At 35.1% G+C, this 144179-nt stretch overlaps 5 protein-coding genes across 5 annotated transcripts in view; 1 reads left to right on the plus strand and 4 right to left on the minus strand.

Annotated features, from left to right (window-relative positions):
• The window catches only part of LOC132556682 (uncharacterized), a 40901-nt gene extending 31264 nt beyond the window's left edge, over positions 1–9637 (minus strand). The window contains exons 1-4 of the mRNA XM_060221116.1: positions 9566–9637; positions 3223–4117; positions 1374–1448; positions 256–368 (exon numbers count right to left, since the gene is read on the minus strand). Coding sequence (XP_060077099.1) covers positions 256–368; positions 1374–1448; positions 3223–4051 — 1017 coding nt within the window. The 5' untranslated portion in view covers positions 4052–4117; positions 9566–9637. The remainder of the gene's footprint in view (positions 1–255; positions 369–1373; positions 1449–3222; positions 4118–9565) is intronic.
• Positions 9638–18491: 8854 nt separating this feature from the next.
• On the plus strand, positions 18492–67775 carry LOC132556694 (atypical kinase COQ8B, mitochondrial-like). Its single transcript, XM_060221129.1, has 13 exons — positions 18492–18568; positions 21824–22019; positions 23794–24324; positions 25227–25293; positions 26008–26082; positions 27649–27765; positions 28831–28916; positions 30035–30172; positions 32145–32226; positions 34240–34333; positions 39921–40062; positions 57198–57305; positions 66326–67775. The coding sequence occupies exons 2-13, from the start codon at positions 21840–21842 to the stop codon at positions 66614–66616; spliced, it is 1911 nt and encodes a 636-aa protein (XP_060077112.1). The 5' UTR covers positions 18492–18568; positions 21824–21839; the 3' UTR covers positions 66617–67775.
• On the minus strand, positions 47903–49425 carry LOC132556687 (adenosine receptor A2a-like). Its single transcript, XM_060221120.1, has one exon. It carries the CDS (start codon positions 49181–49183, stop codon positions 48383–48385), a length of 801 nt encoding a protein of 266 aa, XP_060077103.1. The 5' UTR covers positions 49184–49425; the 3' UTR covers positions 47903–48382.
• A 1598-nt stretch (positions 67776–69373) lies between the features above and the next one.
• Positions 69374–86432, minus strand: LOC132556678 (zinc transporter 6-like). Its single transcript, XM_060221112.1, has 13 exons — positions 86346–86432; positions 85012–85049; positions 84398–84481; positions 81834–81918; positions 81223–81265; positions 80726–80791; positions 79865–79945; positions 77618–77653; positions 76378–76521; positions 74904–75023; positions 73798–73900; positions 72678–72794; positions 69374–70392 (listed from the first exon to the last, which is right to left on the minus strand). Exons 1-13 carry the CDS (start codon positions 86407–86409, stop codon positions 69949–69951), a joined length of 1425 nt encoding a protein of 474 aa, XP_060077095.1. The 5' UTR covers positions 86410–86432; the 3' UTR covers positions 69374–69948.
• Positions 86433–125320: 38888 nt separating this feature from the next.
• LOC132556710 (uncharacterized) lies at positions 125321–126979 on the minus strand. The gene is made up of 2 exons (XM_060221146.1): positions 126932–126979; positions 125321–126610 (listed from the first exon to the last, which is right to left on the minus strand). Exon 2 carries the CDS (start codon positions 126544–126546, stop codon positions 125398–125400), a length of 1149 nt encoding a protein of 382 aa, XP_060077129.1. The 5' UTR covers positions 126547–126610; positions 126932–126979; the 3' UTR covers positions 125321–125397.
• Between the last annotated feature and the right edge of the window lie 17200 nt (positions 126980–144179).

The raw sequence follows: 144179 nt of genomic DNA on the forward strand, positions 1-144179 counted from the left end.
TTAGTCCCTAGGGGTCACCCAGGGTCAATGTGTGCATGACAACAAATTGTCTTCCTTTACTAACAATTTAAACAAGTCTGATCTATTTCCAATTGAAAATATACAAATTATGCTCAAAAATGTATTTTTGTCTATATAAACTATAGTAACATTACCCCCTCACTTTATGTACCAAGTTTCCATTTTTCTGAAAAAATAGATCTACAAATAATTGCTACAAATCTGTCTGAAACTACTCCAAATCTCAATACTTACAAGTTTTCTTCCTTTAGGTGGGTGGTAATAGACATCCATTGGTGTTTGTTTGAGTCCCCCTACTGTTGTAAACTTCTCAAAGACATTTCTGATCACCAATTCTCTTCTCCATCCTTGACAAAAAAAAAAGAGTATTTACTTATCACCAATTCTTATCTCTATCCCGTCCTTGGACAACAAAGATTAGTATTTACTAATCACCAATTCCTTCCTCAATTCCTGGACAATTAACAAATGAGTATTTACCAATCACCAATTCTCTCCTCCACCCCTGAACAATAATTTCTCAAGAAACAGCACTAACATCCTATATATGTACTTCTCAAGAAACAGCACTAACATCTTATATATGTACTTCTCAAGAAACAGCACTAACATCCTATATATGTACTTCTCAAGAAACAGCACTAACATCCTATATATGTACTTCTCAAGAAACAGCACTAACATCCTATATATGTACTTCTCAAGAAACAGCACTAACATCCTATATATGTACTTCTCAAGAAACAGCACTAACATCCTATATATGTACTTCTCAAGAAACAGCACTAACATCCTATATATGTACTTCTCAAGAAACAGCACTAACATCCTATATATGTACTTCTCAAGAAACAGCACTAACATCCTATATATGTACTTCTCAAGAAACAGTACTAACATCCTATATATGTACTTCTCAAGAAATAGCACTAACATCCTATATATGTACTTCTCAAGAAACAGTACTAACATCCTATATATGTACTTCTCAAGAAATAGCACTAACATCCTATATATGTACTTCTCAAGAAACAGCACTAATATCCTATACATTTACTTCTTCTCAAGATATAGCACTAAGAGATAGGTTAAGGATTAATAAGGGGGGCCACAGGTGGGTCACAGAGGGTTGTTGAACAACCCACTTTCTGATGTTAAAAGGCGAAAAATTGACACAGATAAAAAAATATAGATGTAGGTGCACAGATTTGTTGTGTAACCACCCAAACAAAGATGGATAAAAATGGACAATGGGTGAACAAACAGAAGGATAACCTGATGTATTTTACAACAAAAATGGAACTTAAAATGGTTCATGCACAATATTTTTATCATCAGTACATATATAATACCTTTTTTCAATGGTAAAATCACTTTTTCCTCATCATAGTTACGTGATGGCATCTTTCTTGATTTTGTTTTTTTTCCTAAAATGAAAAATGAAATCATGATAAAAAATATGAATGATATATTTATGAATTTAAATACCTGCATCTAAGATTTGGATAGTGAATGTCAATAGATAAGTTTGATGTTCTCAAATGTGAAAGAGTGGGAAATTGATATATTAAGTGTTGTTTATAGAAATTCAGTGTTTTGAAATGCAGTATCAATTATATGCAGAAACTGCAATTTGTTAATCTTATTTCAATGTAATATTCTAAGAAACACTAAGAGTAGATTAACACTAAACTATATCAATTCACATACAGCATGGAACAAAAATCATGAAATTTGGAATTGAAGATATTTTGACACATTTGTCCTCTATGACCTTGAATGTGAATCATGGTCATTCATGTAACAAACAAAATTTCAACACACTTATTATAAAAGGCCTGGTACATATATATATATATACAGTGAAACCTGTCTAATCCGACACCTGACTTTTTTGACATCCTGTCAAATCCGACACAGACCGTATTCCCATGAAATTGCATTATTTGTCAATGTATTAAAACACTGATATTTCCGGTCACTGTCAGTTCTGAATTCCGACACACATTTCTATGACGACAGGCTATCTTTGTTAGTTAATTATACCTGGTAAATCCAACACGTAAGTCATCATCGCACCACAGATGTGTACACAACCGTTCCGCTTGATGTGGCGATAGTCTGTACATGCGGTGGGGTAACAAAGGGGGGATTATTGTACTGTACACATGTAAGTTTACCCTGCCATAGTGAGTATATGTCAGGTTTTTTTTTACACATATATGTATCTATAACAAAATTTTCCGTGTCGGAATCAAATGATCTGGCGGACTGATATTCTGACGATGTTGTCATCAATGCGAGAGTTTGCACTAGCAAAATAGATCCACATGGAAACAAGTGACAATGGACACATTTCTAAAATAGGGGTAAGTTCATAAAGATACCCCATGCGATCGTAGTCACCACTGTACAGTATAAAGATGTAGAACATACATGTACATTGTATTAAAATGATTAAAACAAACTTAAAACGTCAGTAAATTAATACTTCATTGTTCTGTTTTATTTTTAACACCAGAGTGTATTTGTATGCACATTAGTTGTATGCTTAACGTATCTACCGGTGGTAGCATATATTTTTGTGTACAAAGTGAAGTCGACAACAATACCTGACTTTCCAACACCCTGTGTAATCTGACCAAAAATGTCACTCCCCCATGATGTCGGATTAGACAGGTTTCACTGTACCAGCCAAATATCATGCCTCTAGGCCTTTTAATTCATGAAAAGAAGTTGTTTTAACAAATTTAACCCCTATGACCTTGGTCAAGGTCATTTGTTTTTGCAAACTTTGTCAGTTTTCATCCCAGGAACATATCAGCCAAATATCATGTATATAGGCTTTTTAGTTATGAAAAGAAGTCATTTAAAGGTAAATTTGATCTTGCATCATTCAAGGTCATTTTTTTTCGCAAACTTCCTCAGGTTTCATCCTAGGAGCATACCAGCTAAATATCAAAACGTTTGGTTCATTGATTATTGGGAAGAATTTGTTCAATGGAAAAAGTTGATGCCCGACGACAAACACTGCACCATGGCATAAGTTCACTTGGCCCTTCAGGTAGTATGCAGGTTTGCCATGTAGTAAATGAAAGCACATTTTAACACATAGCAATTAAAAATAACACTGAATTTTTACATCAACAAATGTGAAGTATTAAACTTGCAATTTACTGCTTGTGATACTATGACAATTACCTGGACTTGAATGTCTTCTATTTGGGCTCCTTGAGCATGAATGTTTGGCATGGTTTTGTTCACTTCGCCGGCTACGAAGTGATAACAAATTTTCCTCCTCCATCACTTCATTATCAGATATATTTTCCTTGGAATTTCTTTCATGTTTTGTGCGTTTTCCTCGACCATACACATCAATTGCTGTCACAATGTCACCATCATTGATAAATATTCCATTTTCTTCACTATTCTCTGCAAAATTGTTAGTGTTACAATTATCATCACCTTTTGCCTCATAGGCAGATTTTAAAGTATTTTCATCCTCAGAAGCACTATCAGTTATACTTCCAGTGTTGATACCGACATCATTAGCCTTTTTTTCATTAATAGATTCTATCTCTGGATCATCATTCTTTTTGGCTTTGTCATTATAATCAGAGTCCACAGACCTACATGTAACATCACAATCACCTCCAGTTTCATTCCTTATGGAGTGAATGTCTGCATTTGTTTCATCCTCAATAACTTTTTGTTTTGACTTAAATTCACCATGGTCATCATTTTCATCGGTATCCTTGAATGTGTCAGGACTAGTACTGAAATCTTCATTAAGTTGTAATTCAATTATGTCACTTAAGTCTACTTGGGCCTGGTTGTCATATGAAATACTCTTCTCAGTTATTTCCATTTGTGTCTCAATTGTGTCAGTTTCCAGTGACCGTGTTAAGTCTGCAGCCTCAGACTGGATTTCTGTCAAAGCAGTGGTGATACCAAGCTGCTGTGGTGCATTTTTCAATGCATTGGCAGTTTTGTGTTCCAAGTTAGAGACATCTTTGTCGACTACTTCCATTTTTAGCTTTATCGAGTCTCTTTCACTTGCAACACTTCCCTTTCAAACTTCACATGTTTCCATTACCTAGGAAGAGAAAATGACTTGTGTAAATATAATTAACTACCTACGAAACAGTCTATCATAAGAAGGGGCAATTAAACTATTATCCAGCCCAATGTGTCCTTTATTCACCAGCCAGTGGGCCTATACAAACATTAAGCAACTAGATCTCTGCATGCCTGAAAAGCAAATATTTTTTCCACGAAAGTATTTCTCTTCCCAACATGAGAGGTGAAAAAATGTCTGAAATTTTACAGGATATATGAGAGTCTGCCATTTGCTCCTGAGCCCACTGTTGTCATCACAAAATTGATCCCCTTCACCCAAGCATATGTCTCAACCCAAATTGAGACAACTAACAGCCATTCCTAAAGTATAGAAGAACAAGAGTAATGCAGGACGGAACAATATACGCCCATCTATTTTTGTAATAAACCTTCATACAAAATTTCAAATTAATAAATGAAAAATTACTCAAGTAATTGAGGGGAACCTATTTTGCAAATGTACCAAGGGCCATAACTCTGTAAACAATGGGCGAAAAATTTTGGTTGTCAAACTTGACCTGGCTTTTATGGTAATAAACCTTCATGTGAAGTTTCCAATTAATCTGTAAAAATATTTCACGAATTATTGATCGGAAACCTATTTTGCAAACATACCAAGGGCCATAACTCTGTAAATATTGTGTGAAAATTGTGCAAACATTTTTGGTTATCAACTTGACCTGGCTTTTATGGTAATAAACCTTCATGTGAAGTTTCAAAGTAATCTGTAAAAAATTATTCAAGTTATCGGAAACCTATGTGTGGCCGCCTGCACGCGTGAAAACATAATAAGTCCCGTCTTTCGACGTATCAAAATTACTTGAAAGAATTTCCCCTATTTCTCCTACTGTACTACGCCCCTCCTGCCTGAAGGGACAGAAAACAACCATTATACAAACTGATTCCCCTTAACTAAAGAATGCCTCAGACCAAATTTGGACAAAATCTAATATTACTATAGCAGTGGAAGAATTTCAAAGAATTTGCTCCATTTCCCCTATTGGGTCCCATTCTGTCCAACCCAGTGGACTGAAAACCAAATTGAAATTTATACAAAACCACTTTCCTTTCACCTAAATGCTTCAGACCAAGTTTAAGTGAAATCCAATCACTCGTAGGGATAAGTAGGATTTAATAGAATTTGTTCTATTTCCCCTATTGCATCCAACTGCTCAAGACTGGTCCCAGGGGGTGAGACCAAACAAAAAAAGATTTCCCTTCATCTGAGTATGCTTTAGACCAAATTTTGACAAAATCCTGCTTTTCCTGAAAAACAAGATAGATTTGATGAGTCTTAATTTGGCATCATACAATACATGTTACTTCCAATCCTTTTGAATATAATTCCAAAATTTTGTTGAATGAAACATCATTGAAATTGATTGAAAGTTCCTTAAAGCAATCACCATTGTTAGCATACCGTGCATGTGCCAAGTGCTGTGGTACTCAAACACCTGCACAGTATAGGCTCTAAATCTCTCTCACTCACAGACATGATTGAAATTCAGTTAAAACAACGGCTCACACCATCTCAACACTCTAACTACCACCTGTATACTGACACCGTCTCAACTCTGTGTAGATGGGTATTGAGAACTAACAATTGTACTATAGATTACATGTGTAACCTTTGGCTATGGGTCTGGCAGACAAAGTGTGTTACAATGTTCTAGTTTGCCATGCATATGAACACCCATGTTCATGGAAAGTTACTTTCATTATCAGGGCAAGAAAAATAGTTTGAAATCTACTGGCTCAACGGTCCAGTGGAATCCAAAATACACTTGCACCGAGTAAAAACACACTTGTCCAAGATTTGATGATAGATATACACTTTGATTTCAACAATAATCACTGTTTTATTAAATATTTACTGCATGAAAAATTGTGTTATGTTTTCATTAAATCAAGATGAAGTATAATCTTTTTTGGGCTACCATATTCATGCTTATAAACATCTGCAATTCTCCAAGGAAGGAGCTTTTAATACAACACAAAGTTTCAGACTCGGAAGGTTGTTAGGTGTAACTATAAAGTTATAAACAGAGTCTATACCATCATGTAATAGATACATAATGGGCACGAGCAATGTATCGGATATATCACACAAGTTCGAAGGACGAGTGTGATTTATCTGATACATTACAAGCGTCAAGTTAATGATTTTTTCGCTATTTTCTTACCCATCCCATTTTCTGTCACAGTAATAATTCGTTTCGTTAGTAGATGTCAAGAGATGGTGGAGCTGGACAACGTATGGAAAGACTTAAGAAACATCGACGCCCGTGTTTTCAGCGATCTTGATGATATGTTGATTTGTTATCTATTTGCACCAGGGTTTGATGAGCAGTCAATTATGGAAAGGACCGGTCATCGTAGTACTGGTGTCAGTGCCTACAAAAGGCTGTTGGAGGCTCAGTGATTAAGTCGAGCATTGGAATGTGGAAACAGTGGGAACAAAATGTTCAAAACATAAGAGAACAAGGAAAATTATTGGAATGCTTTGGAACGCAGAGGCCATGCTCAGTATCAGTTACACAACTTTTATTCAATGTAGGGCAATACAGTGTTCATGTGCTGATCTCTGCACTCGCGTAAGTAACGTGTTGAACATTTTTACAGGAATGTGTTAACTAACATCAAAACGACGAATATCAATTTAACAAAATCTCTCTGATTTTTTTAATGTATTAAAGATTTGTTGGAAATCTTTCCTATGTCTTTGTTTATCTGCCTTGCCCACTTGGAAATGGGCACCACCTCCCTAATGAAGTGTGGACCAATCAGAGAGAACCATGCGATATTTTAGATATCACATATGTGATCACATGGTATGGGATTTTATTACCAGGAAAAGATCAAAGAAAAACCAAGGCATCACTGGATAAGTCTGTGTAATTCGCCAAACATTGTTAAACAAATTAACAAATGTTTTGGCATTGATGTAAAAAATTGTACTAACATAAACATTGTTGTAATTTGTACTCATAGTGACCTGTAGTTGTGTATGAAATGACAATTAGACTGTGTCAACTTCTGTCAAGAGATGTAGTAACTAGGTCATGATCTATCAGTCTCTGATCGATTGTATGTCATTATATAACATTACAATAATATCAATCTATAGCCATTCTGATTGGAACTGTCAATAAATACCAGAACTATGTCATGAACTAGAAAAATTGTGACATTCCTTTAAAGTTATAAAGGAAGTCGAAAGTCTGTGTGGTATCCTGGTGACCGGGAAAGCTTTACACTTTAAGGCAAACTGAAGCCAGTCATGCAAAGCTTCCTATGGGTGCTTTACAAAGTTAAAAAAAAAGGACAACATTTCATTCAGGCAATCTACCCAAATCGCACAACTTATCGTTTCCCTGACTGATGATCGTGTTGACAATTTGCTTATATATTGTAATCTGGATGCAGCAGCTCCGATAGTATCCCAATAGGTTTATCGTGAATATAGACAAAACACCTGTGTGGTTTGACATGCCAGGTCAATCAACATTAGCATTAAAAGGTGCCAATGAAGTCTGTGTTTATAATACAGGGCATGACAAAAAAAATTACAGTTACACTAGCAGCTTATACTGAGGGCACAAAAAATGGCCCCACTAGTAAATTTGCCTGGAACTCGTCCTCTATCTATATGTGACATCCAGAGAAACTATAAAGAACTGTCTGAAGAAAATTTGGGATGTTAATAACACTGCAGGGTTTTCCATAGTTTTGTTAGTAGTAGGCTGTGTAGTGAAAGTAGGAGGCTGGCCTGTCGTGTACATGTAGTCGTGTACGGAACATTATTACGGAACTGGATTGGTTTAAGCAGCCAAATGATCAAAGTAGCCGGTCAAATTGGCCGGCGACCAGCTCTTATGGAAAACCCTGACACTGACAGGCGATTGCTGATGTGGGACCCATTCTGCGGCAATTAATAAAAAAGGATGTTAAAAAGCTGGTATGCCAGAAGTTCAACATCCACCTCTGTGTTATTTGGAAGGTTGCACATTTAAGCACCAGCCAGCAGATGTTTCCTGGAACAAACCTTTTAAAGACAAGCTTGGAGAGCTATATGACGAGTGGCGTTTTAATGGTACTGTGGAGAAAACCAAAGGGGGGGGAATCGTAAGGCTCCATCTAAGGCAGTAATGTTGTCATAGGTCACGACAGCATGGGACAGCATTACTTCCACTACTATCAGAAAATCCTTCAAATGTTTTATAGGTTAGAAGTTAGTAGTCACCCATCGATGAAAATGTAGTGGAATGGTGGAGGTCTCACACAAGTCTTCGCGGTCCTGGAAAACAGTTGATCCATCGCTTTGAAATAGTGATTATAATTACGATAGTAACTGAACATCTAACTGATTATTTTTTCGCATTTACACATTTACAGCCTAGGAATATATAGAAGCTGACAATAGGCAATATTAGTCAGGATTAAGACACGATATGCCATGAGGACTTTGTTTTGATTTATTGTAGAATTTTCAGTTAATAAATTGGAGAGTGTTGGACCGTAGAAGGCCACTCTCACAGTTGATGCTTATATGATTATTTTTATGTTTCGCTGAACATAGCCACATATGGTGATTTCCATCTGAAGTAACTATTTCTTTTTTACTTATAATAAAAGCAATAATTTTCCAGTTTCTTACCATCGCTCTACACAGATTTAATAATGCATAGTGTTCCATGTAATCTGTATCATAATAGAAGAGGAAAAAAAATTTCGAACGCAGACGCGACACATAACTTTTTATCGGTGTATTCATGCTTTCGAAACATTACCCGAAAATATTTGTTCCTTAGCAAAGACAATATTACTTTAACACACAATGTAAAGGAAAATTAAATTGGCAATGATGCTAAATTAAAGCGACACCTAGTGGTGACCTAATTACGATAAAATGTCTGCCATTTTGTTTTCCGCCAAACAGCAGGTACAACACTACTACTACGTCATTGAGAAACACATCATTATATGTATGGCCGTGTGCATCATTACTTTAAGACATCTCTCATGTGGTGAACATATTGTGATTTCATTTGAAGACTATATTGACATGTGTTCGATTGGCTAGACTTGAGAATCAGACATGTAAGATAGAAAAATCCTACAGTAAAGTAGGCACACACCACGACCGGTTAGTTGCAAAGAGCCTTGGCCACAGGAAGTACGAGTTCGAGATCGATATATTCTATCCATGCGAGCGTGAGATTTCCCACTTCTAGCACATGTCCAGATAATATGTGCAAAATAAAGAGTTTTGTGCATAAATGAGTTTTAACAAATTGTATCACTAACTTCGCTTCAGAGCTAGAACGATGCTGACAACCAACTTTCTAGATTTTCTGTCACATGAAAGTGCGAAGTTGGCAACAGATTAAATGACAAGAGCATCGTACGATACCAAGTTACTTACCTTTCCGATCGAATCAAGAGCTGTGGAAAATCGCACGAGAAAATACAGAAATAGATCTTTCCGATACTTTCACGGCCGACGAATTTCGACGAAACGTCTAACTGGCCTCACGTAGTGTGGATATAAAAATAAAAACGGAAATAAGAAATATCCGGAATCGGAGTTGGAAAACCGCAGTAAAATACTGGATTATCATAACAATTACCCGATGAAGCGTTAATCGTTCCGGCTTATCACAGAAATATATATTCTGTAGTGGTTATATAACTTCATTTTGAAAATATGCACTGTTTGCTCTGACAACATCATCTGATAATGCGCCAATATTAAGTGAAACAATATTCCTTTAAGGTTCACACGGACTACGGCGAGCCGTTTTGACATTTAATCTTATTTCCTCATCAAGGAATATTTTTGCACTTAAGTGAAATAAAACAAAATGAAATTAGGTTTAATTATCCACCATCCATTTCATAATGGAAAAAACAATCAGTATGCCGACTGCAGTATGTGACTATAAATAAATATCCGAAATCATGTCCCTTAGACGTAAAGATTTTTCTTTCTATTTTGTGTTTTTTTTCTTCACTTAACTGAAATAGGAAATTTTATTTCGCTTTTGTGAAATTTTTTTATTTTTATTTCTTTTTTTGTTTTTGTTTTTGTTTTTTTTTCACTGCACACCCAACTGTTGCTTATTTTCACTTAAGTGAATGTTCTAGAAACACGTGTAAATTGACATAACTTTAAATAAAAACTACGGTGGACTGGACATTCTCAAGTCCCTTGTCAGCGAGTCAAAGTTGGCATGTTAAATGTGATAGGTTAGTTAGGTATGTGGTAGGCTTGGAATTTTGTGACAATATAAAACGACTTTTTCAAGTTTTATTTTGGTTTTACTTTTACAGGATGATTAGTTTTGTGCTCCAATCTTCATAATAGAATTAACATCAGTTACTGTAATCAACTTTCCATAACGTAAACATTTTTAAACATAGATGAATAATAAAAATTTGCCATCCTTCGGATAAAATGATGTGTCATATTTGTTTCAGTTTTCATGTAACTTGAACGATATCTATGATTAGTACAAAACTCAAGCAAACTGTCAAAAGTTTACAAACTTGAGAATCGAGAATACTTAATATATCTATATCTTGCGGCATAAGTAGTGAAACAGACATGATCGTTGCCACAATGCCAAAAGTCAAATAATGACAAATGCTTAGTCTCTTTAAAGTATACCCTGACCGCTTTGCTATATCTAGCTTTAAAATACATCTTATAATAAAATAAACGGCCGAAAAAGTCCCAGATATTTATTTGAAATGCACACCCTTGACTGCGCGGCAACGCTCCCACGTCTGCGACGTAAAACGTTGATCCAAATATATACCAGGAAACATCGTGCGTTCGATATGCGAGATTTGTTTAGCTTCTTAAGATATATATATCATTGACACTTACTTCTGTAGGTTATATTTAAAGTGCTACATACACATAAAAAACATGACTCTTGACAATATCGGTTATTAAATTATTTCCTTTGGTGTAGACAAATGAAGTACTGTTTGTGGGGATCTGATATCACATGCGGAGGCTATCTAAATCAGTCTGTATTTTCATAATTGGACGCCGAATCTAGTGTCTATAAATATTATATTTTCGTTATCCAATTAGTCTCTAGAAATCATGTCGAACACAAACCAGGGGCGTATAGCGCAGAGTGATATAAATATCATACGTCCCCACACAAACCAACAACTGATTAAAAAATCAATCAACTTTACGAAAGCGTACTGTCCACTAACCAGAATACTAAAACCACTCCATGGCATTATATAACAGAACGATCTAAATGAAACACAAGTGCATAGTCACCAAGATGTCAGTGTCAATATCAATTTTCTAATGCATCTCTAATGAATCCGCTGAAGAAACAACTGAGTCCATCTAGGACCATTTTCAATAATCGAATCAAAAAGGAAACCGATAATTTTTTGTTCAGCAAGTAACAATAAGGAGAAACACAACAATCAAGAATTAAAATGAAAGAGGAAGGAGGCATCAACAGAAAAGAAAGAGAAATCAACAAGTACTTATCACGTGGATCATAGTGATCGCGCTTATATTAATGAATAAGTCGCACCTATCGCGTGGATCATCGTGGTCGCGCTTATATTAATGAACAAGTCGTACCTATCGCGTGGATCATCGTGATCGCGCTTATATTAAGCAACAAGTCGTACCTATCGCGTGGATCATCGTGATCGCGCTTATATTAATGAACAAGTCGTACCTATCGCGTGGATCATCGTGATCGCGCTTATATTAATGAACAAGTCGTACCTATCGCGTGGATCATCGTGGTCGCGCTTATATTAAGCAACAATTAGTTTCGGTTTCTAAGACACCAAGATGGCGATAACCTTTATGTATTATACAACGACCAGATTCTTATCAACACGGGTAGTAGTACATTTGGTCAGGTGGAGGTATTTAGATGATATTTTCTTTGATATGGACACAAAGAAGAGAGGAACTGACTTCTTTTAGTGAAGCCATGAACTCTTATCATCCAACAATTAAATTCACCATAGATATCAGCGATACTAAGATTAATTTCATGATATCACTATTTGACGGACCGGACTAGAGCTTGGACAACAAGTTGTACAACAAGCCCACGAATGCGTTCCTATATATGCATTACCGGAACAGCAATCCCAACCATTCGAAGACCAGCATCCTATGATTCGCATTTTTTTTACCGAAATAAAACTATATATTTTCATTTACTAGTTACCGTTATGAAATCTACACAAGGTCATGGAAGGTCACACACGTGAATTCAATTACAACGTCAGAAGTAATCTTGCCCACATTTTATGTACTCCAAGAGATTTTTTTTAATTGCAATGTCCTGGTGAAGTTCTGGGCGAAACTGGTCGACGATATGAATAAAACAAGAACCAACTTACTCTGAACATGTTGCTATTGATATCCTACGTAGTTTGTCCCTATTTCTCAAGCGAAGAGGATCAGGTTCACTTCGAACCTCGCTCAGATATCAGCGTTGGCTCTATCGATAAGCTTTCGTGCATGTTGCTTTTTCACGTACGTATACCTTGGGTGAAGGATAAGCTGTAAGTACATGCAGTTACACCAGCGAGTAGAAGCAATTCCGAGGCAAATGACGAAAACATAGTGTCTCTTTTTCAAACAATGAAATATCAGTAATGAGATGACTCTTGTTTCAAGATGTCTTCTTTGATGTTCACTGTTATTGCTTTTTTCGTCTTATCCAAGACTTTGATATGGCAACAGAAAGGTATTTCCTATAACTTGTCAAGGAAAATTAGATAAAGCCTGCTAACCATTATTTATGTTCTGAAGAAAATTATGCAGGCTCCTGTGGACTTCATGGGTTCTTTGGCAGCAGCTTAAGCTAACAATGCTCCCTTTTGCACATGTTGTGTGCTTTAATGAGATACTAATGCAGAAATTCGAAAACTTTAAATTAAAACAATTTTCTGAATAACCGGAAGGCACTGGAATCGTATATTAGGCCTGTAGCATTCTGGGAAGAAGGGCTACTCAATTTTTTAAAAAGAAATGACATTGAATTTCTTTCAAGGTTGCAGGGTTCAAATGTGTTAAAATCTACAAAACAACTTCTTCGCAATAAACAAAAAGTCATGGCTGTTGATATTGGTTCTTTAATATAATTATAAGAAGGGTTATCGAATTTATTCAAATGATTGACATTGACCTACTTTCAGGTTTGTGGGTCAAATGTGTTGAGATCTTAGAATTTCTTCTGTCAATAAGCAATAGGTCGGGTATTTGTGTTGTTGCAAGTATACAGAACAGGATTTCAAGTTTGCAAAATGTTTTATGAACCGACAATGTCTTCTTTGCAAGCTGTAGCGTAGTTTAGCAATTTGACCTGCCTAAGGTCACAGAGGTCAATATATTTCTAGACAATAATAAATTAGTTGTCGGTGTAACCTGATTATCGATGGTGAATTATGCTCAGTCTTTGGTATACTCTCTGAAGATGTATGATTTGAATTAATATGATTTTGATGGCTTTGAATAACAGTGATATATGAATTGTATATGTTAACATATCAATGGATAAAGGTGAATGATGTAGACTTTCTGAGCCTCTAGCAAGAACAAGTTTACCAATAGGCTATTTTTTTTATCAATGTTTTTATTCTAATATCACTCTTCAAAGGCATTTTTAACCCACCATCTGATATTCAAATCGCTCTGCGTCCGTGGTTCGTCGTAAGTCCGTCCGTAACCATTTTTTGTAATCGCTATTTCTTGAGATGTACAAGACGGATCTTTCTCAAATTGATTATGTAGGTTCCCTTGGTCCCTAGTTGTGTCCATGTAATTTTGGGACTGATCAGAAAAAATGGCCGAAAGTCTGCCATCTTGGATTTTGACTATGAAATATTGTTATCGCTATTTCTTGAGAAGTACTGGATGGATCTTTCTTAAATTTCATATGTAGGTTCCCCTTGGTCCCTAGTTGTGCACATATAATTATAGGACTGATCCTAAAAGCAAAATGGCCGAAAGGTGGATATCTTGGATTTTGACTTTGAAAGATTTGTTTATCGCTATTTCTCGAGAGCTACAGCATAGATCTTTCTCGAATTTCATGTGTATGCTTTTCTTGATCCGCAGTTGTGCCTGTTTGAGTTTGGTACTGATCACAAAAAAACTAAATGGTCCACAAGCGGCCATCTTTTGACTTTGCGAGATTGTTATCGCTATTTCTAGAGAACCACTTTATAGATCTTTCTCAAATTTCATGTAAAGGTTCCTTTAGGTCCCTACTTTTGCCTGTTTGAGTTTGGGACTGACCAGAAAATTAAAATGGCTGACAGGCAGCCATCTTAGATTTTGCCTCATGAAAAGTGTTATTGCTATTTCTTAAGAAGTACTGAATGGATATATCTCAAATTTCATATGTATGTTCCCTTTGGTCTCTCCTTATACTCGTTTGATTGTAGGACTGATCAGAAGAAACAAAACGACTTCCAGGCGGCCATTTTTGGCTTTGTCAGGTAAAGGAATGTTCATTAAAAGCAAAACAGAGAAGAGAAGAGAAAAGAAGGGAAGAAATCCAATTTTCAAAGAGCATACAAAGATCAAACAATGGTGGGCGCCAAGATCCTTCTGGTTTTAAACTGTCAAAGATATTTTGATCAAAAACTTCTGAATTCAACTGTTTCACGGGTGACAACAGTGCACTAAATTTAGATCAGGGTGACCATAACCTAAAGGTTAAAGAAGTGCAGATACATATTGTGTTTCCAGAAATGTTTTAGTTACCTTAATTTTGTAAATGTCAAAGCTTAAGACTTCTTTAGTACTGGGGTACATCTCTACAATACTTTCTTAAATCCCTCTGTATATTCATGCATGTGCATGCATCACTTTTACTGTATATCTAATTGAATTGCTATATCTCTGTATACCAATCTTGTAAAAGTGTTGTAATAACATTTATGAATAATTAAAAAAATATATGAAAACATGGTAGCTGGATCACCCAAAGACTGTGTTGTATTAGAAGTTAGGTCACTGTATTTTCAAGGTCAAATTTTAAAGGTCAGATAAGAACAAATGTTTTAGCTGGACAATTAGTGAAGTGAATGGATGCTTGGTCACAGTGACCTTCACCTCAAAGACAATAATCCACTATTTTTGTTACTATATTTTCCAGCCTTAATTAAGCTACATTGTATCAACCCTTTTAAGCATCAGGCTGAAACTTACATATAAACATGTACAGAGTACATAACCAACAAGCTTTGATCATTTAACCAGAGAATAAGATTACAAGTCACATACAAAGCCTATACATGTATATTTATCATCTTACTGGTTAATATTGTGTAATAAACAGGACTTCTATTCTTCGCAAAGAAAGTGAGATATGTTCTGTTCACAAACAATTTACAAACCTACCCACCGGAGAAAAGGAATTTAACTATTTGAATTCTATACCAATGCAAACAATATGTCATTTTGTACGGAATTGAAAATGGATTATGCAAGAAGTAGATGTATAGACTCAGTACATCGAACACTGCTCTGTTTTGAGGTGTATAGTAATAATATATTGAGCGAGAGACTTGAAATTTTGAGGGAGGATTTGATTAGAATAGCAACAGAATTGCTAACCTTTCCTTAATACCCACAGTGTATTATAAAGTGCCAGTTGTCAGTAGTTAGTAGGTCAGTTTGGATGTTGGAGGTAGAATCAGTTTAAATCAAAATTGAAATATAGAAGATTGTATAACATAGAAATGGACAATTAAAGTGTTTGAAAAAGGCTTGCCTCATAATGCGACAGGTCTTTGAATGTAAATGTCAGATATTGTATACAGCCAATTGCTAAGATAGGATGGGAAGGTCAAAGTACATCTCCATGCAACACCTGTATGATATTGTGTAATATTTAGTAAAGCACTAGTATAGAATTAGTTCCATGCTATACATGTTAGTTTATATACATGTAGCATTAGTATTTACTGTAGCATTAATGGCATATGGGAATAAAGCATAGTACTAGTAAAATAGCATTGACAAAATTTACATTGTCTGGCCAGCCCTTAGAATACCAAGCAATATTTTGAAGAAATATTTTCCAATCAGAATTAATATTGGTATTTTGCTCAGCCACATCAAATGTTAGTATGTACAAACTTATTAACCAGGAATAATGGTAGTAAAACAGTCTTATTTCTTGTGAATCTGAGATGCATATATACCAAACTAGAAGATCACAGCATGTATCATTAGTTGAATGGCTCAATTATCTAAGCACATTCCAGGAGTATTATTTAAGAAAGTTCATGGTAAACATGGAGTATATATTACATTATGTATGACAGTTTAAAAAAGTTATTCCACTAAAGTAAAGCAGTAAAGATCATTGTGATTTGACCTCAGAATGGTCTAATCAAAACAAGATATGATTGGTTTATAATTGGATCAATATTCCTGGGTTTAGAGTTAATTATTCAACATTAACTGGAAATTCATCACTCGTACATGTACATGATAATAGTTTCCTGGGGATTACTTAATTGACATAACCTTTTAATTATAAATATCATAAAAAACATTACTCCATAGGATCAGTTCCCAGAATTCAAAGACACTAGCAGAATCAAGTAGATTCCATAAATTAATGAAATTAACTTGTTAACTTATCAACATGTGACATAATTGACACTACATGTATGTGTAACAGAGGTCATTTTCATCTCAATGCCTGCACTAGGAATCGAACCCAGGACCCCTGGCTTACTAGTCTGACGCACAACCAATCAAGCTAAAGAGACGTTCTCTCTAGCTGAGTGGTATATTGCGGCTAGTATTTTACCAGGGTTACATATGTATGTTGTATATGGACTTATTTGACCTTTGTATAGCAACACCATATGCACATGGCAATACACAGACAGTATATTTGAAACCTGATTGTATTACCTTTTATAAGTACATGAACTTATTTCACACATGATTTTACCTGCATGGATTGAAATTATAGATATTTGAAATAATGAATTAACTTTCCAATAAGATATACATATTGTTGATTGTTTTTTATTTTTGATTTCGGTGTGAACTGCGATGAAGCTTAGGATTTATATTAGTCACATAGTCCCTCGGGACACGCTACAATACCCAAATTATTAAGAAGATAATTGTGGGCTGTGAACACCCTGAATCCTGGGTGAGTTAAAACAAAAACACTGATTACACTGTCCCAGAACTGTATTCAAGTACATCAACATGAAATAATCCAGTACAATTCCAGAGTACATGTAGCCACATCTCAAACTCCGTATTGGGTCTCACTCTTTTGTGGATCTGTCCTTCAGTCTCTCTCTTTTATACTTTTTTATCACTTGGTCAAAATGTATCCAGGCGAAACATTACCCAGATGGTATATCAACACACTCCTTTTGATATGGAACAAAAACAGGTGACTATCATACTTGTTTGTGCACACTCTCACACTCAAAGAACTGGTACCAAATCCCAGCTACAACGGGAGTCCAGCTTAGGAGACAAGTCTACTAGCCTGGCTACCATTAACAGACTTCATATTAGTGTATAGACATATGAGCAATTAGCCAACAAATCTAAGTTTGCTGCACTATATATATGGAAAATATAATACTATATTTAATTTTTGCAATAAATTCACAATTCAAATCTGTTTTCTGCATCCCTTAAGAGTAATTCAGTTGCAGCTTTATTTGAAATTACAAATTTACAATTTTTTTGCATTTCTTAACTTTTTGTAGAATTCCAAGGCCCATTGTCATTATGCTATTCGTTAGCATTGCCAGACAGTTTCTCTTGAGTCTAATTTAAACAACCTGTTAGTTCACCGCAAATTTATTGAAATAATTAAGTGTTCAAATCATCAAAATTAAATAAAAGTGTTCCACAGCAGACCAGAAGCACCAATATGTTTAGAGCCATGTTACCTACCATTAGGGTCTATTTGACGGACTTGTGTAAGTCTACCGATTTCCATTTATTATAAATATTTTCGATTTTTTCGTATTTGATTATTAACTATATCGATGCACATATGATTTTCACTTCCATCTGACATACAGCGCAAATTAATAGGTTGGTAATAATACCAAATCGAAGTGATTCTTTATGTCTGTGTAACCCTAGCTAAAATGAAAGTAGACCTAATAATATGAAAATACGCAAATTTGTCTCAAACCCATATGAGACTTCCGGTTTTCTTTACGTTCACAAACACTGGGGGATCCAATCGTAATCATTGTAGCCCTATAGTCGCCTTGTATTAGGAGGAGTTTATCAAGGTCGTTTGTAAAAACATTCTTACCTAACCAGCACATGGCGAGAAACGTGTTATCGAAGCGATTTTGCATTTGAAAGAGACTATATCATTGTACGCAACAGAAAAAAATAATAACGGTAAGTTGTAATTAATATTACTGGCGCATTAGCTTTGGAATAATTTAAGATAACTTAAAAACTTAGGAATATTTTTTTTTCGCTAGCTACGCTATGTCAACAAATTGCCACCAAACAAATACATAAATGAAATGAAACGTGTTCATAATCTATGATTTATTTAAAAACTGATCAGTGAAACACCAGTATTTTTCTAAAAGAAAATATATATCCACAGATCCGACCTCAATTTTGCTCACATGAAATGATCGACATGTTTATCGGACATGTTGCTGCAATTCCGTTTCTGATGACATCACTAAATCACAGAGATACTAAAGATAACTTACCAATGACAGAGAAGTACAAATGTATTACCTAAAATCACCATTTGAACGGGAATGACATTCAGATGACAAGGGGAAAAATAAGATAATGATGTGTGCACCTTTTGTAAAAGGTTAAATCAATTTTTTTTATTTGAGCCATATTTCTTTGCCAACTTCTTTTTAATAACACAAACTATTTAAATGAAGTTGATTTTTCATTGGTCACTTAACAATTCACTAGTTAATTCAAATTGGAATGAGTCATCAAAAGTGATAACTTAAAAAATCACTACTTTTTCAATATAAAATATCCTTGTTTGGACTTTTGTAACCAAAAAAATTGGAGGATGGCATGGCCTATTATTCCTGATTAATTTTCATTCACAGGACGGACAATTACAAGACACTGGCATTCGAGGATGGATTGATTGGTTATTTTATTATATAAGGGATGATGTTTGGCATGTAAAAATGTGAATTAAGAAAAATTATTGCTGAAAAATATAAATTCGCAAAAAAATGATGGTGGATGTTTTTAACACATATTTTCATTCTTTCTGGAAGCCTAACATGTTATAGCAACCAATATTATCCAGATGTGAGGTCAAGCAGGTGAATTGTTCAAGTAATATGGTTGGACAAATTGTTCTGAAATACATAATGGTCTGGAACCAATGTCTCAACGATACAGACTGGTTTGAACATATCTTCAGACTTTCTGTTCATGAAAATATACATTGGTTCCAGTCTGTATTTCGGAACAGCCATTTTGTCCAGCTGTATTACATGAACTATTGATAATAATTCTTGATTTTCAAAGGGTAACATGTTTAGTACAAGCATACTAATCTTCCACACGACCCTCCCAAATGATAAATCATAAACAAATTCTAACATTCAATCAGGTACAGATATACATAACATTGGAAATTTACTATCTAACATACATATACAACACATACAAGAATCTTATAAGGCACTGTAATGTTAGAGATGGCAATAACAAACATTCATTGTGCATACATTGAAATTCACTTGAATTTCAGTAAATCATTTACTCAAATACATATACACACACCTTCTCTATCCCACTGTTAGGACTGTACTGTCTATTCCATTGTTATACACATGTAATATAAGATAAAGTATTACCCTTTAATCAAGTATATCAAAGTCAACAACAATACATATTATAGAAAAATAAATAAAAGAATATAATTAACCAAGAACTTGATTCAGTTATAACACTAATTAAGAATACATAAAATTTTGAAACTAAATAAATTTACTTATACATAAGTTAGATACGTGTTTATTTGTTACATGACCTGTTTAACAAATATTAACAGACAACATCCTGGTAAATTTAGTATGAATAATGATTACAAGGAGCATTGTATATTTGAAGTAAAAGATATATTTCTGATTCTTTCTTTAACAACAAACAATTGACCTTTGTGACCTCACACCTGATAGTTTTGGGTTGCTGTAACATGTCAGGCTTCCAGAAAGAATTAAAAATAGTGATTTAAACCAAGGATACCAGTATACCAGTACGAGATGTCGGTACCAAGTTTTTACGAGTACCTGTCCATCATGTGTTTGTGACTGAAACAGTTTGTCTAGAACTGTCATTTGTAATTGTTTACAGGATGATTTTAAGTTTGAAATGAAAATAACATTCTCATGGGTTTAATTAATCATGCCTTTTAATAGGAATCACAATAATATCTTCTGAACTTTTGTGGTTACTTCAGAAGTCATTATGGAAGTGTACAATAGCCTGTTGCATCCTGGGATCAATAGGTCATTGGGTAAAATTCTAGAAAGACTGCCATGCTTGTTTACGATAAGAACAGCTTCATGTAATTTACAAGAAATAATATGGGACCATAAGAATTTTGTCAGCAAGGGCCTATGTTAATAGTTAAAATTACAGACACTGATTGAGATATTGTTAAGTAAACTATACGTAACGTCAGGCCCTATTTCTGTGCATAGAAATCTTTAAAGGCTCCCAAGCCAAAGGAGTTCGATAATTGCTATTTTACATTCAAAATAAAGGATTATCTGTGTATAATTCATTTGCAAACTGATGTTAAATGTTTCACTGATGATCTTGATAAATTGACTTCCCTTGTCTGTTATATCAACAAACTTTGGTCAACATAATTGTTATCACATCATAAGAAAGGTGTGGTTTATATTCCATTGTGTATTGTATGTGGATAAGATCGAAAAAATTGCTAAAAACCAGCCCTGCGGCTAATACTCAGGTGCAGTTAATTGGCTGGAAAATATGATAATACCTATTTTCCTTGTTACTTTCAGTTGTGTTGTTTTTAAAGTTTCCATTTACTAAACTACAAATGCTAACTTCAGATTGGAGTTTTTCTTGGAATTTTTCTTTTAATTCATAAAAATCTTATTTTCCTGCTTTTTATGGAAAACTGTAAGTTTGGTATCCTTTCTGGGATAACTCTTTCTTATCTCCTCTCAGGGGCTGCAATAGTTCAGTTGGTGGAACATTTGTCTGCACAACCTCTTGTGAAGAACAAAGGTGTGTGTGGTTTGATGTTTTCAATGCATGGTGGTTGATTTCTCAGGAAGCTTAAAAATGGACCAGTCTAAATCTGAGCTGTAGTAGGAGTGTCCTTTGGCAAGACACTTCATTCCAATTGTTCTGGATTGCGTGTGGTATGACTCCCATATGTTTTCATTGAAGTAACTGTCATCTCTAACAAGGAGATTTCATATCAGAATGATCCTGGCTGTTCACAGGGCGATTAAGCATAACCCAGCAAACAAATCTACCAATCTTTTCTCATCTACCAAACGATTGTAATAGCAGATGTAAAACTTGTTAAATAGACACCGGCAGTATGATAAGTAAAACTTCCTTTTTCAATGGCCCAGAAATGTTATGACATAGTTTGATCAATTACAGGTGAAGACCAGTCATCATGTCGCGAGACTTTGTTGGGTTCTTGCGAGGGATGGAAAAGATAGGCCAGGCAATGACTGCCACTCAGCAGTCAAAGTGGCAGCAGGCGTGGAAAAATTCCTCTGTTAGATCTGCAGCTGGTCAAGTGGTTAGTAAAATTGAGGACCAAGTCAGTGAGACCAGGTCTGATGAGTTTCAGGTAAGTAATCTATTCATCAATGTATAGCTATAACAACAAGTTTACAGAGATAGGTCATCTTTTCTGTCTCAGTCCTACAATATTTCTGATTTATGACCTCAATATTTGATGGGCTTTTGGGAATATTGCACCACTCTCACACTTTCTGTCTGTTGTGTCCAATAACATTCTGTTGTGAATCAACACTTCCTTCTGAGGGTTTTTGATCAAATTTTACACATATTACATTATTTTTTATATATTTCATATATTCTATATTCTTTGTTTAACATTTCCATGAAATCTTGTATCACTTCATACTACACACAGGAATAGAACCACTAGGAACTGAAGTTTTAGCTTACTGCCAGATCTGTTTCAACTGTCTTTCTTAAATTTCATGTGTAGGTAGATCTTTAGTTGTTCAATGTTCATATTTGCATTGGATTTTGATAGGAAAAGTTTATTATTGCTTCTTCATCAGAAGTACTGATCAGATCATCTTTCACTTTAATGGAAGGTAACCCTCAGTTCCTAGTTGTGCATTGATTTATATGGCTGATTGAATAAAACAAAATGACAGAGTGGCAGCTATCTTAGTTTTTGACAGTATATTTATCTTACCATCATCAGATGGTTAGCTGCAAATTGTCCTTTATCCATTGTTCAATTTTAGTTACTATTTCTGGAGAGAAGTTTCGAATGGATCATTCTCATACTTCAACATTTCATATTTGGGTTTTCCTTCGTCCATCTTGGATTTTGACAGCTATTTGTTACATTTTGTTCTTTGGAAATGATCAAATGTGTCAATATCAAATTCTTAAATCATATGTAGATTCCTCTAGGTCCCTTGTTGTAAATTGCCCTTTCCAGACTGATCAGAAAATAAAATGGCTGACCGGCAGCCATGTTGGATTTTGGCAGTTATAGATTGTTTTTTTTGCGATGTACTAGATGGCTTACTCTTATATTTCGTGCTTAAGTTTACCTCGGTCCCTTGTTGTAAATTGTTTAGTTAAGGGCTGATTGGAAAAGCCAAAGATTGACAGAGTGCCATCTTGATTTTGGGTAGTTTTGCTGCACTCCTGTTGGGCAATGTTCAGTTTGGGGATACTTTAGAAACAAAATGGCTTTGTGACCATCTTGGATTTTCATATTTCTAGTGTTATTACTATTTCTTGAGAAGTCCTGGATGGATCATCCTCAAATTTCATTCGGTGGTTAAGCTTTGTCCCTCGTTTTTTTGGGACTGATAACAGAAGAAGAAGATAATGGCCACTGGATGGCCAGTTTGGATTTTGCCAGTTATATTTTATTTACTGTTATTTTTTGGTGAAGTTTTGGTTTGTAATTAGCATTCACATGACAACACAACACTGGTATATTGATTTAATCTATTTATTTATTCTATATCTGTTGTTCACTTTGACATATATTTAATAAAATGCTATTTTTTCATTAAGTCCTTGAAGGATTTTCGTAACATTCATTTAAAGGTTCCCATTTTTCCTCAGCTCTGCATGCTCAGTTTTTTATTTGTTCTGAGAAAATAATCCTATAAGTGAATTTTGCAGATTGGAAATGTTTTTAGGCACTGGAAATTTTTTTTTAGGTTTTCCTTGTAATTTGTTGTTATCAGGTAATTAAGTCAGCAATTAAATATGTGGAAGAGAAAAGAAGGTAAAAGATTAAACTTATATAGAAGTAATCACTATCAGAAGATAATGGGCCCTGAGATCCCTCTAGGATCTCTTATACATTGTATATAGCTTTAATTGAAACATTGTTACAGAATTTGATGCAGAACAAGGTGAGGCTTATGGCAAGCCAGGTTTCCATTTTGGTTGACACAGTACGAAGCCAAAGCCAGATACCAAGGTCAGAACATCCCTACCCTTTTGAATTAGATCCTGAGACTCCTGAAAATGCAGAAACCGTTGGATTTGATGAAACTTGTACATCTCAGCTGGAGGAAGAGATGGCTAGCCATGGGATGAAGCTTGGGGACAACACTGCAGTCTTTCAACCTGTTGCCTCAAAACATACTACAGTTCAGAAAAATGTGGATACTTCCACAATGGCTGGTCCAGTACAGGAAAAAGGGGAAGATATTGACAGAACAACTCATTCATTTCAGAATACTGTAGAAGATGTAATTGCTTCAAAAACATTTACAAACTCAACAAACAATATTACTGATAGTTCTACAGCCAGCCCTGACATAGGTTTCACTCCACCAACTCCAAAGCTTGTAAATACTGAGGCTATACCCATACAGAAAGCTGCTCAAAGGAAACCGAGTATGAAGACACCAGAACAAAAGGTAGAGCTTCATGATTTGAAAGAAATGGCTAAATTGTAATTAACTGTATATTTAGTCAGATTTTTTTAATGAAGTAATCAAATATGTGACCACATGGCCTAAGGGCGGATGTATGAGGGTGGATGTAGGAAAGTGGATGTGTGAGGGTGAGAAGGTGAGGTGTGTGAGAATTAAATCTGAAAATTGGACTCAACTGTTAAGCATATCCTTGTCTTGTCATGTAGCAAAAAGCTGCACAATGTCAAATTGGCAACATACTTTGAACAATTGTTAAGGAAAAAAGCTCTGTTTGATAAACTTTTACTGGTCTTTAGTGACTGTTTCAGCATTGATAATCCAGTTTCAAGGTCACATGCATCAAATGTGATAAAATCTTAAAACAATATTTTTTCTAAGATGTATTGAAATGAATGATTTTGATGAAATTTCAAGGTTGCACACATAAAATGTTTTTGAATTTTTAATTGACATCTCAATAACCAACAGGCCCAGAGTACTGATATCATTCTAGTTACATGTTAGGCATGCTTGGATGAAAGGCCACTAAATGAATGACCTATAACAGTCCTACTTTCAAGGGCACAGGTGTCTAATGACCAAACAACTTCTTATTAACCAAAAAGACATAAAAACTGATATTCACCTTCATTGGAAAAAAGTTAAACAATGTTTGAAGAAGAAAATAACATAGATCTTCTTAAAAAAAAAATATGTCAAATATATTTGATTACCCAGTGTGTAGATCTCATTTGTAAAATATGTTTGTAAACAACGGTGAGGGATGCAGGCTCATTCTTATCTGGCCTCTTAAATTATTACAATCTATATGTAAACTAGCAAACAATATTACAGGTAATCACTATGTATATGAAAATGAAGTGGTTACTCTGATTGTTTTTAAGCTGAGAGCCTCTGCTAGAGAGAGGAAAGTACCAGCAACCATGGTCAGCAGATTATCCAGTTATGGAGGTCAGTAGCAAATTAGACAGTCAGTACTTATGTTTAATTTGGCAATATCAGGCAGCATTCCATTTGCATTTATTTATCCATCAATAAAGCTATTCCTGGTAATAAGTTCACTGAAATACTTAATCTAAAGACTGGACATATAAGTTTAGGAAGTTGCTAGTTGTGTAATCCAGATGAAGGAAGATACAATATCTTTAAAGCTTACTTTCACATCTCTCATTCATATTTGGCATTATGTAAAAGACATGAGCTTCATTGATTATAAGTACTACATATTATAAAATTTCTAAATAAACATGAGCTTGTACTTTACAAAAATGTTCATTTACAGTACTTTGATTATGAATAGTGAATCTGACATCTGTTTAACCACAGTGCTAAACCCAATAGGGAAATTATGTCAGAAATTATTTGTTGTTATTTGAAAATTTTTCATTAAATGGCTGAATAGCTAAATAAGCAATGTGAGAGATACAAGCCCCTTAGGCCTCTTATTAATGAGATGTCAGGTGTTAGCACTATTAGATTATTTCAAGATTAATTGTTTGTATGTTTCAAAGAAAATGTATTTTTCTCACACCAGAATCACTTAGGACACGTCAGAAAGCTGCTTTCCCTTTAATTTGGAAACTGTAGATAACTTTTCACTGTAAGTATTGTCTATCTTTAAGCTGGATTGTTCCCCCTTTTGATATGTCTGAATACTTTTGACAGGACTGGCTGTGGGACTACTGGCTGGCACTATAGGAGAAGTAAGCAAGAGAAAGCTTGGGCTATCTAAACCAGAGGGTTAGTATACAAACATTTCTTCAAATGTTAGAAATTAAATGCAAAGTCTGTAGTCATTCTTCTTTTGCCTTTAAATGTTTAAGTTGGTTATATGAAATTAATAGATTTTTCAGGAGAAACGGTTTTTTTCAATACAGCAAATAAAATCAAAACAAAAATACCTTTCTGGGGGATGAGGAGCTGTGATCAATATCTACAGAACTTATGTTTCTGGGGGATGAGGAGCTGTGATCAATATCTACAGAACTTATGTTTCTGGGGGATAAGGAGCTGTGATCAATATCTACAGAACTTATGTTTCTGGGGGATAAGGAGCTGTGATCAATATCTACAGAAAATGACTTTCTAAGTAAGAAGGAGAATCGATTAATATTTACAGAAATTAACTTTCATAAGGATTAATAGCACTGATCAATAGTTACCTAACTTAATTGTCTCTGGGATGAGGAATTGTGATGAATAGTTAGCCAATTAGCTAGTTACGATTTTCAAATGTAGGTGGTAAGCTCTTGTATTAAGTTTTGTAAACATGAAAGTCATATGGATTTCAACTAAATGTAAATGAATTTTGATTAAATTTGGATTCAGGTGTATCTTACTTTTATCCTTCAGCCCAAGTTCAACTACATAGGTCATTTGAAGACATTTATGAATAATTAATTGAATTCTGATTTGCCAATTGGTTTCCATTTATAACATTTGGAATTGTGAATGGATTAAAATCAAATTTGGTTTGTAGGTAACTTATTATCCTTCAGTTCATGTTTGATTATCATCTTTTGAGTTTGTCGATGTTAAACAATAATTCTTTAGGAACTTCACTTCTGATTGGCCAACCAGTTTCCATGCGGTAACTTTGCTAAATGTCATTGGATCTTGAGGGAATTTGGATTTCAGATACACTTTACCATCCTTTAGCGAGACTTTGCTGTCTTATGAATTAATCATTGAAAGTATGTTGAGGATATATGTCTGTTTAAAACATCAATATTGAAAATACATGCATTGTTAAACTTGATGATAGGTAAAAAATATTAGGGCTTTACAATACTAATGCTGCCATCTTGAAAAAAACCTAGCAATAAAATTTTTTTCATAAAGCCACTAGTAATGGTTCTGACTGGTTCACCGATTTGTGCTTTTATTACAAAAATGCATGTTTTGACAACATTTAGCAGTGTTCCAAAAATAGGTGATTGTTGTAATAAATATAATGTTCTCAAAGTTGCCATTTCTGATATACACAACTGATATCAGCAAAATGGAAGTTGCTGTATTTTGTGAAAAATGCAGTATTTCAAGAACATGTCTGTTTGAATTGTTTGATTTTTGTTGATAACATCAAACCAATTTCAACATAATCAAACAGGCCATTGCATTGAAAACACAAAATAAGGCAAACGTGTCAGTCAGTGCAGATACTCCTTGAACACTGATGTCAGTGAAAATTTAAAATCTCATTGATAAGCAACAGTATGAAGTATGAAATTAAACAACATGACAAATTTGAGCTCCTAAGATACGTTAAAAGCTGTAACAATTGATGAAGATAATTAACATTTTCAGAAACCCTGAGTACTGCTAGCATCTTCATAAATGAAGCCAATGCTGAGAGGGTAGTCAATACACTATGTCGGGCTAGGGGTGCTGCTCTCAAGCTGGGACAAATGATTAGTGTACAAGGTAGGCATTCCTATTGCAATACACTATGTGGGGCTAGAGGTGCTGCTGTCATACTGGGACAGATGATTAGTGTACAAGGTAGGTATTCCTATTACAGTACACTGTGTCGGGCTAGAGGTGCTGCTCTCAAGCTGGGACAGATGATTAGTGTACAAGGTAGGTATTTCTATTACAGTACACTGTGTCGGGCTAGAGGTGCTGCAGTACACTGTGTACAAGGTAGGTATTCCTATTACAGTACACTGTGTTGGGCTGAGGTGCTGCTGTCATACTGGGACAGATGATTAGTGTACAAGGTAGGTATTCCTATTACAGTACACTGTGTTGGGCTAGAGGTGCTGCTGTCATACTGGGACAGATGATTAGTGTACAAGGTAGGTATTCCTATTACAGTACACTGTGTTGGGCTAGAGGTGCTGCTGTCATACTGGGACAGATGATTAGTGTACAAGGTAGGTATTCCTATTACAGTACACTGTGTTGGGCTAGAGGTGCTGCTCTCAAGCTGTGACAGATGATTAGTGTACAAGGTAGGTATTCCTATTGCAATACACTATGTGGGGCTAGAGGTGCTGCTGTCATACTGGGACAGATGATTAGTATACAAGGTAGGTCTTCATGTCTTAATACACTGTTTGGAATGGGTCTCGCCTCCCTGGGATATTTAATAGGTCTCAACAGGGGAAGCAGAGTAAATTCTTAACAACCATACTCCTTTTGTTGGAATGATTGGATTTTGCCTGACTTTGGTCTCAAGCATTCTTGGTTGAAGTGGGAATTAATTTTGTATAAAGGGTGGAACTCAATCACGTGGTGTGGAAAGGGCATGGCCCAATAGGGGAAAATTAGGCCATCAAACTTAGAAACTATAAAAACTTTGTAAGTATGCATACATAGTTCTGTTCTGTTTGCCCTTATGCTGGGACTGATGGACAGGTTCTAAAACTATCCAGAGACCTGGTGACCTCAGGTGACCTTAAAGCCCATGGGCCTCTTGTTTCATGTAATGCAACATAAAATAAGGAGAAGAATCTCCATTGACCAAAACTATTGTTTATTTTATAGACTCAGCAGTTGTTCCTCCAGAGATACAGAAGATATTTGATAGAGTCAGACAAGGGGCAGACATAATGCCTTCAGCACAAATGATGGTGAGGAGTCCTCTGATTTAGTCATTGGCAGTTTTAACATACTACAGCAATCGGAATATTAAAATCTAGAAAAATTGGTAAAATGCTTGGGATTTTGAAGGTTGGATGACTTTGATAGTATAGGTAAATCCTGAGGCTGACATTTATGAATTTTCGAATTCTTGACATTTGTAAGATATGAAATTTCTTGATATTTTATTTTGTATTTGGTTTCTGTCTTTGTTGACGATCATATAAAATAAATACCTATTTTGGAGATAAAGATTCATCTCTGCAAAACAGATCATCACTTGTGAAAAGCTCTGTTCTGAGGTTGATTTGATCCATCAAATACCAAGTAGATAGAAGTCCTTGCATAATAAGTTGCACTTTCTGTTTCATCAACATGTTTGTTATAGAAAAGCAAATTCCAGTGTCATTATATTAACATCCATCACAGTGATATCATCATAACATTTTCCCAATATCACCATGGTAACACCCATCCCAGTGATATTATCATAACATTATTATTATATTCCCAATATCACCATGGTAACATCCATTCAATTGTCACTCTGATAACATCCATCCCAGTGTCACTGTCATGACATCCATCCCAGTGTCACTGTCATGACATCCGTCCCAGTGTCACTGTCATGACATCCGTCCCAGTGTCACTGTCATGAGTGTCACTGTCATGACATTTGTCCCAGTGTCACTGTCATGGCATCCGTCCCAGTGTCACTGTGATGACATCCGTCCCAGTGTCACTGTGATGACATCCGTCCCAGTGTCACTGTCATGACATCCGTCCCAGTGTCACTGTCATGACATCCGTCCCAGTGTCACTGTCATGACATCCGTCCCAGTGTCACTGTGATGACATCCGTCCCAGTGTCACTGTCATGACATCCGTCCCAGTGTCACTGTGATGACATCCATCCCAGTGTCACTGTGATGACATCCGTCCCAGTGTCACTGTCATGACATCCGTCCCAGTGTCACTGTGATGACATCCGTCCCAGTGTCACTGTCATGACATCCATCAAGGTGATGTTATGTCATCAGTCATCATTCCATTTTACCTATAAATATATCTGTAACTAATCTTCTCTGAACATTCAATATTTTTACAGAAAGCAGTCACAAAGAACTTGGGTAAAGACTGGCAAGATTTAGTTGACCTGGAAGAGAAACCTTTTGCGTCTGCTTCCATAGGCCAAGTCCACCGCGGTTTGATGAAGGATGGCAGAAAAGTTGCCATGAAAGTTCAGGTAGTGATGAAAGTAATATCTGGTAGCCATGGTGATATAAACTCTACGTATCTACAGTGGTTGTAACATTAAAAAGATCTGTATGGTAGTAAAAATCAGGTAACATAGTGGTATCAGCTGTATATAGTGGTCAAAATACCAGCTGTATAGAGTGTTCAAAATATCAGCTGCATAGAGTGGTCAAAATATCAGCTGTATATAGTGGTCAAAATACCAGCTGTATAGAGTGGTCAAAATATCAGCTGTATATAGTCGTCAAAATATTAGCTGTATAGAGTGGTCAAAATATCAGCTGTATAGAGTGGTCAAAATATCAGCTGTATATAGTGGTCAAAATATCAGCTGTATAGACTGGTCAAAATATCAGCTGTATAGAGTGGTCAAAATATAACAGTATGGAGTGGTCAAATATCACAGTATGGAGTGATCAAAATATCAGCTGCATAGAGTGGTCAAAATATCAGCTGTATATAGTGGTCAAAATACCAGCTGTATAGAGTGTTCAAAATATCAGCTGCATAGAGTGGTCAAAATATCAGCTGTATATAGTGGTCAAAATACCAGCTGTATAGAGTGGTCAAAATATCAGCTGCATAGAGTGGTCAAAATATCAGCTGTATATAGTGGTCAAAATATAAGCTGTATAGAGTGTTCAAAATATCAGCTGCATAGAGTGGTCAAAATATCAGCTGTATATAGTGGTCAAAATATCAGCTGTATAGAGTGGTCAAAATATCAGCTGTATGTAGTCGTCAAAATATTAGCTGTATAGAGTGGTCAAAATATCAGCTGTATATAGTGGTCAAAATATCAGCTGTTTAGAGTGTTCAAAATATCAGCTGTATAGAGCGTTCAAAATATCAGCTGCATAAAGTGGTCAAAATATCAGCTGTATATAGTGGTCAAAATACCAGCTGTATAGAGTGTTCAAAATATCAGCTGTATAGAGTGTTCAAAATATCAGCTGCATAGAGTGGTCAAAATATCAGCTGTATATAGTGGTCAAAATACCAGCTGTATAGAGTGGTCAAAATATCAGCTGTATATAGTGGTCAAAATATTAGCTGTATAGAGTGGTCAAAATATCAGCTGTATAGAGTGGTCAAAATATCAGCTGTATAGAGTGGTCAAAATATCAGCTGTATATAGTGGTCAAAATATCAGCTGTTTAGAGTGGTCAAAATATCAGCTGTATAGAGTGGTCAAAATATCAGCTGTATAGAGTGGTCAAAATATAACAGTATGGAGTGGTCAAATATCACAGTATGGAGTGGTCAAAATATAACAGCATGGAGTGGTCAAAATAAAAGTGTTTGATTGCTTTGTATGTTACCTGTTACCTATCCTCTTTGTGCCTCATGGCATGTAAGGCCTTGACAAAGTGTTTTGTGTGTGATAGATTATATCTCGACACATTTATAGTTGTAAATATATATATTATCAACATGTGATATGGCTGGTTTGTAGCTGTTGTGGTTTCCACAAGGAAGTTATTTACTATTTCTGTGAAAAACGGATGGATCTCAAATTTTATGCATAGGTTACATTTTCTCCTGAAGTTGTGTCCATTTGAATTTTTGATTGATCAAAAAAACGAAATTGATGATCAGTCCAAAAGAAGATTCTGACAGTGTAAGATTATAATTGCTATTTCTAAAGAGGAATTTTCATATTTGATACAGAGATGTATTAAAAGCAAAAACGGAAAAAAAAAGAGAACAGAAGGGGAGAAGTTCAGCTGTAATAAAAATCATGAAGATCCAGCATTGGGAGGTGCCAAGATCTCGGCAGGATCTCTGAGATCATTGAATGTTGTTACTGCTGTATATTTCAGGAGAAATTTTTGATAGATTGTTCTTAAATTTCAGCAGAAGGAGTCCCTAGTCAACACTATAAAAGCTGTAGATATTTTTCCCTTGTTTATAATGATACCTAGATTTTTTTAAATTTCTTTGGTATGCCTTGTTGACAGTTCCCAGGTGTTGCCCAGTGTATAGACAGTGATATCCGATCCTTGATGGGTGTACTCAACATGTTCAACATCATTCCCAAAGGTGAGGAAAATGATAGGAAAATTATAGACTGTGGAGTAAAAGGTGAATGGGTCTTATTATTAAAGTGTGCTAGTTGTGATTTATTAAAGACTGAGAGTGGTGGCTACAAAGCTAATAGGATGTGACTGCTAAAATGATGGTACTTTATAGTAAAAGAGAAACAATGTGCTCTAGGGACATGTTGTTTTCAAGGGACAGGTAGTTGAAGTGTTGAATGTGGCTGTAAATATAATGCATGTTACAATGGAAGTAACAAGGTGTGGTAGTAACAGTGAATATGTGCCAGTAATGAATGAGAGTGGATGCTAAAGGGACTGGACAGGGACTTGTCTGCAATAATGCAAGGGTGTGGCTGATAAAGAAGTGATGAGACAGTATGTGTGTGAATGAATGTTGAGGTTAAAAGGGCTGGGCAGGTATCTGGCTGTGAAAATGCAGGGGTGTGGCTGATAAAGAAGTGATGTGACAGTATGTGTGTGAATGGATGTTGAGGTTAAAAAGGTTGGGCAGGTATCTGGCTGTGATATGTAGGGGTGTGGCTAAAATTGAAAGATGAGAAAGTAAAGGAGAAAGGTGAGGTTAAAGAAGTGCAGCTGTATGAAACCTTTTCAGAGGGTAACATGTTTAGTACAAGCATACTAATCTTCCACACGACCCTCCCAAATGATAAATCATAAACAAATTCTAACATTCAATCAGGTACAGATATACATAACATTGGAAATTTACTATCTAACATACATATACAACACATACAAGAATCTTATAAGGCACTGTACTGTTAGAGATGGCAATGACAAACATTCATTGTGTATACATTGAAATTTACTTGAATTTCAGTAAATCATTTACTCAAATACATATACACACACCTTCTCTATCCCACTGTTAGGACTGTACTGTCTATTCCATTGTTATACACATGTAATATAAGATAAAGTATTCCCTTTAATCAAGTATATCAAAGTCAATACATATACTAATTCAATAATCAAAAGATAATTCACTTAGAACTTGAATTTTATGATATGATTTACACACATACATACACACCCTCACACTAACATCGCTGTCCCAATGTTAGGAATATACTGTCTGTCTCGTTGATATAAAATAAATATTTACCCTTGAATTAGTAAGTAAACACAATGTCAGCAACCAGACATATACTAATGGAATACTTAACGATTAAAAGATGATTAGTGAAGAACTTAATTCAGTTGTAACAATTAAGAAAAATACATAAAATTTGATTATAAGATTTGGAAACTGAATAAATATACTTATACATAAGTAAGTACATGCTTATTCATTACATGAAAATTATCAACAGACAACACCCCAATAAATTTGGTAAAGTATATGCCCCTTTTTGTAGAGATTTTGTATAGAATATTGTGTCAAGTAGAATTAATTAATTACTGAAGCAATATTTTTCATCATCGATACTTACCTGAAAGTTTTATTAGAATTCTGTATTCACCTCTGGTTTTACGGAGGAATCACATATGAACCCTTTGGGTTATTGTTTATTATTTACAAATTAATGTTTTTATTTTCTCCCTTGGTAATTACTTTCAATTAATAGATGTATATGGAAGTGTTCACTTACTGCTTTGTAGCATGACAGGGTAGGGGTGTGGCAGTAAAGTGAGGTAAGGGTATTGCAGGTAAGGTAGGGAGTATCAATAAAGATGAGGGTGCTGCAACAAAGGTGGGGATGTGGCATTATTGATGAGGGTGTGGCAGTAAAGTGAGGTAAGGGTATTGCAGGTAAGGTAGGGAGTATCAATAAAGATGAGGGTGCTGCAACAAAGGTGGGGGTGCGGCATTAATGATGAGGGTGTGGCTGTTGTTAAGGCATGGTAGTAATTGTTGTGAGTGAAAGTAAAGATTTAATGGGAAATTAAGACAAGGTTTTTTGCTGAAAAAGTAGGATGTGTGGCAAGAAAAGTACTATTGTGTGTTTTCATATTTTCTGTTTTATGGATTTTACGATGTTCTGTTTAACAGGTGTATATATAGACAGTGTAATCGCTGTAGCAAGAACAGAATTGAAATGGGAAGTGGATTACCTCCGAGAAGCCAGGTGTGCTCGCAGATTTAGGTAGGTACATGTGATGTATATCAGTGTTTCTCTGGATGGATCTTTCTCAAATTTCATAAGAAGGTTTTCCTTAATCCCGGGTTGTGCCCATTTGATTTTTGGACTGATCAGAAAAACAAAATTGTCCACAGTCAGCCATTTTGAATTTTTAAATGAAGTTTGTAATTGCTATTTCTTGCATAGTGCTTGATTGATCTTTCTCAAATTTCATATGTAGATTCCCCTTGGTCCCTAGTTGTGTCAGTTTAATTTTGGGTCTGAGAAACAAAATTGCCTGCAGACAGCCTTCATTAGATTTCACCTTGTAAAGTTTGTTATTGTTATTTCTTGAGAAGAACTCAATGGATCTCTCTCAAATTTCATATGTAGCTTCCCCTTGGTCCCTAGTTGTGACCTTTTGATTTTGGGACTGATCAAAAAAACAAAATGACCACATGCAGCCATCTTGGTCTTTTTCAGTGAAGATTTGTTTTCTTGGGGAGTATGAGATGAATCTTTCTTAAATTTCATATGTAGGTTCCTCTTGGTCCTTAGGTGTGCCAGTTTGAATTTGGGATCTGATCAGAAAAAACAAAATGGTTTTCAGGTAACCATCTTTGATTGGTAGTTAAAGATTATCATCGCTATTTCTGCAAAGTATTAATGTTCAAATTTCTGTTAATGAAGAACAAAAACAGACAAAAACAGAGAAGAAAAGAGAAAAGAAGGGAAAAGATCTAAATTTAAATAACAAATAAAGATCAGACAATGGTGGGCATGAAGATCCCTCTAGGTATGGGCTTGGCCATGCTCGGGATATCATTTTGATCCTGGCAGCATGATGATTAGTTTATAGTGTATAAGAAGAGAGAGAGTTTTATTAAATGTCAGGAGTTTACTGTTTCTAGATCATCAATAATCCACTAACATTATGAACAAGTGTTCTACTCCTGATTCTGACTGGTTACTATGACATGTCATGTAAACATTCAATGTTAAAGTCACCGATTTATTCACCAATAAGACAAAAAATAGTGTTGTTGCATGTTTGCACTAGGTGCGGGGGTATTACCACAATTGGTTGATAATTTATCTCCGTTTCCTACAGTATGACTGTTGGTCAAGTTAAAAGATTGGTTAGCCCATCCTTGAATGTTGTAGTTTGTCAGAGATGTTGCTAGAATATCGACTAAACAAGAATTTGAAGAGAATGCAGATTTTATGCAGAGCATACCCTTGTAAATGTAAAATACCTCATTGCATAAACAATCCTGAAAATTTCATCTTTATAACTTTGCTTTCAATGATATGGAAATGGCGTCACACGTGATGCATAATACAAATAGATTTCCATCCAAAAATAGCTACAAACAAGCATCAAGACTCAGTGGCATTGTTTCTGAAAACGATGGAATTATTTCTGAAAGCAATGGCATTATTTCTGATAACTGTAGATAAATAGACCCATAGATGTAATATGATTGATTGTATTGTTTACTGTTTATATTGGATGTGAGAATGGTTAATCCATACTCTTTAGCATGTTTGTAAAACTGTGTTAACAAGAATGTTTAGTATAAAAAACTCTCCAATATCTAATACCAGTATCTTAATATTGAATATGTATATATATCCATACACTAAACAAACAAAACAAAATGTTAAACATGTTTTTGATCAAAGTTTGTATCAATTCTAATTTTTTCATAAGAAAAGGAGGGTAATTCATTATAATCACTGCAGCTAAGTAAATTCACTGTAATACAGAAATATCAAGTGTTATCTAGGTATAAATCCATTATCACAGAGAAATGTACAGAACAAATACATCACTTTACAAAATATACATCTATCACACCAAACATTGATTACCATACTCTTTAACACTAACATAAGTTCACCTTTTACACTAATATAAGTTCACCTTTGACACTAACATAAGTTCACCTTTGATACCAAAATAAGTTCACCTTTGACACTAATATAAGTTCACCTTTGACACTAACATAAGTTCACCTTTGACACTAATTTAAGTTCACCTTTGACACTAACATAAGTTCACCTTTGACACTAACATAAGTTCTCCTTTGACACTAATATAAGTTCACCTTTGACACTAACTTAAGTTCACCTTTGACACTAATTTAAGTTCACCTTTGACACTAACATAAGTTCACCTTTGACACTAATATAAGTTCACCTTTGACACTAACATAAGTTCACCTTTGACACTAATATAAGTTCACCTTTGACACTAACATAAGTTCACCTTTGACACTAATATAGGTTCACCTTTGACACTAACATAAGTTCACCTTTGACACTAACATAAGTTCACCTTTGACACTAATATCAGTTCACCTTTGACACTAATATAAGTTCACCTTTGACACTAATTTAAGTTCACCTTTGACACTAACATAAGTTCACCTTTGACACTAATATAAGTTTACAGGTTCACCTTTGACACTAATTTATGTTCACCTTTGACACTAACATAAGTTCACCTTTGACACCAATATAAGTTCACAGGTTCACCTTTGACACTAATATAAGTTCACAGGTTCACCTTTGACACTAATTTAAGTTTACCTTTGACACAAACATAAGTTCACCTTTGACACTAACATAAGTTCACCTTTGACACTAATATAAGTTCACAGGTTCACCTTTGACACTAATTTAAGTTCACCTTTGACACTAACATAAGTTCACCTTTGATACTAATATAAGTTCACAGGTTCACCTTTGACACTAATTTAAGTTCACCTTTTACACTAATATAAGTTCACCTTTGACACTAACATAAGTTCATCTTTGACACTAATTTAAGTTCACCTTTGACACTAATATAAGTTCACCTTTGACACTAACATAAGTTCACCTTTGATACCAAAATAAGTTCACCTTTGACACTAATATAAGTTCACCTTTGACACTAATATAAGTTCACCTTTGACACTAACATAAGTTCACCTTTGATACCAAAATAAGTTCACCTTTGACACTAATATAAGTTCATCTTTAACACTAACATAAGTTAACTTTTGATACCAATATAAGTTCACCTTTGACACTAACATAAGTTCACCTTTGACACCAATATAGTTCACTTTTGATTCTAATTTAAGTTCACCTTTGACACTAATATAAGTTCACCTTTGACACTAACATAAGTTTACCTTTGACACCAGTATAAGTTCACCTTTGACACTAATATAAGTTCACCTTTCACTCCTTTTACCTTTTAGTTTGGCTCCACTTATCAGGCCCCTAGGTCTGACAAGCATCAATTTGAAAATGCAGAATTTTAAAGAAGTTTCAATTATTTCCAATTAAAATTAAACAAATTATGCCCGCACATGTAATTGGTTCATATTAACTATGAAAGCAACCTTTACTGCTTCCCAAAGGAAGACTTTAGGGTCATGAAATCTATCAATTTGGTAACACACCTAAAGATCTCTACTGAGTGTATTTAATTCTATCATATCTTGGAATTGGCAACCTCCAGGTTTACAGGTTTTCAAATATTGTCCTGTCATCAGTCAGGGTCATTTTGTGGCAGAATCTCTTTATATTAACTGGTGGCTACCACACTGACCAACATACACAAGATTGGACGCATATGATCTGTGGTCACATTGTCTTTAAATGTCTTAACCTGAATAATCTTGAACCACGGCAATGAGGGCCTAAACTGCTTTCCTGAATTTTTATGTATATATACAGCTATATAGCTATAAGTTTGCAATCACAACCATTTCAAAGTCATGATTATAGGGTAGGGATCTTAACTGTTACAAAGCTATGACAAATAGATTTACTTCTTATGAATTGGACCAGATCCCACGATCAATTTTCATATCATAGTAGTGTTTGTCTTTTGATGCCCAGTAATGGTTTACATGGTTATCAGGTTAGGTTCTGAAAAGTTTCAAAATCATTGCCCAGGATGTAGGCCTCTGGGATGTGGTCACACCCCAGACTCAATTCTTGAATCATAATTGTGTTTGTCTTTCTATGTTCAGCATTGGGTGGTAAGTTACCTAAGGTTATGAGGTGGAGAACTCATCTATTTAACAGTTATGGCTTTAAGTTAGGAATCAAATCCCTAGAGGTCGGATGAGTGGACCCCAACCTAAGAGTTGATTCTTTTATCATGATTTTTAGTTAAGATAATAAGATATACAATATTTTCATATTTTTTGCAGTTTTTGGTTGGTAGTCATGGTTTCCACAAGTCATTAATTTTGAGATTTGTTTTTAATTTACGCCAATTTTATTTCTCTTTTACAATTAGTGATGTAGCTATGGAATGTATTTACATTGACATCAAGAACAAGACTTGATTTAATTTCATCAGTGACATGTACATGTCCTCAGTGTCAATTTTTTTTTCTTTATACATAAATCTATACAACATGTTCTTACATGAGTATATATCATTCTAGGACATTATATTCAATATAATCATTATGATGTTTTTTATACATCACATACATATACATGTACCATTCATGGCAGACAAATTGAAAGTTGTACAATTAATATTTCAACCTCCAAATTGATAAATAAAATTCCATTATTTTTTTTATCTTTTCTTGATTATGTTAGATCACCTGAGACAAAGATCTCAGGGTGACCTATTGTGATCTCCTTTTGTCCCTTGTTGTATGTCTTGTGTTGTATACTTTTGACATATTTTTGATTTTTTCTGGAGAACTCTTTACCCAATTCAGTGAAATTTGATAAAAACTTTCCATGGCTAAAGGTTCAACAAAATTGTAAATTTCATGTTCCCCAACACCCAGGGGCCTGAGGGGCAAGGCCAAAATGGGTCAAATTGATTGAAACTACAAAAATATACTTCTCAAATCCAAGTTATGATAGAGTCAAGCACTCTTCATGGATGGAAAGGTCTTCAGATGCTTTATCAAAATTGTAAATTTCATGACCCCATGGTCTCACATTTTCCCCGGGGTAAGGTGTAATTTTACTATATTTTGATATAGTAAAATAAAATTTTTGAGCACTGTTTGTTTATTTTCTATTGGAAATAGTTCAGACTGTTAGATATATTAGTATGAGCAGACAGTTTTAATGAGATGCACATATTGACTACGGCTGATCCCAAGGGGCTGATAGGGGGGGCCAAAAATAGGTCAAATTGACTGAAATTTTAAAGATATTTTACTGTACCTGGATTGAAAATATGATATTGTAATGTTCAATCATTTAGTGTAGTTTCTTGTAATTCAAACTTGATTAGAAGCCTTAACATGGAACAGCAGTTAATGTTATACACAGTTTGCATTTACATTATGTATACAATATAAGTAAAGTTATTTTACTTTTTTTTAACAAAATCATTTCTTTGACATATTACAAGAAGCATTGTGACTCAGGTGATGGTTAAGGCCCTTGGGCCTCATCACTATGATTTTTAGCCTCTTGGCTTTTCTTAAAGTCATGTTTAAACAATGTGCAGGAGTGCTTTTTGTCGAAGTGAGTGATGCAGGCCCTATCATAGAACTGACTTCTTAACGAAAGGTGAAGTGTTATAAAATTTAATTACCTATGTATATGTCTGTTCTGTCTATTCCAGAGAGCTGGTGAAAAACGAATCACATTTCTTAGTACCTGAAGTCATAGATGAGCTAAGTACAGGGGAGGTAATTACCTCAGAATATATGGAGGGTATACCACTGGATCAGGGCGAGGACCTTCCACAGGAGACACGCAACAAGGTAGAGAAAAGTAGTCTGATATCAGGAAATGCATGATGAGATGATCTACATTTTTGTTTGAATCCACAATTGAAACTGAGTTTGTAAGACAAACTTATGGGAAAGTACCAGATCCATTTAATTTGAATTCCTGAAGCAGGCAAAGTTGAAAATCATTTGTGATGTAAGATATTACAGTTACCATCACCAAATGTCATATGGTTTTATTAGGTCACCTAAGACAAAGTCTGATGGTGACTTATTGCGATCACCTTCATCCAACATCGTGCGTGGTGCATCCGTAAACAATTTAACATTTTTTACTTCTTCTCTAAACCCCTGATCCGATTTCAATGAAAGTTTCCAGAAATCTTCCCTGGCCTAAGATGAACCAAAGTTGTGAATTATACAGTCCCCACCCCCTAGGGTTCTGAAGGGTGGGGCCAAAGGGGTCAAATTGACTTGGATTACAAAATCTTCTTCTCAAGACCCAGATATGGTAGAATCAAATACTCTTGATGAATGGAAGCATCTTAAGGTGCTTTACTAAAATTGTGCATTTCACGACCTCATGGTCTCGCATATCCCCTTTGGGAAGAGGTAAGATTTACTATATAATTTATATAGGAAAAATGGATTTTTGAGCATACTTTGTTTTCTTTTAGAAATAGTTCAAACTTGGTTTGAATTTACTTTTTAATAGTATAAGCTGACTGTTTGATGAAATGCACATATTGACCTTAACTGACCTCTAGGAGCTGATGGGCGGGGCCAATAAAGTGTCAAATTGACTGATATTTCAAAGATGTTCTACTGTTCCTGGATGGGAGATTTTATATAGGAAAATTCAAATCTTGAGTGTAATTTCTCTTAGTTCAAACTTGGTTAGATGCCTTAGCAAAGGACAGCAGTTAATGTATACACAATTTACATTTACATTATGTGTACAATGGACTTAAAGTTATATTACTTTTTTTTAAGAAATCATTTCTATGACATGTTATGAAAAGAAGCATTGTGACTCAGGTGACCGTTAAGGCCCTTGGGCATCTTGTTATAAGGAACAAGCTTGATGTTGACGGGCAGGTTTGATGTCAAAGGTTTACTATTTTTTTGTCAACCAACAGGATAGATATTGACAAACAAGTTGATGTTGTTGAAAAATAGGTTTCATGCTGAAACTGGTTTTATTGTTGATAAGCATGTTTGTTTAACAAGAAAGTTTGATGTCAACAAACTAGCAATATTGTTAACAAGCAGGTCTGGTGTCAAAAAGATGTCTCGTGTTGAAAAACTGGTTTTAATGTTGACAAGCAGGTTTGCTTCACAAGCATGTCTGATGTTAACAAACTAGCTATGTTTTTCAAGTAGCAGGTTTAATGTTGACAAACAAGCTGTGTTTATCAACTAGCAGGTTTAATGTTGACAAACTAGCTGTGTTTATCAACTAGCAGGTTTAATGTTGACAAACAAGCTGTGTTTATCAACTAGCAGGTTTAATGTTGACAAACTAGCTGTGTTTATCAACTAGCTGGTTTAATGTTGACAAACTAGCTGTGTTTATCAACTAGCAAGTTTAATGTTGACAAACTAGCTGTGTTTATCAACTAGCAGGTTTAATGTTGACAAACTAGCTGTGTTTATCAACTATCAGGTTTAATGTTGACAAACTAGCTGTGTTTTTCAAGTAGCAGGTTTAATGTTGACAAACTAGCTGTGTTTATCAACTAGCAGGTTTAATGTTGACAAACTAGCTGTGTTTATCAACTATCAGGTTTAATGTTGACAAACTAGCTGTGTTTATCAACTATCAGGTTTAATGTTGACAAACTAGCTGTGTTTTTCAAGTAGCAGGTTTAATGTTGACAAACTAGCTGTGTTTATCAACTAGCAGGTTTAATGTTGACAAACTAGCTGTGTTTATCAACTAGCAGGTTTAATGTTGACAAACTAGCTGTGTTTATCAACTAGCAGGTTTAATGTTGACAAACTAGCTGTGTTTTTCATGTCACTAAGTCGTCTAAGTTGCATCACATACTGTAAATAAAGCCACCATCTTTCAAGACAGTGATCAGCTCCAAATTTCTTGTCATTATTAATTATGGTTTCTATGAAATGAACAAGAATAATACTAAACGTTTACCCAAATTGGCTTTCTTAGTGTTCTTACACCATTAACACTGAGATTAGGGTCAGACATGAACTGACATTGGTTTGGTTTCATGTTATTTCTCCAAGATGTGACATATACCTAAGTGCTAATTAACGGTCAAAGAAACGTTTAAGGTTTTTTTGGTTGATGAAACGGGGAATGAAATCAGTAATAAAAATATAGAATTCATCTCAATATGCGATAATCCATGGCACTTTTTATGCGTGTGTCCTTTGATAAATGGTGAGTCCGAACTTTACTGTGTTTATCTCTGAAGCATCATGGGTCTTGGAGGAGGCGTCTTCAGCTGGGAAATGAATTGTTCTAATCTACAAGATATTGATATAGGACATCCATATAAATACCAATACACTATGAATTTTTACTTCTGTTTGTTAGGGGCACATTACGTGTGAGTGTACCCGTCCATTGAAATATTAGAGTATTGAGTAGGAAATCTGAGGGTACAGGCAAAAACTACAAATTCTCAATGATATTACATGTAGTCAAAAGTGTAAATAACATGTCAGTTAATCTGTAATTTATTCACTTGTGATGTGAAAATTTCATGTAAATCAAACAATGTGTTCTGGAAATAAATTACAATTAGTGTACAACCGTACTACAATCATTGAATCAGCCCTTGCCTGTGTCTCTGCCTCTAGACCGGGCTCCATTTCTCTAGTATATGTCACTTTGTATTAATGAATCTAGACTGTTTTCCAGTCAAAAATTTTAAAAAGACCTAATCATCTCCTCTGTATTAGTCATGTCCATATTTTGAACAATTATATCATGAACAAATATTTTATAAATGACAAATCCTGTTCCAAAGAACGGGGCCCAAATCGGGAAATTGGAAAATCCTACTCCTTCTGTAGGAATAAATGGATTTTGCCCAAATTTGGTTTGAAGCATTGTTGGGTGAAGGATAATCAATTTTGTATAAACAGTGGGTCTTAGGCCACTTGGGGTGGGGCCCAATAAGGGTGATAGATCAAATTCTTCAAAATTCTACTCCTGTAGGAATGATTGGATTTTGCCCAAATTCAGTCTTAAGCATTGTTGGGTGAAGGATAATCAATTTTGTATAAACATTGGGTCTTAGGCCACTTGGGGTGGGGCCCAATAAGGGTGATAGATCAAATTCTTCAAAATTCTACTCCTGTAGGAATGATTGGATTTAGCCCAAATTCAGTCTTAAGCATTGTTGGGTGAAGGATAATCAATTCTGGAAAAATGGTGGGTCTCAGCCACCTGGGGCAGGAGGGATGGGGCTCAATAGGGGTAATAGAACAAATTCTTTAAAACTGGATTTTGTCCAAATCTTGTCAGATGCATTATTGGATGTAGTTGAATCAATTTTGTATAAATAGTTGATCTCTGCCCCCTAGGGTGGGTGCCAAGCCCAATATTGGAAATTGCCCAATAGCACAAATAATCCAATATTAGAAATATTGGTAATAGGGAAAATGCTTTAAAATCCTACTGCTGTAGGCATGCATTGGTTAGAAGTATGAATGGTTTTACTGACCTCCTAAGGACAGAGAGTTAGGGTCCAAAAGGAAAACAGAAGTATGAATGGTTTTACTGACCTCCTAAGGACAGAGAGTTAGGGTCCAAAAGGAAAACAGAAGTATGAATGGTTTTACTGACCTCCTAAGGACAGAGAGTTAGGGTCCAAAAGGAAAACAGAAGTATGAATGGTTTTACTGACCTCCTAAGGACAGAGAGTTAGGGTCCAAAAGGAAAACAGAAGTATGAATGGTTTTACTGACCTCCTAAGGACAGAGAGTTAGGGTCCAAAAGGAAAACAGAAGTATGAATGGTTTTACTGACCTCCTAAGGACAGAGAGTTAGGGTCCAAAAGGAAAACAGAAGTATGAATGGTTTTACTGACCTCCTAAGGACAGAGAGTTAGGGTCCAAAAGGAAAACAGAAGTATGAATGGTTTTACTGACCTCCTAAGGACAGAGAGTTAGGGTCCAAAAGGAAAAAAGAAATATGAATGGTTTTACTGACCTCCTAAGGACAGAGAGTTAGGGTCCAAAAGGAAAACAGAAGTATGAATGGTTTTACTGACCTCCTAAGGACAGAGAGTTAGGGTCCAAAAGGAAAACAGAAGTATGAATGGTTTTACTGACCTCCTAAGGACAGAGAGTTAGGGTCCAAAAGGAAAACAGAAGTATGAATGGTTTTACTGACCTCCTAAGGACAGAGAGTTAGGGTCCAAAAGGAAAACAGAAGTATGAATGGTTTTACTGACCTCCTAAGGACAGAGAGTTAGGGTCCAAAAGGAAAACAGAAGTATGAATGGTTTTACTGACCTCCTAAGGACAGAGAGTTAGGGTCCAAAAGGAAAACAGAAGTATGAATGGTTTTACTGACCTCCTAAGGACAGAGAGTTAGGGTCCAAAAGGAAAACAGAAGTATGAATGGTTTTACTGACCTCCTAAGGACAGAGAGTTAGGGTCCAAAAGGAAAACAGAAGTATGAATGGTTTTACTGACCTCCTAAGGACAGAGAGTTAGGGTCCAAAAGGAAAACAGAAGTATGAATGGTTTTACTGACCTCCTAAGGACAGAGAGTTAGGGTCCAAAAGGAAAACAGAAGTATGAATGGTTTTACTGACCTCCTAAGGACAGAGAGTTAGGGTCCAAAAGGAAAACAGAAGTATGAATGGTTTTACTGACCTCCTAAGGACAGAGAGTTAGGGTCCAAAAGGAAAACAGAAGTATGAATGGTTTTACTGACCTCCTAAGGACAGAGAGTTAGGGTCCAAAAGGAAAACAGAAGTATGAATGGTTTTACTGACCTCCTAAGGACAGAGAGTTAGGGTCCAAAAGGAAAACAGAAGTATGAATGGTTTTACTGACCTCCTAAGGACAGAGAGTTAGGGTCCAAAAGGAAAACAGAAGTATGAATGGTTTTACTGACCTCCTAAGGACAGAGAGTTAGGGTCCAAAAGGAAAACAGAAGTATGAATGGTTTTACTGACCTCCTAAGGACAGAGAGTTAGGGTCCAAAAGGAAAACAGAAGTATGAATGGTTTTACTGACCTCCTAAGGACAGAGAGTTAGGGTCCAAAAGGAAAACAGAAGTATGAATGGTTTTACTGACCTCCTAAGGACAGAGAGTTAGGGTCCAAAAGGAAAACAGATATTTTTTGTGTTGTGTGCTTAGACATTTTGTTGTCCTTTCCCTTTTAATTTTTGAATGAAGCAGTTTCAGCAAAGCAAAGATAGGTGAGCAATACAGGCCCTTTGGGCCTTTTGTTATATCTTTGAAGCCATGGCAATCCCCACCCCATAACCATATAAAGCAATGATGAACATCAAACAATTGTGACCCCCACCCCATAATTGTATGTAGAATTTCTTTGTATCAAGAAATAAACACATTCATGATAAAAGAGTTGACCCTTGGTTGTGACATACCTCTAGGGAACTTTCCCATCGGTTTTGTCCTACCATTTGGAAATATTTGTAATACCCAACCTATAGGCATGTATACCATTGCTAGACTTTAAGATCCAGGTCAATGATACAGGCTTTATGGACTTCTAGCCAATTGTTCTTTCAGACTTTGAAGACGTGAAGTTGAGCTTTCTTAGAAGCTATGGATTAGACAACTACTGTTTCATTTCCATGTTTCTATTCATTTCAATGTTATCATATGTTGTTCTTATGCATTGCATGTGTGTTTATTGTTACACCCTTTGGTACTCATGTTGTTGAATACATTAATGTCTCCTTATAAATAATGAAAGGTGACAGCATCAGAAACATAGCATAATTTGTAATGAAACCCATTATTGATTATTCTGTCTATTGGAAACACTTAATTACATACAAAAATGAGAAAAAAGGAAGGCCATTAACAGCACCACAAGGAATGATTTAATGTCAAGTGTTTTGCAGAAACTTCATTTACATAAATTTTGTGGCTACAATATATTTGGTTGATCAGTATCTGACATTATCTCACTAATGGTGCTGAGATCTTTGAAGTACTCCATACTTTCATCTTGTTCTATATGCATTGAGAATGTTTAGTTTTTCATATAAGGAAGTCAATGTCAGTATTTGTGTGTGAAAACCTAATTGAGAAGACATATTGAGTAGAGAAGTCCTAATGAGCTGTTAATGAATTCAGAAATTTTTTTTAGTCAAGTTTGAAGAGAGAATTAAGATGAATCGTTTAGGAAAGTTTTGATTCTGGTTTTGACAAACATTAAATACAAGGTGAGCCGTACGGGATCTTTGGACAACTGGTTGATAGATTGAAACTGTATACACTGAATGAATCACAACAAAATTTCTTATCAATGTAATGAGCGTCCTTGACTGTGTCTTCTGATGTCACACCCGGTTCATTGCCAAGTCGTCCCTAGTTGATAAGGCCAAAATGATAAAACAATTGTGGAAAAAAAGGTTAGCTCAAGTGCACTACAGTGGTAATGCTCATTCCCAAGTATGACATGAAGATATTTGATAACAGGTGTTCTTATGTAAGATCACTGGACCATTATTTGTTTGGACTGTTACAGAACAGTGGTTTATATAATCTATCACACGACCATTATTTGTTTGGACTGTTACAGAACAGTGGTTTATATAATCTATCACACGACCATTATTTGTTTGGACTGTTACAGAACAGTGGTTTATATAATCTATCACACGACCATTAATTGTTTGGACTGTTACAGAACAGTGGTTTATATAATCTATCACACGACCATTATTTGTTTGGACTGCTACAGAACAGTGGTTTATATAATCTATCACACGACCATTATTTGTTATGTCTGTCACAAGATATTTATTTGTTTGAATTGTCACATGACTAGGGTTTGTTTGGCCTGTCACAAGACAATGATTTGTTTGGCCTGTCACAAGACAATGATTTGTTTGGCCTGTCACAAGACAATGACTTGTTTGGCCAGTCACAAGACAATGATTTGTTTGGTCTGTCACAAGACAATGACTTGTTTGGCCTGTCACAAGACAATGATTTGTTTGGCCTGTCACAAGACAATGACTTGTTTGGCCTGTCAAAAGACAATGACTTGTTTGGCCTGTCACAAGACAATGATTTGTTTGGCCTGTCACAAGACAATGACTTGTTTGGCCTGTCACAAGACAATGATTTGTTTGGCCTGTCACAAGACAATGACTTGTTTGGCCTGTCACAAGACAATGACTTGTTTGGCCTGTCACAAGACAATGATTTGTTTGGCCTGTCACAAGACAATGACTTGTTTGGCCTGTCACAAGACAATGACTTGTTTGGCCTGTCACAAGACAATGATTTGTTTTGTCTGTCACAAGACAATGATTTGTTTTGCCTGTCACAAGACAATGATTTGTTTGGCTTGTCACAATTAAGACCGTAGTTTATTTCATTTGTCACATTGCCATGAATTATATGCTTTGGTCTGTTGTCTGTCATCTGTTGTCCGTCAGCCATCTGGCATCAACTTTTCCATTTAAACTTCTTCACAATGACCAGCAGACTAAATGTCATGGTATTTTGCTGGTGGGTTGCTAGGATAAAGCCCGACAAAGTTTATGAAATGACCTTGACCCTTATACAAGGTCACAATGGCCAAATTTGTTAGATCATTTAAACAACTTCTTCTGAATAACCAAAAGGCGAGAAGCATGATATTTGGGTGATAGTATTTTAGGATAAAGCCCAACAAAATTTGTGGGAAGAAATTACCTTTATATATATTATTCTAGGTCACAGGGGTCAAATTTATTTTTAAAAAAGTAAACAACTTCTTCTGACTAACCACTTGGTACACAAGTATTTGACTGAGAGGTTCCTAGGATAAAGATGTTTCTAGGTAATAGCCCGATAAATTTAAAAAAAGAAAATATAAATGACATTAAATTGAGATTATAACTGTTATAGAGCGGATTATGAAAATTGGTTAAAGTTGATTGGATGTGCCAACTTTGAAAGCTAATTGTGTATATGTCATTATATTTGTGGTTTTAACACCGATTCTGTTTTCAACGAAAATTGAATACCTGGTGAGGAATGCAGGCCCATTTGGCCTCTTGTTTTGATCTGTCTCACGGCCAAGATTTGTTTAGCTGTCACTGGCCAGATTGGTTTAGTGTGTCACAAGACAGTTATCTAATTGGCTTGTCACATGGCCATAGTTGGTTTGGTCTATCACAATGTCATGTTTGGTTTAACATCCTCTTTATGCTCTGTACTGATACTGTTAAATAGTAGTGAATTTCCATGATGTTCATTCTGGTGTTCTCTTGAACTATAACTACATGAATGGAAACAAATGGCACAGAAAGCCTCTCGGAAGTCCCTACGGAGCCAACAGTATATGATAGGATTTATCATGGAGTTGCTCATGGCCAGGAATAGTGTTATGTTCTTCATCGTTTCAGCCAAGTCATTATCTATTTTAACACTGTATTTGATTGGTCCTATTATGGTAAAGGGTACCCAGAATATATAAAACAAGAACAGAACAAGGGCCATAACTTTTGCAGACTTGGTGTCCTTTTCCATCTGCGGATCCCTTGCATTGTTTCCTCGTAAACTGTCCTTACGTATCTGCTTCTGCTGTTGCCGGGCAACAAGAAATATTCTGATGTACAGATAGAGGGATATCATCAGGCTGATTGCAATCGAGAAGAATGCAGCGTATAGGGTGTAGGGAAGTGGTAGAATTTTGAAGTAGTCACACATCTTTATGTCATCATAATAATTCCACACAAGAGGTAGAGCACACACAGGCACGAGGTAGATCCACATACATATGATGAAAATCCTGACTCTCTTGTGAGTCAATATCACCTTGTACTTGAGTGGATGCAAAATGGCAATATACCTGTCGAAACCAATGGCAACCAGGTTGATGAGTGATGCACTCATTGAAGCGCAGACAGAGGAAAACTTGAATAGACATAAATACTTTACAGATTGCACAAATGTTAAATTGAAATAAAACATGGAATAAATTGGAAGTGTGAGGACTGCTAGTAGAGAATCAGCAACAGATAAGCTCCCAACCAAGGTGTAGGTAATGGTACGTAACCGTCGAAACTTCACCAGTGAGATGAGCACCAAGAAGTTTCCGAAGCATATACAAGGAATCAGCACCACACATAGAACACCAAGGACTAACTCAGCAACATCCCTGAAATCCTTGAATTTTCCGCCCGTGCTCTCTGACACCGTACTGTTGTCAAAATCCGACATATTGGATGTATTGGTTATCCTCTTCCTATAATGTTAGATGGGAAGAAGTATGAAATTCTCGTACTATTTCACTTCCGACCAGGTTTCAGTTTTGTATTGCATATCATTTATTTTGCAACGTGGGTTTTGAATTGATTTTCCATTGCTGGCACTAAGTTGGTTATGATATCCATTAAAAACAGACTATACCCCTTCAGTATCAGGGGCTTCTGATGCAAAACAAAGCCTACAGCAGTTTCTCTTCTGCAAGAAAAAAAGGGAAAATAACAATCCTATTACAGTTGTATCAATAAAACATTGATATATATATATAAAATAAAGGCCTCAAGGGGCTAGTAATGTGTTGTATATGTCAATGTGCTTATATATTTGCTGGGATAGTCAGAGACAACTATGGACAAACAGTTATAAAGGCCCATTAATATCTCATTGTTGAAAGATGCCAAATATTACTATAGTATTGACAACAGTAAGAGAAATTGCAGAAGTAGAGACTTAAAGTGTCTGTCTACTTTAGATACATGTGTATTTAAATGTGTTTAGTTATAGCCCTATACTTAGTCAATAATGGAAATGTGTTGTTTAGCATAATATCGACTGTTTTGGTAAAAACTCTTGTTTTGAAGTCTGTGATGGTGTAAACAACAACATTGGCTTGAGATTAAAATAAGTGATGTCAAGTTGATAGAAATGACTATTTGACAGGAATAATTAATAGGTTAGTTGTAACAAATATGATGAATTTTGAGGTTTTAAAGGTGCGAAATATGTATAGATAGGACACAATATGTTGCCTGCTCTTTCAGACCTACTAAACACAACTTTATGGCTCATTATAATTACTTACCCAATACAGAACGAGTTATTCTGCTTATATAGGTGATAATTTGGAGGTTAAATAATGCTGTCACCAGGATTACAGTAAACATTTTGATAATTAGGTTCAGTCAGAAGTCATGATCCAGCTCAGTTAAAGCCTTGTTTCTGTTTCCCAGGAATTTGTATAAGCCAGACTTTTGACCACTTGTTTAATATGCTATGTAATATTTGTAGATGATACATGCACAAATATTAATGTCCATGAGTACCAGTAATCAAAAGTAACACCACTTACAAAGATGTTTCCTTTTATCATCCAGCCTCTGTGCATCACTAGGTCAGTGATACTGGTTTAAGTGCTCCTTGTCTACTTAACTGATGATACAAATCTCATCCAAGTTAACACTTATATTTTCATTCTCTTCACTGAATGTTTTTAGTAAAGCTGTAAATTATACAGAGTCCTGTTCTTACACCTCATTGCTAGAAATTCTACAGATGATGGGTAACTCACTCACTGCATTTGACTAGACCCGGATTGTGTATTTTCCGTGTGTTTTACCCATCTGAGGATATTTTCCGGTCGGTTCATTACAGGGTCACGTACTAAACATCACACATGTGGTTAAATCCAGTTTAATTGATCCTGAAATCTACTGCTGACTTGTTTCCCTGACTCAACTTTCACTACATGTGTATTTGTATTGTGTTGTCAATTTCTATCACATCTTGAACATTTTGAGGGTATTTTTTACAGTCCATGAGCCATGTTCGCTGGTTTCATTTATTATTATGTGACTCTATCCTGCTTCTTTGTTAACTTCATGGCAGTAATAATTCAGTCAGGAACATTTCCATATGAAAATGAAATTAAAATTCCATATGTTTGCACTACTAGAGAATGAACGTTAAGTCATGAAGTCTCTAGCCAGCACCTACTCTTACATCCTGTAGATCTGTGTCGGTCTTTAAAGCATAAAACATTCTCAGATAAGAATTTCTGATAACTGAATCCATCCTGTTTTATGAGTGCAGTGCTCCATCCACATCGCCTGCATGGATATTAAAGTTTTGTATTGCATAAAAAAAATTGCCTGGAAGAGATTTACACAACCTCCCTTTACGTCATTAGAGAATTTACTACAGTATATAGGTTCTGAATGTAATTTTGTTAATGTGAATATCTCCCTTGCTATTTTGTTATACATTAAAGACATTTTGTTATTTTAAAGCTATTTTATACAACTAGTTAATATCCCATGACAGCATGTTGATAAATGCCAATCACTTTATTTTCCTATGGTTTTGTCATATCTCTTATTCAATCCAGCTTTTATCACATCAAATTAAAAACTTGAAATTAGTTGCTTTTAGGCTTGGATTGAACCAAATTTATTTTCTGTATTATAACATAATAGTGATGGGTTTTCTCCACTGCCACACCAGTGGCTTGTGTGCAACATGTGTGTAGGAGATCAGGTTTTCCCCACCACTGGACATTGGTGTTCTAAAGGGTCTGTACCAATTTACTACGCCACTAGACTGTAGGTAAAGTGAGATGTATTCCATGTCTAAGTGTTTGTAGGAGTAACTGTAGATTTATCACACAATTTGACTTTGCACATTGGATGAGATCTTAGCTTAGCAACATCATATGGTTAGTCTGATTAGTTGTGAACCAGTCAATTAGGATCTAACTTCAGCTCTCTAGCTTATTTTTGGGATGTTTTTGTTACTGTAGGAGATTTAGTTGTCATTAGTGTAACTATCGATTGTTGATTTTTTCACAAAGTAGAAAATGTCATGAATAAATAAGTTAAATAAGAACGGTCCCCAATAGAGAACTATGTGGTACATCTTTTAAATGATCTCTCATCATGAACTGGTTTGTTTCCAATTTTAACTTGTTAGTGCCTATATCTGAAGATCAGTTGAGGGCTAAGATAACCCATATGTTTCAAGTTTCAAAACTACTTTATCATGAAGTAAGCAATCAAATGCCATAGATAAGTCTGTAGGGACTACAATGACATGCAAGTTATTATCAAGTGTGACCTGTCTTCAACAATAAAAAAGTAAGTGTTTTGACATCTATAATTTATTATGATGCTATAAAGGCTGATAGAAAGGTGTTTCAATACTAAGCTCATCACTTAATAATTTTTCATATATTTAATATGACATGTTTGTGAGTAATTTGTCATCAACCTGTAAACAATTGATTTTTAGCTCACCTGGCCCAAAGGGCAAAGTGAGTTATTGGCATACTGCAGCACCTATCTGTCCATCCATCCGTCAACTTTTTCCTGAAATTGCTACTAGTCATGAACAACTGATAGGGATTTTACCAAATTTTGTCACAAGGATCTTTGGAGGAAGGGGAACACATTTGTATAAATGTTGGGTCTTGGCAGACTGGGGTGGGAGGGGCTGTGCCCAATATGGGAAATAGAACAAATTCTTTAAAATCCTACTACTCCTGTAGGAATGATTGGATTGTGACCAAATTTGCTGTGAATCATGTTTTGATGAAGTGGAATCACAGTTGTTTAAATGGTGGATTTCGGTCCCCTAAGGCAAGAGGGGAGGGGCTCATTTGGGGAAATGTATTTGACAACAGTTAAGATCCCCATTCCATGCCCATGTATTATATGATTTAAGAATTGGCCCTGGGGTCTGGCCCCACTCCTAGGGGCTCAGTTTCATGGTAATATCTTTGAAACAGTTGAGATTCCCACCCCTAAACCATATATGGCAATGCTAGGCTTCAAGAAATAAACTCAATCACAATGTAAGAACTGGCCCTTGAGTGTGGCCCCATATGGACTTAATTTCAGATTATCTTTGAAAGAGTTGATATCTCTATCCCATATTTATATATATATATATATATAGAATTGCTTATCATCAAGACACTTTTGTTATGTAAGAATTGACCCTTGCGTGTGGCTTACCTCAAGGGACATTATTTCTGGGTCATATTGTTGACATAGTTGAGATACCAACCCGATAACCATATAAACTCTTACTGGGAATCAAAAGAGAAAGACAGTAATGATATAAGAATTACTCATTGGTTTTGCCCCATCAAAGAAATTAAGTGACTGAGCATTAATTTGGAAATATTTGAAATATCCACCCTACAGGCATGTAAAACATTGCTGGCCTTTAAGATGCAATACATCAATACAGGCCATATGGGCCTCTTGTTTGTGTTGTGTGGTTGGATTTTATTAAAAATTCCTTTTCCTGTTTTTTTAATGTTGCAATTTCAGTAAATTCAGGTGAGTGATACAGGACCTATCTGCGTCTTGTTTCCACTTCTCTAGAAATCTGAAACAATTTTTTTTTTTTATAAAAAGCTTCAGTGACCAAAATTTAACCCACACTATGATTAATATGGTTCCCAACCCCCAAGGGTCTGACGTGTAACGCCAAAACGGGTCAATTGACTCATATTTTCAAAATCTTCTTATGAAACAGATCATGCTATGGTAGAACCAAATACATGTACTCCTCATGGATGGAAGGATATTTAGGTGCTTAACCAAAATTGTGAATTTCATGACCTCTTCAGAAATTCTGATTCCTCCCTTATCAAAAGGTAGGCTGTTCATTCTTACTGTAATCTGAATCATGTTGTGCCGTTTAAATATAGGACTATTCCAGTAAAATAGATTGCTGGCAGGCAGTCATTTTTGATTTTGACAATTTTTGTTATTGCTCTATTTTGAGAGGTACTGGATAGATCTTCACATGTTTGGTATGTAGATTCCCCTTGGTCCCTAGTTGTATCCTTTTAATTTTCGAACTGATCAGAAAAAAGCAAAGTGATTGACAGGTGACATCTCAGATTTGACAATTTAAAATTATTAGTGCTTTTTCTTAGAGGAATTTTCAAATTTCATATAATTGAGAGCTTTTAAAGATTTAATAAAGACCAAACATAGTGATGGGAGCCATGATTCTTCTGGAATCTCTTGTTAAGAGTTTTCATCAGTAATGGACTCAAACTAAGGTAGACTTACATAAGTTTGAAATGGTATTGGATGGTGGGAATCTATTGATCCTGGCTGACAGACAGAACCCTGACTAAGCACAACTAAATTATGGGTGAAATTGACGTAAATTTCAAAAATCCTCTTTAGATTAAAACATTTGGTAGAATCTAGTACTCTTCATAGATGAAAGGATGGTATGGTGCTTTTTCACCAAAAAAAAATTTTGAATTACTTGACCAACGATCTCACATTTCCCTCTTTGATGCAGGCAAACTTAACAATAGTGTATATAGGAAATGAAATGAAATAGCCACTGCCTAAAAGCGAATGCATGTTAATCAATAAGATGCACATTTTGAACTGCCTGATTCATGTCGTGCTGAAGCATGTTGTTTAAAGTTGTTTATTTTTAACAAAACACAGCACATACACATGTACCGAGGCAACATCATTATCATCTCTTATTCTTCTAGAAAACAATGCATCGTCATCATGAGGTGGTGGTTGGGTGACGCAGTTGCAACACACTTGTCTTTCACATAGCTGTACAGGGTTTGATTCCCTGAAGAGATTATGGTTTTCCTCCCATAGTTCGGAGGGAAGTTGCCACAACCATGTCAGAGAAATGAAATTGATATAATGAAAACTACAACTATAAACTTATACTGTATTTTAGGATTGCAGTTGTCACATTTTAGTTTCCGGACAATAACTTGAGAATGGATGAATGGATTTGGATGAAACTTCATACAATGGTAGTTTATAAGGCAATATAGTGTGGGATTTTGTTTGGGGTCAAAAGATCGACTACAAAGGTCACTGTTACTAAAAATAGAATCTTGTCACAATTTAGTTTTCAGACAATAATTTGAGAACGGATTGATGGATTTGGTTGAAACTTGATACACTGGAAGCTTATGAGGTAATAATACAGTTTCATTTGGGTCAAGTTTACAACAAAGGTTACTGTTACTGAAAATAGAAATTATTATCACATATTAGCAGACATGGGCTTATTTGCTGATAAATACAGTAATTTACGGCAGGGGACATGTGTTGCATACAATACTAACTGTAAGCTTGTTTTTTATCCGGATTTTGGTTACATACATTACAAATCATTAATGTATAATGTGTGTTAAATGTATTTGAATTATTTAAGACTTTTAGTATGATTCACTTTCACATGAATGCTTGAAAAGATTCTTTTTTCTCTGTAAAAATTGTTTTTAATCCATATAATTGGTTAACTGTTCTCATTTGGTGCTACAGTAAGTGAATCGTGGGTAATGAAGTTCCAGTCACACTTCTGTTTAAAGTTGAATGTATGGGCACCTTAAGCTTGTGAATTTTGAATTATCTCTCACAATACCATAAAGTGCTCACTATAAATTTCCATTCTGAAACCTAGACGTGGTAGAAGTAAATGATTCACTTAGATGGAAAGTCTTACTGACTAAAGTTGTAAATTTTATAATACCAAAGTATTGCATTTCCTTAGAAGGAAAGGGTTGATTTTGATACAATTTTAGTATGAATTGAAGGCATTAATACATTCTGTCGAATTACCATCAGAAATAATATTAAACTTAGTTAGAACATAGAAACGACATTGTAACATTATGCATATTCTGTTTAGAAAAACCATTCGATTTCCTGTCATTGCTATCAAATCCTGTCTGATCATCATAAACTTCCTTAGTTAGTGACCTCTGATAGACACTTCACTTCTCAATTCAGAGGGATGGGGCCCATTGGGGAAAGTCTAATAACGTTTAAAGTTGATCTTGTTCTGCTGGAAATGCAGGGTATTGTCCAAATTTGGTCTGAATGCTTAGGAGAAGGGAAGCCAGTTTTGTGTGGGTCTGGACGACTTGGGAGATAGGGGTGGGACCTTTTGAGGAAAATTCATCAATTTCTTTAAAATCTGTCTTGTTCTTTTGGAATTGCGGAATAATGTCCAAATTTGGTTTGAAGCATGCTTGGAAATCTATTTCTGTAGGAATGATATATTTTGCCCAAGTGTTGTCTGAGGCATTCTTGAATTAAGGGGAATCTGTTTTGTATAACCATTTTGTTTTGAACCCCTGGGGTGAGAGAGATGGGGCCTAATAGGGGAAGTAGGTTTGATTATAGAAAATCCTACTCCTCCTGTAGGAATGGTTTGATTTTGCCCAGGTCTGCTCTGAGGTATTCTTGGTTGAAGGAGAATCATTTTTGTATCAACAGTAGATTTTGGCCTCTTGGTGCAGGAGGAGTTGGGCCCACAAAGGAAAATAGAGCAAATTCTTTGAAATCCTTCTTCTGTAGGAATACCTGGATATTTGGCTTGAAGCATGCTTGTGTGAAGGGGAATCAGTTTTGTATAGACAATGGAACTCAGCGCCCTAGGGTGGTAGGGTTGGGGCCTAATAGAGGAGGTCCTTTCAAGGCATTCTACTTATGTAGGAATGCCTTGGGTGATAAATTTTGTATGAACAGTGGGTCTCCTGCCCCTTGTGATGGGAAGGGCAGGGCCAAATAGTCCAAGTAGGACAAATTCTTTAAAATCTTTCTCCTGTTGAAACTGAAGCTGTCCTTGTTGAAAAAAACTTAATTTTATACAATCAGTGTATCTTACTCCCTTTTGGAGGAGGGAGGAGTCTATTATTGGGAGATTGATACAAGTGTTTAAAATACTTTTCCTTCAGTTCAAATGTAACTGCATTTTCTTCTGTTATTCTTCATAATGAAGGGTGACAAGTACAGATTTTTGTATTGAAATTTACTGAGCAAATCTTCTATATTATTAGTAACATTTGTACAATGCTTCCTGTACAGAAGGTTGTTCATCATTGGATTGGTGAGCTGGACTTAAAATGTATCTGCACTTTTCAGTATGCTCAGTCAATGATTGCTAAATCAGAATAGTTTATCCTACCATAAGAAATCTTAATGTTTTTCAGATTGGTTCAGATATCTTAAAGCTATGTCTGAAGGAGCTATATGTCTATCGATTCATGCAGACTGATCCAAACTGGTCAAACTTTCTCTATCAGCCTGATACAGGAAAGGTAAGAAATACGTACTTTTCAATATATTTAATCCCAGTCTTATATGACAGGTAACTAATGTGTATGCTTATGTTTTATGTCTGGCACAGAGGAAGTTACTTCTAGGTAACTAGTGCTATATTTATCTGTTTTAAGTATTAAGCAGGGGAGGTAACTGAGAGAAAACTAGTATGTATACTTAAGTCTTTCCTCTGAGGCAGGGGAGGTAACTGACATGTAACGTGTGTCTATACTTCTGTTTTGTTTGATTCAGGTGAGGTAACACTTAAGTAACTGACAAGTAATCTTTTGTTATACTTGTGTACTATGTCTGATGTTCAGAAGGTAACTGACAGGTAACTGTACATCTTTCTGTTTTATCCTTTATGTCTAAGTTTTATGTTGTGTTTTATGTCTGACACACAGAAGGTAACTGATAAGTAACTAGTGTGCTTTTTTCTTTATTTGATCTTATGCAGAAATAGTAACTGACAAGTAATAGCGAGAATACTTCTGTTTTTTCGAATCGCTATTTAAATTGCTCTGTGTCTGTCGTCTGTGATTTCAAATTGCATGTGTAGGTTCCCCTTGGTCTCTAGTTGTGCCCATGTAATTCTGGGACTTATCAGAAAAACAAAATGGCCAAAGAGGCGGCCATCTTGGATTTTACATTTGCCTGTTTTATTTTGCGTCTGATTGAAAAAACAAGATGGCCGAGAGGTGGCCATTTTGTGTATTTTAACTTATAAAGTTTGTTATTGCTATTTCTTAATCAGTACTTGATGGATCTCTCTCAAATTTCATATGTAAGTTCCTCATTGTCCATAATTGAGCCCATTTAATTTTGGCTTTGATCAGAAAAACAAAATTGCCTAAAGGCGTCATCTTGGATTTTGACTTTTGCAAGTTTGTTATCACTACTTCTTGAGTATAGATCTGTATAGATCTTTCTCAGATTTTATGTATAGGTTCCTTTTGGTCCCTAGTTGTGCCTGTTTGAGTTTTGGACCGATTAGAAAAAAAAATAACTTCCAGGTGGCCATTTAGGATTCGTCAGGTAAAGATTATCATCGCTATTTCTGCAAAGGAATGTTCAAATGTCTTATCATTAAGAGCAAAAACAGAGAAGAAAAGAGAAAGGATCCAACTTTCAAAGAGCTTATAAAGATCAAACAATGTTGGGCACCATAATTCCTCTGGGATCTCTTGTATGTCTGACAAAGTTTGTTAACGTAAAAACCCATGTAATGTGTGCTGTTTTTCTTTCAGAAAAATAAATGTGCAAAGTTTGGGATGCACACATTATGTAGCTATAGGATTTTCAAGGTTTTTCTTTGTGGATAATTAAAAAAATTCTGTAGGACAGCAATCATTGCTTGTCAGGTACTTTGAACTGACACAAAAATTGTTCGACGATTTATTCATCAATGAAAATGATAAGATAATTATTGTATATATCAATGCAAAGTATTCAAGTGAGTATCATGTAAAACCTAGACATAGTGTTTGAAACATGATAGAAACTAGACAGAAAACAAACAATCGGCAAAGAGATGTGATTTATAATTTTATCATCTTTTGAAACACTTACATGTTCAACTGTTAAGATATTGATTTTTTCTCTCTTCATGTTGGATATTGGAACAAAGCATGTCTCATGGTCTCCAGCATGCTTAGGTGAAAATAGCAAAAATGTCAATTTCTTTAAAATCTATTTTGTTCTTTTGGAATTGCAGGATATTGACCTAATTTGGTCTTAAGCATGCTTGGGTGAAGGAAAACCAGTTTTGTATAAATGATAGGTCTTTGTCCCCAGGGGCAAGAGTGGCAGGGCCCAATAGGGAAAATCTATCAATTTCTTCAAAATCTATCTCATTCTTTTGTAAAAATGCTTTGATTCAATTCCAATTTGGTGTGAGACATGCTTGGGAAGAAGGGATCAAATTTTGTATGAACAATGGGTTTCAGTCCATTGGGACAAGAGGGCTGGGGCCAAATAGTGGACGCAGAGCAAATTCTTAAAATTTTTTATCACATTGGAACCAAAGACATTCTTGATATAGAGAATTTAGTTATCAACAACAGCTGCATCTAATCCCCTTTTGGAGGAGTGCCAAGTCTATTACTGAGAAATAGATACAAGTGTTTTAAATACTTTTCCCTTAGTTTAAATAAATCAGTTTCAACAAACTAAATCAGTTGAGCAATATAGGCCCTATGGAGCTCTTGTAAGAATATGAGGATGCAGAAAAAGTTTTTATGATCCAACTATGTCTTCTTGTAAGCTATAGAGAAGTTGTGCAATTTTTAGGCCTATTTGGCCTCTTGGATATATAAGTCTTTACAGTCAGATGACTGTTAAGGCCCATTGGCCGTTTTGTTTGGCATAATTTGTTTATTTTCTTTCAGAAATAGTTCAAACTTGCTTAGAATTTTTAGTATAAGCTGAAAATTCATGGAGATGCACATTTTGACCTTGGCTGACTTTGAGGGACTGATGGACAGGGCCAAAAATGAGTCAAATTGACTGATATTTCAAAGATGTTCTACTGTTCATAGAGGAAAGATTTTATATAGGAAAATTCAATTTTTGAGTTTCATTTCTTTTAATTCAAACTTGGTTCGAAGCCTTAGTATGGGAAAGCAGTTACTGTTTTGCACAGTTTACATTTACAGTATAAGTACAATGTAGTTATCTGCTCAGACATGTTACAAGAAACACCGAAACTCAGGTGCCTAGTAAGGCCCTTGGATCTCTTGCATGTCTGATCAGTAGAGGTAATTGGCATGTTGTTAAAATTGTCTGATATGGAGGAGTTAAATGATAGGTAATATATGTGTATACTTCTATTGGATGTCTGATACATGGGAGGTAGTATAATTTGGTTTTATATCTGATACAGGGGAGGTAACTGATAGCTAACTAATGTATGTTACAAGGACTTAATCAACAGAAAAAGTATTCTGTATACTACTATTCTATGTCTGATGGGGAGTAGGGAACTGAGAGATAACTATTCTATGTCTGATGGGGAGTAGGGAACTGAGAGATAACTATTCTGTATACTTCTATTCTATGTCTGATGGGGAGTAGGGAACTGAGAGATAACTATTCTGTATACTACTATTCTATGTCTGATGGGGAGTAGGGAACTGAGAGATAACTATTCTATGTCTGATGGGGAGTAGGGAACTGAGAGATAACTATTCTGTATACTTCTATTCTATGTCTGATGGGGAGTAGGGAACTGAGAGATAACTATTCTGTATACTGCTATTCTATGTCTGATGGGGAGTAGGGAACTGAGAGATAACTATTCTATGTCTGATGGGGAGTAGGGAACTGAGAGATAACTATTCTGTATACTTCTATTCTATGTCTGATGGGGAGTAGGGAACTGAGAGATAACTATTCTGTATACTTCTATTCTATGTCTGATGGGGAGTAGGGAACTGGGAGATAACTAAACTGTATAGTACTATTCTATTCTATGTCTGATGGGGAGTAGGGAACTGAGAGATAACTATTCTAGGTCTGATGGGGAGTAGGGAACTGAGAGATATAACTATTCTGTATACTTCTATTCTATGTCTGATGGGGAGTAGGGAACTGAGAGATAACTATTCTATGTCTGATGGGGAGTAGGGAACTGAGAGATAACTATTCTGTATACTTCTATTCTATGTCTGATGGGGAGTAGGGAACTGAGAGATAACTATTCTGTATACTTCTATTCTATGTCTGATGGGGAGTAGGGAACTGAGAGATAACTATTCTGTATACTTCTATTCTATGTCTGATGGGGAGTAGGGAACTGAGAGATAACTATTCTGTATACTTCTATTCTATGTCTGATGGGGAGTAGGGAACTGAGAGAGATAACTATATACTATTCTATGTCTGATGGGGAGTAGGGAACTGAGAGATAACTATTCTGTAACTGAGAGATAACTATTCTATGTCTGATGGGGAGTAGGGAACTGAGAGATAACTATTCTGTATACTTCTGTTCTATGTCTGATGGGGAGTAGGGAACTGAGAGATACTATTCTATTCTGATATACTTCTATTCTATGTCTATGTCTGATGGGGAGTAGGGAACTGAGAGATAACTATTCTATGTCTGATGGGGAGTAGGGAACTGAGAGATAACTATTCTGTATACTGCTATTCTATGTCTGATGGGGAGTAGGGAACTGAGAGATAACTATTCTGTATACTTCTATTCTATGTCTGATGGGGAGTAGGGAACTGAGAGATAACTATTCTGTATACTGCTATTCTATGTCTGATGGGGAGTAGGGAACTGAGAGATAACTATTCTGTATACTTCTATTCTATGTCTGATGGGGAGTAGGGAACTGAGAGATAACTATTCTGTATACTTCTATTCTATGTCTGATGGGGAGTAGGGAACTGAGAGATAACTATTCTATGTCTGATGGGGAGTAGGGAACTGAGAGATAACTATTCTGTATACTTCTATTCTATGTCTGATGGGGAGTAGGGAACTGAGAGATAACTATTCTATGTCTGATGGGGAGTAGGGAACTGAGAGATAACTATTCTGTATACTTCTATTCTATGTCTGATGGGGAGTAGGGAACTGAGAGATAACTATTCTGTATACTTCTATTCTATGTCTGATGGGGAGTAGGGAACTGAGAGATAACTATTCTGTATACTACTACTATTCTATGTCTGATGGGGAGTAGGGAACTGAGAGATAACTATTCTGTATACTTCTATTCTATGTCTGATGGGGAGTAGGGAACTGAGAGAGATAACTATTCTATGTCTGATGGGGAGTAGGGGAGAGATAACTATTCTGTATACTTCTATTCTATGTCTGATGGGGAACTGAGAGATACTATTCTATGTCTGATGGGGAGTAGGGAACTGAGAGATAACTAGATTCTATTCTATGTCTGATGGGGAGTAGGGAACTGAGAGATAACTATTCTGTACATTTCTATTCTATGTCTGATGGGGAGTAGGGAACTGAGAGAACTATTCTATGTCTGATGGGGAGTAGGGAACTGAGAGATAACTATTCTGTATACTGAGAGATAACTATTCTGTATACTTCTATTCTATGTCTGATGGGGAGTAGGGAACTGAGAGATAACTATTCTGTATACTTCTATTCTATGTCTGATGGGGAGTAGGGAACTGAGAGATAACTATTCTATGTCTGATGGGGAGTAGGGAACTGAGAGATAACTATTCTGTATACTACTATTCTATGTCTGATGGGGAGTAGGGAACTGAGAGATAACTATTCTGTATACTTCTATTCTATGTCTGATGGGGAGTAGGGAACTGAGAGATAACTATTCTGTATAACTATTCTATGTCTGATGGGGAGTAGGGAACTGAGAGATAACTATTCTGTATACTGCTATTCTATGTCTGATGGGGAGTAGGGAACTGAGAGATAGCTATTCTGTATACTTCTATTCTATGTCTGATGGGGAGTAGGGAACTGAGAGATAACTATTCTGTATACTGCTAATCTATGTCTGATGGGGAGTAGGGAACTGAGAGATAACTATTCTATGTCTGATGGGGAGTAGGGAACTGAGAGATAACTATTCTGTATACTTCTATTCTATGTCTGATGGGGAGTAGGGAACTGAGAGATAACTATTCTGTATACTTCTATTCTATGTCTGATGGGGAGTAGGGAACTGAGAGATAACTATTCTATGTCTGATGGGGAGTAGGGAACTGAGAGATAACTATTCTATGTCAGATGGGGAGTAGGGAACAGAGAGATAACTATTCTGTATGAGATAACTATTCTATGTCTGATGGGGAGTAGGGAACTGAGAGATAACTATTCTGTATACTTCTATTCTATGTCTGATGGGGAGTAGGGAACTGAGAGATAACTATTCTGTATACTTCTATTCTATGTCTGATGGGGAGTAGGGAACTGAGAGATAACTATTCTGTATAACTATTCTATGTCTGATGGGGAGTAGGGAACTGAGAGATAACTATTCTGTATACTTCTATTCTATGTCTGATGGGGAGTAGGGAACTGAGAGATAACTATTCTATGTCTGATGGGGAGTAGGGAACTGAGAGATAACTATTCTGTATACTTCTATTCTATGTCTGATGGGGACTAGGGATAACTGAGAGATATCTATTCTATGTCTGATGGGGAGTAGGGAACTGAGAGATAACTATTCTATGTCTGATGGGGAGTAGGGAACTGAGAGATAACTATTCTGTATACTTCTATTCTATGTCTGATGGGGAGTAGGGAACTGAGAGATAACTATTCTGTATACTTCTATTCTATGTCTGATGGGGAGTAGGGAACTGAGAGATAACTATTCTGTATAGTTCTATTCTATGTCTGATGGGGAGTAGGGAACTGAGAGATAACTATTCTGTATACTTCTATTCTATGTCTGATGGGGAGTAGGGAACTGAGAGATAACTATTCTGTATACTTCTATTCTATGTCTGATGGGGAGTAGGGAACTGATTTTTTATATTTCTATTCTATGTCTGATGGGGAGTAGGGAACTGAGAGATAACTAACTTCTATTCTATGTCTGATGGGGAGTAGGGAACTGAGAGATAACTATTCTATGTCTGATGGGGAGTAGGGAACTGAGAGATAACTATTCTATGTCTGATGGGGAGTAGGGAACTGAGAGATAACTATTCTATGTCTATGTCTGATGGGGAGTAGGGAACTGAGAGATAACTATTCTGTATACTTCTATTCTATGTCTGATGGGGAGTAGGGAACTGAGAGATAACTATTCTCTGTCTGATGGGGAGTAGGGAACTGAGAGATAACTATTCTATGTCTGATGGGGAGTAGGGAACTGAGAGATAACTATTCTATGTCTGATGGGGAGTAGGGAACTGAGAGATAACTATTCTATGTCTGATGGGGAGTAGGGAACTGAGAGATAACTATTCTGTATACTTCTATTCTATGTCTGATGGGGAGTAGGGAACTGAGAGATAACTATTCTATGTCTGATGGGGAGTAGGGAACTGAGAGATAACTATTCTATGTCTGATGGGGAGTAGGGAACTGAGAGATAACTATTCTATGTCTGATGGGGAGTAGGGAACTGAGAGATAACTATTCTGTATACTTCTATTCTATGTCTGATGGGGAGTAGGGAACTGAGAGATAACTATTCTGTATACTTCTATTCTATGTCTGATGGGGAGTAGGGAACTGAGAGATAACTATTCTGTATACTACTATTCTATGTCTGATGGGGAGTAGGGAACTGAGAGATAACTATTCTGTATACTTCTATTCTATGTCTGATGGGGAGTAGGGAACTGAGAGATAACTATTCTATGTCTGATGGGGAGTAGGGAACTGAGAGATAACTATTCTGTATACTTCTATTCTATGTCTGATGGGGAGTAGGGAACTGAGAGATAACTATTCTATGTAACTATTCTATGTCTGATGGGGAGTAGGGAACAGAGAGATAACTATTCTGTATACTTCTATTCTATGTCTGATGGGGAGTAAGGGAACTGAGAGCACACTTTCTACATTTACATCTATGTCTGATGGTTTTCTCCAGAAACTATAGACTGCACTCTTGAACAAACTTAATATCAAATGGAGTAACATGTTCTTGCGAAATTTTCATCAGAACTTTACTGAACAATCTCTCTGAAAGGATATTAGATAACAGCTGATCATGCAGTTACACTACAAGAGTAGTGTCCTCTTTAGATTATCACGGCTTTGCTTTGTATCATTACTTCTGATAATCGTAGTAATTCCTACTTAGTTGGATGAGGCCATATCTCTAGCTTTAAAAATGCTGATATTAATTTTAGTGAATACTCCTCCATGTTTACATTACTGCAAGAGAATGATTGGTCTCCTGTAAAATTAGTTAAGTAGCTGAGGTAGAAAAAGATTGAGGTCAGATCAACTTCTTCACTTCACACTATGAAAAATGAGGGTTGCAGTCCAAAAGCGGAAATTTGGTCAGTCCTTTAAAATCCTTCTCCTGATTTGTATTTGTCCACATTTGATCTGAAGCATCTTTGGTTGAAGGGGAATCAATTTTGTATAAATAGTGGAATTCTGCCTCCTGGAGCGGGAGGGGTGGGGCCAAATAGGAGAAATAGAAGGTATTCTTTGAAATAAGTTTTGTGTGAACCATGTTTTGGTGAAGAGGAATCAATTTTGTATAAACGGTAGTCAGTAGTCCAGAAGCACAGTATTTCATGTCATGGCTCATGACTTGAAAGTAAAGAATTAAACTTTAATCTGTGTCCTGTCATCAAATAACTTCATAACACAGAGTTTGTTGAAATGTGTGGAATTTTGCAACGGAGCAAAATACCTGTACAAGTAGGCTTTCGTGTATGTAAATGTTTCAATGACTGCGTCATGATAGCTAATTGGCTGCAAAAAACGAAAGTTTGATTTATAAAACTTTGATTCTTATTGGGGTAAGTTAGTAGTAATATATCAGAATAAAACTTGAGACCGGGCAAAAATATGATACACAGAGAAATTTTAATCATTTTAAGTTAGATTCGTAGAAGTTTGACTGTATTTCCCCCCCGATTGGGCTCAACCTTAGGGGGACATGGCTAAATGTTTATGAGAGATTGATTCCCCTTCACCCATGAATGTTTCAAACCAAATTTGCAGAATCTCCATTTATTTATACAGGAATAGGATTTTAAACAATTTGCAAAATTTCCCCTTTTTGGCACTACCCTTCTGGCCCCCGGGCTCTGAGAACCAATATGTACACAAACTAGATTCCCCTTCCCACAATGATGCCTCTTACAATATTTCGTCAAAATATGTTTAGTCGTTCATGACTAGTAGTGATTTTTAGTAAAAAGTTGGCATACAACAGCTAGATGATGGATGTTGCGCCATGACATAAGCTCACCATGCAGTCCTTTGAACCAGGTTAGCTAAAAATGTAACATTTTATAGCAGACAAGATAATATATTGCAATGTTTTCTGTTTCAATCTGCCTTATTTTGCTGTTTTGTTTCTGTTTTAAGAGTATGGAAGATGCACATGTCAGTGCTGTACAGATCCTAGGTGAGGCGCTTGCATCATATGAACCATTTGATTTTGGAGCACAGAATATGACTAAAAGAATCACAGAAATTATCCCAATAATGGCAGACCAGAGACTGTGCCCTCCACCAATAGAGACTTACTCACTACACAGGAAAATGTCTGGTGCCTTCCTCCTATGTGTGAAACTCCGCAGTAAGGTGCAGTGTAAAGAACTTTTTGAAGAAATTTGGACAAATTATAAGTTTGGAGATATTGAATCAGAAGTGTGATACACTGTTTAGAAAATCTGCAATGTACATGTATAATTTGATGTAGAAGCGTTAGTACAAAATGTGTTAGAGCCTTAGTCAAACCTGTGATCAAAACTATATGTGTTTACAAGTGTAAGCAACCATAGCATGTTTAGTCTGAGTGTGGAGTATGTTTGTGTTCTCTAGTCTTATCAACCCTAACATGTTTAGTCTGAGTGTGGAGTATGTTTGTGTTCTCTAGTCTTATCAACCCTAACATGTTTAGTCTGAGTGTGGAGTATGTTTGTGCTCTCTAGTGTTATTGACCTATCATGTTTCGTTTGAATGTGGAGTGTGTGTTCTCTAGTATTTTCAACCCTAACATGTTTAGTCTGAGTGTGGAGTATGTTTGTGCTCTCTAGTGTTATTGACCTATCATGTTTCGTTTGAATGTGGAGTGTGTGTTCTCTAGTATTTTCAACCCTAACATGTTTAGTCTGAGTGTGGAGTATGTTTGTGCTCTCTAGTGTTATTGACCTATCATGTTTCGTTTGAATGTGGAGTGTGTGTTCTCTAGTATTTTCAACCCTAACATGTTTAGTCTGAGTGTGGAGTATGTTTGTGTTCTCTAGTGTTATTGACCTATCATGTTTCGTTTGAATGTGGAGTGTGTGTTCTCTAGTATTTTCAACCTTATCATTTAAACTCTGATTTTGTAGTATGTTTGCATTCTCGGGTGTCATTAAACCTACCATATTTAGTCGAGTGTGAAGTATGTGTTCTCCACTGATGCTGTTTCCCTGAATTACATCTACTTGTTACATTGTGTAATAAATTAGTCATTCCGTATAATCATGAAATTGTCAGTTTTGCATATTGTTGAAAAGCATTTCACTACAAATCATTATGTCTGAATTAATAGAAAAGGTCAGTTTGTGGTTGTTATAGCTTTGTAGACCAGATAAGGGCAAACCAAATTACCCTTTATGTTCTAATTTGATTCTCTCAGACCAACATAAATTATTTATCATTTACAACTCAAACTCTTTACTGGGAGTTTGCCCGCCTAGCTATTAGGCACACAGAACATTTGGGGTTCCGCCAAAAGGTTCCCAGGGGTCGAATCAACTTTCCGAATTGATAAGAAATGATTCCCAATTCTCAATGATGTTTCACAGCACATTTAGTTAAAATCCATTGTTGCCTGACGCAAGAGTACCGTTTTGAAGCAAAATATTGTCTATTTTCCCAATTTGGAGCTCGGCCCCAAGTTCCCTAGGGGTTGAATAAACTCTCTGAATTCATAAATGATTCTCAGCTCTGAATGATGTTTCACACCAAATTTAGTCGAAATCAAGCAAGGCATTAAGAAAGAGTAGCATTTTGAAGAAAAATATTGTCTAATTTCTCCTTTTTGGGCCCTACCCCACTTAGTTGGGTTGCATCAAATTTCTGAATTTAAGAAACAACCTAATGGATGAGTCCGACCAAAACTTGTTGATATCCACCCAGGAAGAAAGGAGCAGTAAGGCTTTAAAGCTAATTTCAGCACCTCCCTACAGGTTGAATCAAAATTCTGAATAGAACAAATATTTACCCACACTGAATGATGGAGCAAACCAAATTTGTTTGAAATCCATCAAGGTATGAAAGAGGAGTAAGGTTCTAAAGAAAAAGTTTATACAGGACACACTACAAGGCATGATAGCTAAAAGGTATGTTTTCAATACAATGAGCCAAACGGACTTTGAAGCAGCATAGACCATCATCCAAGAATGCTGCTAGCTCACTTTCCTGACCTTGAGCCCCTTAGTTATAGAGGAGAGCACTGTTTTTACCCCGTAGGACAGAAATATGCACACTTCCAGTGTGTTTTAGATACAGGTATCTTTAACATGCCATGGTAAGACAGCCTGCACCCACAGAACATGTGCTTATCTGACAGTTGTAAATTTGAGATGTGAGAAACGTGAAGTGTAACTGGTACGGACAGTTAATTTTATAACAGCATTATTAGATAGTAAGACAGTATTTGATAATCTTTTTTTTCACTTTTCAATGAGTTTTAAATGCATAATTACAATCAGTAATCACTATAATTGTCTTAGTACGAAGCATAATATAGATCATGAATTGGTGAAAATAAAAACAAGAGTCCAAATGGGCCTGCAGCGCTAACCAGGTATATATATATATCAGCCAAATACCATGCTTCTTGGCCTATTCATTCATGAGTAGAAGCTGTTTAAAGGTTTTAACAATTTTTGACCGCTATGACCTAGAATATAAGTCAGTCATTTCTTTTTGCAAAAAATTTCAGGCTTCATCCTGGGAATATACCTGCCAAGTATCATTCATCTAGAATTTTTAGTTCACAAGAAGGTGTTTTAAGGTTTTAAGAATCTGACCCCGGTGACCTTGAACATAGGTAATCCAAAGGAACATGATAGTGAAATATCATGCCCCTAGGGTCTTATAGTTCAAGAATAGAAGTCCTGAAAATGTTTTAACAAATCTGACTCCTGTGACCTTAAAAATAGGTCAAGGTAATTTCTTTTTCCAAACTTTGTTGCATTTCATCCTAAGAACATACCAGCCAAATATCATTAGTTCATGGGAATAGGTTGTTTAAAGGTTTTAACAAATTTAACCCCTGTGACTTTGAATATACGTCAAGGTCATTTCCTTTTTCAAACTTTGTCAGCCTTCATTCTAGGAACATGCCAGCCAAATATTGTGAAGAATTTTTTTAAAGTAAAAAGTTGACACCAGATGACGAAAGATGTTCAAGCTGTATTTGGTAGCCCTTCGTCCCTGCATTGTGCAGGCCAAACATAACTTATCTTGGCCACTTAGTGATTGAGAATATGTTATAAGATATCAATATATTTGTTCTCTGTGACTACGAAGTGAATAAAAGAAGTTGTAGAATTGAGCAAATTAGTTGCTCTTCATGCCAGCTTGCTACTGAATCAATATCGGGCTTTGTGATTTTCTAGAAGTTGCTCAAAAATATTAACACATCTAAACTCTACGACCCTGAAATGTCATCCATTTGATGAAATTTATTTATTTTTTAATCGCTGTATCCTACTGACCCGCTATCATTCCATAAAGTCTTTTAGTCATTGAAAGATTTGACACATTTGACCCCTGTGACCTCTGCATTAGTCCTTCAACCCAGCACACTACGATTCTGATATCATGACTTAGGGCGTTTTAAAAGGCACACCACGGCTAAGGTTATGTAGTGAACAAAACTTTTTGGACAGCTGTAGACCAACAGACAACATGGTGCTTTTTGTATGTATACCCTCCTTTTATTTGGGGTTATCCATGTTCAATTGATGTAACTAAATGCTGTCAATTGTTCAATGATGAGTATGGTGAGAACCATAGATTGCTGTATTTATGGAGAACTGTCCACTGGATGATGCAATGTTAGATCCTCTGATGGGAGTTGTTGAAAAACTTGAGTTATGAAAATTGCTGTAAGAGTGACCACTGTTATCATGAGAGTGACCATAATCATGATTTGTTATGTCAAATGGTGAAGCAGCCAATGGAGAGGAAGACAACTTCCCAGAAACGTGAAATGCATCATCAGTTGGGGATGGACCCCCTGATTGTCCAATGGTCGAGAAATTTGAAGGGAATCCTTGATTGCCTAACAAGCTGTAACTTGACCGTGTCCAATCGTCTTTAAATATTTGGACAGTTAGGTGATTCACTAGGTTTGAAAGCCGGTTATATACATGAGCAAGCACCATCTGTTCATCAGCATCACGACGGACACGTACTTGTACTGATCCAGCCTATGTAAGAAGAAACCAACAAATCTGTATTATTAAATGCCTACCAATAAAACAATATATGCCCATTTCATGTCAAAAAACATGATCAATTGCATAGAAAAAGATATGGAAATGGTAGTAACGGGTCAAATATCAAGAGGGAAAACAGTGTGTTATATTTTGATTTCGATGTTCAATGAAAGGGGTAGGGAAGGGGAGGGGTGGGGGGGTGGGGGGGGTGCAGAAAGAAATCTCTGGACAAGATTAAAATGTGAAAACAACAAAGAGCAATAACTTTTTAAAATATGGTCAAATAAACATACTGTTTACAACAACACAATTTCATATTGTGGTTTAAAAGCCTGCCATCTTTCAAACAAATTATCAAAAACTGAGGGAGGAAATATCTAGACAAGATAAAAATGTTTAAAAGCACAAAGGGCAGTAACTCTTGCTAGTATTATAAAATTACAATTCCATACAGGAGAGAAAAAAATACATAATGGTGATCAAGCTTATCAAGTTTCAAAGAAATCTGTTGAAAACTGAGATAGGAAATCTTTGGAAAAGATTAACTTATGAAAACAATAAAAGGCCTAGCAGCCTTGAAGATCACTTTGGATAAACAATATTGAATAAAGGTTAAAGGAAAAGTAGCTTTCAAGTGTCATGAAAAGGAAATAGTGACATTAATGATAGTAAGCCAGTGTTAACACAGGCATACCATCAAAACTGTCATCCTTTACAGTTATACTGAAGTTAACCTCCTCTCCGGGAAGAAATGTGAGAGCCATTTTTGTAATTAATGCACTTTAAGACTCTCCCAGTCTAGAAGAAAATTAAATTCAACCATACATGGGTGTTGAGAAGAAAAATTTTGAAATTTGAGTCAATCTGACCCCTTTTGGCCCTGCCTAAAAGCTCCTGGGGGTCGGTCAGGATCAATCTATTCGTACCATTAAGCTGTCATTCTTCATTCATAATTTAAGATATTTCCAATGAAAATCAAAAAATGAAAATAAAAAAATACTCAAACAATACTCAAAAATCTATTTATCCTATATAAACTATAGCAAAATTGACCCCCTCTCTACAGAGAAATATGAGACCTTGGGGCCATGAAATTCACAATTTTGGTAAACTACCTTAAGGCCTTCCATCAATGAAGAGCATTTGATTCTACCATATCTGGGTTTTGAGAGGAAGATATTTTGAATTTGAGTTAATTTGAACCTTTTGGCCCCACCCCTCATGCCCCATGGGATTGGGACCATATACCGGTAATTCACTATTTTGTTTTATCTTAGGACAGAGAAGGTTTCTGTAAAATTTCCTTTAAATGGGTTCTTAAGATTTTGAGATGAAGTTGAAAATATTAAATTGTTAATGGACACTTCATGCATGATGAAGGTGATTAACAAATCTTAAAAGGGGCAGTTAACCTTCAAAATACAGTTGAATCCAACTGCCATAAATTTAAGAAAACAAAACTTCATGTCATGGCAATTATGCTACCAAGTTGAAAGATATTGGTTGAAACTGTGAGAGAAGATCTCCAAATAAGAAACCATTATGAAAATAACAAGGGGCAGGAACTCTTCTAAACAGTCAAATCAAACTGCAGGTCAGAAAAACACAAAAACTTCTTGTCATGGCAAAGAAGCTTAACAATTTTTAAAGAAATCAGTCTAAATTGTGAGAGAATATCTCTTAGACAAGATTAATATTATGTAAATAATAGCAGAGGCTTAACTCTGAAAATACAGGTCACATGAAAAACCTGAAGATATGTCCAATGCTTCTTATATCACCATATCAAATTTGAAAGAAATTGAAGAGAGAATTGAAAAGTTCCTGCCTTTGCTATGTCCATATCTACCAACAAAAGAGGCAAAACTTAAATCAATCACATAATTATGTTACAAGAATTCACTGAAGCAAATTTGGTATAGAATATTTTCAGCATTTTATATAATACATAAATAAAGGTAAAAGAGTGCTTACAAGGAAAATGTTAATGGACAGACAGACGGACGGACAGACAGTGTAGGGTATTTCATTATACAACTCATCATCAATAAAAACCCAGTAACTATATTGAATGCTCTGACTTAAAAAGGCATATAAAAAGAGAAATTGGCCATATGATGATAATTTCATTAACAATACTTAGTAATCATTCTTCAAAATATATTTAGTACTCATTGGCTAGAGAGATGTTCAGAAATACACAATTGAAAATTGGCATCATATTTCCAGCAGCTGTCATATATAAATCACACAATGCCAAATTTCTGTACACTTACTAGACAGCCAAAGGAAAGAGTCCAAAAGTGTTCATGTCTGAACTCCAACACACCATCCAAAGTGGAAGCCTCCCGAAGAAGTTTGTCCAGCTGACCAAGAATGTGTGCAGGAGATGTCTGTATAATGATCAACATATCCAGATCTTTAACCATCATAAAACATATTTCAAAACAAGAACTTGAATATAATCTTAAAGCCAAAAGAATTTGTATTTACTAATTCTGTCAATAACATGAGGCCTATAGGGCCTGAATTACTCACCTGGTTTTGTTTACTGAAATTGTTTCATTAAAACATTAAAAAAAAATGTTTCAGACCAAATTTGGCAAAGCTGAATTATTCCAACAGAAGAATTTTTAAAAATAAGAATTTGCTCCACTTCCCTTGTTGGGCCCCCACCTTCTTTGCCCCAAGGGGTCAAAATCCAATCTTCCCTACCGGAGGAGTATGATTTTAAAGAATTTTGTCTATTTCCCTATTTGGCCCTACCCTCCCTGGCCCAAGGGTCCGAAACCTACCGTTTATACAAAACTGATCCCCCCTTCACCCAAACATGCTGCAGACCAAATTTGGTCAACTCCATCCCAACCCAACAAGAGGAGTAGAATTTTAAAGAATTTTGTGTATTTCCCCTATTGGGCCCTCCCCCTCAAGCCTTATCTTAAGTAGGAGTTTACAAGCCTTACATTAAATAGGCCTTTACAAGCCTTACCTTAAATAGGAGTATGAACTAGTTCTTACTGAAGTAGTCTTATGTATTATTACATTTTGACAGACTTACTTGGAAGAATAAGAAGACAATCTTACATGAAGTTGTATTCTGTCAGTCTTTCCTGTAGGTCTATTTTGAGAGCCTTACCTGTAGAAGTATTTTGACAGCCGTACCTGTAGAAGTATTTTGACTGCCTTACCTGTAAGTCTATTTTGACAGACTTACCTGTAGAAGTATTTTGACAGCCGTACCTGTAGAAGTATTTTGACAGCCATACCTGTAGGTCTATATTGACAGCCTTACCTGTAGGTCTATTTTGACAACCTTACCTGTAGGTCTATTTTGACAGCCTTACCTGTAGGTCTATTTTGACAGCCTTACCTGTAGAAGTATTTTGACAGCCTTACCTGTAGAAGTATTTTGCCAGTGTAAGCACTCATAGGAAACATAGTGCCACAGATCATGACAGCAATAGATATGGCAGCCCACGTGTCAGCAGAGTAGTACAATCTGTGGAAAAGACTCAAATAACTTACTAACACTTTACTAATTAAATTAGGTCCACAATCTCAAATAAAACAACAGTTACTGGCTGCAAAGCAGTCATCAAGAATGCAGCACAGGTCAGAATTTCCATTTGGTCCAACTGTGGATCACATTATACACACATTAGCAGAAATCCAGTCTGGACATGACTTTCTGATCAATAACAGTGGCTATAACAAATGTGTAGATGTTCAACATGGTGGTTATCTTGCATGATGTACAGGTACAAAGTCTATCTATATGTGGAACATACACAAACCATTGGAAATCTAACAACTCATTATTGGAAGTCCTCTTTCAAAACAACATTTTGTTCAGTAGAGTAGCCATAACATCTTAAATACTGTATGGGTCTGAAATTCATTTAGATTTCAGTGAACTTGTCCGATTTTTGCCACACCTTACCAACCAGCTTTGTAAGGTAATTTTTCCTGGGGCATATTCATGTATTGTGTCATGCTAATTCATTTATTGTGTTATATACAGGAAAAAATAATATTCTATGAAGCCATGATTTCTACGTTCTACAAGCCAGGAAAATGGAGTAGGATGAAGGGAACATTTTTTTTAACCTTTACGAAGCTTTTACTGTTGGTGTTACCACAGAAACATGTTTTTCTATCACATGCAGCAGGAGATTCACATTCAATTCCTGATTAGGTCAAATTAATATAAACGAATTGTTCTTTAGCAAATGAATTTTAAATGAGATTCTTATTTGAATGTATCGGTGAATATGATATGTGAGTCTTTGATATATATGAAGTGGATTTCCAAATTGAATATATTCTTCTTCTGTTGTTTATAGTAATACCAGAATGACCACCTGCATGTTGTGAATGAGTAATATGTTCACAGGTGTTTAACATTGTCAGGTGCTCTAAAAAGACAACTAGTTCACTAGAAATATATAATGCTAATGAGGGAAAAAAGAGACTGTCCAACAGAACATGTAGGATATACTTACTTGGTGTCTATAAGGATGTAAGTTAAACAAATTGCCAGGCCCCCTGTGAAGCCGATGAGAGCAAGCGGATTGATCCTGGGCAACAGCAGCTTACTGAGACCAGGGACAACATGACACAGGCTGAAAAAGACACCAGCAGTCTCAAGGTAATGCTTCATTCCAAATTTCAATATTACAATAATGATTTTTTGCAAAATTTCCCATGTCATCCAGACTGTATTTCTTTTAGAGGATCACATCGTAATGGAAAAAGAGGCCCAAAGAGCCTGTATTGCTAACCTGGTTTCCTTTGCTGAAACTGATTTATTTTAGCTAATGGTTAAGTATTTAAAATACTTGTTCCTTTTCCCCTGTAACAGGCTTACCTCTCCACCTAAAAGGGGTTAGATGCACTGTTTGCAAAAAAAACTAAATTCTCTTCACCAAGGATGTCTTCAGTTCCAAGATAGGAATGATTTTAAAAAACTTGCTCTATTTCCTCTACTGGGCCCCACCCTTCCCCCTATGGTGCTCATATCCACTGTTTATACAAAACTGATTCCCCTTTATTCAAGCATATTTCAGGCCAATTGGGACAACATCCAAGTATTCCTTCAAAGAAGATGGATTGGATTGGATTGGGTCTAACTCCTCCTGCCCCAAGGGGCCGAGACCCAATGTTTAAACCAAATTGATTCCCCTTCACCTAAGTTTCAGACAAAATTTGGGCAATATTCAATCACCTTCAGGCCACGTGAGTTAAGAATGGATATTTTACAGGAATTCTAACTATAGTTTTCATATCTAATGACCTGTAATCATACTCACTCTCCATGACATGTCCTGTTCCTTAACCAAAAATAATTGTCAACTACATGGACTCTCGAATTGTTCTATCAAACTTTGTTGGATTTGTTTGTCTACAACTTAATTCTCATCCATTGTTAATTTTGTAGAAAGGTACCTGTCACAGGGCTGCCTTGATAAATACTTATCTAATGTGGTTTGGATGTCACTTATTGATTATAAGATCAATCCAAGACAATAACTCATATCCTGCTGATCTAACTTCACATCATCGTCATATAATGTGAGCTAGAAATGTCAGGTTCATCAAAATTGATAGCTCAGCAAGAACATGTGCTTTCAGACTATTTCAGGTCCATTTTGATCAACCATAGTTTTTCATCAATCATTTCAAATTTCTAAAATGATTCAGTTCTAGAATCTAAAGTAAACAAAGCTACAGATATACACAAGAATACACATTCTGATGGTACTTTAAAATGTCTAGCATGCAGCTTTCATCTTGTTTATACCATGTGAAATTAACTTTAATCTGTGTAGTTAGAAAAGAATTCTCTTGGTTTATCATTTTAACTGACATCCAAGACTTAACTTCAAATCAACCAATCACATATGGAGAACTGCAACTACTTATTGTGTACAGTTTAAATACATTTGGTAATTAAGATTTGTTGGTTGTCATTGTTACCTTTCACTCATGTCAGTCATATGTTCCTGAAGCCAACTAGAACTTGAAGCATCGATGACATGATTCATTGCACGGTTGTTCACACTGTAAGCTACAAACATGTGCAGCGAGAATGCGAACACAGTTCCCACCAAAAGCCGTCCACTGTCAAAGAAATGTAACAGATTATAATGACAAGGGAAAACTCTATGTAGCCAGACATTTACAGTTGGAAGCAAAGTGATGTTGTTAGCCTATTACACTGGATAGTATGGGAAACGTGAATATCACAGTGTACCGTGGTTTACACCATATCAACTCTAGTGTACAAACAAAATTCTAAACAGAGTATAGAAGTACATATAGATTTTTACCTCTTCAGAGGTTCTTCAAAGAAATGTTTATTTACCCCTCTAGCAAAAAATGTATACTTTAATGCTGCTTTAAGTACATACCAATGTGTACTTTTTTTAAAGGTACCCCCCCCCCCACACTCTTTTCAACTAGTTTTTGACTGGTTAATATTTTTGTACTAAATCTCAATTCTGAAATAACTTGATGTATTTTTTTTGTAGTAAAATCTGCCTTTTTAATTGTTTTTTATACCAATAACTTTAACTTGTTAACTTCACAAAATTGCACATGAACATAATTGTACTTTTTCCCTTCTGTTGAAGGATTTAGAATTTTTTTACTGTACATTTTTTGTACAAAATTCTAACTTTGGATATTTTGACAAATAGTACGAAACACAGTGTACTTTTTCCCTACTTATCATATGTTATACACTATTTTAGCTTCTCCCACATTGATTGAAATTTTCAACACGCACTCTATCAACTGGAGATAACACTACAGTGCGCTAGAGTTACCACCACAGTACACTGGAGTTACCACCACAGTATACTGGAGTTACCACCACAGTATACTGGAGTTACCACCACAGTATACTGGAGTTACCACCACAGTACACTGGAGTTACCACCACAGTATACTGGAGTTACCACCATAGTACATTGGAGTTACCACCACAGTATACTGGAGTTACCACCATAGTACACTGGAGTTACCACCACAGTATACTGGAGTTACCACCACAGTACACTGGAGTTACCACCACAGTACACTGGAGTTACCACCATAGTACACTGGAGTTACCACCATAGTATACAGGAGTTAATCCTATAATGAACGGAGTTAACTATGTACACAGTGTTCCTTCTAGAATTGATTAATGTGTTACAGAAAAAAAAAGACTTACGTGTGAATATCTGGCTGTTGGATCAATCTTTCTATGCTGTAATATATAACACATAGATCTCATTCAAGTAACTCTTTTAAATTAACAATTAACGATAACTATGAGGTCATGATTATGTAATTTGACTTAATCTCAAGACCTAAAGACAAAAGCTGCAGGTTATTATAATCATTACCAGTGATGTCACTTTCCACTATTTTACTGTTGAAACAAAATGCCCAATGTGCCTCCGTCGCTCAGCAAGTATTCAGTGTTTATGAAAAACAGAACATGTACACCACTGGCATTCAAAGTGCGCATATCCAATCAATATTAACCCATTTCCACAAAAAACAGCTTCAAATACTTGACTCTATACAGCGACATTGATGACCTGCATTGTAGGTAAATGCTATTTCATTTTTTCTCAGAATTTTTTATCAGGAGATTATCAATCAATATATAGATTTTAAACGAAAATACACGTCTTCATATTTTATGTTTTGTTTTATTCTTATTCACTTTGTACAATGCTGATATTTAGGGGCCAACAAAAGCTCTTAGCCTACCAAATCCTTTGGACAAAATCTAATCATTCCTTCAGGTGGGGAAATTAAAACGTTTTACTAATGTTCCCCCTTCTGGGACCTCTCAGACCTCAGGGAGCCAAAACCAATCATATATATGAACTTGTTTCCCTATCCTTCCTGGATGCTTCTGACTAAATTTGGTCAGAATCCATAAAGTTGTACATGACTAGTAGCGAATTTTAGTAAAAACTTGATGATATTTCAGACTACATTTGGTATAAATCCATTCAAACATTAGGAAAGAAAAGCATTTTGAAGCAAAATATTGACTAACTTCTCCCTTTGAAGCCCCGTCCCTGTCTTAAGAGGTTGCATCAACTTTCTGAATTTATGAAATGATTTCTCACTCTCAATGATGTTTTGAACCAAATTTGGTTGGAATCAATTTAAGCATTGAGAAAAAGTAGCATTTTGAAGCAAACTTTTGTCGAATTTCCCCTTTTGGGGCCTTGCACCAAAATCCCTAGAAATCGAATCAACTTTCTAAATTTAAGAAATGATAACCTGCACCTACAATAATGCTTTACACCCAATTTGGTTGAAATCTGCCCAAGCATTAAGAAGTAGTGTTTTGAAGCAAAGTATTGTCTTATTTGCCCTTTTGGGACCCCACCCACAAGTCCCTAATGGTCAAATCAACTTTATGAATTTTAGAATTATTTGCCAACCCCTAATGTTACAGACAAAATTTGAATGAAATCCATCCAAGCATTTAGGAAAAGTAGCCTTTTGAAGCAAAGTATTGTCTAATTACAGTTTTGAAGCCCCATCCCAGGTCCCAAGGGTCGAATCAAATTTCTGAATTTAAGGAATGATCCTTCACCCCAATGATGTTTCAGACCAAATTTGGTTAAAATCTGCCTACAGGTTAAGCAGGAGTAGTGTTTTAAAGCAAAAGTTTATGGACGGCACACAACGACGGATAATGCACGATAGCAATAACAAAGTCTCAAACACATGGGTTAAAAAAATGAAATTCCTGAATTTAAATACTGAAAATGACAAAACCCAATAACTTTTTGAAAATATTGTTGAATCAAAATGCTGGCTACAAGAGCAAAATCTCATTTTATTGTTTTAAACCCTCTTAAAAACTGGTAGAGGAAATATCTGGACAATACAAAAAAAATGAAAAAAATCCAAAAGACAATGACCCTTTTTAATATTGCAACATAAAAATGCCATGAGGAGAAATGGTTTAATGGTTCTAAAGCACACAAAGTTGATATTGAGATATTGAGAGATATTGGTAAAAGAATGAGGACAATCTGCTGACAATGTTGTGATTATGAAAACAACAAAAAGGGCAGTTACTCTTCCAAATACAGCAGAATCTAACTGCAGTTCTGGAAAACACAACTTCATGTTATGGTGATTAAGCCTACCAAGCATGAAAAAGGCCAGCTGAAAATTGCGGCAGAGGATCTTCGGACAAACAAAAATTCTAAAGGATAACTCAATGAATGGGTGGACAATGCCATACCACAATACATGTATGTCCTGGCAAAACTTTACACATGCATATATTAAGTGTTATATACAATGATTATGGACATCACAATTGAAATCATGGGAACCTTATTAGCCAATCAAAGCCTTCTTAAGGTGTTATTACACTTGTGGTGAGAACAAAACTGTCACAGCTGTCAGAATAAAACAATACCATAAGCCACTATACCTTTCTTTGATAACAAACAGGGCTCCAAGTTGGGCTAACATCGTAGAGGCAAATACTGCTAGCACCTCAAATCTTTCATACCTGATTGGTGATTAAGGATTAAAGAGACAATTAAAAAAATACACATGCAGTTAAAATCACACATCACAAATAACAATTCCAATCTTTTTCAACATTATGTAAAAGAAAACAATATGACTGCTATATGCTAGATTAGTTTTCCCAGGGGAAATGTGAGACCCATGGAGCCATGAAATTTACAAAGCCTTTCCATCCATGATGAGTACTTGATTCTACTATACCTGGGATTTGAAGTTTCAATCAATTTGACCCTTTCTGGCCCCACCCCTCAGGCCCCTAGTGGTTAGGGACCATAAAATTTACAATTTTGGTGTGCCTTGAGTCATGGAAGGTTTTTGTAAAATTTCGCAACAGGTCACCCTGACATTGTCTCAGGTGACCTTAAAATACAGCAATATTTCCTTAGATGATTGAAAGATATATTTGACATACTGTTTTACTTGGGGAAATATAAATGCACATTCTGATGTTCCCAAAAAGCAGAAAGTTCTTTTATACAGTACAGCTTTAATTCTTAACATGTCATTCTCTAATAGCATCTAATTATGTACGTGGAATGTACTGCATTGTATTTCAACATCTCTGCTTCTGACAAATTACACACATTTCCTTGATCATTACAGATATCTTTAGAATCCAGAGTTAGGTATGACATGCCATGTGAAGTACATTTTTTAATAAAATATCTGACTCATGTGACTACGAATCCATTAAAATGCACTCACAAATTTTCTTATTCACATGTAATATAAGCAATGTTAAAAACTCATCAAAACTTACCCAAAAGAGTATGCTGGATTTGGTTTCTGCATCTGGACCCAAATGCTCAAAAGACAGATTAAAACCCTACAAATCATAAAAAACACACTTACATGAAAATATGATCAATAATTATGTAAATCAAAGTTTCATTTAAATAGGTTTCCAAGTTTAGAAGAAATCTAGACAAGATCCCTCCTATTAAAGGTCTGATTTGGTCACCATGGCAACCAAATGACACATAATGTTTTGGAAAAATGAACCATTGTAATTACCATTCATCAAATTCTAACTTATAAATTGTATGTCAATTTTCAGCATCATTGGACAATATATTAATTTTGACCAATCAGATGCCTCCATTTATGAAAATACCTGAGGTGTCAAATTTAATTCTAATCAATTTCAATGATAAGCTTTGACAATTATAGCATTTGACCAAGTTTCGTTATGGGGCATTACACAACAACATGTGTTTAGTGACTTGGTTGAATAATATAAGTGACTATGCTACTTACGTGAATATGTCATACAGGGTGAGATATGTGTAGGCAGTTAGAGCTGAAACAAAGTCATGTCAAATAATATACATAAAACATTATAAAATGTAATAACCAGATACTTCAAAAAGAGGTCAATAGGGCCTGTATCACTCAGCAGTTCTGTTCTGTAATCATGACAACCATAAAATTTATTTTTTGGGAAAAATCCATGAGAAGAAGAAATGGCTGTAAAAACTGTCATGTTACAGACCAAATTTTAGCAAACTCCAATCATTCCTACATGTGGAGTAGGATTTTAAATTAATTATGTAATGTTGTGCTATCCCACAACTGTACAAAATGATTTGTTGACAGACAACAGATACAACAATTTAAGTCATGACTTCGTATAGAATCAATGAAATGTATTTTGTATAAAAGATACTTAACTCAGTATAAGCAAGTTTTCCCAATTTGCTTGAATAGAAAAACAAAAATTCTCTTGTCTTTTTTCTAATAGCTTCATTTAGGTCAAATCAGGGCTTAACATGCCACACTATCTGAACATCATTACTTGGTTGACAGGAATGCAAGTACATGACTTTGTTGTAATAATATAAAATAATAAATGAGAGTTCATCTCTTACCCATACTGTCGGATCCATGACACCATATCAACAGTAGCAAAGATCCCAGCACATTCAGTCCAAGCACAAGTAAAATTTTCCTTGACTATTGAATAAAGGGAATTAAAATAATAAGTAAATAGAGATAAAAGTACAGGTTGTCTAGAAAACAAAGCGGAAATTAATTATATCAGCTTGGAAGAATGAATACAAGTATAAAATATACATAAGGACTTTCAGTCAGTTTTTGTGCCTAAATATTTAATCATCTCAGCTTTATAAAAATAGCAACAAAAAGAGACCACTTAGTTTTAATGTCACCATTAACTGCTACTGCTTACACTACCTGCTCTCTCTTGCTGACAACTAACCTCCTTAATTCTCATCACATTACACTATCAGTATTCTCTCTGGTTGACAACTAACCTCCTTAATCCTCATCACATTACACTATCAGTATTCTCTGGTTGACAACTAACTTCCTTAATTCTCATCACATTACACTATCAGTATTCTCTGGTTGACAACTAACTTCCTTAATTCTCATCACATTACACTATCAGTATTCTCTGGTTGACAACTAACTTCCTTAATTCTCATCACATTACACTATCAGTATTCTCTGGTTGACAACTAACTTCCTTAATTCTCATCACATTACACTATCAGTATTCTCTCTGGTTGACAACTAACCTCCTTAATCCTCATCACATTACACTATTAAGTTCTCTCTGGTTGACAACTAACCTCCTTAATCCTCATCACATTACACTATCAGTATTCTCTCTGGTTGACAACTAACCTCCTTAATCCTCATCACATTACACTATTAAGTTCTCTCTGGTTGACAACTAACTTCCTTAATCCTCATCACATTACACTATCAGTATTCTCTCTGGTTGACAACTAACAACTATCAGTATTCTCTCTAACCTCCTTAATCCTCATCACATTACACTATCAGTATTCTCTCTGGTTGACAACTAACCTCCTTAATCCTCATCACATTACACTATTAAGTTCTCTCTGGTTGACAACTAACTTCCTTAATCCTCATCACATTACACTATCAGTATTCTCTCTGGTTGACAACTAACCTCCTTAATCCTCATCACATTACACTATTAAGTTCTCTCTGGTTGACAACTAACCTCCTTAATCCTCATCACATTACACTATTAAGTTCTCTCTGGTTGACAACTAACCTCCTTAATCCTCATCACATTACACTATCAGTATTCTCTCTGGTTGACAACTAACCTCCTTAATCCTCATCACATTACACTATCAGTATTCTCTCTGGTTGACAACTAACTTCCTTAATCCTCATCACATTACACTATCAGTATTCTCTCTGGTTGACAACTAACCTCCTTAATCCTCATCACATTACACTATTAAGTTCTCTCTGGTTGACAACTAACCTCCTTAATCTTCATCACATTATCAGACAACTAACCTCCTTAATCCTTCTCTCTGGTTGACAACTAACCTCCTTAATCCTCATCACATTACACTATTAAGTTCTCTCTGGTTGACAACTAACTTCCTTAATCCTCATCACATTACACTATCAGTATTCTCTCTGGTTGACAACTAACCTCCTTAATCCTCATCACATTACACTATTAAGTTCTCTCTGGTTGACAACTAACCTCCTTAATCCTCATCACATTACACTATCAGTATTCTCTGGTTGACAACTAACTTCCTTAATCCTCATCACATTACACTATCAGTATTCTCTGGTTGACAACTAACTTCCTTAATTCTCATCACATTACACTATTAAGTTCTCTCTGGTTGACAACTAACCTCCTTAATCCTCATCACATTATCAGTACTTTTTAGTTGACAACTATATGCTTACACTATCAGTACTCTGGTTGATAACTAAACTGTTTAACCCTCTTTACATTAAATTATTATCATTGTTATTATTACATTCTTAACGGCCCGTGAACACAAAAAAGGTCATTGGGGCCATCAAATGGTAAAACACACAGCGATCCGAAAAGAAATAACATTAAACAAACCAAAAGGTAAAAGACAAATGCTAAAAATCTTAAATTGGTATATTAACACAAAAGATTAAAATGATATTTCATAGTCTATTATATAGACCAACATCTTTCAGGTAAAGTAGAATTTCACAAATCTCAACAGTTTCAAAAAGGGACTTAGACATGTATTATTACAATAAAAATGTTCTCGTGGGGACAGGTCATTGCAGTCCAATAAAAAATGTTTAACGGTGAATGGCTCATCACATCCTATGCACCAAGGATACTTTACATTTCACTATGAAGTTCTCTCTGGTTGACAACTAACCTCCTTAATCCTCATCACATTACACTTGCAGCATTCTCTGGTTGAAAACTAAATGGACAGCTAATCAATCTAATCATCATTACATTTTACTATCAGTACTTTGTGGTTGACAACTAACTTCTTATTGTATCAGTGTCACAGTCCCAGCCGCTTATAATTATATATAAACAATAACTATGTTGGTAGAGTAAAATGATTGAATAGTAAGATAATCCTCATCAGATCAAAGTTATCTGTGCTGGTTGATAACTTACTGCTTTAATCCTCATCACATTACTGATTTGTGCCACTGCATTTCTCAGGAAGGATTTATGTGGTACAAGTGGATATATCATTCCCTGTTAAAATAAAACACAAGAAATTAAAGTGTACTTAACAGATTTAGATCTAAATGTAATATCATATATATACAGAGATAAAAAATGGTGTATAAAGAATGAACTTATATTTAAGCCATTTTCAAGGTCAAATCTGATGTCAATTATGTAAAAAGAGACCTACCCACCTTGAAGGTCACCTTAGATAAGCAATACTGGTTATAAAGGTTAAAGGGTAAGTAAATGACTATGGAATGAGGAATTATAAACAAATGAAGTGCCGCAATTCTTTTTTAAAGGCAACACATGTCAGGCAGTGTAATTTGGGTATGGGCATATTGTAATGAACAGATATATTTAGAAAAGTACGGGAATTTTTTAGTACAGGCATAATTAATATGGTTTTGCCTTAAAAGTCTAATAAAAACACATTATAAGTGTGTTTAATAGTAAACTCACCATCACACTTGCCTTGTGACTCCTCATGAAATATTACTTTAATACATACAGCTGAAAAACTAAATTGTTTGAACAAATAATGTAATACATACACTTGTGTAGAATTTGGTTCCTCCAACATCTCCAGTATCTGCAAAGGAAGAGGCCAATTAACTTTTTTTTTATCTGTTAATAATATGGCAAAGCATTTCCCGCCATTATGATAGGAGCTATGTTGGTTCCTAAAGGTATATCAGATTTTGATACTTACCGCAAACGTTTGGTCTGCTAGTTTAAAAAAACAGTAATTAGATATTGTTGAACCTGTTCCAATTATGATAAAATTATGCTTGCGAAAAATAAATTAGAGTTTGAACTATCAGGGTCCACACAGCCCAAAATCACTACAAAATACAACTACACCACCTAAATTTGATCACTCATGTTTCTTTTGTTGGAGTTACCGACATTCTGTCTTTCTGCTATATGTGGTAGTTCACAAGCTGTGTCATCATAATACCACTTGACTTTTTTTTCTTACCAACAAACAACAGGTTCCAAATCCACAGTTATCAAGGCCACATGGGCAAAAATGCACAATCCCTTTACATTGACAAATTAACAATCCAATTCAGATATTTTACCGAGTAGTGGCCAAAAAAAGGACACCAAAGTATACTTAATTGCTGCGTTTAGTACATACGTATTTGTACATTTTAAAAAATGTACAAAAAGTACACTTTCTTTTATTTTTCAAAGCAAGCCATTATGACAGGTGTACTTTTTTTGTCTCGTAGGGAAACGTCTCGGCACATGTCCAATGATTAACCATCACATATGATGTGCTCGATGTTGTGATGTCAGAGGTAAACCAACTACTGGCTATGTGGCGTAAATCTGCCTCCCACAGTCTATTTCTCTGAGTATGTGGGAAAATTCAGTGGTTTCCATTACCGATGGTATTTTGTGCGGTTTCGACTGTTGTTAATCTCCTGCCACGTATATGGGCAAGCATAATGAACCTGATGTTATTTAAAGGTAATAAAAACAAGTTTTACTGGTAAACATGGCATTCAAATAGCGCTTTAAGTGAAAATATCAAACATTTCAGTTTTTAGGAGCTCCAAACGTCGTTCCGATTATCTCAAAGGAACAACTTTCCTATATTTTGCATGATGCATAGTGGACGAGATTTTAGCTTGTGTTTCTGTTGGATATACAGGTCCCTGGGGATTACGTAAGGTGACCTAACATTCATATTATGTTCATACGACTATGTATAATCAATACAAAATATTTTACAATTCAAGAAGTTGCGTTTTGTTATCATTTCATTATATAATACAAATATTCATCGCTAAATTTTATCATAAATCAAAGACCATCCGGATCATCCCAGTGGTTGGAATGTTATTGTAGAAGAGTGTCGTGATATCTATAACTTTACCTAAGTCGAATGAAACGCTGCTACTGATCAAATCAGGAATTGTGCCGTGAGCTTCCACGGACATCGCTGATTTCTGTGGGCCGAAATCTGTTTACTGTTTCTTCAGCCAACTCCGTCAACATAACTACAGCCCGGCACCGCATTTGACTGCCCGGTACCGCCTGGTATTGCCGACACAGTCCGGCACCGCCTGGTACCGTCCGGGCCTTTATTTGCACCTATGCCAAGTTTAGATTGTCTTATATGCAAAAGTATTAACAGCATCAATATAATAGTCAAAATATTGTGCAAAATTATCAGAAATTGTCCGAGTTATGGGTATTAGAAATCATTGATATCACAACTATTTATTATAAATCTTGTTATTTGCAATACCGGGACCGTCTGGGCTTTTATTTCTATTATTTCTATTACCGTATTGTTAAATCTGCCTTATCTATGTATATATGAATAAAATCAATACCTTTATCCAGAACTGATGAAAACATATGTTAAAATGACAAAATTATTACTATTTGAAATCATCGATATCGCAACAATGCGTTCGCGTCCCGTTATTTGCAATGCGGGGACCGCCAGGGTTTATTATTATTATTTGATATCACTGACTTCGCATCCATGCGCTCGCATCTTGTTATTTTCAATACCGGAGCCGCCAGGGCTTTTGTTTCTATTCATGTACAGATATTATATATACATTTATATAAGAATATATACATGTAGTTATTAGGGCAAAGTTCTTTATGGTAGAATACTTCATATCTGTACCAATGCATTAAAACCGCTGCTCGAGTATCCACAAGGCCGCTAACACATTTCTGGCCAAATCTAAGGGTTCCTTAGCTACCACTCTACATGTGAACGAGATCTTTCGCCCTACATAAAAGCCGTGGCGGATGGAGCAAGTCACAAAGGGTGGTCAGGTAACGGGTAACACACTTTCATCTAGACGTCCGGGGTTCGATTCTCCGAACGGACCAGGAAAGGGAAGGTAGACCCCTAGTGCGTTTCAGTCTAAATAAAGTTTCAAAAAGAAAACAAAGAAACACATACCATATGCAGCTATTGAAGACATAACGCGCCGCGCAATCGCGGATTTCTCGCTCATGGTGAACTTCTTTTACTATACGTTATATAGGGGCAAAAAATATTAATTATTATATAATCATCATATAACAATTGTATTATAAATGTATGCCTCTGACTAGCAAGTACAGTAACTTCCCAACACATTGACATAACTTTGACAAACTTTAATTGAAAATTATTTGTGTAATTTTTTAGGTGAAAATGGCACAAAATTTCAGTTCACGGAAACTTTTTAAGTCCTATCGCTGTACAGGTAAAACCGGCATCAATGTATGTGTATCGTGTAATTAAGACGGAATGCTGTTTGTATATAGTAAATAGTTGTATTGTTTTCTGATCAAAGTAAATTTGATAACCTTCAAAATAAATGATTTCATATGTAAGTAACGGGTCCCTTAACTACAAGAAAGAATATGAGGACCTTACTCTCACATATAAGCCCTGGTGGACGGCGCGGCGTCACAAAGAAACACAATACGACTTATTACAAAATGTCCACAAACAGAGCGATAATTCTTACAGACAAACTTTCTTCAATACAATCAATACAGACCACAAAAAGCAAAAGAACAAATATAATTAACTCAATGTTGAATTTAGTTAAAAACTTAAAACAACAGGGAATTTTGGTAAATTTTGAATATGTATCCATTACATGTCACAATATATCTGGAAATGAAAAAGCCGATGATCTAGCCAAAAAAGCTCTTCACAAAAACACAGTAGAATGTAAGGTGAAATTATCTAAGACAGAGGTATATTTGATCAACAATCAACAAATCAATAATGCTTTGATTTGATTTGATTTAAACATATTTTATTGCATATAAATATACACAAAGGATTGGGCACAAGTTTTCCAACTTATACTAAGCCCGTTCCAAGTAATTAGTATTTAATATAAATGTTGATGATGGCCTATTGTTATATATACACATATATACTGAAACGAATAAGAAACGCAACTTCAAATTGTAGGTTTAATAAAATAATACTTGTGAGCATTATGTCTAAATTTCATATGTAATAGTTAATATTGAATATTGATGTAACATCCTCTAAATGTTTAGAGATTTTTATGCAAAGGTCACTTCGCTAGAAGGTCATGATTGGTAGTACCCTACGTGAATCCAAGATGAAATGGCAGCAGTTTTGAATCCGTGCCCTAATATCGTGTGTGTCCTCCTCGAACAGCTATAGTATCTCTAATTCTACATTGCATCGAGTTCATCAGGGCATTGACTGTCCGTATTGGAATTTTATTCCATTCTTGGACGAGTGCATTTGCTAACTGAGGGAGGGTATTTGGGGGGTTACGGCGATTGCGAATTCTTCTGTCTAGTTCATCCCACAAATTTTTGATTGGGGACAAATCGGGGCTATATGGAGGCCAATCTATAGGAACAATGTTCTGTGTCGCAAGAAAGTCTTTACAGACTCTTGCAACGTGTGGTCTCGCGTTATCTTGCTGCAAGATTAGATGATGCTGCCTAACAAACGACACAACATGGGGCCTAAGGATCTCATCCCGATAGCGTACGGCCGTTAAATTCCCATTGACTATCACCAAAGGTGTCTTCAAACCATGGGAGATTCCCGCCCAAACCATAACTGATCCACCCCCAAATCGGTCATGCTCCAAAACACAGGCGTCAGCAAAACGTTCGCCTCGACGCCGGTACACACGTTGACGGCCATCTGCTCGAAATAACGTGAATCGAGATTCATCGGTGAAGAGCATGGACCTCCAACGTCTCATAGGAAAACGTCTGAGCATATGTGCCGTCAACCATTGCATACGACGTGCTCGACGTTGCGGTGTTAGTGGTAAACCAACGTACTGTCGCATTGCACGCAAATTAGCCTCACGCAGGCTGTTGATCACTGTTTGGGGATGAATAAGATGGTTATGATTACCAATCGTATTCTTGCCGTTTCAGCAGCCGTTAACCTCCTGTTACGCAAGTGTGTCAGCCTAACAACCCGGTCTTGACGTCGCGACGTTACGCGTGGACGTCCTGATCTCGGCCGGTCATCGACTCTTCCTGTGGCGTTAAGACGTGAAACTAATCGACTAATAGTCAATTTGTGAACTCTGAAGTGTCGAGCGACGTGAAGTTGCGTGCTCCCTGCCATAAGCATCGCGATAGCACGTCCTCTATCAACCTGTGATAACCGTGGCATAATTGTAAAAGGAATTATTGTTTGCAAAAGTATTGGCGATGATGTGTCTCGATGTTAGTGATAAATTGATACTGGTTTGAATGAAAAAGAACGCATATGTTTGTACAGGCACGGTTTTTGATGTTTTTACCGCGCCGGATGTGCATAGGTTTCTTGTCACACCTGGTTGATTTTGAACATTGGTTAGGGTGATAGGCAGGGTGCACTTTTATTTCCGCGATTTTTATACAGCTATGTATATTTAATACAAAATTAATAACAATTTTCCAAGTTGCGTTTTTTTTTCGTTTCAGTATATATACAATTATAAACAGAGAGAGAGAGAGAGAGAGAGAGAGAGAGAGAGAGAGAGAGAGAGAGAGAGAGAGAGAGAGCATATACGTTTTGAAAACTACATATAATTCTTACTAAGAACAATAAGTAATGTTGTCTAACCCGAGTCGGGTGACAATCACCATTATAAATACTGATCCACTGTTCTTGTCGTTCAAACCTATCTATTGTCTATCACATCCCGTGCCACCGATGTCTTTCTCCTTGTCACTTGCTGGTCCTTCTGGAATAACTTTTCTCAAACATATGTCACCCGAGTCAGGAAAGACCAAATATAAATTGACTATAAAATAAGGTCTAATTAAATCTATTAGTATTTTTAATATACAGTTGGGTTGATTGACAAATAGTTTCATTTTCCAGTTTAGACAAATGAGAATTTCCAAATAACAGAAGGTGCAGGTCCAGAGGGATGAAATCATTTAGCTCACGATACAACTGTGAACGTTGATCGGCATAATTAATACATTAAAAAAAAGAAATGATGTGCATCTTCAATAGAATTTCCACATTGACAGTGTTTAAAATTAACCAAATTAGCATGAAATAAATCATTATTTAGTGCGCTTGATCTGTTTCTTAATCTAGAATGTAAAATGTTATTTTTTCTGTCACCAATTAGATAATAGAAGGGAATTTGAGTATGTCTAACACTACGAAGAGAATGTTGTAAAGACGAATGTGTTACACTTTGTCGGATTTCATTATCTAACTGATTCCATAGTTGGATTGTAGAGGGAAAGAAGGAGGAATTTGTAAGCTGTAAACGGTAATTGGGTATAGAGTAATTATTAGCATCCCGAAGGTTATATTGAGAGTTTTCTGAGACTAAGGGTGGAAGGAGAGATGTTAGGTAATTGGGTGCTATATTGTGTTTAATTTTGTAAAAAGATCGTCTAATAGTAAGTGGTTCTAAACCACTTTCGGAGTATAGAGACTCTCTGCTCGTGTACGACGGTAATCCCGTGATTACACGAGCAGCTTCTAATTGGAGTTTTTCTAATTTGTCTGTATCACCGAGAGTGCACCCATCCCACACCTCACAACAATATTCTAACAATGGTATAATATAAGAAGTATATATTCTATACAAAGTTTGCCGACTTAACATCAATTTTAGTTTACGCAAAACACTAATCTGCTTTGATACTTTTTTTTACAAATGTCATCAATATGGCTAGTCCATTTACAATTTCCGTCCAATATAACTCCCAAGTGCTTATGTTTATCTACAAAATTCACACTAACATCATCAAATTTAATATCAATCGCATAATCTAATTCAGAGTTATGGATAAGTAATGCCCCTGTTTTTTAAGGATTTTACAAGCCATTTTCTCGCCCAATTTTGAATATACTCTAAATCATTGTTGATTACAGTTTCAACATTGTAAGGGGATGGATTAGAATATAATAACGACGTATCATCTGCAAACAACTTTGAGAGACTTTGAAGATTATCAGATATATCATTAAAATATAAAAATAGATAATAAAGGACCAAGTACAGAACCTTGTGGAACACCAGATTTAGTCATTTCGATAGAAGATTTATAGTTGCCAACGCAAACCTGCTGTTTTCTGTCACTTATATAATTTACAAGCCAAATTAAAAGTTTACCACTTATACCATAATTTGCTAGTTGCACCTCCAGTCCCTTGTGCCACACACGATCGAACGCTTTCGATATATCACAAAAAACTAAACACGTAGGATGCATTTTTTCTAGATTTTCACATAAAGTGTGATAAATTTCAATAAGCTGATGAGCCGTCGAGTGACCAGGCTGAAAACCAGACTGAAACTTGTATATTAATTAATTTTCTAATAAATAGTTATTAAGGTATTTAACAACTAACCGTTCAAAAACTTTCCCGACAGTACTAAGTAGTGAAATTGGTCTATAGTTAGTAAAACTGTGTTTATCTCCAGTTTTAAATAATGGCATAACTAATGCGTGTTTCCACAATTTAGGAAAAAACCCAGTTTCCAGAGATGATCTGAATATAAGACACAATGGTAAAGCTACTGAATTTGCTGTATTTTTTTAACATATTATGGCTAATTGTATCTATACCAACAGCTTTGTTTATATTTAATGATTTCAGTATGTCAATTATGTCATTCAATTCAAACTGAATGTCAGAGATAGTGGAGTCTGTCCGTAGTTCTACTGTCGGTACTTCATTGTTATTGCCGTCAATAGTAGAAATGGAAACAAAGTAATCATTTGGAATATTAGCCTTACTATCATCGGCCATTTCAATATTGCCGTGTATATCTCTAATAGGAGGTATAATGTTAGAAACATCGGAAGTTTTTATTAATTTACGGACTATTTTCCAAAAATTTCGAGGATTTGAGTTGGAATATCTGTCTAAAATACCATTTATATCAGCATAGAAAAGTTCCTTTGTTCGTTTCTTAAGATTATTCACATGATTACGTTGTTTCCTGAAATTAGCTAAATTTATGTCTGAACGGTTAGATTTATATGATTTCAGTAGTCGATTTCTTTTCCGAATTTCCTGTCGTAAGTTTGAGTCAAATCAGGGTTTGTCATTAGGTCTAATCGTCACCGTCCGGGTCGGTATACATTCACTAGCTATGTCGAGGTATCGTGTTGTAAAAATGTCACACATATCATCAGGTGAGTTAGCAGTCGCGTATAAGTCCACCCAGTCTGTTTCGTCTAATTTATAATTTAATAATTCGTAATTTGCATCTTTATAGCATCTTATTTTCCTTTCTTATGTCCTTCTAAAATTCGTCCTAACAGTTAATTCAACGGTTGTCGCCTTATGGTCAGAAATGTCACTGTCTATTTCAATTACATCAGAATAGGTAAAAGTGCACGTGTCGGACAGTATAATTGGGTCAAGTAAGGTCGAGCTAGTGCGTCCTACACGTGTTGGTCTGTGGATGATATTCGATAGATGAAAGGAGTCGAGGATATCAACAAGTACGTGATTACAACTAGCAGTTAAAAGGTCAACGTTTATGTCGCCAACAATTACTACATGTGAAGTTTCATTAAGAGCATTTTCAATTGAGTGTCGGAAAAAATTCCAAAAGGGATTAACACAATGTGGAGGTCTATACACAGTACAGAGAAGATATTTCTGCTCTGAAAACTGGAGTTCTGTCCAAATCATCTCACCTTCCCGAAATTTCAAATCAGCTCTACGACGGGTGCACAAGAGACTGGAAGTATAAACAACTACGCCCCCTCCCGGTGTTCCACGGTCCTTACGGTGTAAATTATAACCACTTAGGGGTATATCAGTATCTCCGTGACACAGACAACATCGTAATCTGAAACTGTATTCAATAATAAAATGGTCAGAAACATGGAAAAAATTGGAATGATCCAACAACTGAAGGCAAATTATAGATAGACCTAATACTAATCAAAAGCTTCAGGAGGAAATAAGTTAGAAGATATTATCATCACAAGACTAAGATTAGGAACCACGAAATCAAAATGTAACAGCAGTATAATGGAGTTCAACAAGTGGTTGTAAGGTCCCTTTTTCCAAGACAACTTCATGTTGAAACAGTACAGTGGCCAAAGTGATTTCCATTTTTGGAATCACGAGTTTATGAAGAGCAGCCTTTTCTGAGAAGACGGGGTTCATCGTAACAGATTTGGAACCAGAACGATTTTCTTCGGTGTCATCGCTACAGTTCAACGATTCGTCTAAGATAAACAAAAAGGCCTTTATTAGGGCCACCGATTCTTCTTAGGGAGTCCCATTGACGCTCGAGTTATACGCTTCCCATGTGACTTTTTCGTTATTTCTTGATAAGTATATACTCTAGTTGTTATATCTATGTGATAAGTTAGATAGATACGGGAATAAACATAAAGGCTGGGTTGTCCAAATTGTAAACAACAATCCAAATGTTATTATATCCATGACTTTAAATGGTAATAATTCTATCATTTTTTAATATTTTTTCTATCATATTTAAAAAAAAAAAATTTGTTACCGTTACCGATTATTTCATCTTTTCATGATATATCAGTGGTTATTATTCACGAGTGTGAAACAGTGAACAATTTTCTCATTATTTTTGAATTGTCACATCAATTTTAATATATAAATAATGAAAACCCGGGAGGTCATTTTAAATATTTTTACAATATTTCTAGGTTATGATATTCATTTCATTCACCTGGATGTAGATAAAACATATTAAACGATAGACGAATAGAAATAAAAACCCGGACAGGATGCAAGCGAAGAGTTGCGATATCAATGATTTCAAATGGTAATAATTAGGTCAGTTTTTAATTTATATTTATATTGCAAATAACACGATGCGTGCGCAGTGTTGCGATATCGAAGATTTATGTTATTTACCATTTTTTGACTGAGATATTGGATTTGGTAATATGTTTACATGTGAGAGAGTCTGAAAGTTTCAAATCAGAAATAAAAACCCGGGCGGTCGATATCTAATTCCCGGGCGGTTCCGGACAGTACCAGGCGGTACCGGGCTGTAATTTGTATCACTCGCCAACTCAGCTCATCGACGTTAATATGAAAGCCATAGCAGACGACCTTCAACTAAAGCGTTTTGAAGATGTAACCTGAATAATGCAGTAGTCGCGCATGTCGGAGTCGCTAACATTTCTTCGTTTCAGCTTGCGCGAATCATAGGTCGCATTCGCGTTAGTGAATTTTATGGAAGACGAAAACTCCTAAGCGAAAATGATAAGATTCTTACAAAACCAAACAGAATGACATTTCAGGAATATATCTTGACAATAAATTCACAGATGCTTCTAAACCACGATAACAATAGCAAACCCTATCTGTTTTTCCTCTGTACTGTTTACCTTAGGAATGGTTGGTGTGACCTGCCACAATACCGTAATGTTTTAAATCTGAACAAAATTATGAATGCCTTTTGATTGGATCGTTGACGGGTGCGATATTTCATCCAGAAATGGAATTGCATGCTTCTGTACCTAGCTGCAATTTCATTTTTTCATTGTTTGTCAACAGATTTTATAAGTAACCTATCGATATTACAGCGAATTGTTGCATGGTATGCCTTATCGGGACTTCATTTGATACAGCCAAATTTAAATAATACTTTTGTTTGGCATATCGTCTGCTATGCACAACAAGTACATGAACACACTGCTATAACAATTTAGGAATGTAAACATAGACCCATTAAAAATGGCCCTTGTGCATCGAAGAAATTGAAATAATAAATCAGTTGCATATATAATGCTATTATTTGTTTTCTGCATGTCAACCACATTTGTGTCACATTTGGTCACCTTCTCGACCACGTAAGTTTTCCCCGGGTACACCGGTTTCCTCCGAAAGTATGACCCCCGCGCGCTTCCATCCGGATCAACATGAGTGATAAATAATACATACCTGACAACTTTTCAAAATTCTCATGAGGGAGAAAAGTGCGTGAAGAACAATTTTTGACTCGCCACAATACCTCGCGGTTTGCGACATTTGTCACGAAGGAAACATTAATTAATGATCGGCTAAACTCGGAAAACTAACGCCATTTAACTAATGTGATGTAACTGTGGTATTGCATATATCCTACTTGTACTTGTATTTAAATTCTCTACACTACTTTGTTTATGAGAATAAAATATTTATCATTTGTCATTGTCATGTGTTACCTGTTAATAACCGTTAATTATCCCATTAACATAGCCTTCCATACTCGTTAAATCAGGCACCTGCGTGAATTTACATAAGTAGGGTCACGCTCGATGTGGTTTCCTAATTATTGATGGATCAAAACACCAACTGTTGAATCGCGGTAACCGGTAATCCATAGTTAAATTATATATATATATATATTGTTTAAAATAACGTACCTGCGCTCTATACCCGAGTGCCACTATACCCGCAAATTTACGCTATTTTGATATAAAGAAAAAATAATATTAATAATCTCATGAAATTTTAAGCTATGATTTTTATTTTAAAAAATGTCCACAAGAACAACTGGGGGTATCCACAAGGTTTATCCTGAATAAATCATAATTTAAAGAACTGCACTGGTGTCTAAGTTTCGTTAGTATGATATTAAATTTACGGTCACCTATCCCAAAATGAGAAGGCGGAGAAATGTGATCGATAGGTTTTAGAGACTTTCTAAAAACACATAATGAGGATGACGACCTGATTGAGTTATCCAGATTATTCCAACAACGCATAGTAGACGGCAGGAAAGAAGAATTAGTTGTAGAAAGACGGAAAAAGGGAATTCTATAATTATTACTATTTCTCAAAGAATATTGAGCTTGATCTTGTACAATAGAGGAAAATAATGAGGAAAGATATTCAGGTGTTTGCTTAGTATGCATTTTGTAGAAGAGTTGAAGTTTTCTTCTTTTCCTTCTAGAAGACAAAGTTTCTAAACCCGTTTCAAAATTCAAAGCATGAATACTAGCATAAGAAGGAAGGCCTGTAATCATTCTAGCTGCTTCACATTGGGCTTTTTCTAATTTTTCAGATTCCAAATTTGAACAACCATCCCACAATTCGCAAGCGTATTCTAGAATGGGTAATATAAAAGTACTATAAATTCTTAAAAGCGCATCCCGTTTCAATACAAATTTCAATTTTCTCAAAACATTTATTTTTTTCATAACAGATGAGTAAATCACTTCAATATGATCCCCACATTTAATACTTGAGTTGAGAATAACACCTAGATGTCTGTGACTATCAGTGAAATCTAAAATATTTCCATCAAATTCTAATTCTAATAAACCTTCTATTTCATTATTATTAGAGATGAAAAGTAAAAATGATTGACCGGTACAAAAATGAAAAGCAGTTGATAACATGTCAGTTATGCAGGTTTATTGGACCTCTTGTTAATGGAAATCTTTCTATTTCAGTGAATTGAATTAAACATATTTTATTGTAAATTATTTACAAAAGGATCGGGCACAAGTTATTTCAACTTATAGTTGCCCTTTCTTCAATACATTACAAAACAAAAACATCACAATATCAAGTCATCAATAATTTACATAAATATTGGCTAATATGTTTTTAAAGAGAGAGAGAGAGAGAGAGAGAGAGAGAGAGAGAGAGAGAGAGAGAGAGAGAGAGAGAGAGAGATGTGGGGTGGGGATGGGGTGGTTAGAAGGGATGACGTCATTGGAAGTAATATTATAACAGAGTTTCATGGTTAAAACCTGTTGCTACTTTTTTTTTTATATATACTCGTAAAAATTTCAGAGTTTGGTTCAAGGTATAGTTGATCATTTCCATTAAGGAGCAGATCTAAGTCACAGTGAACTTGTAAATTCATATCATTTAAACGTTGGAAAAGGACATTTCTGTGAACATTATAACGCTGGCATTCAAAGAAAACGTGATAGACATTTTCACACATATTTCCACATACACATGTATGGGTATCCACATGGTTCATCCGAAATAAGTCGTAATTAAGGGAACTGCAATTATGTCTAAGCTTTGTATGAGTAATGTTTAGTTTACGGTCACCAATACCAAAGTAAGAAGGAGACAAAGGAAGATCGTTAGGTAGTGAAGACTTTCTGAATAAGTTCAGCGAGGCTGATGACCTGATAGAGCTATCAAGTGTATTCCAACTCCGAAGAGTAGACGGCAAGAAAGAAGACATGGTAGTTGAAAGACGAAAGAATGGTATTCTATAATTATTACTGTTATTTCAGTGTTCAACACTGTACTTTCCTTTTATTGGAGACAAGTTCATTTGGACTGACAGAACCACCAGATGTCTACTAGAAGCGAAAAAGAATGCTCAAGAGAGATTCGATAGTGGTCGCTTTACTAAAATATCTATTTAGAAAGGTATTGCATTATCGGTTCAATCATAGTGTGATGTAGTTATAAATTGGGAACAAGCTAAAGGGAATTTTGTAAAACTTGAAAAACTGTACAAGGAGACCAAGACTCCTAACTACAAATCTGGGAACAGAAGGGAAGACTTGCTGTGTAAAAGAGAAATGGATGAATGTATAGGTAAGAATCCAAATGTGAATCCCGTTATTGTAGTAGAAAGTATGCAAGGAACGGAGGAGGGAGAGAAAGAGAAACGCCAGAAGGGTAGAAAAAGAGAGAGAGAGTAGTATGTTTTGAGAGATATGAGAGAAGACAGAAAGCAAGGAGCGGAAGCACAAGAGTACGTGAAAGAAAGACATGATGAAAGCCTGCCTTGATGTCCCGATTGTTGGATTTGTACGATACACAGGTGAGAGGAAGTTTAAGGAGGTATTTGAAGAATGAAAGGAGCCATGAAAGTTATCAGAGAAAAAGTTAAAGGTTTGCAAAGGAAACAGCGTCTGAAAGAGTGTTTGAAGGATTTGTAAATTTTGCAAACATAAAAAAATCAGTAGAAGAGAATAAAACCTTGAATTCCATATCAAATATTTAAATATATTTGATCTCTAAAAATGTGCAAACTATGTAATTTGTTATTTGAAATTATTCTTGTTGCAATTTCCTGTTTTCCTCCATGTCCTCTAAACCATTGCTCGTTAGAACAAAATTGTGCAAATACAGCACGCAAATCCAAGTTTGTAAATACAAGTCTGTAAATATCATGTATGCATAATAAGTTCATATGATGTATTTTTCTCAATCTGCCTTTGCGCAAAGCTACACTCAATTGTGCTTCGTGTTGCGGAATGTTTAAAATTTCTTGTAGAATAGTCAGGTTTCCCATGTCCATGTAAGGCGTCAGAAATGGACTGATAGACAGAGAAGTTGTAATGGGTGTAATGTTCTGTTGATACTACTTAAAGGATAATCTACATTAACTGAGATGGAAAGTTTAGTGCCACATTTAAATTGTTACTCTGTATGTATGGATTGTCTATTATCATTACTCTGAAGGTAAATGTTTCTCATGTAAAATACAAGTCTTTAAATAATATAACATAGTTATTTTCCTCGTTAAACTTTACCTTTCACTTAATTTTCACTTTGTATATATACATTATCTGTCTCTGTCTATTGGTGCCATCATGTTCTTCTCCTCTGATCTTCAAATGTAAACATTGTTTTTACTGTTGAGTTGCGTCAGTAAATGTGTCATTTCTTACAAGAAACCCAACAATTGATACATCAACTTCTGTGGATTGCCAGATTGATGGCACAATCATTTGTCAATACGTGAATCAGTGAGTGTTAAAATTATTACAAGAAACAATAGGTATTATGATTATACAAGTGTCAAAACATTTTACACTCATGTTAGCAGCCATGCAAGGATGTCTGCATAATTACCAGCTATGAGGTATGCACCATTGCCTTGCAAATGAGGGTGAGCTCCTTTAATTTCACCCCAAATCTAGAACTACTGTTTTGAAATACCCGTGCATCATGTACACAGCCAGGCTATCCAACCAAGACATCTGTAAAGATCAAATCATGATCACAGACAAGGTGCTGATACTGGGCCTGTGGCATGGTGGGATGGAGGGCTACAAATTGTGTTAATATGAATGACATTGACTTTCTTTCAAGGTCACAAGGGTCAATATGTTGAAATCTTTAAACACGTTCTCAATAACCAAATGATCCAGGGTGCTGATATTAGGCCTGTAGCATACTAGGATGAAGGGTTACCAAATTTGTAAGTATAAATGATCAAAAGGCCCAGGATGCTGATATTGGGCCGGTAGCATAATTGAATAAAGGACTACATAATTTGTTAATATAAATGACCTTGATCCACTTCCATGGACTCAAGGGTCAAATACCAAAAAGACCCAAGCTGCTGATATTGCACCTGTAGGATAATGGGATGAAGGGAACCCAAGCTTTTAATATGAATGACCTTGGTCCACTTTCAAGGTCACAAGGGTCAAATGTGTAGAAATGCATAAGCAAGGGTCTTGATATTGGGCATGTAGCATGCGTTTTCAACAAGCAATATGTCCGGAGTAATGGTATTTGTGTAGAACATGTATAAAGAATATAATTTATTCAAATTTGCAGTTGAGTAAGTTATTTGACGTCTTTCATCTATAGGTCTTTATAGTCGGATGACCCGTAGGCCTGTAGGCCTCTTGTTTCTTAAATAGAACCTGTATTACAGTATAAAACGACGCTTTCAGTGTGTATTTACAGTTTCCATGAGTTACATATAATCGTTACAAAATCTCATACTGGGTTTAATCACTTTTAACTTGCTGGTCATGTATTATTAAATGAAATGTAAACAAGTTAATTTTAACCTTTTACTACGTTTCAATAATGATAATAAAAAAAAGTTTAATAGAAAATGTAAAGGTAATAAGTAAATCTGCAGTTCTTTATGTTCTTATCACTGGCAAATTGAAAACTAAAATTTCTAATCCTTACTAATTACTTTTTGAAAATAAAATTTAGTTTCCGATTAAGTATAGACTGGAAATATAGGGTCAAATTCAATTTACATAATTGAATAACTCATTTAAATATTTTGTCAACTTTAGACATGGTGGCGCTTTAAAAAGTGTCTTTTTGAGACAAGACTGGACTACCGTCCTCCCTTAAGTGTATTTCTCATATTGGGTTAATGAAATCGGCTATGCGGGGGTAGTGTCATTAGCATACAACGTCCTGGTACACTTAAAATTCAGTGCGACGAACAAAACCGACCTCTTCAGAGATATTCATGTTTAAAATGACCAACTACGTAGCAATATTTTCACAAATAAAAAAGAAGAAAAGAAAAATATGCAATATGGTAAGATTTTGAAGCTAATTAAACGCAATAAGTTAAACGAATGTGAAAACCGAACTTAATTGTCACAATTTACAAAATGAAATACCCGACATTACTTCGCTCTCTGATTTCGTTGGTATTATTAAATTAGTGTAATTTGAAAAAAATGTATTTGAAACACCGCCTTTAAGATTTTTCTTATTGTATATATAGAAAAGAAAAACATGATTTTAACACGTCTTCAACACGAAGCCAATTGTGAACCTTTTTGGTTGGCTCATTTTGTATGAACATGGCTGATGCGCACATCGACCTTGATGTTTTGGGATGTTCAGTATGGTTCAACGTATCATGTTTCAGGAGAAACTCGGTATCCAGTTTTGAGATTGTGAAGGCTCTTCTTCATGGTGGAATTCCTGCCGGCGAGCTGAAGTCTGTTTTTAGATATGAGGAGTCGAATTCCTGGTTAACCACGGTTTCCTCCAAAAGCGAAGTTGACCGGATAGTAACGGCTGGCACCATTGAGAGGGAACAGTTCACCCTGCAACCGGAGCCGGGTGAAAGGCGAAGGGTGACCATTCGGCTCCAGTGACTACCGTCGTGGATGTCCGACGATGCAATTGCAAGCCATTTCGACGGGTTTTATGAAAAAGTTGTCCACGTTGCCCGCGAAATGACAGACACTGGCAGAGTAGCTCTTGAGAAAGTTACGAGAGTGATCACGCTGGTCATCCGGGAGGGCGAGCAGGACGGCATTTCCCACAGGATGAAGATATGTGGTAAAACTGCTCTCATTGCGGTTCCCTATTGATAGATATCGGTTCTGAGTGTATTAGACACAAATCAAAGATTGTCTACAATTTTCCACTCGGGTTATCACATCTACATTCAGGTGTATTACTTAAACTTACTCAAAAGAGGTCGTAACCAATAGAGCTGAAAATTAAGTATGTTTAATTTACGTGAAACTCATACACGGAAGTTTTAGAGATTTAAGACTCTATATATTTGCATTATATTTTAAGTCTCTAACAGTTAATGATTATATTTGTTTCTTATTCTAAAGATTCTCGCGACAAACAAAATTGAAAAACAAATAAACTGCCAATTATCCATGTAAACATTCAACACTGATACATTTTTCTAGACACCATTTATTTGAGACATGGACAGAAAGTGACATCCCAGGAAGGGTCCACACTGCTGTTCATCTATGTACCTTTGGTATTGCAGACTGTGATGTTGAGGTAAAAAGCCGCCAGTAGTGCTGTGTTTAGTGGATCACGTGTTGTCAAATGAAACATGTACCTAAGGAAGAGATTGTCATATAAGCTGCATCAAAGCCAATGACCATTGAAACTGACAAGAGTACGGCACAGTGTCAGAGGATATTGAATGCATGCGGAAGCCTGTGTTCCATGTATTACCTATCAATCTGGAGCTGACAATTTCAAAATTTATGCGATGAACTGTGCTGAGAAATGTGCTATGAAATCCTTGTAATGAGAAATGCCTGTGCTTTTAAAATTGTATTAATGATAAATATCTTGAAGTTGATGTAATATTTTTGATGGAGTTGTCAAATACTTATATATATATATCTTTATTTTTACATTTTCTAGACAAAATTATTCAATTTAGTTTGAAGGCTGTTGCCTTCTCATGACCCAGTTTGTGAGATTAACTTCCCTTGCTCAGGATGCTGGTCATAAAAATTTGGTAACCTGGCCATTGTGGGTCAAATAAGATAATCTACGAGACAAGGTAAATTGTTTTGAAGAAAACGTGTTGTCAAACAACTACTCTTCCATGCTTGTTTTCCACAGCCTTGTGTATCCCGGAGACTATGAATATGATGATTATGTAATTATGTCTTTAGCCAGTCAACAACCGTTAAAGGTAATCTTTGATATTTTAATAAGAAATTCAACTTTAAATCAGTAATTACGTTATCCATTGGCACGAATGAATTGCTCTCATTTGAAAAATATTACACATTACCAGCAGAAATCAGTGGAAGATGAGTTCATCTGAGCACGTGCTATTTTCTTTTTAAAGGACTCAAGCAACTGAGTTAATGAATGTATGTTCTTACTTAATATTTAAGCTAATAGTATTAATACGTTCATAGAAGCATACCTGTCGTTGACAACAAATGACATAATATAGTAGGTTGAATGGAATTTTGGACTGTGATCGCCTTCAACAACCGAAAGTTTTCATGCGAAACTAACAACCCTTAGCGAGAAAACCTCGACATTTTACACCAGTCTAAGCCTGCCCACATTCGGTGAAATGTGTTAAAACTTTACATATTTATGAATCCAAATAAATGCAGATCTATTTCAAATATTAAAAATTATAAAGACTTAACTGGCAATACAGCAACATCGAATCCATAATAACTACATGTATATTTTCAATGTCGAGTTGTAGTTAAATGGGTTTAAGCACTGATGTGTGAACTAAGATCTTTGAACCCAAATCGCTATCTTCCAAAGATACCGCCAAAACCATTACGCCACGGAGCTTTTAAACATCTTAAGTGAGGAAGTTTGATTTAAACACAATACTTTCTTGTACACTCACCCGGTATGCCATCAGCAAAAATGGAACTCTTTCATGCCAAGTTTTCTTGGTTTTGTTCTTCAAATTCAACGGGGCTCTTCTTTGCAGCACATATTGGACGCGGCTGGTAACTCCTTAGGCTGTATCAAGAGGCTCGGTTTCAGTCGTTGTGAAGGCATGTCAATTCTAACGTTTGTAACACGAAAAGATGAATATTTGTTCTATGAAATGAGGTATGGATCAGGTCTGTTCGGACACGGAATCATAACTCAATTTAATAAAAAGGTCATAAATACCAGATTTGAAATTTTCCGTGTATTGAAGTCGAATTCTTTTCCCGAAGTTACAGACTATGTCCATACATAATTTGGAAAACAAATTTATCTTAACAATTAATGTCATTTTAAAATGCGAACAATAACGTATGTATATTCCCTGCATAAAACAAGAGACAGCTAATATGGGAGACCCTGTATTTGTGAACTTCACTGGTAATTTCTCAATTTTGGTCACGGTACGTAACGTGCGCCAATGTGATCAATTAAATAGCAATGTCCTGAAAATGTTGGTGCTTATTTCCTATTGAAAGCTTAGCATTAAGTGTAAGCATATCAACTGGTTACCACATTGTCATCGTAATATGACTGTGTTGAGTGTCTGCATAGTATTTTAAAGTAAGATATCAATGTATAACCGTTCAGGGTTACAAATAGACTACATAAAATTGCAAAATCTTCTAATAGAAACCGTGAATGGTTAAATTATAGAATCCCTCGTAATACTACCATGAACTAATCCGACAAATCGTAGTATATCCTATCAGTTGAATAAATTCTTCCAGGTAAAAGGTGGCGTATCGCAAAGTCCGTTAGTACTATTTCAAATACATCGTCATCATCCTCGCGTCCTCTCAAACCTAGTTATAACATAAGAATTAATCTAATGAATAAGGCTGAAACTTTAAACAATTTACTCTCTTCTTTGTTTGAATTTGACTTACCTCCCCTTAGTAATCTGAAATTTTATCACAGTCAACCGATCAGGATCTATATAGATAATAAAAATAACTAACCTGCAGGACCTGATAAAGTTTACTTTATACTTGTCAAGAGTCTTTCGTTTAGAATATTCTTTCAGAAAACAATTGGCGTCTTGTAAAATTCCCCAGTCTTGGAAATCCTCTAGTGTTACTGCTTTATATAACGGTAAAGAATCTGAGGAAGATCCCAGTAATTACAGACGTATTGCTGGGAATAGTAAGCAAATATGGTATCTCTAGGAATCTTTGTCAATGATTTGAATGTAATTTATGTGACATAGAACAATGTGATGTTTTACCTCTAAAACGAGTTCTGTTGGTGCCCCTTAGGATTCTGTTATTGGTTCATTTTTATTCCTGTTATCCATTGATGACATTACACATGAATTTAATCCTAATGACAATTTTTGCTGATGACCCTTCTCACTATGTTATTGTTAATGATGATCTTCTAACTCCAATTGATGATTAAAATGATGATTACACTAAAGCATGGGATTATTTTCGAACCCCCCTCCAATGTAATTGCTCTAACTATTACGAGTACAAATAGAACCAACCCCATGCTCATTTTTGATAATAAGGAGATAAGTGAAAATTGTTTCCACAAACAATAAGGACAAATATTTAATGCTAAGTGTACTTGATGTGATCATATGTATAATCCATTTGACAAATCTTGCAAAAGATTAAATGTTTACGCATGTCAGTTGAGGGAAAATCTTTAGAATTTGTTTACATTTACTATGTTAGATATATACTACAATCGTCAGTTTGGAATGATTGCACATTTTAGGAAGAACATTTGTTATAAGAATCTGAAAAAAGATTATGAAAATAATAATTGATCTAAGAAGAAAATCTTAAAAAAAAAATCAAAAGTTAGTCGTAATAAACATATTAGATCAATTTTGATATATAGAATAATAAATCACTTAACTTCAGACTACTTGTTAACGTCATTACATCATTCATTAATATACAAGTTAACCCTAGTCAACGTGATAACAGTTTGACCCCAGTACCTTTAGGCACTACAGAAATTATATTTCTAATCGTATTGGATATTCAAATGTTGATTTACTTACTTCTAGTAATTATGCTTTGTCTTCTAATGATAATGACTAATCTTTTATCCATCCGAAGGCCATTATTATACTTTCATTACATTCAAATTTCATTTACTAATAGATTAATTGAAAACTTAATGCAATACAAATACATCCCCCCCTCTCTCTCTCAGTCACTAATAATGCTGAGGGTGAATGCTAAAGTTGTGTAAATGTTTGTAACAATTCCTTTAGTCGAAAGAGTTGTATGAATGCGTAATATTTGGTATTTAATTTGAGTTGACGGAGTTTGTATGTCTGTTGTTTCTAATCAGTTGAATTGATGTTTTCATTATTTGTGTTTTCAAATTTCATCAAAATAATACACTGTAACTGGATCCAATGAAACCACTTTTATAGGTCATGCCTTATGCCCAACCCTTTTGTGCAATTTCGCAATAAAATTTGTTATAAATAAATGAAATCCGAAACCGGATACACGTGTTTCTTTCTAGTGTTTTCTTGCAATCAAACCTAATGCAGTTTTGTTTTATCTGATTGTAATTAATGACATACTGACTGAGGGTATTGTATCTTTTCAGAAAAAAAAAGTTTCTATATTTGCCCTTTGAAGTAACTTCATTTTCAGTTAATTTTTCTCATATAACTGGAAACTTACTTACTAATCTATTAATTTATGTCAGAGATATTTGACGCAAATTTGATAAGCATATGATGAATTCACACTAAGTACGAATTTAATCTTACATTTAATTGGAAAGGACAAAATTATAAGGATCGGTTCATAATGACATTCATCAGAAAGAGTAAAGATCCTTCTTCTAGATAATAAAAGGGGCGTGACACACGATTGCAAGGTGTTTAGCGTTGCTTGATATAACCTGAAAAAGTGGCAAGTGACCCATGACTTATTAAGATCCCTGATGATACCGACCTTGATCTAGTCTGAAAGGTAACATTTCTTTTCATTGTTCCTCTCTAAACACAACTTGCTGTTTAAGTGAAGTGACCTACACAACTAATAAAAACAAGAGGATGGCGGTTAAGATGCATTTGAAAATGATTAGTCCTATGAGTAATTAGGCTGTGGTTGTAAACCCCATCGTCAAATGGACCAAAAATGTCTATGTACAAGAACATATCATGAACAGATTTTGCAACTGTTTTAAGAAAAATTAAAAACTAAGAATAAAAAGATATCAGCTACATAAATAAATTCTGTCAATAGCTGTTTAGTATTACTTATGTGATACAACATTACATTATCATTTTATTCACACCTTCATCTATTAAAGGATGAAACATTGATTAAAATGTTCATTAGTGTACAACAGGTTGCTATTGTTTATAATTTTCTCAAATCGCTAACCTCTTGTACAACAAAAGAACTCGTGGACAGGTGTAATGACACTGGAACATCCAAGTCATTCTGTGACATCTGAGCATGCAAATTCTTAGCTTATTTTGGCACTCAGTATTTATCTATATGGTGTATTATGCAAATTCATAATAATTTCATCTAAATTATGTGTTGATAAACTGCTAGGAGGTGTCACAATCTACCTGCAATTTGCAAAAGTCAATTATTTTGGAACATCATGGTTTTAACGACAATTTCATTACTATGAAAGACAATGTATTGATAGAATTGTGAAGGTATCTTACCATTTTGATAAGAAACTGATTTCAATAAGCAATGTTCGTTAATTGTTGGTTCACGTTTTAAGTAATATGTTGGTTCTCATTTTTAGTAATATGTTGGTTCACATTTTTAGTAATGTGTTGATTCACATTTTCTGAAATATGTTGGTTCACGTTTTTAGTAATATGTTAGTTCACGTTTTAAGTAATATGTTGGTTCACATTTTAAGTAATATGTTAGTTCACATTTTAAGTAATATGTTGATTCACATTTTAAGTAATATGTTGGTTCACATTTTTAGTAATATGTTGGTTCACATTTTAAGTAATATGTTAGTTCACATTTTAAGTAATATGTTGGTTCACATTTTTAGTAATATGTTGGTTCACATTTTTAGTAGTATGTTGGTTCACATTTTAAGTAATGTGTTGGTTCACATTTTTAGTAGTATGTTGGTTCACATTTTAAGTAATGTGTTGGTTCACATTTTTAGTAATATGTTGGTTCACATTTTTAGTAATGTGTTGGTTCACATTTTTAGTAATATGTTGGTTAATAATGTGTTGGTTCACATTTTTAGTAATATGTTGGTTCACATTTTTAGTAATATGTTGGTTCACATTTCAAGTAATATGTTGGTTCACATTTTTAGTAATATGTTGGTTCACATTTTTAGTAATATGTTGGTTCGCATTTTAAGAAATATGTTGGTTCACATTTTTAGTAATATGTTGGTTCACATTTTAAGTAATATGTTGGTTCACATTTTAGTAATATGTTGGTTCACATTTTTAGTTAGTTCACATTTTTAGTAATATGTTGGTTCACATTTTAAGTAATATGTTGGTTCACATTTTTAGTAATATGTTGGTTCACATTTTTAGTAATATGTTGGTTCACATTTTTAGTAATATGTTGGTTCACATTTTTAGTAATATGTTGGTTCTCATTTTTAGTAATATGTTGGTTCACATTTTTAGTAATATGTTGGTTCACATTTTTAGTAATATGTTGGTTCACATTTCAAGTAATGTGTTGGTTCACATTTTTAGTAATATGTTGGTTCACATTTTTAGTAATATGTTGGTTCGCATTTTTAGTAATATGTTGGTTCACATTTTTAGTAATATGTTGGTTCACATATTAAGTAATATGTTAGTTCACATTTTAAGTAATATGTTGGTTCACATATTAAGTAATATGTTGGTTCACATTTTTAGTAATATGTTGGTTCACATTTCAAGTAATATGTTGGTTCACATTTTTAGTAATATGTTGGTTCACATTTTTAGTAATATGTTGGTTCACATTTTTAGTAATATGTTGGTTCACATATTAAGTAATATGTTAGTTCACATTTTTAGTAATGTGTTGGTTCACATTTTTAGTAATATGTTGGTTCACATTTTTAGTAATATGTTGGTTCACATATTAAGTAATATGTTAGTTCACATTTTTAGTAATATGTTGGTTCACATTTCAAGTAATGTGTTGGTTCACATTTTTAGTAATATGTTGGTTCACATTTTAAGTAATATGTTGGTTCACATATTAAGTAAATGTTGGTTCGCATTTTATGTTAGTTCACATTTTTAGTAATATGTTGGTTCACATTTTTAGTAATGTGTTGGTTCACATTTTTAGTAATATGTTGGTTCACATTTTAAGTAATATGTTGGTTCACATATTAAGTAATATGTTAGTTCACATTTTTAGTAATATGTTGGTTCACATTTTTAGTAATGTGTTGGTTCACATTTTAAGTAATATGTTAAAGGGACTTAATGGTTAGATTTTCATTTCATTACAGATAGAAAAAATATAACATTAAATATCTGTTAAAAGTTGTGCACTTTATTTCAAACATAATATCTAAACGTTTGCAAAATCATTTTATTTGAAACAATTGAACAAAATAGGACTAAACCAACACTATGTAATATAATTATCTTTTTCATAGCGTGAACAATGCAAATTCAAAATTCAGAATTCTAACAAAGCGGCAGGTTAAAATGAGGTTCCGAAACGCGATGAATTTGGCAATCTCCAGTCAAAACAGCGAATGGTGTTAGACACAACAGCGAATGTCCACCAGTGTTAGTTTAAAACTGATAATCTTTATGATTTTTTCTCTAAAAGTGTTATAACTTTGTTAATAGTATGATTTTAAATCTTACAACTCTTGCCCGAAAGCAAACGCATGGAAATAGTAACGAAATATACAACCATTTAGTACCTTTATAAATATTCTGACCAATGTCTTTTTGATCCCCTATATCCTTCTGTCTGTACATTGTATTTACACTGCAATTAATTATCAGTAATAAAGAAGGAATGTTTAAACATTAAAATCACTGTTCGAAACTATTGGTCGCCATGACAACTAAAACCCATATAAAATAATGTTGAAAAACTTACATACTAAAATTTATATTTTCTACTACATGCATTTGATGTCATTTTGATAAACAATACGATAATGTTCTATATCATTATTTGTGAAATACAAATGTGGCGATAATTATAGGAAGAAACAACTCAAATTAACTCTTTTGAAAATTATTTTGTCTTTCAAACTTAGTACCACCCTCACATCTTAAAGTAAATATTCAATATGACTTGTAATATAATTTTAAACGTGTATTCAATCGTTAAGAACTTACATCTTTTTCAGACCGAGTGGTTGCTCTAGTTTCATTGAATTTGAGTTTGGATTATGATTATTGTGGGAATTTCTTAATGCTATCTCGATTTGGTGTAAAGCATATCTAGTTGAAAGGAACCTAATTTTGTATCAGTCAGGATTCTGACATAAGAGATGTTCCCAATAGGGGAAATGTAAGTTCTTAAAAACCCTTCTGCACAAGGATATTGTCCAAGTTGGGTATGGAGAAATCTATGTGAATGGCGAATCTGCCTTCTGTTTAGCCACAAGACCAGGACCCAATAAGAAAATTATTTCAGAAGTTTTATTGGCATATTTCGAATCTTTGTTAAATGGCTGAATTGCTGAAATAGCAAGGAGAGCGATGCATGTCTCTTGGACCTCTTGTTGTCGCAAAATTCGAAAAAAAATTGTATCCCCATCTTTCCACAGGGTTGCTCACCAAAACTTTTACTGGAAAAGGATGAAAATTCACGTTGAAGAGGATAATTATCGCAGTAGTATTATACAACTCAACATAAGTTAACTATTGTAGTAGTATTATGTCGCTGTATACAGGTTAATTTTTGTAGTATTGTGTCGCTGTACAGAGGTAAATTATTGTAGTATTATGTCGCTGTACAGAGGTAAATTATTGTAGTATTATGTCGCTGTATACAGGTTAATTATTGTAGTATTGTGTCGCTGTACAGAGGTAAATTATTGTAGTATTATGTCGCTGTATACAGGTTGATTATTGTAGTATTATGTCGCTGTACGGAGGTAAATTATTGTAGTATTACGTCGCTGTATACAGGTTAATTTTTGTAGTATTGTGTCGCTGTATACCGGTTAATTATTGTAGTATTATGTTGCTGTACAGAGGTTAATTATTGTAGTATTGTGTCGCTGTACAGAGGTAAATTATTGTAGTATTGTGTCGCTGTATACCGGTTAATTATTGTAGTATTATGTTGCTGTACAGAGGTAAATTATTGTAGTATTATGTCACTGTACAGAGGTTAATTATTGTAGTATTATGTTGCTGTACAGAGGTAGTATTATGTCGCTGTACAGAGGTAAATTATTGTAGTATTATGTCGCTGTACGGAGGTAAATTATTGTAGTATTGTGTCGCTGTATACCGGTTAATTATTGTAGTATTGTGTCGCTGTACAGAGGTAGTATTATGTCGCTGTACGGAGGTAAATTATTGTAGTATTGTGTCGCTGTATACAGGTTAATTATTGTAGTATTATGTTGCTGTACAGAGGTAAATTATTGTAGTATTATGTCGCTGTACAGAGGCAAATTATTGTAGTATTGTGTCGCTGTACAGAGGTAAATTATTGTAGTATTGTGTCGCTGTACAGAGGTAAATTATTGTAGTATTGTGTCGCTGTACAGAGGTAAATTATTGTAGTATTGTGTCGCTGTACAGAGGTAAATTATTGTAGTATTGTGTCGCTGTACAGAGGTTAATTATTGTAGTATTGTGTCGCTGTACAGAGGTAAATTATTGTAGTATTATGTCGCTGTACAGAGGTTAATTATTGTAGTATTATGTTGCTGTACAGAGGTAAATTATTGTAGTATTGTGTCGCTGTACAGAGGTAAATTATTGTAGTATTATGTCGCTGTATACAGGTTAATTATTGTAGTATTATGTCGCTGTAATTGTAGTATTGTGTCGCTGTATACAGGTTAATTATTGTAGTATTATGTCGCTGTAAAGAGGTAAATTATTGTAGTATTGTGTCGCTGCTGTACAGAGGTGTAATTATTGTAGTATTATTGTGTGTCGCTGTACAGAGGTAAATTATTGTAGTATTATGTCGCTGTACAGAGGTTAATTATTGTAGTATTGTGTCGCTGTACAGAGGTAAATTATTGTAGTATTATGTCGCTGTACAGAGGTAAATTATTGTAGTATTATGTCGCTGTACAGAGGTAAATTATTGTAGTATTATGTCGCTGTACAGAGGTAAATTATTGTAGTATTATGTCGCTGTACAGAGGTAAATTATTGTAGTATTGTGTCGCTGTACAGAGGTAAATTATTGTAGTATTATGTCGCTGTACAGAGGTAAATTATTGTAGTATTGTGTCGCTGTACAGAGGTAAATTATTGTAGTATTATGTCGCTGTACAGAGGTAAATTATTGTAGTATTGTGTCGCTGTACAGAGGTAAATTATTGTAGTATTATGTCGCTGTACAGAGGTAAATTATTGTAGTATTATGTCGCTGTACAGAGGTAAATTATTGTAGTATTGTGTCGCTGTACAGAGGTAAGTATTGTGTCGCTGTACAGAGGTATTATGTCGCTGTACAGAGGTAAATTATTGTAGTATTGTGTCGCTGTACAGAGGTTAATTATTGTAATTATGTCGCTGTACAGAGGTAAATTATTGTAGTATTATGTCGCTGTACAGAGGTAAATTATTGTAGTATTGTGTCGCTGTACAGAGGTAAATTATTGTAGTATTATGTCGCTGTACAGAGGTAAATTATTGTAGTATTGTGTCGCTGTATACAGGTTAATTATTGTAGTATTGTGTCGCTGTAACTAGGTAAATTATTGTAGTATTGTGTCGCTGTATACAGGTTAATTATTGTAGTATTATGTCGCTGTACAGAGGTAAATTATTGTAGTATTATGTCGCTGTACAGAGGTAAATTATTGTAGTATTGTGTCGCTGTACAGAGGTAAATTATTGTAGTATTGTGTCGCTGTACAGAGGTAAATTATTGTAGTATTATGTCGCTGTACAGAGGTAAATTATTGTAGTATTGTGTCGCTGTACAGAGGTAAATTATTGTAGTATTGTGTCGCTGTACAGAGGTAAATTATTGTAGTATTGTGTCGCTGTACAGAGGTAAATTATTGTAGTATTATGTCGCTGTACAGAGGTAAATTATTGTAGTATTGTGTCGCTGTAGTTAATTATTGTAGTATCTTGTCGCTGTACAGAGGTAAATTATTGTAGTATTATGTCGCTGTACAGAGGTAAATTATTGTAGTATTATGTCGCTGTACAGAGGTAAATTATTGTAGTATTGTGTCGCTGTACAGAGGTAAATTATTGTAGTATTGTGTCGCTGTACAGAGGTAAATTATTGTAGTATTGTGTCGCTGTACAGAGGTAAATTATTGTAGTATTGTGTCGCTGTACAGAGGTTAATTATTGTGGTATTATGTCGCTGTATACAGGTTGATTATTGTAGTATTGTGTCGCTGTATACCGGTTAATTATTGCAGTATTATGTCGCTGTATACAGGTTAATTATTGTAGTATTGTGTCGCTGTATACCGGTTAATTATTGTAGTATTATGTTGCTGTACAGAGGTAAATTATTGTAGTATTGTGTCGCTGTACAGAGGTAAATTATTGTAGTATCATGTCGCTGTACAGAGGTAAATTATTGCAGTATTATGTCGCTGTACGGAGGTAAATTATTGTAGTATTATGTCGCTGTACAGAGGTAAATTATTGTAGTATTGTGTCGCTGTACAGAGGTAAATTATTGTAGTATTGTGTCGCTGTACAGAGGTAAATTATTGTAGTATTATGTCGCTGTATACAGGTTAATTATTGTAGTATTGTGTCGCTGTACAGAGGTAAATTATTGTAGTATTATGTCGCTGTACAGAGGTAAATTATTGTAGTATTATGTCGCTGTACAGAGGTAAATTATTGTAGTATTATGTCGCTGTATACAGGTTAATTATTGTAGTATTGTGTCGCTGTACAGAGGTAAATTATTGTAGTATTGTGTCGCTGTACAGAGGTAAATTATTGTAGTATTGTGTCGCTGTACAGAGGTAGTATTATGTCGCTGTACAGAGGTTAATTATTGTAGTATTGTGTCGCTGTATACAGGTTAATTATTGTAGTATTATGTCGCTGTACAGAGGTAAATTATTGTAGTATTGTGTCGCTGTACAGAGGTAAATTATTGTAGTATTGTGTCGCTGTACAGAGGTAAATTATTGTAGTATTATGTCGCTGTACAGAGGTAAATTATTGTAGTATTATGTCGCTGTACAGAGGTAAATTATTGTAGTATTGTGTCGCTGTATACAGGTTAATTATTGTAGTATTATGTCGCTGTACAGAGGTAAATTATTGTAGTATTGTGTCGCTGTATACAGGTTAATTATTGTAGTATTATGTCGCTGTACAGAGGTAAATTATTGTAGTATTATGTCGCTGTACAGAGGTAAATTATTGTAGTATTATGTCGCTGTACAGAGGTAAATTATTGTAGTATTATGTCGCTGTACAGAGGTAAATTATTGTAGTATTGTGTCGCTGTATTGTAGTATTGTGTCGCTGTACAGGTACTGTATACAGGTTAATTATTGTAGTATTATGTCGCTGTACAGAGGTAAATTATTGTAGTATTGTGTCGCTGTATACCGGTTAATTATTGTAGTATTATGTCGCTGTACAGAGGTAAATTATTGTAGTATTATGTCGCTGTACAGAGGTAAATTATTGTAGTATTGTGTCGCTGTATACAGGTTAATTATTGTAGTATTATGTCGCTGTACAGAGGTTAATTATTGTAGTATTATGTTGCTGTACAGAGGTAAAATTATTGTAGTATTGTGTCGCTGTACAGAGGTTAATTATTGTAGTATTGTGTCGCTGTACAGAGGTATTGTGTCGCTGTACAGAGGTAGTATTATGTCGCTGTACGGAGGTAAATTATTGTAGTATTGTGTCGCTGTATACAGGTTAATTATTGTAGTATTATGTTGCTGTACAGAGGTAAATTATTGTAGTATTATGTCGCTGTACAGAGGTAAATTATTGTAGTATTGTGTCGCTGTACAGAGGTAAATTATTGTAGTATTGTGTCGCTGTACAGAGGTAAATTATTGTAGTATTATGTCGCTGTACAGAGGTAAATTATTGTAGTATTATGTCGCTGTACAGAGGTAAATTATTGTAGTATTGTGTCGCTGTACAGAGGTAAATTATTGTAGTATTGTGTCGCTGTACAGAGGTAAATTATTGTAGTATTATGTCGCTGTACAGAGGTAAATTATTGTAGTATTGTGTCGCTGTATACAGGTTAATTATTGTAGTATTATGTCGCTGTACAGAGGTAAATTATTGTAGTATTATGTCGCTGTACAGAGGTAAATTATTGTAGTATTATGTCACTGTACAGAGGTAAATTATTGTAGTATTGTGTCGCTGTATACAGGTTAATTATTGTAGTATTATGTCGCTGTACAGAGGTAAATTATTGTAGTATTATGTCGCTGTACAGAGGTAAATTATTGTAGTATTATGTCGCTGTACAGAGGTAAATTTTTGTAGTATTATGTCGCTGTATACAGGTTACTTATTGTAGTATTGTGTCGCCGTACAGAGGTAAATTATTGTAGTATTATGTCGCTGTACAGAGGTAAATTATTGTAGTATTGTGTCGCTATACAGAGGTAAATCATTGTAGTATTATGTCGCTGTATACAGGTTAATTATTGTAGTATTATGTCGCTGTACAGAGGTAAATTATTGTAGTATTATGTCGCTGTATAGTATTATGTCGCTGTACAGAGGCAAATTATTGTAGTATTGTGTCGCTGTATACAGGTTAATTATTGTAGTATTGTGTCGCTGTACAGAGGCAAATTATTGTAGTATTGTGTCGCTGTATACAGCTTAATTATTGTAGTATTGTGTCGCTGTACGGAGGTAAATTATTGTAGTATTATGTCGCTGTACAGAGGTTAATTATTGTGGTAGCATTATTCAACTTTAATGCGACTTATTATATCAGTAGTGTTATATCTTTCTAATGCGATTTATTATCTTTGATGCTCTACATAGCTGTATAGCAGCCCAAATACAAGATAGTGGTTTACAATTATAGTAATATTATTCATTTTTACAGGGGATAATGATCGTAAGAGCATCATACCACATTTATGACCAAGTGTTAAACAAAGCGTAGCCGAATTGACTACAGTACATTGTTTTCATCTGGTGTATATATGTTTACCATCTCGTCACACTATTTTCGACCTCAGTGTACATAATATTATAGTGCAGCCGTACACTACATAGGTCAGTGTTAGAACGATCCACACTGGTCATATGGCTAATGAAGGTGACCGTGTAGTCATCGAAACGTCACACTCTAATCTTCTACTGGTTGTGCTATAAGTACTTCTATTCTATTGACATTACCAACCTGAAGAAAATGTTCCAAAAAAACCCTATCATTTGTCTCATAAAGCTGACAGTGTAGTCATCAAAACGTCTTATAGTATTGCTAACCGTTTGTGATATAAGAAAATCTCACTCAATATACGCCGAACAGCATAAAATTATTCTAATATACACTACCAATGTGGTAATGCTATATCACACACACCACATCACCAATGTATACATTAATTATGTAATCAGTTATGACAGTATGCTTTTTATACTTGTATATTTACTTTTCACTGATTTTTTGTTGTTGACTACGAAGTCTTCTAATTGGACGAGTGACATAGATGAGGGGGTCAATCTATAATGTATACGAAGTCTTCTAATTGGACGAGTGACATAAATGAGGCGGTCACTCAATAATGGCATGCAAGGATGCACCTCAACTAAGATGTGGCTTCAGTGAGTGATACAAGAAATAAAGAAAAGTGATCAAATTTTTATGAACAATCATTTGGATAATTGTACAAAAGGAAACAAATTAATGAAGTCTTCTAATACAAACTTAGATAACGTTGAACCAGTGATCCAGCTGTTTCCTCCATTACACTATTCAATCAACAAACATCGTGTACTAAAAGTCCACCTGTAGTGTCTATTACTATCAACAGATGATGAATACATAGATAAGATATTTAATATGTATATAATAGTTAGTATTCTTATGAAATAGAAATTTCAGTATAACGATCTGTAACACATGTCAAACAGTTATCGGTATTATTTACACATAAATAGACTCTTACCGGATATATTGATGGCGAACACACTATTTATAGTTTTATACCTATACTGCCTTGTACCTGACCACATTTATGTTTGTCTGCAAAAATGTATTCACTACATATATTACAATGAAAAATGAAACTGATAGATATGTTAAATTGTATTCACCAAATCTTTTACAATGAAAACTATTATGTTAAAATGTATTCAGTAGAGATATTGCAATGAAAATTGAAACAGATAGATATGTTAAAATGTATTCAGTAGAGATATTGCAATGAAAATTGAAACAGATAGATATGTTAAAATGTATTCAGTAGAGATATTGCAATGAAAAATGAAACTGATAGATATGTTAAAATGTATTCAGTAGAGATATTGCAATGAAAATTGAAACAGATAGATATGTTAAAATGTATTCAGTAGAGATATTGCAATGAAAATATAAAATGATAAAATGAGATTAAATGAGCTTTTTGTAACATCAGGATTATAACATCGATAATTTTTCCACAAGGTACAATATAAGACATTGTTTGCTCGTTATATCGATTTATATAAAACGTTTTGCAGAATGTTCAAAGACATGTAAGGTGAGAAAACAAAGAGTTTGTTTTTTCTTTTTATCGAAATTATCAAAAAGAAATCCAGTGGCAAGAAATACAACCTTTCAATTGCACGAAATTGATAATTAAACATCTCGGGTCAAATTAGTGAAATGTTTGAATGCGAGGGAAAATCCACTGAACCAGGATATTGTAAGTACCAGTATTTACTTTGTATGTAATAGAGGTCTTAAAAATAAGCTGGTAACATACACGTATACTGAAATGAATATGCGAGCGAGCATACATTTCTAAATACTTCAGGAATTTTGGCTATTTTCTGAAATTGTTTCATATTGAAGTTCAAATAACAAAACATTAATACAGATTTATGATGTATAGATATGTATTGCATGAGTACAGTACAGTGGTTAATACTTGCCATTTCGTACGTTACTATTTTATCTTTGCTCCGCTTATCGTCACTCTTGCATTGCAACACAACGAAGAACTGTCAAAACGTTAATCGAAATTTTGACTACATAAAGTCGCTGTTTAGTGTCCCAACATATTTCGTATTGCTTAGCACTGTCGTTATGTCGATCCTTGACGCGGAATAACTACTTCCTGGTTTTGCTATTTCATGTAAGGTCTTTTTTCTTGTTGATGCAAAAAGACTGCGTTTGTAGTGGCAAAATGTAGTCATCGCTATTTAGTTTCGACACATATAAACGACCATACAAAACGTTTTGCTGGTGCTGTGCAGACATTTCTAATGAACCTTAAACGTTTGTGTGTGTTGGGGCCTAACAGGTTATTATTCTTTCCTGGTCCGCAGTTCACTAAAACTTCTTTGCTCTTTTGATTTCTTGATAATATTGAATTTTCTATAATTTTTACATGTATTACTTGTCATTGGATGATGCATTCTCAGTTCTATCACTTTTTCATACAGTGACGTCTCATAAGTCTTTCAAGTTTTATTATTTTACTATATATTCTTTGTATTTTTAACCTTTTTCAATGAACGTTTCTGACTTCGTTCATGGCTCATTTTTAATGAAATTGTGTACAATTGATTCCTGCTTCATCTCATATTATTTCCATTGTTTTTGGTTGTGTATTACCCGGGAAATCATAATTTATGTGCAACATGCGAAGATTGGGATGCCATTTTGACGTCATGTTGGTAACCGTATATAGGAAAATGGTGTCAAGTGGAAACTAGCAGTGTAGATAATTTTGTATTAATCCTAAAACAAACAACGGAAAATTAAATGAAGCTATGGATATTATTGTACGAAATGGCCAAATATTCTCAGAATCCCTTAACGACGTCAAGAAAATTTACGTAAAAAGGTTGGAAAGGTAAACAATAAATCATCAATAACAATAAGTAAAAAAAATTGAAAGACTTATGGCGCGTCACTGTACCTTAATTATGATGACTCAAATTGGACGATATGTACAAAAGAACATGTAATTCACTTGCTGAGTCTTATTTTATTTTTCTTATGCCTGACTGAGAAGGCAAGGGTCTTTCTTTATCTCTGAATAGAACTATTTTATAGTCAAGAAAGTAATACGTCAACAGAATTGTTATTGACGGAAGGACGAAACGTTTGTCAACGAGCCTGGAGCGCATATAACATATATCGAAAGTCATGTGATTACGTGCTGTCGTGATCCATCGTCAGATGTAGAATAAATGATATAATATTCAGTTGCTCGCTATGTGCCTCCATAACATAAGTTCATTATATACACCTGAGCTGCGATTCAGCATATAGTGCACGTGTAGTAGGTAGTCATGAAGCCAGTGTCATAGGGTTTATATACACCCCCAAGTGTGAGCGTTAACTGTAATTCTCTCCTGGTACAAAGTCTTATCAGTGTTTGCTTGTCATTGGTAAACAACCATAAAATTATAACGCTTTCTAAAAATTAAGAAAGGTTCCCTTCCATATACGTGCCAATATACGTATGTGTATACGTTAGCAACTTACTTAGAAGAATTCTAATGTTAGCAAAATTGCTTTCATTAATATGACAGACAAATAATATATAACCATATATAGGGAGGACTATTGGCACCAATATCGTGTTGTAAACTATTCCGTGACTTTCTTGGCGTTTTCTTTACTCAAAATTAAAGAAGAGAATTATCCCAGAAACAAAATCAAAAATTTTAATGGAAAGAGTTTGAGCCGTCTTACCATATTTCTCGGGGAAGGTAAAAGTTCTAGAATTTATAAAATAAAAGTAAATGACTTAATTAGATGTTACAACAGCGAAAATGACAGCTTTTACCGACCATTGAGATTGTTGAACAATCTGTACTGTGTGCTGCTTTTGTTGATTTCAATTTTATTAAAAAATTGTTTTTTATCTAAACACAGAAGCAATTAGAGTAACAATGGTATGATATTAAATTGCTGTCTTCCGGTCTAGGTGTTCTTTGACAATTATGAACAACCATTTTTTAAAGAACACGGTGTTTTGTTCTTATTTGATATATTTCTTGTTGGCATAACCAACACAAGTCTGACACTGATAACAACAAGACTACAAAATGAAAAAAGTAGGGCTGGTATTGTAAGACAACAGGTTACAGATGAGAATTGTATTTTTCTAAAATATGTGTACCTAAAAAATTCGCGAATCTTGTACTGGAGAGTTAACATCCTTGTTAGTCTCCAACAATATTTCTGACTAACTTACCCTAAAGGTATGCAATATGCATTACACGATATCCAACGGGCCATTGATTGATGTCATTTCGGCTTAACAACATCAAATATCGTGACCACTTGACCAGTGGCCGGAGCCTGGTGACCCGAATCTCAGCCGAACGCATATCTGACCGTTGTGACCTTAAGGCACATATAAGAAAGCGTTTTGATTGACCTGGTTTGTTTGGGCAAATGTCCACATGGCCTGGCGTAACGGCCTGATATACTGGGCACCTGCCTTCTCGTGTTTTTCGGATCTTACTTAATGACCTGTTTTACGGTCAGTTTCGCGGAAAGATATATCGGCCTACCTTCATATCTGTATGTAGGTTTATATTGATAGATGTCCCCTAAAGCAATGAATATTTTCGGAAAAGATAGTAATACCGAAGATAAATAACATTCGGATCAACAGAGAACTATGTAAGGCTGAAAGGATTGTGAAAGACAACAACAAGTTATAAATACTTTTCAACTTATCCCTAAATATAAACCATCTCTTTGACACTGATATGTATAAGGCAGGGTTATCCTACAAAGAAATCTGATTTGCTCACTCGATTTTTACCAAACGATGTTTAGCTTAATGTTATAAAAAAGACTTAGAATGAATCTATCGATGGATTTCTGGAAAATGAGATAGGAAACACGATTTTCTCAAAATATGGATAACTTTTAACTATGCCGTGAAGCATGTTTACCTTAGTCAAAGGAAAATTAATCAAAATTCACATTAGGTTCATTCCAATGAATTGTTACTACTTAATTTGTCTAGTTGTCGTGCCCATGTTTCTTGATATTGTAAAATACTTTATCATATGCAATTTGACGTCAATGATATTATGTTATACACTTAATCGGTATCCAAGTAGAAATACATTTTATTATATACATGCTATATAACACCAATATGATAATATCATGTACATATATCGTGTTTGTACAATACTGATATATCAAGTTTAAAAAAACTTATAAAGCAAATTAGTTTTGATTTAGGATTCAACATTCTGTTTTGTTTTAAAAGAGTATCAATCAATGTAATTTTACTAAGTTACGAAATATGATTCTATGATCAATCATTCAATACTAGCATTTTTTAAAATGATTTTTCAAATAGAACATTATAATTTTGTTTTATGGAAAAGAATTACAATATGTAAAAAAAAAAAACAACCCAAAAAACAGGCCGTTAAATTAGTAATATCATATACAGTGGATTGTTTCAGTTTAACAAATTTAGATAGTAGAAATAACGATTTGTATGTCGTGTGATGGATACGCGTGTATAACGGTTAATATATTAAAATTTATCACCGGACACAAAAATTACGTGGAATTTGTAAATGTAAACCAATATGATCACCTACGTTCTTGTTTAGTTTTAGGTGAGTTTAAACATATTTTATTGACAAAATAACATGTCAAAGGGATTGGTCTGTACGTTTTACAAACTTATGATCGACTTCTCCCTTCAATATATATACAATATAGTACAACAACAATAGTCACATGTTTAAAGAAGTGGATACTTTAAAAATAATGCTGATCTAAAACTAATTAATATAACACATGTCTTAGCAAAGGAACGACATATTATATTATTTGGATGTGGTATTTTATCAAAAGAAATATATATTAAAATAATAGAACGAGATCCTTAAAAATACAAGAATTTTGCTTTTTTTATTTTTGCTTTTAATACGATTTCAAATCATTAATCGTTATTTCAAATATATTTGATTCAATTATCGCATCAGAAACAATTTACCTGTTTAACAATGCAGTTAATTTATAAGGTAAATGATTCCTTTCAACATAAAAACATCAAAATCTTGATGCAAAAAAATAACAAATATAAACAAAAAAGAGTAAAATTGAACACTTACGTGTGTGTACCATATTAAGCTAAAAGTCAAATAAATAAGTGCACGTCTAAATTTCAACGTTAGACAACTGTAAATATAAGTGTCAATGATTGTAGTCAAAGAAATCCAATATCACGAACGCATTTCTTTAAATTTTCTTGTTTTGAATTGTCATATATATATATATAAAGTAAATGACGCTCTCTTTCATTTTTTACCAAAATTATAATATAATTAATTACTCATAGTTCATGCACTGTGTGAGTATTTTTTAGTGTCGCTAAATCCAGTATCATAAGAACAAAGATATGCAGTTTTTTTTCATAATTTATCAATCTTTTTTATTTCAATTTTAATTTCAAGAAGTATTTACCATTTATTAAGTAATAAATCTTTTTGTAAATCAGTCGCAAACGTATTTCAACGGTTTCCTTTTTAATCAAAATTTTAAAACATCGTCATGGTGCTATATTAACACACATACATATTTCGATATCGACGTAATAACAAAGGAATTAATGAGAGAAGACGCCTTGCCTATATATGTACCAAAATGTCTTGATATTGCGATCCCACGTCAACAATCTAAATCAATATCCGACAAAATAATATCAATACGGTCGAGAAATGGTGTTGGTCAGTGAGAAAATGCTAAGGACTCACTTCTATTTCACTGGGTAGCTGGGCTGACCGCTGCTATCGATTTTCCGCTGGATACTTGCCAACATTCAGCATGCACGATAAGTAACGCACCTAACCCATGCAGCAAAAGTAAATTATCTCTCTCTTTCCGAACTACAGCTGTGATAGATGGATGGACAAGTCGGGCGAGGCATATTGCATGATGCGTTAGTGTAACTCGCTAGCGTGTGTTGTAAGGACGGGTCAGCCCTCGGACAACCGGCACATACAACTGCGTGACCTTTCATACAAAGGCCGCCCATTCAAATTACAAGTTGCAGTGAAACTAGCTACCCCGGCTAGCCACGTCGATTTATGGTGCAAAGGTGTAACCTGTGACCTGCGAACATCGAATATCATCACTACGTATGTTTAACCATCCTCCATTTTGGTTCATGAACTTTTCTGTCCAGCACACCCCGTTGAACTTTTGCTCGGTAGAGAGTCGGAGAAATTCGGTCAGATGTGAACACAAAATATAAAGAAAAGAAGTTTATTTAAACTTAAAAAAATATTTGACGTTTGTGAGATACAAATAAGGTCATCAGTTGGGAATATCTATACTTTTATAGTATCCCTGTGAAGAAAACCCGTACCATCGAACGTGTGGTCAAGACCACGTTTAGTGTGTATATAATATGAAACATAAAAAAAAATCACACACACACACACCTTCACACACGCGCGCTCGCACACACAACTTGATGACATAAACATGGACGAGGTAGAAGATTAAAAATGTCAAATTCTGATAGTTTCATCAAAATGTTTACAGAAATACTTAACAAAAAATTATATATATAATATATATAAGAAAACACACTAAATTATACAGGAATTTATAGACAACGACATGACACATTACCTTGGACTTTGATTTGTTCAATATAGATTGTACTTGCAACAGTTTTTCAATTATTTGTTTATCAAAACTATTATATACCCACAGCTATATTATTCCAACATCAATGAAGGGTCCCATTGATAGGAGAATATGATTGTCTACCTTGACGTTATATGACAGTATTCTATCAGCTGCCGAATGAATGAGGTCTAATGAGTACATTAACATAGCATAATAATGTGAAAATTACTTTTTTAACTGTTATTGATTAAACAGCTGAACTGCGACAAATTTGAAATTTGTATTTCATGTAACGCATCTTTTGATCTATATATGCTTTTAAAAATCTTCAAAGACAACAACAACAATGTTTAAGTATTATTGAAAAACCCAAGCACTGAAAATAATTTCGATAATAAAAGAAAAAGAAATTTAAGACTCCATAAAAATATCATAACTGAAAAAGCTAGCAGTGAATTGTAAACATGAACTTATGGTAACACTTGGGACTGAAGCAAGTCATTCTTTGTGATGTAATCTAAAAATAGGAATACACGTGTATACATATTGACAAGACAAAATACATAAATAGAAACATTGAGAAATAACATGCATCATAAGAGGTAGATGATAATTATCACGTTGATACATGTTAAACTTAACTTATGTAGAGTTCAAAGATCAATATATAACCATTCGGCATTATTCGATCATTTGCAATGGTTTGGAGTTACATTTGATATCTGTTATATAGAGTATATATATATATGTATACGTAGAATACCACAGCTTGAGAAGTTTACCCGTCATCTCCGTCATACAATACGATGCATTATTTTCAGCTGAGGTAGCTTGTTATAACATTAATGAAAACTTTCACAACAACATCTAGCACTTTGCATGCATATCCTTTTCATTCTAATTCATTAAACTCTATGTTAGCACTTTGCTTGCATTTTATAGATAGATAACATAAATATGCAGTAATTCAACACTCACACTCGCTCTCTCTCGTATGAACTGTCGATATATATTCACTGGTTCGCCACTTATATTATCATTTTTACTCTTCGACCCGCTTTGCAAATGAATTTAAAGTTGTAAAATATACAAGATGTCCTATTCAATAACACACACCACACTAGAATATGGACCCCCCTACAAACCGCCCACGATGCATTTATACGTCTTATGCTCGTGTTTTATTCGATAGATCTACAAATTTATTAAACATTTTAAGGAACAAATGATAGTTCAAATAAAGAAATTATTTATATTTACTAAGTGTAATAAAATCAATGAGATTACCAAATGTCTCATACAATCATTCACGTTTAATATTCAATAGGTTGCCTTACGTTAAACTTCGTTTTCGTTAATTAGAAAAAAAAACTTCAAATGATACATTAGTGCCAACAAAGATCCCCCATCGATGCCACCACGCGCCTCATACAAAGTTAATGACTAGCGACACTCCTTGTATAACACGTGACTCGCCATGTTGGAGTGAATGCTACGCATCATAGGATATACAGTAAATAGAGTATCTACGTGGTCAAAGCCTACTCAGTGAACGATTGATCAGGTCGAATCACAAATCTACATTACACTTAAACCTGAAAGAATTTACCTGTTGAAATTACATATTAATGCTATGCATATTACGTAAACATCAATGTTACTTTTGTCCAAGAAACCATTACAATGCACATGAACAGTCATCATCAAGTGAATGGATATAAAAACTGGTCATTATATTAACAATATAAATGTGTGTGGTGAACAGTAGTGAATAAAACAGTAGTTAACTATACCTCCTGTCCTTAGAGACCAACTGGAGGGAGGCTATAACGTTCAACAAACTGCTGTAGTAGTAGCTTGCAATGAACGGGAAGCTGCCAATCACTAATGACGATAATCACGGATATGAGTATGTGATATAAAATTCAGCATTTCTGACAACAATATTTTCATTATTTTCTTATATCATTTCGTAATTTTGTAAATAAAAAACATTTATTTACATACCTGAGTTGCTCTCATCTGTATAAACTTAACCTGAGTAAAAAAGATTGAGGTAGATCAATTTGCATGATTTAAAACAAGCTACACAGAAGGGAGGATTTTTTATCAATCCAGGAATTTTAGCTGTTATATAACATACACCTGAGCTTTGCAGTTTCAGTTTTTAGAGCTGCAACTTCTACACGAAGTTTAAGATTTTCCTGTTCCAACAATGCTGCTCTGATTGCAATCTGATCCTCTTTTGCTCTCCTTGCATCCCGTGACCTCTTTGCTGCATCGTTGTTCTTTCTTCTCCTTTCCCAGTAAGCTTCATCTTTCTGCTCCTCGGGCAAGGTTTTGGGTCGTTTCCTACCCGTTGCCGTTATTTCCATATTAACACTTGAACTAGGCACTGGAAACGACGGTGGGGAATTACCAATGGTGGGGCTACTGTTCATGCTGCCGTTCGAAAAACTACTATTGTTTGTGTTAATGACTGATGATGATGGGAGACTGGCATGTGTGGACGATTTTGATGTTGACTCAGAATAGTTTCCCCCATTACTACCGTTATGATCTCTGTCTCTCAATGATTGTAATTGTTTTTTGTACATTTCCATAAACTCTTCCCCAGTTATGTTCAATGCCTGTAACATACTTCCATCGATTCCGTGAAAGGGAGACAAGCCATTGGAGAGGCCATATGCACCCATTGAAAGTGAAAGAGGATCCTTCGGGTAAGCCTTGAACGGTCTAGAACCATTTTGTTGTGGTACCCTTGGGTCCACCAAGCTGTTAGGAAACACTCCCCCTAGAAGATGTGTTGGGGACATGAAGCCTGCATGAATTTTAGACATCATACCTGCCAATCCCGAGGTGGTTCCTGGAGAGCATCTCTCTATGGGGTGCTTGATTTCCCCCGGTTCAATCTGCTTGTCTAATAAATCCCGATTGTGTAACATCCCATTAAAAAACATCCCATCTTCTGGATCGGAAGATTTCCTGTCGTCTGCCAAACTCGAAGAATCAGCATTTGATGAAGAAGACGGAATAGACTCTCTTCCAGAGGTATCATGCTCATCGAACTTTCTTTTCTTACACGAAAAATCTAAGGGGGAATCTTCTGAATCCTCCGAGGAGTAACTACTGTACTTGGACTCCTGTTTAATGGCGATTTGCATATGGCCATTGCGCATGACCTCCTCGTGCTCCAAGACGTCATTATGGCGGTTGTGATTATCGGCATGTTGTATCTCCCTGTTATTATGCGTTGTACCATTCTCAGCCATCGCATGTGGTTCGCCCTTTGCTAAGAATTATCTTTCACGCTTGTTTCTTTCTTAAACATCTGTCCTACAACATACCGAAAAAGAATCGGATAAAATCAGATTGAATGTATTTTTATACATCTATATGACTGAACAATACTTTGTATTTTTCTCAGAAATAAAATCATAACAATGTATACAATATGGCCAACCATGAACGTGACACTACGACAACAACAATACACTTGTTGATATGACTATAGGACATGAGTCCCCGGATGCCATTTCACCCGTGTATAGTTTGTTTATATCACATTCATTACACACAATAAGGTCTTTGAGTTAGGCTCAACTCAGCCATCGAGTGTTATGCACATGAGTCATTAAAATACATACAAATACATACCGGGTTCAAATGTAAGAGCAAAACCAAGTATCTGACGTTCCTTGCAAGAATACTCATTACCATTCTGTAGAAATTCCACGGTAATTGCGATTATCCAGCTGTCCTTGAACTACAAGTGTGTTTTTGCCAAATATGTAATAACATTTTGGTTGCCAAACATCCCCAAACGCCCGTTTGAGCTTGTCCATGACCTTAGGTGACGCTAGCTAACTTTATCCACACCATTTGGCATTTCACGTAATCTCAAATTAACTAACCAATCAGACCATCACAACTGGTTTGCGGGGCATGTCCATTCTTTTCATTCATGCCGTTAAAGTGCACAAACATCGCCCCCATTGGTCAGTTAAGTCCAGGTTGCGTAAGGCAATACGGCGAAGGGGAGGGTACCAGGCTACAGCCTCGTTCTAATGTACGAAAGAAAACACACAACTGGGAAAAAAACCTTCGAAACGGTATGTGGTTGTCATTATGTTAAATAATATCGGGGAATGTAACTTCCATATACCAACGAGCAGAGCCTACGCAGAAGTGATAAGCACAAAGCCGGATCCAGGCCTACACAAGTGACGAACGTGTGTTACACGATCTCTAGTACGTGTGTGAGAGATACCTCCTTCACTAAGAACGGCCCTTAGCGTGGCGATCCCTGACTAAAGCTACAGTAATCACCCAATCTTGACCATGTTCGGGAAATAACCCGTTCTGTGTCAAAAATTTAAAATACGTCCGATATTACCATAGTGACGGAGTGTTTCAACATTGTAAACATCTCCACTTTATCAAAAGCACAGGTTAGAATGTGTGGTCATCTAGGCGGAAAAGTTAACTGCGGGTCAGGTCATACACGGTGTACGGTGCTCATATACTGGACATTTATCAGTACACTAATGTCGAAGAGGTCACTTTAGAAGTGTCCGTGTACTTACCCAGGGGGTTTACATCCAGTGTATCTGGTGGCCCAAGTCCACTAGATACCTTAATACATATTGTCCGATGTAAGGCGAAATCTATGGCATGGCGGATGTGTAGGTACTGGGATCGCTGAGGCTAAGGGTTAGTCAATAGGTCACACATCTACAGAGTTATGTGTACTAGATAAGGGGCGTGGCTAACAACTATATCTACATATGTAAATATTTAGGAATGACTCGTATTGTAAGTGTATCTGTATGCGTGAGGTACAGTCAACCGGATAGGTTATAACTCAGTAGTATGGAACTGAAACATGTTTATGAATGGTAAGCTTGTTGTAAACATTATTTGCATATTAAACGCTCGGAGATCGGAAACACGAGACCATGCAAAAATAACAACAATCGACAGGACAAACGAACATATATAAAAATCACTTCTATACTTATGCCGACAATTTAATAATTGACCTAGGTCAAACAAATGTTCTACTCATAGCATTTGAAAATAATAATCTGATAGTAGTCATTGACGACAAAAATCACGATATTTATTACACAATGAACTTTGAATTTGGTGTCGTAATTTTATTTATTAATTTTGTATATTTGTTTTTTATAAACATGTAAAGATTTACAAGACCGTTGTTTTTAAAAAATAATAATGAACTAGATATATATAGAGAGTAAACAAGTCTTCTTTCTTTTCAAGCATGCTTAAATGTATTGTGTCTTTTTTATACAAGTTGTTCCCTAGCTCGGATTACTTGGACCTTTATCTTCAATCGAAATTTTTGTCGCTAAATCAACAGAATACAAATTACAATATCTTCCCTATAATGCACCTATTTGCCCTTCCAGGTTCCTACAGGAGTGCTTTATTTACAAGTGACTCATACATGAACTCAAAGCCGTTCTGGTCCGAACAGAATCTTAGTACTTAGTTGTGGTTTGTAATGACTTGTGCTAAATGCATTAGTTGTAAATAAACTTTTTCTGGTTTGAAAAAAAGAATTTGTCTCAATGTTATTTCCACACATTCACATTTTTTCATGAATGATGTTTCTTCTTCATTCATTTTGTCTTTGTTATTCTTTTATTCTTAAAGTATTGTGCTGTTTTATGTCATTTTTTTTCGACATTTATGAGTCACGTGTTTTGCGACATATATATCTAACCTAACTTATTAAGTTAACTCTCTCATTTTAATGAAACATTTTATAAAACTTCGGTGATATTTATAGGGATTAAAATGTACTCATATAATTTGTGATAATTTGAAATGCTCAAAAAGTAATATTTCAAATGAACAAAGAATAAGTACAACTTGATTTTTTTAGATTGTAGTAATGAACCCATCGTGATATTTAAGTGACTGGGGATGCACCCTAAGCGCCATTATGTAACGAAGTTATACAGGAGTTATTAATACAAACAAAGGGGAGTTATTCAGGGACCGCGAATGTTTATGATGTGATATTTTGTAGAATTGGGAATGAACACAAAATCATCTTTGCTTGTCAGACTGGGATTATCAAAACGTGATATTTTTATATGAACTAGGAATGTCCACCAAGTGATATTACAGAAAATATAGGAAAACACAAAATTTAAATTCCTAATAACTACTAATATCCACAATATAACATGTTTGCAGAATGTATTCAGATTTTCCCTATTGTCAAATTTTAGGTGCTTTTAAAAACAAGAAATTTTTGCATATCTGAGGAATGATGATAGTTTGATAATTGGGATAATTCGTGTAGTTTTATTTGCTGTTTGGTTTTTTGTACAATTCTTAATGTCTAATTCAAGAGCAAAGTCATTAAGCATTTTTTACGTTAAAATTTAATGGAAGAAAAAAGATTCTTTTGTAGTCAAGAAATTTAGATATGTTACATTATCCACGAAACGGTCTTATCATTCATTACCAAATAATTCCTTACAGTTAACTGATTTAAGAACAAGAAAAGAATTGTGGACATAAAGTCATTCTTTTCTCCATGAGACAAAAGATTTTGATGTAAATAAAAGAAGACATGAAGGGAAATAAATAAATTGTAATATATCATTCTAGTACATAATATCAACAATATTCATCACATTCATGAAGCAAAAATTCAAATTATCAAGTAAATTGCAATCATTTTCAGAATTTCTTTTGATGGGGAAGAAATGAGGAATATTATAGAAAAAGAAACCATGAATTTGGTGATGTTGCTAGATCAGAAAAGGGAATGAGAAAGTGTCAGACTTGATACAGTGAAAGGAAGCATAATAAAATAGAAATGGACAGAAAAACGATAAACGTTTTCTATCTTGGGAGATAGAAAAAAATGTAAAAGATCACATTAAAGAACATAACAATTAAGTCTTCATTCAAGGTTGCAATTTTGACTGAAATAAAAATATTTTTAAAATGACAATATTAATGAAAATGATTTGGACATATCATTTGAAAACTTTGAACATTTAAAGTTAAATATTAGAGCATCTGAAACAGTTGAAGGTTTCTAGTATGAAGAATAATAAACGTCATGACTCGGGTCGATTCCCTGCTAAGTCTTTAAGTAGTATTGGAAAGGGGTAATTCCATGGTAAGCACTGAATTACAGTACTGAAGAAATCATCTTTGAACAAAGGAAACTACCTTAAACCACATTGTATATGCAGCAGTAAACTGTACTTAACATGTACTGCTGCCCCATATAAAAGATTCTAACCAAGTTTGAATAGAAAACACATGTTTAAAGGATAGGTTCACGATATATATAAAGTTAAATAATAATAATGATAATAATGAAAAAAAGAAAGAAACGTTGCCTCTACGAAAGTAAAAATGTCAGAACTTAGAATCATCAAATTAAAAAGTTTGATTAAGCAACTAATGTCGTATTCTGTAATAACTGCAAACATCACTCAGTGCCAATATATGCTTACCATCATCCAAAAATTTATTGTCAGTAATTCTAGCATGGTATGAGTTATTTCCATTATTAGCATATACTACCCTTCAATCCATGAAGAATAATTAGAAAAAAAATCAGTGTGACCCATTTTGGCCACGCCACTCCTACATGTCAGTCGAGTAAATTTGCACATAATATCATTTAGTAAATTAACACTAATAACGAACCAAGTTAAACCTATTTTCAATGAATAATTAAGAAATTGTGATTTAAAATGTAATTTTTGTACATGACTGTCGTAAAATGTAAACCCTCCTCAAGGGAAATATTAGGCCTTTGGGTCATGCAATTCACAATTTCTGTAAATCACCTAAAAAACCTGTCATTTGCACCATTTTTGCCTCGCCCTTCCCAACCCAATCATGTCCTGGCAGTCAACTAAATGCATAAGTGCTTATCATCAAACCATCATACTATACCAAAGTTTCTTACCAATTTTGATTATTTCTAATGTTAATTAAACAAATTATGTCCAAAAGGTAATTTCGTTATAAGTACTATAAAGTGTACCCAATCATCAGGGAAATCTGTGCGGCTTAAGGGTCATGAAATTCACAATGCTTAAGACTTTCATCAATGAAAGGTATCTAATTCAACATATTTGGATGTTGAGGAAAGGTTTTTGGTCCAACCCCGCAGGCCAAATGGGTTTGAATCACATAATTAACAAAGTTAAAATTGGGCCAAGAGTTTTTGAGAACTTGAAAATGCTTACGGACGGACCACGCACGACACATGAAACGGATAAAAGACAGAATCTTGATTTATGCTAAATGGAACGCCCTCAACCTCATAATGTTTCATACTATGCGTTGACTAAACCCCTTAATCTCTATAGAAATATAGAAATATTTGATATATTTACTTTTATTTTGCTTCGCCCCTCTCCATCTGTTCCTAGAAACGTCAGACTCTAGTATGTATTTTTTCAAGGAAATAGCAAATCTACACTAGTGCAGGGCACCTGATCTGATGTATGTACTTTACACCAAAGGGACAGTCATTGATGACACAAGTATACCATAGCCAGTCAGCAGTACAATAACAGACAACACTGGACAAAAGATAGCTTACAGTGTGAGAATACACCTCTAAAGTGATTAACAACAGCAAGGCAATGCGGTTTAGAAGAGACAATATTAACGCTTCAAAGTTATAAATTATAGCGATTTTTTGTTTTGTTCGATTGAAAAACCGATTGTGTCATTGTGTTCATTACTTACACCAAAATACACCTACTTAGTAATTTGCATTAAAATCTGCCAACATTTAAATTTCAGTGGCTGCGGTGGCCATCACGTATCATTTTTATCTGGTGAATGTTTTGTGAGCTATATCATGTTACATTCTAGCATTTCAGAGCCTATGGCGTCCATATTTGATGTAAAAAAATGACGTTCGATCGAATAACAGTAGAAAGCTCCACATAACCATCTAGGTCCATGTTCCTGCAAAGTTACACTTGAATATGGTTTTTTGTGTGTCAAACCGGGACAAAAGAATGAAATTATTAATGATAAGAAGTCGCATTGTAATCGTAAGCAATAGCAGAAATTGGATGATATTTTGATTAGTTGAATGGGTACACCAGTGACCGATGTCCAATAATCATCTTACATACCAATTTCCATGGAAATCTGATAATATCTAAATTTCGACGCCTGTGTTTTTGCACAAAAAATCGACCTCTGTTATTTAGAAACGTGCGCTTTCACGTTATCGTCACTTCTGCAAAGATTCACGACGCTTCATCGTGTTGAAAAAAAGTTGTGATCGGCCAATCAGCGAACGCGGCCGCCATTTTGGAAGTCATACCGAAGAAAAAATGTAACGTGCACATACTGATCATGTATGCAATGTATTCACTGATAATCCAGTGTGTAATTTCTAAACAAAAGTTGCCTCAGAAACCATCGACGGAAGAATGATGGGAATAACAAGTAAGAAACGGGACAACAAGTCCCCAGACTTCGTTGGGATGACATAAATAATGATAATAATATTGATAATCAGATAAGTATCTGCATGATAATACTAATGTTATGTTAATGAGAGTAACCACTAACAGCAACTGATCTGAATACATCGTAAATAAATTAGATGATCTGACAACACGGGGACATAGTCGAAAGTAAACTTGACAAAATATACGTTATTTAATGTCCAATTCATGTGTAGGAAGCTTCCGTCCATCGCTATAATGGTTGTCTGTAAAGTTTGAAAGAATCAGTATTTCAAAGCTTCTGAACGATCACGCTAAAAAGATAAAACTCACAAATTTAATATGTCAATTGTTCACAACTGTTTTTGCTGTATCACTTGATTTCATTTATAAAAAAAAACACCATCACATAATTTTTATTTACCAAAATACAATTTTGAGAAAATAACGCTTTAGTCCCGAAATCACGTTTAAAAGTTGTCTTTCCATCGTCATATTAGTTGTCTGTGACGTTAATATTTGAACGTAGTTAGCTTCTAAAAGACCATACTCAAAAAATGAACTCTCTAATCTAACAAGTCGATTGTTTACTACTCTTTTAATCTATCTAATTGATGAAAGATGGATTTTTTTTAGTTTAAATACATTCCTTTTTAATAAAAAACATACAAGACACGAAAACATTGTACAAGGTTTACTTGCCGAAATATTTGCTTTTAAATTCCAATGTCCAAGGTCCGTTAAGGCTGCTATCGTTTAAAACGATACAGCATGCACTGAAGCATATCTGAGTTTGAAAGAGTCAGTATTACAAGTCCTCTAAATGCCTTGGAAGTTATTCAAGAAATAGGTCGGCAAGCTACTACCGGGTTATTTACATGTACTGTGGAGCAAACAGTCGATAAATTTACGGTATCGTAGCTATACAGTTTTACACATGGAACATGGTCGGGTTTCGCAGCTCAGACGGGATCCTTGATAGTTTCTTTTGTATACTTTATTAAATTATTTTCCCCTTGTCTAATATGACTCATTGTCAAATATTTATGAAACTGGCGAATACCAAATCTTTTTGTTCTGTCTGTGACATTTGAACATTTGAAGAGTCAGTATTGGAAAGCTAGTAAATGATCATGCTCAAAAGATATACTCTCTAATCAAACACGTCGATTGCTGACTACTTTTTTTGTTCTTTCGCTTTATCTTATTTATAAAAACAAATTTTTTTTTCCTCATACTAATTGATTTTTCATAAATAACGTTTTAGTCCAGAAATCCCGTTCCTACAACGTCTGCTTCGTGGCTCACGATAACCTGTGGCAGCGTCAATGAAGAATAAGGAATCGATAATAAATGCTTGACGTTCATGGATAGTATCCGTTCATAGAAGTAAAAATGTGTTATATAACTAACCCTTCCGAACGATTTCCTTGGGACGTGCATCAAAGGCATAATTCTGACAGAAAAGGCTAAATGTGAAATAGCCTGAACGGCTAAAGCGTTCGGCGCTCAGCAGGAATATTTTATATTTTATATTCCATTATAAATAATGGCAACGCCATTTAGAGCGAAGGCAGCATTATAACGCGTGTACTTCATTGTGGTAAACAAACGTGACAAAATTATTGGCAACAATAATAATTCAACCCAAAGTTTAAAAAACCTCTGCCTGTATTTATTGTGTTCCTAAGTAGTTCATGGTGTTTATCCTATTTTATCCTTTCGGACAATCTCTGTATGTTTACCGAGTAAGATACTAATCACTTAGTCTCGCTCAGCTAACTCTTTTTGTCTGCGTGCGAGATGAACCGTCATGGTGAGCGAGATTATTTGTTGAAATATCCGCCATATTGCTATCCGCCATTGGCGCAGAGCATTACTGGGAGTTCCACTTCCGTGTCACAATTTCTTGACCGATAGTACGCGTGAAATTTTTCTTCAGTTTTCTTCGCGAGTGTTATCTTAAGGGCTTGCTTCGCAGGCGGTATTATAAATATATTTTTTCTTTGCTCTTAATACGTTTTTCCTATTAAACTGATCAATACATATATCATGTACCAAAAATCGTTTCCCAGCAAGGAGTTCCATATTTGTTTATTTCTGATAAAATGTATCACGTGTCATAGGATCCCAGTAATGTAAAGTTATTCATAAATAATTATTACCGGTCTTCTGATATTAATTATAGCAAAACCTGGTGTCATTCCTCAATACATGAGTACATTTATTATTCAAATGAATAAATTTCTTTGGAAATGTCTGCACTGTATATCTATTGCGTTCTATTTTAATTATTCCTACTCAAGAAAAGATGTCCCGAAAAGTTTCTTATGAGTGGAAACGTTGCCTTCACAAAGTATTATTAAATCACTATAATATTGTTTACGATAATAGGAAAATAAACCTTTTGTGTGTTTATTCTTCACATTATTGCGTTATGACCTATTACCAGGTATGATCTTTTCTATGTCAAATATAAATGACCACCTTTACCTATCATTACATGTATGTTATATTATATCATATTCACATGAAACAACATTATTTTGGAGTTAGTGTAGATTTAAAGGTCTGGTTTTTATTAGAATGTTTGACATCCTTTCTGCAATCACACAGTACCTATGTTCATAATGCTAGAAAACTACTTTCCTTAATTTGGTTTCATTTTATAAATTACATTTGTGAACAGAGGATACGTATATAACCTATATATTTCTGAAATGATTTGAAGTGGTGGACAAAGATTATGACATAATAGTTTCATGACTTACATTTCAAAATAAAGAGTTGTTGAAGCGAAAAATACTCCATTTTCACGACCCACACCCCAAGTTGACATGTCAGCATAGTCACATTTCTGTGCGGTAGAGGGTATGACATATTCAGGTACTTTGAATGCTACTATAAAATACTGTTTAAAAAATCGGAGGGCTGGCGGTTTTTGGAACCTCTACCTTTGAATAGAATCCTGACATTCCTCCAGAGAATTAGATCAGAGGGTGCCCAGACCCACCATTTTTATTTAGATTTTATTCCCCTTAGTATACAATTTAAGAATAATCCATACAGAACTTTGAAAGAAATAGTTGTGAACATCCAAGATGGCCGTCTGTCCGCCATTTTCTTTTTCTACTCAGCTCGAAAATTTAAAAAAAGTGATGTTTCATTATGTAGCAATGAATACGAAGTATCAGGGAAGAAGAATACACAATAGGCAATATTATACAACGACGTTTAATGCATACATGGAGATATTATGCAGGGACAATGAATGCAGACAAAGTGATGTTATACAGAATGTGAAGGCAAACAAAGTGATGGTATACAGAGACTGTGAAGGCAGACAAAGTGATGTTATACATGGACTGTGAAGGCAAACAAAGTGATGTTATACAGGGACTGTGAATGCAGACAAAGTTATGTTATACAGAAACTGTGTAGTCAAACAAAGTGATGTTATACAGGGACTGTGAAGGCAAACAAAGTGATGTTATACAGGGACTGTGAATGCAGACAAAGTTATGTTATACAGAGACTCTGAAGGCAAACAAAGTTATGTTATACAGGGACTGTGAAGGCAAGCAAAGTTATGTTATACAGAGATTGTGAAGGCAGACAAAGTGATGTTATACAGGGACTGTGAAGGCAAGCAAAGTTATGTTATACAGAGATTGTGAAGGCAGACAAAGTGATGTTATACAGGGAATGTGAATGCAGACAAAGTGATGTTATACAGAGATTGTGAAGGCAGACAAAGTGATGTTATACAGAGATTGTGAAGGCAGACAAAGTGATGTTATACAGAGATTGTGAAGGCAGACAAAGTGATGTTATACAGAGATTGTGAAGGCAGACAAAGTGATGTTATATCTGAAGGCAGACAAAGTGATGTTATACAGTGACTCTGAAGGCAGACAAAGTGATGTTATACAGGGATTGTGAAGGCAGACAAAGTGATGTTATACAGTGACTCTGAAGGCAAACAAAGTTATGTTATACAGAAATTGTAAAGGCAAGCAAAGTGATGTTATACAGGGACTGTGAAGGCAGACAAAGTGATGATATACATGGACTGTGAAGGCAGACAAAGTGATGTTATACAGGGACTCTGAAGGCAGACAAAGTGATGATATACATGGACTGTGAAGGCAAGCAAAGTGATGTTATACAGGGAATGTGAATGCAGACAAAGTGATGTTATACAGAGATTGTGAAGGCAGACAAAGTGATGTTATACAGGGATTGTGAAGGCAGACAAAGTGATGTTATACAGAGATTGTGAAGGCAGACAAAGTGATGTTATACAGAGATTGTGAAGGCAGACAAAGTTATGTTATACAGGGACTGTGAAGGCAAGCAAAGTTATGTTATACAGGGACTCTGAAGGCAGACAAAGTGATGTTATACAGTGACTCTGAAGGCAGACAAAGTGATGTTATACAGGGATTGTGAAGGCAGACAAAGTGATGTTATACAGTGACTCTGAAGGCAAACAAAGTTATGTTATACAGGGACTCTGAAGGCAGACAAAGTGATGTTATACAGTGACTCTGAAGGCAGACAAAGTGATGTTATACAGGGATTGTGAAGGCAGACAAAGTGATGTTATACAGTGACTCTGAAGGCAAACAAAGTTATGTTATACAGAAATTGTAAAGGCAAGCAAAGTGATGTTATACAGGGACTGTGAAGGCAGACAAAGTGATGATATACATGGACTGTGAAGGCAGACAAAGTGATGTTATACAGGGACTCTGAAGGCAGACAAAGTGATGATATACATGGACTGTGAAGGCAAGCAAAGTGATGTTATACAGGGAATGTGAATGCAGACAAAGTGATGTTATACAGAGATTGTGAAGGCAGACAAAGTGATGTTATACAGGGATTGTGAAGGCAGACAAAGTGATGTTATACAGAGATTGTGAAGGCAGACAAAGTGATGTTATACAGAGATTGTGAAGGCAGACAAAGTGATGTTATACAGAGATTGTGAAGGCAGACAAAGTGATGTTATACAGGGACTCTGAAGGCAGACAAAGTGATGTTATACAGTGACTCTGAAGGCAGACAAAGTGATGTTATACAGGGATTGTGAAGGCAGACAAAGTGATGTTATACAGTGACTCTGAAGGCAAACAAAGTTATGTTATACAGAAATTGTAAAGGCAAGCAAAGTGATGTTATACAGGGACTGTGAAGGCAGACAAAGTGATGATATACATGGACTGTGAAGGCAGACAAAGTGATGTTATACAGGGACTCTGAAGGCAGACAAAGTGATGATATACATGGACTGTGAAGGCAAGCAAAGTGATGTTATACAGGGACTGTGAATGCAGACAAAGTGATGTTATACAGAGATTGTGAAGGCAGACAAAGTGATGTTATACAGGGATTGTGAAGGCAGACAAAGTGATGTTATACAGGGAATGTGAATGCAGACAAAGTGATGTTATACAGGGACTGTGAAGGCAGACAAAGTGATGTTATACAGGGATTGTGAAGGCAGACAAAGTGATGTTATACAGGGAATGTGAATGCAGACAAAGTGATGTTATACAGAGATTGTGAAGGCAGACAAAGTGATGTTATACAGGGACTGTGAATGCAGACAGAGATACAGAGATTGTGAAGGCAGACAAAGTGATGTTATACAGGGATTGTGAAGGCAGACAAAGTGATGTTATACAGAGATTGTGAAGGCAGACAAAGTGATGTTATACAGGGACTCTGAAGGCAGACAAAGTGATGTTATACAGGGATTGTGAAGGCAGACAAAGTGATGTTATACAGTGACTCTGAAGGCAAACAAAGTTATGTTATACAGAAATTGTAAAGGCAAGCAAAGTGATGTTATACAGGGACTGTGAAGGCAGACAAAGTGATGATATACATGGACTGTGAAGGCAGACAAAGTGATGTTATACAGGGACTCTGAAGGCAGACAAAGTGATGATATACATGGACTGTGAAGGCAAGCAAAGTGATGTTATACAGGGACTGTGAATGCAGACAAAGTGATGTTATACAGAGATTGTGAAGGCAGACAAAGTGATGTTATACAGGGATTGTGAAGGCAGACAAAGTGATGTTATACAGGGAATGTGAATGCAGACAAAGTGATGTTATACAGGGACTGTGAAGGCAGACAAAGTGATGTTATACAGGGATTGTGAAGGCAGACAAAGTGATGTTATACAGGGAATGTGAATGCAGACAAAGTGATGTTATACAGAGATTGTGAAGGCAGACAAAGTGATGTTATACAGGGACTGTGAATGCAGACAAAGTGATGTTATACAGAGATTGTGAAGGCAGACAAAGTGATGTTATACAGGGATTGTGAAGGCAGACAAAGTGATGTTATACAGAGATTGTGAAGGCAGACAAAGTGATGTTATACAGGGACTCTGAAGGCAGACAAAGTTATGTTATACAGGGACTCTGAAGGCAAGCAAAGTTATGTTATACTCTTGAATTTGTATGATGTAACACTTTTATAGAGAATTTTAATGAGAACGGATTATTAAATGCGATATTTTAGGAATGCAAAAACTTAATTGTTTAAGATCTTGGAATTTAAAAGTGAGATATAATGGGGACCGGGAATTCACATTAAATGATGTTGTAGAGTGATTAGAAATCACAAGAAGTTTTATGTCACGAGGACTTTGATTGCATATCAAATAATATTTTACAATGTCGAATAGTTAATACAAATTGATATCTTTTAGAAAGCATCAATGGACATGAAATTAAAGTTTTAGAAACTATAAGCAATATTTTGTTAGGACTATGAAGGTTTTTGAAGTAATGTTTCGAGGGGACTAAATAAAGTAGGAATGCACGTTAAGTAAAAGTTAGTGAATATTATAAATATACTCAGCTATATTTTAGGATCTATGAATAGGTAAATCTTAGTGTGGAATGGTAGAATGCAGTACATTAAACACTAAATAAACCTCGGCATGGAAACATTTTTAAAAAATCATTGATTTAGTGAACAACACACCCAACATACGATCAATATTAACATCAATTAAGGAATCACGTGCTCATACTGGAATGGATTGTAGACTTTACATTTAAAATTGTAGTCGCTGACATCAAGTATTGACAAGGTGAAAAACCCTACCTTTCACTCATCCAAGAATCGGACGTCATTGTCAATATGATTCACAACATGAGTCACCAAACAAGTAGACAGGTCCAATGTGATGTTCTCCGCAACATAAACTAAGAGTTTATCAGTTAATAGACGGACTGGTAGAGGGATAAAAGTGTGGAGACTACAGTACCCGGCTTATAACGTACCAATATGTTAAATTATTAATTCCGCAATTTGCGAACGCTATCAATAATTTAGTTAAACGAAAACGTGTTTTGATAAAACGCAGTTGAAGCTATTTAGTATCATACTGTAACAGATCAACCCACATACAAAATTGTAATAATTTCTCGGTTTTCAACATAATACATGTGTTAATGCTGATGAAAACTATGTGTCACGCATGAGTACATTTAAAAAGACGAAGGCTTACTTATCGATTCGATATATCTTACCATGCATATCTGATGGCTAATTGTAGTTACAGAATAAAGGCAAGCCTGATGTCACATACTGTAATGGTAACAAAAATCTATCGATCGTTACACATCGGTATAATCATATGAATAGTATAATTTGATCAAAGTCTTGTTCCCTACTTGCACAAACATGATCCGTTTATGGTAACTATATTTCTAATGTTTCTTAGTCCAATCACAATATTGTGAATGGTTATATACAGAGTGTTGAAAGGTATAACGTTTACTGTCAAGCTTCATCGCGTGCTCTGACGAAGAACTAAGTTGCTGTATCCCAGTGCATAGCTATAAAAACATCTCAATGTAATAGAACTCACAGTTGAAGCTTCTCTATGTACTATTTTGCAGTATCCATCACATTTAAAGATATTTCATAGAAAGACAGTCTTTTGATGAACCCTATCAACCAGATAACATGCTAAGTACCATAAATGGGAAAATAACTTTTATTAGATGACAAACTAAATATTTAAAACACCCAAAATCTCTCCCATATGACATTTTTTGTCTTAAACGACGAAAATAGAATGTTTCCCGAGAACACCATAAATACCATAAACACCAAGAATGACTTACGACAAGATGGCATCCTGAATGATGGGATGAAATTTCTGTCAGTCAGATGTTGTTTTAAATTTTCATATATCACACTGAACATGTCGAAACTTGATCAGGTTAAGCGTGACCTGTTTATAAGTCAATATATTTTACGGTTGACCAAACGAATAATGATACTAATTATATCGCCTACTACTTAACGAGTGTAACATTGTGGAAGCTCTCTGAGTAGCATGTCTGAATTATTTACTTTGCAGAAATCATAATGATCACCACAGTAATAAACACGCGTGGTCTACTTTGTAAACATCCAAATAGATATGTAGTATTTTGTCTCCAGTTGTTAATACTTTAAAGTGTACAGTATTGTCACGTATCATTTCCAATGAAAACCTTTGTACAATGTAAAGTTCTTTTAAAATATGCTTCTTATCAAATACAGAAAACTTATATTGAAATACAAACAAGAGTTCAGAGAGCATTTACAATAATCTAAGTTCTTCATAGAATGCCGTTTTTTAAGCTTCCCAAAATTTTCGTGGGAACATATAGTCGCCGCCTTGTCAGTCCGTCCGTCTTTCCGTCTGGCCTTTATTACCCAGAGCATAACTTTGCCCACGGTTAAGCAAGGATCGTGAAATTTGGTGTATACAATGGTTATACTAAGACAAGTGTTGCTTGTGTAGAAAAGTTCGAACTTCGTCCAGCCTTTTCTTTCTTCTCCCGCTGCCAATTACAATAGCATATACCCGACGTGATAAGCAGAACGGTATATTTCTTTTTGTGCGCGATGATAGACATGAATGGAAATCTAGATATTAATGTGTATATGTGGATTTGTAAAAACAATCGGTCCCGATATTGTTTCCACTATTTTGTACTAGTACATGAAAAAATGCTAGTTCCGTTTCAATACTTTCCATTGTAAACTTGAAAACGTGCATAAATCTTTTCTTGATTTTGTTCATATCATAAAACAGTCGTCCAGAATTCAGCTTTCTAACATATCCTTATATACAAACTAAAGATGTCATCGAAAGTCGTTTCTATCACCTCGTATAACCGGGGTTCAGGGTATCATATTACTAGGCTCGCATACGTCGGTACTATCTCTGTGTCCATCAAAGACATTGGGAAGCTACGGCATCTATACAATAGCCTGAGGATAGCCGCAAGGCTTGAACACGACACATAATACAGTGGTTGGCGTGAAACATGTTATAAAATTAAACATCTAGGCAGCGGCTTTTGGTACATGATTTATGTATGCATATCAGTTTTATACGAGAGAGAGAGGAGGGGGATATATATGTTATAAAAAAATCCAAGCTGAGCTTCTAACTCTTTAGTCGTAACCGGTCACCTCGTCTATAATATTCGTCACTTCTACCTTAATTATACCTTCATTTTGAGATTTCCTAACGGTGTGATTGATGCATGTCCCATGGAAATCATTCGTAAGGGTTATATAACACATCTATAAGTTCTATGAGCTGAACATAACTATGATCAGCAGACTTTTGACGCTGATTAACTTTTCTACATCGTCGTCCCCTTCTCGTTACTGCAAGTCAGGAAGCAGAAGATGTTTTAACGTGATTTCGTAACTAAAATGAGTTGTTTTTCGTATTAAAGGTAAATAATCGCACAATGTGTTCTTCAATAAATCGAAAAAGTGATAAAACAACAAAAGCCGAATAAAGAACACACATATTAGATTGGAGATTTTTTTTATCTTTGAGCATTTTCATTTAGAAGCTTTGCAATACTGACTCCTCCAACCGTCACACATGGGGGCAATAAATAATCTATACTTTTACAATGTCCCCGTGTAGTCATCTAATTTAGTCACGATCTAATCAGATCAGTTGTTGTTTGGTCTCTACGGTCATTTACACGAAAATCAGCTTTATTATACAAGTTAAATAAGGAATAATCCTATGTAATGGATTCTCTTGGTCTCCACATCATTCAGTCGTACTAAATGAAAGCATGCAGATGTTTATAAGGAATGGATGTTAATATTGTTAAATGTCACGTTTATTTTTATACACTCATGTAGACAATGTTGTCCCTAAACCAACTAATCTATAGAACTCTCAGCTCTACCCGACTCCTCTTAAGTTAATCTATTAAGTCACTGCTTGCATACTTCCATTATTACGTTTTTGTGATGTGATATAAGAGTTGTCGCTCCTAGACACCGACAGAGTAAACGTATCAACTTACTGATTTAAACAGAAACATTACTCTCCAATAGAGGGACTGTAGAACATTTTGATATCCTAGTTAAACGTGACGTTCCACTGCAGGTCAAGAGAAAAAAATGTAAAAAAAATGACCATTATATATAAAGGACTGGTGATCAAAGACTAAATAAAAAAAAATGAAATTACAATTTCATTACAATATTGCATGTTGCACTTTAATTTTGCATAAAATTTGCATGAAAATATCTGAAAATCTCTGTGTATAACCTAATGATTTATAAGGTAGGTAGGTAGCATTTTTGGCATTGCAACTATAATGAAAATATATTTTAACATCCATTTTTGTCTAAAGTATGGTATCCTTCAGATAGATGAAACAACCCGCCTATCCCTGCTCCTAAATTGACCAAAGATATTTACGTTATTTCCAAGGATTGGGCAATTTGACAATTCTACTTATAATAACTGATTAATTGCAGAAAGTTTGACAAAGCAAATTAGTGATTATGGGGAAATGTATTAGCACTACCTCGCATGCAACATGTCAATACATTATGTATGGACGGGAAGTTCGATATATAACCAGATAATCAAACTGGTCAGTAATTCGAAAGTGATTACAACATCAAAATATTTCTTTTTAACAGAGCATTGCAGGTTCATTGCAACAATTTTTTATTCTGACTGTGCAGTAGTCATGAAAAGTTCAGTAGGCCTGGACAATCATAATTGTATAGAATTTTAAAATGTAATAGAATGTAATAAAGTGCTACGTGATACGGAGCCATTCCGGGTGGAAGATATATGAAATAGCGTCCATGGTATACCACATCTTGGAATCGAACTTCGGACGGCTAGGTGAAAGGCGATCGCGTTACCACTGAACTAACCGATCACCCCTTTTTTGTTTATCTTTTTGTTTGTAACGGATTCAGTGATATGTAATCTGGACTAATGTGTCATACAAAGTCGACAACCTTGGTAATCTAGTATGTGTGGCGAAAATAATGGTTTTTTGGCAAGATTACATGTTTGACAATAAATTTGTTTTTTCCTTAATTTAAA

Source organism: Ylistrum balloti, unplaced genomic scaffold (assembly GCF_031769215.1).
Source record: "Ylistrum balloti isolate Yb309-2 unplaced genomic scaffold, AGI_CSIRO_Ybal_v1 Utg370584, whole genome shotgun sequence".
Classification (NCBI taxonomy): domain Eukaryota; kingdom Metazoa; phylum Mollusca; class Bivalvia; order Pectinida; family Pectinidae; genus Ylistrum; species Ylistrum balloti.

Coding starts and splice junctions, on each gene's coding strand:
- LOC132556678 (XM_060221112.1), bottom strand. CDS start 86,409: ATGTCCGTGGAAGCTCACGGCACAATTCCTGATTTGATCAGTAGCAGC. Junction 81,919..84,397: donor ATGTGATGAGGATTAAAGCA/GTAAGTTATCAA, acceptor TTTATTCAATAG/TCAAGGAAAATTTTACTTGT. Junction 80,792..81,222: donor ACCCTGTATGACATATTCAC/GTAAGTAGCATA, acceptor TATGATTTGTAG/GGTTTTAATCTGTCTTTTGA.
- LOC132556694 (XM_060221129.1), top strand. CDS start 21,840: ATGTCGCGAGACTTTGTTGGGTTCTTGCGAGGGATGGAAAAGATAGGC. Junction 24,325..25,226: donor TGAAGACACCAGAACAAAAG/GTAGAGCTTCAT, acceptor ATTGTTTTTAAG/CTGAGAGCCTCTGCTAGAGA. Junction 26,083..27,648: donor TGGGCTATCTAAACCAGAGG/GTTAGTATACAA, acceptor TAACATTTTCAG/AAACCCTGAGTACTGCTAGC.
- LOC132556710 (XM_060221146.1), bottom strand. CDS start 126,546: ATGGCTGAGAATGGTACAACGCATAATAACAGGGAGATACAACATGCC.
- LOC132556687 (XM_060221120.1), bottom strand. CDS start 49,183: ATGTTTTATTTCAATTTAACATTTGTGCAATCTGTAAAGTATTTATGT.